The following is a 144,179-nucleotide window of genomic DNA, read 5'->3' as shown; positions in this document are numbered from 1 at the left end:
GATGTCCATATGTTACAGATTGGGCATAGTAGCCATGCATAGGGTGTCTGCACCAGCCACACTGTAAAGATCCTTTCTTTGCTAATGCTATTTTGTCATTAAAGTACCCGCGTTAATGCCTCTCATCACAAGGAGATTTAAGAATGAATGCCAAATGCCTTGTTGTTTCTTTGTTTGACCACAACAAATCAGAGCAGAGGTGAGGGACAGGATGTGAAATTTGACAGCTGCTTCCTGTGCTACCCTTTCAGACATGCGTTCTTAAAACACACTTTGGGAAACAGATAGAAAAGGCATAAGATGTGTTTCTGATCTGTATGCTTTCTACAAAATATACACTTGCATACATATTTGAATTGCATCCCAACATTATTTCCAATTTGCGGAGGGGGGCATTATATATGAAGCAACTCTGAGACAAAGGCCCGACAAAATAAAAGTTTTTCTGATCAGTCTTATCATGAAGTTATGCAGATATGCTTCCCCCTATTGTTAATCTCTTTTGCTAGTATGATGTCAAGGGGATTTTATACAGTGGTGCAAAATGTAATCCCCTGCTGGAGACAGAAGTGCCAGAATCCCAGAGGGACCCTAATGTTCAAAAACAAAACATAACAATGGAGTTAATTAGCACTGCATGGTTCACAAAATCCCCTGGGGAGGATTCTTTGCAGCTCTAAATCATCGGTTCTGTGAGACATGGAAATGGTCCCGCTGTGCAGACCCCTTTCACAAACTTCTAATAGATTTTTTTTTATCTTCCTCCCTTGGCTTTTAGAAAGATACCAGCTGGGCCAGAGTGATCAGAATAACCACCTGCATGTGAGTAATTTCAAAACATTCTCCAGCTCCACTTCAGGATTAATTAACCTCTGGGTAGATCTGCTAGCTTTACCACTTTGCCACTGATAGTAAAGCTAATCTGCCATTCCTTATTGCTATGTCAATAGTGTCCCCTAAAATTGCCACCCCAGTTCAGGAGATTCCCACACTGAGCGTTGCCAGTCTACAAGAAACAGGAAACTGCCTTATAATGGGTCAGATGTCTATTTAGCCCATAACTGTCTACCGGGGTGTAGTCGTCCAGGGTCTTGGGGTGTCTTAGACCTGTTACATTTTGAGAGCAGGGTCTCAGCAGCTCCCTATGTGTCCAGCATCCTATGAACCGATCAACATGAAAAGGGAGTGTGTTAGCCACTGAGGAGATCCTTCTAAGATATTTTCTTGTCCTTTCATGCTGATTGAAGCCAATCACAGTGAAAGGAGGTGAGTGAGCCACTGAGAAGATTCTTTCATGCTGATTGGCTGCTAGGGACATCTGTTGTTGTTAGAGAAGGCACGCCTGGGAAAGACTGAGCAGTGTGGAGACAGCAGCGAGCAAGCTAGCGAGTGAGGGGGCATGGCTGTGATGGGGCATAGCATGACTATCATGAAGGGGCCCTGCACTTTAAGATTTGCCACCACTGTACTGCTGTCTACTCAAACTGATAGCAGCTCTCCATGGTCTCAGTCTGGGGTCATTTTCCTCACCTGCTACTTGATCCTTGAGACTGGAGATGCTAGGGATTGAACCTGTGATCTTCTGCATGCAAACTGTGTGCTCTGCCATGGTAGCATCTATCAATGCTTTCTGCCATAGTCCAGCCATGCAGCTCTCCATATAGCCCACAGTAATAGCAATATGGCATCCCTAAACAATTGATACACCTTTATGATGCTCATGACGACAGCCAGGGCCAGAAATAGTTATATATTTAAAACTCTTTTACATCAACACAAAGGCAAGTGCAGAAAATCTCATGCCACTGGTAAGAACCCTGCTTTCTTAAGAGGGCAGGTAAGGCTACACAGGTGCCTGAGGACAATGTTATTATCGCCCATTTCTATGGCAATCACTTCTCCAGTAATTACTACTATCTGTCTTGGCCACCAGAAAAAAGGGATGCCAGTGACCCTCATACTGTGCAGAGTCTGAGCTTCCCAGTCCCAGCTTCTTGGAAGTGGTAATGAGGAATCTAGAAAATGCTTGCTCGCTCTCCCTCTGGGCCACACCAGACGTGACATAATAAATGTGTCTTTGCATATACAAATGGCTGGTGGTGGAGCTGATAATTATCAGGATCACACACAGCTATGGAGGGGGAATTGAACCCTTTCCTTACCATCATCAGTCCTGAGCACAATCCCTCCTCTGCTGGTGCCAATTGGACGATTTCCTTGCAATGCAAATTCTAACTTTAGAGGAGAGAGTATTCTCAAATCCAAAGAAGGGAAAGAAGGGCTAAATTCCCCTCCACACCAGTTGTGATTCTAATAATCAGCACCCCCCTCCCCAGCAGATGATAGGAGATTATTATCTCTTGTTGTTTTTCCCTCTTCCCATGATCCTGACCTTAGACTAAGAATAATTTTTTTTATCCTCATGTAGATGAAGGATCGCATCACAGGTAAGGACTTTGAAAAACACTAGTCAGAGCCATCTTGTATTGCTGTCCTCAAACCTTCAAAGAAAAAACTTGTATGTTAAATACAAATTCACATTAGCCATGTCTAGCGCTTCCCTCACTCTCTCTCTCTCTCTCTCTCTCTCTCTCTCTCTCATACACACACACTAGATTATGGTAAATTTGCAAGGGAAGATTTCACATCTAACATTCCTCTACTATTTCTGCTTAGTACATTATGATTTGAAAAGGTGAGGGGTCTCTGTATACACACTAACAAATACTTTTGTTGACAAATCAGTTTCTTTTTAACCAGAACAACAATTCCATTTTCTTTAAAAGATGTTTTCAATAGCAGACAACTTCGGTAGTTAGTTACATTCTTGGAGTGTCAGGTGTTTATTGAGTCAGGCATAGACAGATAAAAAGAGCTGGCAATCTCCTGCAAATCACTTTGGTTTCTAGTAGTGACTACTAGAGTAAAGAAGAAATAACATAAATACAAAAGGATCGCGGACTCAACGTGCATGAACAAAATGAAGTGGAAAGTCTTAATGCTTTTTCCTTCAGTTATATGGAAGTTCTTGAAACTGACCGCTGCCGTTTTTTTAATCCCATCAATGTTGCATTAGCTTGATATTGCGGCTGTTAAAACAGCCATACTTACATACCAAATGGATTACTGCCAGCACTTAATCAAGTACAGTTTCCTTTTCTGTAAAACATCTTTGAATGCATAAAATCAACTTGAAAAAAGGAAGGAAAATCATTTTTCTGCTTAATCTGAGTCATGATGAGCCCGAACTGGTTATCACTGGCACTGCTTGCAAACTAGTGTCACAGTGATCTCTAATTACAGAAGAAATGTTGCCTGAATTTTAACCTAAAGGTACATTTACAAGTTCACATTCTTTTGCTCTGGAACAACTAATTTAGATTAAGTAACCTGGAATTATTTATGTCTCCTGGATTTCATCTCTGATCTCACAACTGCTAATATCAATTAGAACCAACACTTTAGCCCAATGCATCTGAGAGTGTTGAAAAAGCTGAGAGCAATGCTATCACAAGTCTAGGCCAAGAGGCTAGACTCCTAGCAGGGGCACCCAAGGCGGAATGGTCAAAGCTGAGACACCAAGCTAAGATGCATCCAAACTCAGAGGAAGGCAATGGTAAACCACCTCTGAATACCTCTTACCACAAAAACCCTATGAGCAGAGTATCCAAAATGCAACACGAGATAATGCTGGAAGATGAGACCCCCAGGTCAGAGGGCACTCAGTGGGCTACTGGGGAAGAACAAAGGACAAGTATGAGTAGCGCTGTGACTAATGATGCAGGTGGGTCAAAGCCAAAAGGAAGCCCAGAGGCTGATGCGCACAGATGCAAAAGGAGAGTCCGGAGTTATACAACGCATACAATAGGAACATGGAATGTGAGAAGCATGAACCAGGGAAAGTTAGAAATTGTCAAGCAAGAAATGGAACGTATCCACATTACAATACTTGGCGTGAGTGAATTAAAATGGACAGGAATGAGACATTTTCAATCAAGCAACTACAAAATATTTTATGCAGGAAATGAGAAATTAAGAAGAAAGGGGGTTGCTTTAATAGTGAGAAGTGATGTAGCAAAAACAATTAAGAGCTATAACACAAGGTCTGAGCGAGTGATATCAATGAGATTAAATGGGAAACCTATTAACATACCCATCATCCAAGTCTACGCTCCAACGGCAAATGCAGAAGAAGAGGAATTGGAGAGATTTTACGCAGAAGTACAGGAAGAAATTGATCACTAACCAAAACAAGATGTGATAATAATCATGGGGGAGTGGAATTCAAAAGTAGGGAACAGAGAAGAACTAGGAATTGTGGGGAAATGGACTTACGAGATAGACATGAAGCAGGAGAAAGACACTGAATTCTGTGAAGCCAATAATTTGTTTCTTGCGAACACATTTTTTGAGCAACTGAAAAGACGACTGTACATGTGAACATCACCAAATGGTCAATATAGAAATCAAATTGATTATATAATTGGTAGCAGAAGATGGAGAAGGTCCATACTGCAAAAACAAGACCAGGAGCAGACTGCGGTACAGATCATGAACTGGTTGTATCAAAAATCAGAGTAAAGCTAAAGAAGAACAACAAAATCATAATGCCAAAATACAATTTAAATAACATCCCAGAAGAATATAAAGATCAAATCAGGAACAAATTTGAGGCTTTAAACTTAGTTGACAGAGAACCAGAAGAACAATGGAGTGAAATCAGAGACATTATCAGGGAAGAATGCAAAAAGATTTAGAACCCTAAATGCAACAATAAAGCAACTAGTATGTAGGGACAAAGAGAACTAATAGATGGCATACCAACAGAGTTGCTACAAGCTACTGAGACTGAATCTGTCCAAATTTTGACAAAAATTTGTCAAGAAATATGGAAAAGTAAACAACGGCCCACAGACTGGAAGCATTCAATATACATCCCAGTTCCAAGGAAAGGGGATCCCAGGGAATGCAGTTATCGAACTACTGCCTTAATATCTCATGCAAGTAAAGTAATGCTCAAGATTCTACAAAAAGTCTCTTATCCTATATGGAGCTAGAAATGCCAGACATCCAAGCTGGATTTAGAAAGGGAAGAGGCACCAGAGATTGTATCGCAAACATGGATAATGGAACGGACCAAGGAATTTCAGAAGGAAATCACATTGTGCTTTATAGATTACAACAAAGCCTTTGCCTGTGTAGATCATGAAAAACTATGGAATGCCTTAAAAGAAATGGGGGGTGCCACAGCATCTGATTGTTCTGATGCACAACCTATACTCTGGACAAGAGGCTACTGTAACGACAGAATATGGAGAAACCAATTGGTTCCCCGTCGGAAAGGGTGTGAGACAGGGGTGTATTTTATCACCTTGTTTAATCTATACACAGAACACATCATACACAAAGTAAGATTGGACCAAGATGAAGGAGGTGTGAAAATTGGAGGGAGAAATATCAATAATTTAAAATATGCAGATGATACCATACTACTAGCAGAAACCAGTAATGATTTGAAACGAATGCTGATGAAAGTTAAAGAAGAAAGCACAAAAGCAGGACTACAGCTGAACTTCAAGAAGAATAAAATAATGACAACAGAAGATTTATGTCACTTTAAAGTTGACAACAAGGACATTGAACTTATCAAGGATTGTTAATACCTTGGCACAGTCATTAACAAAAATGGAGACAATAGACAAGAAATCAGAAGAAGGCTAGGACTGGGGAGGGCAGCTATGAGAGAACTGGAAAAGGTCCTCAAATGCAAAGATGTATCACTGAACACTAAAGTCAGGATCATTCAAACCATGGTATTCCCGATCTCTATGTATGGATGTGAAAGTTGGACAGTGAAAAAGGTGATAAGAGAAAAATCAACTCATTTGAAATGTGGTGTTGGAGGAGAGCTTTGAGAGATGGATTGATTCCATAAAGGAAGCCACAGACCTGAACTTACAAGGTCTGAACAGGGTGGTTCACAACAGATGCTATTGGAGGTCACTGATTCATAGGGTCGCCATAAGTCGTAATCGACTTGAAGGCACATAACAACAACAACAGGCATTTGCTTAGAATCCTTCTGGGAATTGAGAACCTGGCCTTATCAGGGTTCCTGATTATGAGGAAGATTCTCAGCCGGTTCAACTGAATGCACTGAGAATCTGACTTCAAACCTTCCCTCTCAATACCTGCATGAAGGCACTGGGGACAGGGTTTCTGTGCACACCCCTGCCCCCTTTCTACTGTTAGCCTGCAGGCATTGAAGTGAAAGCCTGAACTGGGCCTTGGTAGATAAACATGCACAGATCCACCATGTTACCAAAGTTAACTGCCCTGATAATTTGCAAGGAGGAGGAGAGGAAGAACCAGTAGTGAAATATGAATAATTAACACACATGAATAGTGCTGTCCTATGTATGTCTACTCAGAAGTAAATCCCATTGATTTTAATGAGGCTTACTCCCAGATAAGTCTTAGAGGATTGTAACCTAAGTGATGTCTAGTACAGACACACTTGGAGGAAACGGATTATTTAGATCCATACCAATCGGGTTTTAGGACTGGTCATGGTACGGAAACAGCCTTGGTCGCTCTGGTAGATGATATGCGGAGGGCATTGGATAGGGGTGAATACACCTTCCTTGTCCTCCTGGACCTCTCAGCGGCTTTTGATACCGTTGACCACGGTATCCTTTTAAACCGCCTAGAGGGATTAGGAATAGGAGGCACTGTCCTGCAGTGGTTCCGTTCCTATCTCTCGGATAGGCAGCAACGGGTGGCATTGGGAGATGAGGTTTCAGACCCTTGGCCTCTTCATTGTGGAGTGCCACAGGGTTCTATCCTCTCTCCCATGCTATTCAACATCTATGTGAAACCGCTGGGAGCAATCATCAGGAGTTTTGGGTTGCAGTGCCATCAGTACGCAGATGACACTCAGCTCTATCTCTCCTTTAAGTCCTCACCGGAGTTGGCTGTGAATACCATGTCCAAGTGCCTGGAATCCGTAAGTGGATGGATGGGAGAGAATAGGCTGCAGCTGAACCCCGACAAGACTGAGGTATTACTTGTGGGAGATAAAAGGAATTTAGGAATTACTGACCTGATACTTGATGGGGTAAGTTTACCCCTGAAGGACCAGGTCCGCAGTCTTGGGGTCATACTTGACTCCCAGCTGTCCATGGAGGCTCAGATTACAGCAGTGAGCCGGGCAGCTTGGTATCAATTACATCTGATACGGAGACTGCGTCCCTATCTTCCTGTTCACCTGCTCCCTCAGGTGATACATGCCCTGGTCTCCTCTCGCTTAGACTACTGCAATGCGCTCTACGTGGGGTTACCTTTGAAAACGGTCCGGAAATTACAGCTGGTACAGAACGCGGCGGCACGCTTGATTACGCATAGCCGTTGCTGGGATCATATCACCCCAGTGTTATTAGATCTTCACTGGCTACCAGTTGTCTACTGGGCCCAATTCAAGGTGTTGGTGTTGTCCTTTAAAACCCTATATGGTTTGGGCCAAGTATATCTGAAGGAACGCCTCCAGAATCACCGATTGTGCCGCCTGACGAGATCAGCCTCGCAAGACCTTCTCTCGGTCCCACTGGTGAGAACAGCTAGGCTGGTACGGACCAGAGAGAGGGCATTCTCTGTTGTGGCCCCCACCCTCTGGAACTCTCTCCCTTTCGATCTCAGACATGCTCCCTCCCTAAAGAACATAAGAACATAAGAAGAGCCTGCTGGATCAGGCCAGTGGCCCATCTAGTCCAGCATCCTGTTCTCACAGTGGCCAACCAGGTGCCTGGGGGAAGCCCGCAAGCAGGACCCGAGTGCAAGAACACTCTCCCCTCCTGAGGCTTCCGGCAACTGGTTTTCAGAAGCATGCTGCCTCTGACTAGGGTGGCAGAGCACAGCCATCATGGCTAGTAGCCATTGATAGCCCTGTCCTCCATGAATTTGTCTAATCTTCTTTTAAAGCCATCCAAGCTGGTGGCCATTACTGCATCTTGTGGGAGCAAATTCCATAGTTTAACTATGCGCTGAGTAAAGAAGTACTTCCTTTTGTCTGTCCTGAATCTTCCAACATTCAGCTTCTTTGAATGTCCACGAGTTCTAGTATTATGAGAGAGGGAGAAGAACTTTTCTCTATCCACTTTCTCAATGCCATGCATAATTTTATACACTTCTATCATGTCTCCTCTGACCCGCCTTTTCTCTAAACTAAAAAGCCCCAAATGCTGCAACCTTTCCTCGTAAGGGAGTCGCTCCATCCCCTTGATCATTCTGGTTGCCCTCTTCTGAACCTTTTCCAACTCTATAATATCCTTTTTGAGATGAGGCGACCAGAACTGTACACAGTATTCCAAATGCGGCTGCACCATAGATTTATACAACGGCATTATGATATCGGCTATTTTATTTTCAATACCTTTCCTAATTATCGCTAGCATGGAATTTGCCTTTTTCACAGCTGCCGCACACTGGGTCAACATTTTCATCGTGCTGTCCACTACAACCCCGAGGTCTCTCTCCTGGTTGGTCACCGCCAGTTCAGACCCCATGAGCGTATATGTGAAATTCAGGTTTTTTGCTCCAATATGCATAATTTTACACTTGTTTATATTGAATTGCATTTGCCATTTTTCCGCCCATTCACTCAGTTTGGAGAGGTCTTTTTGGAGCTCTTCGCAATCCCTTTTTGTTTTAACAACCCTGAACAATTTAGTGTCGTCAGCAAACTTGGCCACTTCATTGCTCACTCCTAATTCTAGGTCATCAATGAACAAGTTGAAAAGTACAGGTCCCAATACCGATCCTTGAGGGACTCCACTTTCTACAGCCCTCCATTGGGAGAACTGTCCATTTATTCCTACTCTCTGCTTTCTGCTTCTTAACCAATTCCTTATCCACAAGAGGACCTCTCCTCTTATTCCATGGCTGCTAAGCTTCCTCAGAAGCCTTTGGTGAGGTACCTTGTCAAACACTTTTTGAAAGTCTAAGTACACTATGTCCACTGGATCACCTCTATCTATATGCTTGTTGACACTCTCAAAGAATTCTAATAGGTTACTGAGACAGGACTTTCCCTTGCAGAAGCCATGCTGGCTCTGCTTCAGCAAGGCTTGTTCTTCTATGTGCTTAGTTAATCTAGCTTTAATAATACTTTCTACCAGTTTTCCAGGGACAGAAGTTAAGCTAACTGGCCTGTAATTTCCAGGATCCCCTCTGGATCCCTTTTTGAAGATTGGCGTTACATTTGCCACTTTCCAGTCCTCAGGCACGGAGGAGGACCCAAGGGACAAGTTACACATTTTAGTTAGCAGATCAGCAATTTCACCTTTGAGTTCTTTGAGAACTCTCAGGTGGATGCCATCCGGGCCCGGTGATTTGTCAGTTTTTATATTGTCCATTAAGCTTAGAACTTCCTCTCTCGTTACCACTATTTGTCTCAGTTCCTCAGAATCCCTTCCTGCAAATGTTAGTTCAGGTTCAGGGATCTGCCCTATATCTTCCACTGTGAAGACAGATGCAAAGAATTCATTTAGCTTCTCTGCAATCTCCTTATCGTTCTTTAGTACACCTTTGACTCCCTTATCATCCAAGGGTCCAATTGTCTTTCTAGATGGTCTCCTGCTTTGAATGTATTTATAGAATTTTTTGTTGTTGGTTTTTATGTTCTTAGCAATGTGCTCCTCAAATTCTTTTTTAGCATCCCTTATTGTCTTCTTGCATTTCTTTTGCCAGAGTTTGTGTTCTTTTTTATTTTCTTCATTCGGACAAGACTTCCATTTTCTGAAGGAAGACTTTTTGCCTCTAAGAGCTTCCTTGACTTTGCTCGTTAACCATGCTGGCATCTTCTTGGCCCTGGCAGTACCTTTTCTGATCTGCAGTATGCACTCCAGTTGAGCTTCTAATATAGTGTTTTTGAACAACTTCCAAGCATTTTCGAGTGATGTGACCCTCTGGACTTTGTTTTTCAGCTTTCTTTTTACCAATCCCCTCATTTTTGTGAAGTTTCCTCTTTTGAAGTCAAATGTGACCGTGTTGTATTTTCTTGGCAATTGGCCATTTACATGTATGTTTAATTTAATAGCACTGTGGTCACTGCTCCCAATCGGTTCAACAACACTTACATCTTGCACCAGGTCCTGGTCCCCACTGAGGATTAAGTCCAGGGTTGCCGTCCCTCTGGTCAGTTCCATGACCAACTGGTCTAGGGAATAGTCATTTAGAATATCTAGAAACTTTGCTTCTTTGTCATGACTGGAACACATATGCGGCCAGTCTATGTCCGGGTAGTTGAAGTCACCCATTACTACCACCTTTCCTAGTTTGGATGCTTCCTCAATTTCATATCTCATCTCAAGGTCTCCCTGAGCATTTTGATCAGGGGGACGATAGATCGTTCCCAGTATTAAGTCCCTCCTGGGGCACAGTATCACCACCCACAACGATTCTGTGGAGGAGTCTGCCTCTTTTGGGGTTTCGAACTTGCTGGATTCAATGCCTTCTTTCACGTATAGAGCGACTCCGCCACCAATACGTCCTTCCCTGTCCTTCCGATATAGTTTATATCCAGGGATAACCGTATCCCACTGGTTTTCTCCATTCCACCAGGTCTCCGTTATGCTCACTATATCAATGCTCTCCTCTAAGACCAAGCACTCCAGTTCTCCCATCTTGGTTCAGAGGCTCCTAGCATTAGCGTACAGGCACTTGTAAGCAGTGTCTCTCTTCAAGTGTCTTTGGCACTTGTGGTTAGGCCTGTGGTAATTTTGCTCTTCTGAATTTATATCCTGTGCCCCTGCTCTCACAATGCCTACTTCTAGGCCTACCCCTTTTAAAATTTCATAATTTCTTTGGTTTTTATCTGTCCAGCTATCGCTGAGCCTTGAAGACCTGGCTGTTCAGGCAGGCCTAAAAGATTGGGACAGATTAACTTATGTTACAATTGAATTAATGAATGGTTTTTTAGCTTAAAATTTGATTATGTTGATCTATATGTATTGTTTTTATTCTTGTTGTTCGTCGCCTAGAGTATCCCTAACCCGGACAGATAGGCGGCTGAAAAATAAAATTTATTATTATTAGTAGTAGTAGTAGTATCTATCTCAAGATGCTTCTGATAGTTTTTCTAGACATAATCCGGAACACTCTGGGTTAGGGTTAACAATACTCTGGGGTTGCCTTTCCTCAGACACCAACACAGGGTTGCAGCATCTTTTGCACTATTGCTCCATCAACCCCTTTGCCTGTTCTCCAGATGCTTCAGTGTGAATTCCAAGGTTGCCAATTTTCTTTTCTGAGTCAGGGAATGTTTTCTGAATGCAAGAGACAATCCCCATGCACAGAACACACCCTGACCCATGCAAATCACTTTTAGTGTACATTGATCTTCTTGGAAGCATTGTACTGAGGCCAATGGCTTTAAAAGGAGGAAAGAGAGTAGCCTGCTATTGGATTAAAATATTTTTACATTGCAAGTGAATAAAAGTACTAAGGGATGTGTGCATTTCATTAAAAAATTAAAGGGGGCATACCATACTTTATTATTTTTTAATTTTTCCGCATGGCCACTTCATTGTTGCATATGATCACTATTAAGTTTGCACACATTTAAATGATGTAATATATGCAAATGAGCTGTGCTCCTTCCTTTCCCCAAACCTCCAGAGGAGGTGGTAACATAACCCTTCACCAATCAAATGGGCCCTTAAATTGTCAGTTGCTGGTCTCTGATCATTCAATTAATTCCCAGCCAGGCAACATATTTTCCCGCTTTGCTTTCTAGTAACCTTTGGCTTGCATTACCATCTTTAATATACTGTCAGGCACTGTTAACCTTGGCCTGCTGCAGCTCAGGGGCAGTTGTAATCTAGGAATTTCACAGCTAAATCATTGGGAATCCTGGCATGATTCCAAGGCCTACTGTGTGGGGCAGCATTTGTTTCACTAGCAACTGGAGATAGATGCAGAGGGCTGCTCCTGATGGAGAAAAAGACTTTCCAGAACAGGATAGGAAAAAATAAGCGGGTCGCTAGGTAGGATTTTCATCTCTTTGGCAGGACAGTAATTTACTGTTCTTGCAGCTGCTGCTGATCCATGGCTGGCTTCTTTCCAACCTACTGTGTGCGCTCATTGTTCAGCGAGTGTTTGTCTTAGCAGACGGCTCAACCAGCCCCACCTTGCAATTAATAAATATGTGTCAACACTCTGTGCAAGCCTAATCATTATCATTACCCCAAAATTAGAGGGTTGGTCCATGCGCAGCCACTGAGCTGGCAAAGGGCCCGATCCAGCTCAGGGAATTGCAGGAAGTGCTCCATATCTTGCGGAATGGGGCCACTCAGAAAGTCTTGAATTGCAAAGAAATGACTCTTGCCAAGGGAGAAAACAAGAAAATAAATGACTGAAGTCCTTGTCTTATTTAAAACGGCATAGCGGAACTGCAAGCTGGATTCTGTGAAGCTCCAGTTTGTGGGTTTGTTGGAGAATAGACTGTGTATTAGCCATCTTTTTTTAAAAAAAAGACACCATTTACATGTGTACCAACCTTCTAACAATGCTCCTATCTCCCTTTCTGTAACCAGTCTTTCTGCCTCAGCCCTGGTTTCACCCCAAACAGCATCTGGAAAGCTGAGCCAAATGTTGAAAGATTCTGAGAGCAAGGCCCTGGCACGTTAATCCCCAAATCAGCTGTATCTGATGCACAAGTCTGGGGAAACCAGGCCAAGAAATTTTGCTGCCTGAGGTGGAGCACCAAATGGCATCCCCACCCTGTTAGTCAAGGTGCAAAATGGCCAAGGCCAGCCAAGGTATTTTGATACCTGCAACAGAAAATGCCACAAGAACCTCTCCCCTCCCCCACTCCCTCACTGCATTAAAAATATAGTGATAATCAATTCAGTAGCTAACACTTTGCTGCCCTTTTATGTCACACAAAATTAGCTGCCTAAGGTGACTGCCTCGCTCTGCCTCAGCATTCTTCAACCGTGGGTCTCCGGATGTTATTGAATTAGAACTCCTGTCATTCCAGACCATTGGGGATAAACTGGCTGGGGATAATGCAAACTGTAGTGCAAAAACATCTGGAAACCCAAGGTTGAAGAACACTGTTCTGCATAATGATAGCGTCAGCACTGCTTCAGCCTTATGAAGCTAGCCCCAAACATGTGCATTCTTGCAAACCTCACATCCTTGTTAGGCCACTGTGCAACAAAGTGTCTCAGAATGGCATCCTGTTTATGATCTGGCATCTGTTTCTTATCCCAATTAAAGGCTTTTGCCCCCTAGGCAAGAGAAGGCAAGAATTCTCATTGATGATCCCCTCCCCTCACCAAAAAAGAGAATTGTCATGGAATCAACCATTTTCCCTCTAGAATCCTTTTCTTTTCATATCCATCATCCATTTCTCCTACCCGCATACACCACCAAAGCCTATCACATGATGCTTCTATAGGTCACCGACTGGGCATGAAAGTCAGTTGACTGCCTGCTGGGTCATGTGATCATCTTGTAGGTTAACTGCCCACATGGTTGTATCAAAAAGTAGTCATAGTAATAGTAGTAATGGTGCAAGTAATCATAACGGCATGGGCCCAACTGCACCTAAAAGAGTGTCTCCCCCACTATCAATCACCTCAGACCCTTGAGTGGCAGATGGAACTTTGTTGGTGGTGCTGTCACTGGCAGCTGCCCAGTTGGTGTTGACCTGTGGCAAGGCCTTTTCAGTGGTGGTTCCCCATTTGTGGAATGCCCTCCCTGGTGAGGTGTGTCAATCTCCATTGTTATTGACTTTCAGAAGGAATTTTAAAACATTCATGTTTACCCAGGCATTTGATGGCTGAAAGGCACTGTTACTAGCAACCCTGACATGACTGGTTGAGAGAATGCTTTTAACTATTTTTAGAATTTTTTTTTTAATATCATTGATGTGTTTGCTATGCCAGACTCCTTTGGGAGAAAAGGGGCAGGATATAAATTGAATAAATGATAAAAATAACAAATATTAGTAATTCACACTTAGTAAAGGTCCTAAAAAATTTCAGCCCTGTACAGATATAAAAAGCGACAACAGTTTCTACTCACAGACTCACAATCTAGCAAACACAACATAAAAGGAAAAAGGAATGGGTAGGGAAGAGGAAAGCAAGCACTGAAACAGCTATTTCTTCACTGGCCAGGCTGGTCTCCTCTTTACCATGATGTTCTTCCTGGGAGGCAGGGGGCACAACATCCCAGTGGCCCTTGGTCAGTTGGCCAGTGGCAGAGGCCAGAGCATGGTAACTTTCATTCCTGCAGTTCCAAGGATTATGGGCAGATGGATCTGATTGTTCTTTCACCAGAGTGTAGTAAAGCGAGCTCCTTGCAACTGCTCCATTTCAATATATTGCTAGCTCTTATATTCTCACCAAAGCAGCGAAATCTTGGATGTTTTCTTCTCCTCTGCCGTCCAAAAAAATGTTGGTGCCCTTATTTATTTATTTAAAGCATTTTTGTCTTGCTCTTCATTCACAAAGGCTTTCGGATTGGCTTACATCAAATCAAAACAAGACAGTCTCTGTCTCCAATCTAAAAGACATGACACAAGATGAAAAAGGGATGACCAGGGAAGTGGCAAACAGGCATTAAGTTCAACCTTGTGCATTTAACCCCTTCTGATGTATAGTGGCTGGGTGAATTTGTTTTGCTCAGGTAACTACTTTGGGTACTGGCTCTTCATGACCAATACGTAATCCAATAAGGCTAGCAACATGAGTCCCATACAAAGAAAGACTCCCTACTTTATTGCAGCTTGAGCTTTTAGGAGCCAACTGCATCAAATGCATGAAGCCATCAGAGAACATGAGAGTTATATAAACCACTGGTAGTTAACTACCTAGTCAAGGTAATGTGTCAGAATTACAAATGTTAAACTTTAGGGCATGAACTATACTCGCAAATGACTCTATGGAAGCCAAGAGGTTTCCAGTTCCACATTATTTGCTGGCAGCATCTGTTTCGCTCCCAAGCAATTGGTAACCTTAGGCACTCTGCCAATAAATATAAATAAGCCGCTTAGAAACCACACTAAAGAATACTCCCTGGCTCAGTAGAGGGTAACAGTGGAGAAGATGTGATGAGACACCTGTTGTTATGATCCCACAGCACTATTTGGGGCAGTGTTTACTCCGTGAAGCGGCAACAACAACTAGCATTGCTTTACCTATCTCCTCAATTACTTTTGTTCCAAAGTTAACAAAGCACTCATTACAACCTCTGTGACTCTCCCACTGTACCACTTCCATTGGTACAGACCTACTCCCCTCCCCCTCATTATCCATATCTGCATGGTATGTGCCAATTTGTATACAGTACTGAAGAAAATATTCAGGGTGGTATCCAGTGCTAGTCCCACACTGAGTAGACCCACTGAAGTTAATACACATGACTAATTTAGGCCTATTTCAGTGGGTCTACTCTGAGTATGACTTAGTTAAATACAACCCACATTAAGAAAATAATGTTGTGACAAATATTTGAACTGCATATATTTTGTTGTTGCACATCTAGTGGCTGAAGGAATTGTATAATGCTTCTTGTGCAGCTTGTGTGGAGCAGACCCAACTGAAGCATTTCTTTGCCATGTAAATTTCTTATCTGGCATGTTTGTAAAAGCTATCTCTGGGCTCTTTCTGGGGGGAATGGTGGGAAATTATTATCATCAGGGCCGGTGCCAGAGGGCGGCCAGGTTGGGCCCTGGCCGAGGGCCCCTGTGGCCCAGAGGGGCTCCTGAAGGGCCCTTCCTTAAGGGTAGGAAGGTAGTGCTCCCATTCCATGGCAGTGTCGACCCCTGAACTTGCTGCAGATCACAGAGAGGGAGCTCCCAGCCCCCCCCCATACAGACTGTGGTCCCATGACGCCCGTCCACATGCCCTACCTAGCTTTCTTGTTATCTTGAATGCTGTGTGGGCTGTGCACGCATACCTGCCATCAACCAAGATGGTGGCAGAGGCTTCCCTAAGGGGCTGATGCCCCTGCTGCCATCTTGGTTGATGGCAGGCATGTGCACGTGTAACATAACCACATGTATGCCATCAACCAAGATGGGGGAGGAGCATCAGCCCCTTAGGGAAGCAGCCACCACCATTTTGGTTGATGGCAGCTGTGTACATACAGCACACACAGCATTCAAGACAACAGGAAAGCTAGGTGGGGCATGTAGGTGAGCACCATGGGCCCGGGGCAGGCTGGTGCCCAAGGGCCCAGTCATGCCTAGCACTGACCCCAATCAGCATCAGCATCTCTGACCAGTAATTGCTGATCATGTCCTCATCCGTAATGCTGAGGATCCAACTGCATTCCCTGGCTGATGAGCCCTTGGAGTTTATCACTGACATGTGTTCAGATATCAAGAAAACCCAAACTCATATAATGCTAAATCCCAGAGCAAGCATTTGTTTGATATGTGATTGTCTCCCTTCCAGCTTGTTGGGAATGGAATGGAAATGGAGCTGTTTCAGAGATGGCCTTGCATGGTTCAGTAACCTGTTGCCATCATTGTCTTGCTTACACTTTGGCCTCTGTAGAGGAAAAGACACACTTCACTTTTTCATGTGGAAACTTGTGATTAAATAACAAAAGTAAAAGCTGTCCTGATTTCTCATGCTGTTTTTGCAACCAGAGAATAGTGTAGAATCTGTGCATTTTTATGCATCCTTTATTTTGTACTAGCAGCCTCATACCCAGTGTTGCTTGGGAATAGGGTAGTGACAAATTCAGAAGTGTAGGATCCCCTCATGACAGTCAGAGCCACATCCTCTCACACCATCTCCTAAGATTATACAACCTTGTAAGATTATAGAATAATCTGTTGAGGCTTGAATACTGCTTTCTACTTCATTGTCACTGTCACTCTTTTACTGTCCTTTCTCACCTTCAGAGATGTTGCTTGAATTACTGCATTCAGTGTCTACACATTTATCTCCTGCTGCTACCAAACTGCTTGATGATGGAGATGGGATGCTATCATCAGGGTTCACTCTCTCTTCTGCAATTACAGAATTCTCACTCTCCACAACTTGGCTTTTTGAAGTAGGAACTAATAGGAACTCCTTTTTCTCTGATTGGCTCCAATCAGCAGGAAACAACAAAGAAGGAAGTTAGAAGACTCATCTCAGTGGCTAACACATTTCCCTTTCATGCTGGAAGCATAGAGATCCTGTTGGGACCTGGTTCCCAAAAAAGTAATGGGTCTAAGACCCCCTGGGACACTGGATGACTACACCCCTGCTTGGGAATTCTAAGAAACCAGATCAGTGCAGTTTTGAAATCAGTGGTTAAAATCAGTGGTTTCTAAAGGTTCAGTCCACCATCTTTATTCAAAATGGCATCCAACTGTGTCCAAACATAGACAAAAACCACCATGCAAAATTTGGCTGTGATCTCTTAACAGGTGTCTTAGCGCACAGATAACAACCAGCTTTCCAAAATATATACTGGATGCTAAAGAAGTACTGAAAGCCTATCCCACTTTTAAATTCTCTGTTTAATTTTAAATGTGTTTTGACTTGATAGTAAAGAAACTGAAATTGTTGCCTAATCTGAGTCCAACTTAGTGTTTGGTCAGAGAGCCAGTGTGGTATAATGTCTGAGTGTCGAAATTAAATCTCTAGGGAGACCTGGGTTCAAATCCTAATTTCTCAAGCCAACCTACCTCACAGGTTTATTGTGAGGACAAGCTGGGGGAGGCTGTATGCCACCCTGAGCTGAAATGTAATAAATATAAAGGCAGTTGAGTGGTGGCCTTGTTGGCATGTGGCTGAACAGATGCAGTACATCTATCTCTGTAAGCCCAAGATAGCTATGCATGTCTCTGCTGTGCCACGCTACAGATCAAGATGATTCCAAAACCGGTGGGAGATTTATAGCCTACATAGTATCCTTTGTTTGAACATTGCTTGCCATACCACTCCTTTAAGTCCAAAATGATGGATCCGCATTAGCAATAGCACCTATGTAGTCATCATCATCCCCTTACCCTTCAGGGATCTGCTGATTAAGGCTTTAGTAAAACAAAGAACATCCCCATTGATGTTCTGAAAACTATCCGTGGGTTTTTAAAATAAATGGTTTTGCCTTTCTTTGGCATCTTTTCCCTGCAAAAACATGAATAAGCCAACTCTCCACCCATTGTTGGGAAATCAGTGATGACTCATGACAGATTCAATAGTAAATCTTTATGAATAGGCCGGAAGAGCTGAGCACTTGGATGCTCTAGACGTCTTACAGTTTCCATACACATATTCCTATTAAGATCCCCAATGTGTATTGTTCTTAAGGCTAGCCCCGAATAAGCACATTTTGGGAAAGAAAAGGACTAAGTCTTAGGGAAAGTTTTCAGGACTGGCCCTACTATTAAGCCATATCAGGGAGCTGGTTTGGGGTGTCATGAGAGGGTAGCAAAGTGCTGGTTATCTAATCCATTACTGTATTTTTGCTGCAATAAATGGGAAGAGGCATGTGTTGGATTTTCTGACTTAGATGCTAACATAAAACTTCGCCACCTCAGAGTACACACATCTGGGCTTGGAGGGAGTGGGAATTTAGCATGTTTTTTTAATTGTTTTAAATGTTTAAATTGTGTTTTAAATTGTTTTTAAAAGATGTGTTTTAAATTTATATATGTGTTTTTAATGATTTTAGGTACTGTAAACGCCCAGAGAGCTACGGCTATAGGGCGGTATATAAATACAATAAATAAATAAATGGTCTTGGGCAAGCCCTGGAGAAAAATGCCCAACAGACACCCCTATAAATAATAAGCTTCTCATGTATCTGCATGTTGAGCCAAACAGAGAAAGAAGCAGCTGCACATTGGCCCTCAGTCTAGTAGAGCCTTAAGAACCTAAGAAGAGCCCGGCTTGCTCCAGCCAAAGGCCCATCTAGGCCAACATCCTGTTCTCTCAGTGGACAACCAGATGCCTGTGGGAAGCCCACAAGTAGGACATGGGCAGAACAGTGCTCATCTCACTTGCGCTCATCAGCAACTGGTATTCAGAGACATGATGCCTCTAATAGTGGACATAGTAATTTGTCTAAACCTCTTTTAAAGCCATCTAAGTTGGTGCCAATCATTATCTCCATGGGAGTGAATTCCATAGTTTAACCATGCTCTATGTGAAGAAATACTTCCTTTTCTCTTTCCTGAATCTTCCAACATTCAGTCCCAGGTTCTCATGTTATGAGAGAAAAAGAAAAACTTCTCTCTAGCCACTTTGTTCACACTAGGTATAATTTTGTACACATCTATCATGTCACCTTTTGCTCACCTTTTCTCTAAACTAAAAAGCCCCCAAAGTTGTAACCTTTTTTCTGTTGGGGGTAAAGCACCAATGCATGTTACAAGCAACCTGAACCGGGGGGGGGGCGCGATAGACAGAAAGGCAATCTATTCTTCCCTCTACTGATCCCTTCTCTAACTTGTATGTTGTTTTTGCATGTGTTGCTCCTCCCCTTCCTTTCTTCTCTTCCTGCCTTTGTTCTAAGTTAATTAGTAATGGCTCCCTAAGTGGAAGCTGCATAGCTGTTTCAGCATGTATGATCTTTTCCTCTTTGTAGCAATAAACAAATGTCTTTATTCTTTCAACTACCAGTCTTAAGACACCAGTTATTACTGCACTCCACTGCTATCTATCTATCTATCTATCTATCTATCTATCTATCTATCTATCTATCTATCTATCTATCTATCTATCTATCTATCTGTCTGTCTGTCTGTCTGTCTGTCTGTCTGTATCTAATCTAATCTAATCTAATCTAATCTAATCTAATCTAATCTAATCTAATCTAATCTATGCCACAACACTAAAATTCCCATAGGAGTGCTGTTCATCCCCTTGATCACTTTGGTTGCCCCTTTCTGAACGTTTTCCAGCTCTACTATATCTTTTTGAGACGAGTTGACCAAGACCACATTCACACCATACATTTATTCCACTATTATTCCACTTTAAACAGTCATGGCTTCCCCTCCCCCAAAGAATCCTGGGAAGTGTAGTTTTTGAAGGGTGCTGAGAGTTGTTAGGAGACTATCACCCCACAGAACTATGATTCCCAGAATTCTCTGGGAAGAGGGACTGACTGCTAAACTACTCTGGAAATTGAAGCTCTGTAAGGTGAATAGGGGTCTCCTAACAACTCTCAGCACTCTTCACAAACTACACTTCCCAGGATTATTTGGGGGAAGACATGCCTATTTAAAGTGGAATAATAGTGGAATATATGTATGGTGTGAATGTGCCCGGAACAGTATTCCAAATGTGGTCACAACATTAATTTGTATATTGACATTATGACATTGTCAGTCTCGGTTTTACGCTCTCTTATAATGACCCCTAACATGGAATTTGTCTTACAGTTTAAGGGCTGCCTACTCCCAAATGCGGCTGCCTGACAATTATGTTCAGAGGCCCTGCTCTCCATCCTGTGAATACATGTGAGATCAGATGATCAGGTATAAGAGAGAGAGCCTGCTCAGTGATTGTGTCCAAAGTGTGGAACGCCACCCCCTTGAAGATCTGCAAGGCCCCCTCCCTCTTCGCTTTTAAACAGCTTTTGAAGGTCTTCTTGTTTCAATGTGATTGTAATGTGTGAGCTAAATCTGCTATTTTTAAGATTTTATATATGTTGCCTTGAATGTATAAGGCTTTTATGTTTCTATTTCTGTGTGATATTTATGTGTTTAAATTGTAATGTTATGGTTGTTTTTAATGTGCTTTTTAAAAAAAGCTTTGAAACACTGCTCTGAAAAATAGGATAACAACCACCACCATATCTTGCTTTTTCTAGTAAACAAGAATTAGAAAATCACAATGAAGAAATAAAGACTTTGCAAATAAAGTCAAAAGTGATAGCTATTGTTTGTTTGTTTGTTTATTAGATTTATACCCTGCCGTTCCTCCCAGTAGGAGCCCAGGACGGCAAACAAAAACATTAAAAACACTTTTAAAAATCATAAAAACAGACTTTAAAATATATTAAAACAAAAATCTTTAAAAACATTTTTTTAAAAGCTTTAAAAACAACTTAAAAAAAAGGTTTAAAAACTTATTAAAAAGCAATTCCAACACAGGCGCAGACTGAGATAAGGTCGCTGCTTAAAAGGCTTGTTGAAAGAGGAAGGTCTTCAATAGGCGCCGAAAAGGTAACAAAGATGGCACCTGTCTAATACCTGAGGGGAGGGAATTCTAAAGGGTAGGTGCCACTACACTAAAGGTCAGCTTCCTATGTTATGCAGAACAGACCTCCTGATAAGATGGTATCTGCAAGAAAACCTCACCTGCAGAGCACAGTGATCAACTGGTTATATAAGGGATAAGACGGGTATCCTGGTCCCAAGCTGTATAGGGCTTTGTATACCAAAACTAGAACCTTGAACTTAGCCTGGCAGCTAATAGGTAGCCAGTTCAATTTTTTCAGCAGTGGGGTGACATGTTGGCCATACCCTGCTCCAGTGAGCAGTCTTGCCACCGCATCTTGCACCAGCTGCAGCTTCCGGACCAATCTCAAGGGTAGCCCCACATAGAGTGCATTACAGTAATCCAGCCTGGAGGTTACCAGTGCATGGACAACAGTGGTCGGGCTATTCTGGTTCAGAAACGGCTGCAGTTGTCTTCCCAGCTGAAGCTGGGAAAAGGCACTCCTAGCCACTGAGGTCACCTGGGCCTCTAGTAACAAAGATGGATCCAGGAGCACCCCCAGACTACGGGCCTGCTTTTTCAGAGGGAGTATGACCCAATCCAAAGCAGGCAACTGACCAATTATCCAAACTCGGGAACCACCAACACAGAGCACCTCTGTCTTGCTAGGATTCAGACTCAGTTTACTGACCCCCATCCAGCCCACCACTGAGTCCAGGCAGCGATCCAATCCTTGCATGCCCTCACCCAATTCAGATGTTACAGAGAAATAGAGCTGGGTATCGTCAGTGTACTGCTGACATCTCACCCCAAATCTTCTGATGACCACTCCCAAGGACTTCATATATTTGTTAAACAGCATGAGGGACAAGATGGTGCCCCGAAGCACCCCACAGCACAACTGCCAGGGGGCCAAAAGACAATCACTCAATGCTATTCTCTGAAAACGACCCCAGAGATTGGGTCGGAACCACTATAAAACAGTGCCTCTGATACCCATCTCAGCAGGTCGGCCCAGAAGGATACCATGGTCAACGGTATCAAAAGCTACCAAGAGATCAAGTAAGAATAACAGGTTCACACTCCCCCTGTCCTTCTCCCAATAAAGGTCATCCATCAAGGTGACCAAGGCCGATTCAGTCCCATAACTAGGCCTGACTGGAATGGGTCAAGATATACAAAGTAACGGGGATCAGCCTTTATAGAGATAGTCCATTTGTCCAAAAGATCCAGTTATGCAATCAGTACTAGGAACCTTTTAACAGTAATTGCTGATAACTCACTCTCTGTTGATTTAAACACTTTTCAACTGTCTTCTGCATTCAGTGGTGTGAGTTTCCTTAGTGTGTCTTGGTACTGTTTCATCTGCACATCAAGGATGCTGACATAGTGATACTAATACTTTATAAATGGAACTGAATTAGCTGGTGTGCCATTTAACATTCCATCATTACAGTATTCATGACAGTAAAAGATTATGGGTTTTTAAACAAACAATCCATTTTTTAAATCAACAGCTCATCTGTCTGAGTTTAGCTGGTGATGGAGTATAGCTGGTAGTAATATGTTTGCTTATGTGATCAGTATGTGATTTTCTTTTCATCACCTTTATGATTAGTTTCTTCGCTTTAAAGCATTGGTGGTTTGCAAATGAGGCAATCTATGCTTTATATAAGATGCTTCGGCTTCGTTTTTACGGATTGACTGACTGACATTCACTCACTCACTCACAGAGGTATCAACGTTGTTAGGATGCTTCCTGTCAGTTTGGGAATCCAATCAAGGCTAGTGCACACCATGTCAAGTCCTGGCCAATGTACTATTTATTAATTGGGTCTTTCAATCAGGTTTCAGATTTGCTCAGTGGTAACCCATTGGAACAGGAAGTAAAGCATAACCAGTTAAAACCACAGATTCAGGATTATAACTGAAATGAATCAGTTGGTTTATTAGTGTACAAAGATTAATTGTATTATGACATTTAAAGAAAATAAAGCAACTTACAGAAAATACAGCAACTTAAAGCAACGTGATCTAAAATGGCAAAATACTAACTAATGGTTTAATAATAATGGTATGAACTCTTTATTGCATTGATAGAGCAATCAATTAAAGTGAATAACTTTTTTTAAAATAGTCTCCTCCTAACTTGCTCCTGCCCATCTAGTTGTAATACGCCAACATCTTAAATTAGAATAAAGTTCATTGTAGTCTATCTTCAGCTGGGTGATAGACTTTGTAGATTTTGTAGTCTATCTTCAGCTGGGTGAAGCACATGAAGCAGAGCAAGTAGGGGGCACAAAGAAAGAAGAGAATCCCCACCACCAAAAAAAACCTAACTAACAAAAAAAGTGGTTATCTTCCTTTTTATATTGATCAGGAAGTAGACCAGGGGAGTGGACTTTGCATTGATTTATTTACTCATGTGGGCGGAGCCACCTTAGACTGTAGACAATGAATTCCCATAATCTGTCTGGGATGGGAGGAATAGCATAACTAAGATCCCTGCTTTATCAGTGGTTTTCCATGCAAGGCACTTTGACACATTCCAGCACTGGCTTGCAAAAACATGTTATGCCTTCACTTTTGTTTTGGCAATTTTATGCCTCATCATCATCATCCCTCAGGATAGCAGGCAGTGAAATCTAGCACAAAATTCCAACTAGCCTGCACAGTAATAACACAGAGTCATCCACAGCGGTAGCTGTTGGCTCCATGTCAGTGGGGCAGTGGAATCCGCTCCAGGTTTTAGTCTGAACATCTTGGACAGCTCTTTAAAAATTCATACTAAAACCCAGAGCGGATTCACTGCCCCACTGACATTGGAGCCAGCAACTTCCACTGTCCCCATATACAAAACATAGAAATGGGCCATTCCCACGCTTCTGACTAAAAATGGGCAACAAAATGTTAGCCTCAAATGGTGAAGATACTTCAAAGCCACCAAGAACACTGATTTTGGAAATGATTTAATGGGGAACATTTGTAGGTTTCTCCTTAGAAGTAGAGGTAAGAGGAATACTGTAATGCTGGGGTTCCCAAACTGTGGTCCATGGAGCACCAGTGGCCCACGAGCTTCATTCAGGTGGTCCATGACATGTCCACATTAAATATTCATATTGATTTTTAACTGTACTTTTTCACTTATTTTATTTCATACATTGTATTTTATTGTATTACAGTTGGAATTCTATGGAATGCAAATTGTAATGCAATAAAATACAATATAAGAAATAAAAGAAGTCATAAAAGTTCAATTCAATATCATACAGCTTCTAGCAGAGTTCATTCAAAATGCCACAACAGGCAGAAAAGCCATTAAGTGGTCTGTCAAGACCATCTGCAATTTTCAAGCTGTCTGTAGGAAAACATGTTTGGGAACCACGGCTGAAATAAGCAACACCTCCAGCCACTAGGTGGTGCTGTTCCATGTTCCATTTATTTATGCAGTTTGTAATCTACCTGTTAGCAATGTGTTAAAAACATATATCACTTCTTAATTTCTAAAAAGACAGAAATAAGCCAAGTTGTGTCCTAGGAAAATTAAAGCCCTAATCCCAGATGTACATGTTATGTTTATTTGAGTGGCAAGAAAAGATACTCTGTGCATGTGTAATGGTACTTTCTGCTTTCTACTAACATCATACATTATGTGGCTGAACTCTAGCAATTGAGAATTATTTAATTATTGTAAACCGCCCAGAGAGCTTCGGCTATGGGGCGGTATACAAATGCAATAAATAAATAAATTAAATAAATAAATAATTTGCAGCTAAACTCAGATATTCCACAGCTAAAATGCAATCCTGTTCTTAAGAGGATTTGCTCAAAGACATTCTCTTCTATATTCTTATTGGCATAATACTTCCTGGGCTTTGTGGGGCTGCATTTTTCTCACCTTGGACAAGGAGGGCAAAGGCAAGCCATGCAAACTGAACCACCTGTGCCTTTGCCAAGAATTCTGGAGCCCACACCCAGTATGTTGGGGATCCCGGAAGCCACTTGAAAGTCTGGACGTGTACATTATTTCCACCCCTTGAACTGCACTACCCTCAGCAGCTGAATGGTCTTGTCTGTATGATATAATGGCCCTGGGACTGCCTGCTAGTATTGAAAAACACCTTCTGGGACTATGCCCGTGCAAATTAAATCTAGCTTTCCTGTATTATTATTACTATTACTGCTTTTTGCAATCCAGGCCAGTCAGTGAGTAAAATGGAATGAGCCATACAAATGCAACCTCATGGCTTCAACACTGTTATATCTCTCTCTTAAATTTTATGGAATCTTTTGTGGTCAGAAACTGCATCACGTTGCCAACAAAATGTTTTATTGATATTAAATGGAATTGGCCAACTCACCTACACTGGCCCGTACAGTCCGCTGTACTGATGAAATGTTTGCACAGAGTCACATAGGAGAATACAGCAACCCAGTAAGAAAATGAGCTCTGTCTAATCTGTTCATTGGCATTTCAGCATTAGAATGTCAAGCACTTTAGATCCTGTTGACATGACGCCTCAGGCAGTCCTTCCATCTTCCCCCTCCTGTCACATTACAAACACTCAGAATGATAGCCCAGAAAGTGCGTGGAGTCAGTCATTGCTGGTGGGTTTCTTTATGACCACTTTCAACCATCTCTGGTCAATATTATGTCTGTAGGGATAGTACGTGTAGGGGGCACGAGACTGGCATTTGTAAATTGTTATGAGTCATCTTCCCCTCTCCCACTGAGTATATATTTTTGCCACTCCTGAAAGAGAAGTGACGCTGGGCTTCTCTAGTGCTAGTCGTACTCAGAGTAGCCCCATTGAAATTAATGCACAGGGCTAAGCTAGGTCTATACATTTCAGCGGGTCTGCTTTGAGTCAGACTTGCATGGGATACAGCCTTGTATTTTTTAGCCATCAGACACACGCAAACAGGATGAGCTGTTTGTTACGGTTTCTCTCCTTTGGTGCCACTTTCTTTCTTTGTTTTGTTTTTATAAAGTACAAAGGAAACCCTTGGAATACTAAAAGCAATTGTGGGACACTGGAAAGAACTTTGTCAAAGGTGTTGCTGCTTTGGAGCAGTCTCCAGACTTATTTATTTATTATTTATTAGATTTATAGATTGATTTATAGACTGATTGATTGTTTAGATTAGATTTATATCCCACCATTCCTCCCAGACTGTGGGAAACAGAGATGGGAGACAGTCTCCCAAATCCCCTGGCTCGCTGATTGGTTCCTCAAGGTCTGGGCAGTGTTCGCCAGTTAATTTCTAAAATAAGAGGAGGCATAGCTCCTGTGTGCCTGGGCGTCATTTCCACTTTGATATGAGTTTCCTGTACCTGGACGGCGTGTTGGCTTTGTGTTTAAGCACTCAAGGAATTCAGTGCAGGAGCTTGTGCAGGCTGGTGGAGGAGGGACAGAGCGTGCCATCCCTACTCTGCATCCAGCATACAAAGCTAGTGGGCTGTCAGAGGAGAGAAACCCTCTCTGGCATGCCCAGTACAGAAACGCAGAAGGCAAGAGGGGCAGAGCTCTCCCCTGCCAACCCCAGCAAGCTTCAGGCTAGTTCCTTTTGTGGGCTTATTTGCAAGGCTGTTGTTCTTACCAAAGGTACTGTATTCATTAGAGATGGGTGAGCCTCCCTTCCCATATAAAAAGAAAATAAAAAATGTCTCTGCTCATGTTCTGGCAATACATGCAGTTTTGTTTAGACACTTTTAAAGGAAACTGGAGAGCACTGAAGACAGCCCTGCTACATGGCAAAGTGAGACAAGGTCAAGCTGCAAGGGGGAGTTGGGTGCCGTTAAGGACAGCCAAGCAGGAGACAAATAAACAAATCTGAGCCACAGGGCACCATTCATCAGGCAGCCTTTTTTATACAATCAATTGAAATGAGCACGAGCTGTAGCATTGATTTTAGGTTTTGGGACACTGTTACATAGTGCATATATTTATTATTACCTTTATATCCCACCTTTCTTCCAAGGAGCTCAAGGTGGCATACACGCATGGTTCTCCCCCTCCCAATTGTACAACAACCCTGTGAGGTAGGTTAAGCTGAGAGATAGTGACTGGCCCAGGGTCACCCAGTGAGCTTCACAGCCAAGTGGGGATTTGAACCCTGTGGGCCAATGTGCACCATGAGAGAAGAGAAAGCATTTAGAGGTTTTTTCCTATATATTTTGGAAAGTTGTTTCTTTGCTATGCTTTGGACACCTCTTCAGATGTTCAGATTTTGCATGCTGGTTCCTGAAATCAAGGACCAGGTTTTTGCCTGTGTTTGGACACTGTGGACGCCATTCTGAATCAAGATGGCAGACTGAACCTTTCAAAACAGTTCTGATTTAAGCCACTGATTTCAAAACTGCACTGTTTTTTTTGGTTTCTTAGAATTCTGGGGCAATGGTGATACAAGCCTGCTGCATGTGTGTGTGTATCTGTTTGTTTGTGTACTGGCCCTTTAATGGCTACTCTGGCACCGAAAGAGCTGAAAAGGGGGCAAAGGAGTTGTTTTGAGGAGGGCCCCTTCCCCTCTGCTTTCCTTTCCTACCCAATAGGAACTCTTACGTAAATAGCAGAGGGAAGTTATACCGGGAAAGCTAGACTAATTAAAAGAAAGAACCTGCTCCAGTTCCTTCACCATATGACTTTTAGACTCGGGTCCCTGGTTCTGTAGACCAGGTAGAAGAAGAAGAAAGCTCTGGCATTGCCCAGCTTGCGGCCTAAAAGGGACAGCAGCTGCTGCTTCTCTCCGGGACCTCCCACCACTCCTCTTCCCTAGAAGAGACAGCCATTGACTCCCATCTTTTGTAGGTGCTTTCTCAGCTGTGGAAGTGAGCCCTTTTATCCGGTTGGTTCTGGCCTGCCCTTGTTTGGTCCTTCCGTATCCCAGGATCCAGCTCTCCAGTAAGAAGGCAGATGGGGCTGCCTATTATAAAGGCTACTGCTGTGTTTCCTTTCTCCCGTCTTTTGCTCGTACGCAGGCCACATTCAGACCATACATTTATTCCACTATTATTCCACTTTAAATAGTCATGGCTTCCCCCAGAGAATGTTGGGAAGTGTAGTTTGTGAAGGGTGCTGAGAATTGTTAGAAGACTCCTATTCTACTCACAGAGCTACCATTTCCAGAGTGATTTAACAGTCAGTCCCTCTTCCCAAAGAACTCTGGTTTTTAGACTCTTGTTTTTTGTTCTTGTTGCCTTATAACTGCTTATGATTTTAACCAATAGACTAGTACCTTCTGTTTGGTAAGCTTTAGGCTACAGCTTCCAGCCCAAGCTCTTTAATGATCTGGAGGACTCTTCAGCTAAAGAAAGCATCTAGATTGAGAGAGAGCTGCCCACTGGCTCTGACACAAACATTTGACATTTCACATTCTTCCCGGAGAACATCAGATGCAATACCAGCAGCTTTACACCCTCTCTCTAGGGTCTGAAACTCCTTTGAGGGAATAGAGGATGATGAAAAAGCCAGAAGCAGTACCTTAAAGGTATCATTACACCTGATTATATCAGGTAATAAACTTGTGCATGAAGCTTAACCATTGATCTAGAATTTCAGTTCAGTAACTTTTTCATTTGCAGCCCAGGCTAGTTTTGCTATCCCAAAAAAGAAAATTAAATTTAAACAAGGAAGGATTAGAACCCTCCCCCCTCTCACACACCCCTCCCTGCTTGTGTTGTGTGAGATTTGCCAAACAGTTGTTCCTGAATTAATGAAGAAGCATTGATTTGTGTTTCCCTTCAAACAACAGCTGTAGAAGGGGTTGCTTGCTCCTCTCTCTGTCTCTCTCTCTCTTGCAGTTTCATGCTGGGAGATAGAATTATGACTCTACAGGCCAGGCAATTTGAGGAGGTTAAACTCAATTGAAGAGGCAACCTCTAAACCTCAGGCATTTTCTCTGAATACTCCTTGCTTAGGAGTTGGAATCAAAATTCTGGATATCCTAAATGTATTCATCATAACTTTTGTGATTGTTGCTTCTGCTATTTCTATGCTTTTAAGTGTTAGATTCTGTATATGTTATTTTACTGTTTAAATCAAATATGCCACCTTGAGACTCTTGCACTGAAAGACAGTATAGTAATGGTCAAAATGTATTTATTTATTTAAAACATTAATATACCACTTAATCATTTGCATTACTAAGCAGTGTACATAAAAATAACCATACACAGAATGAAACAATCAAATAATCATATCCAAAAGGAACAAATGTATTCATTTTGAGCTAGATAAAAATAGCTGAAGGGCTGATCAAATTGGATTGGATTATACAGCCACTATGGTGTAGTAGACAGAATGCTGGACTTGAACCAGGTTCAGCCATGCACCCTTACCTACATCACAGGGTTGTTGTGATGCATGCCACCCTGCGATCCTTGGGAGAAGGGCAAAATACAAACATGACAAACAAGGCAATGAGCTGATGCTACTTGATTGGTTTTTGTATGTGTGAATGCCAAATGCCTTTCTAACGAAGAAAGTGCTGTGCCTTTATTAGGCCTAAAACTTGCTGAAGTTCCATACAGCACAAAATCAACTCAGCAGCATTGACTGGAGCTGTTCCTCTTTGCCCTTTAACTCAATGAATAGGACACAGGAGTGATCAAATACAGACTTTACAACTGGATTGTGTCCAGACCAGTTAGACTCAGCTAATAGTGACAAGCTAAAAATCAAGACAATCAGGTAATTAAACATGTGGGAAGCTTTCACTGTTTTTAATCATTTCTTTTTTAAAAAAAAGAAAAGAAAAAGAACACTAGAATGAGTTGGACAGTTCTTTCTTCGTTCATTCTAGAACAATTCTCAAATTACTCCACTGAATATTGCTAGCAGGTTGGCAATCTTTAGTGCATGGCATTAAGCAGAAAAGAATAAAGATAGGGCTGAAATGAAGCAAGGGGTCTCACTTTAAGAGGCACTACATCATTTTTATACACCTTTTCCCCTACTCCCCATTGTTTGCAATATTTCTCAAAAGAGCTGAAAATATTTGATCTTCCTCCTCAATCAACTTTTCTGATTTCTGCAATGTGCAAATGGGTTTTACTTTCAGTAGCAGAAGTGTAATTAGCTCTTTCTTCATAACAACCTTTGCAATGTGTGCAGTGTTGCATTGGTTATCAAGAATCAACATTTGTACTTTGGCAGGCCCTCTTAAATGAGTGATCAGCCTTTTTTATATGTTTATAAAAAGGTATGCCCTCACACCATCATGACATCACAGATGCCATGGTGAGAGGCCAGGCTGGAGGCCAGTGGTGGCAACAGCTGTGGCTGCAGCCTGGGCAAAAGACCAATGGTGGCAGTGGCAGCAGCAGTTCGGAGGCCAGGTGGGAGGCCAGATGGTAGGTTTTGTGATCCATGCAGGTGGGGAGCTTTGGTGACCCATGGGGGGAGGCGGGAAGCTTTGGTGATGGTAGGTAGGGTTGGGGAGTGAAGCAAGCAGGGACAGAGCCCCTAGTATTATTATATCATCGGCAATGGGGTGATAAAAGCAACAAACATGTTTTCTGCTAACTTTTTGCTGCCCCGGGATCCTTTCTGAAATCACCTTAAGTCCTTAAGTACCCAGGAAACCCTGATTCTTTTAGTCACCTTCTTCTCCATTTGTTGACAGGAGTGAGTGGATTCAGGCTCAAACTTGGATGTGGCTTTTTCTCTTTTTATTAAAGTAATAGATACATCCAAAGCAGTTCACCTCATTAACCTAACTACTCTTTGTAGGAACTTAGCACTGCTCTAACTCTGACTAGGCATTACTTCGTGACTCTAAGACATTGACTTAGCAATCAGGTCTCCTCTCCCCAAGTCAACTTAAGTAGACTTGGATCACGTATGTAAATGCAGGCTCTGCCTCAGCTCTGACTGTTGAACTTCCCGCCTCAAGCGCCTCCGAGTGTGGGGCAAAGGAAGTTTGATCTCAACTTCCCCCTCCAACAAAGGGGGGCTGCTAACAGTCAGTTTGGGCATGGAAAGCTGGGCAGCACTTGGCTGGGAAATGTCTGACATGCATGGCTGAGCCTCTGGTGCGGGAGGTGGGGGGGTGTCCAATTGAAGAGTGTCCAAGGGGCCAGATGTTCAGGAGCTGAGGGGGCTGAGCTGTCAAAGATGGGGGCTGGGGCACCCTGTGAGTCCACCCCACTGCCTGCCCTCTCCCCAGGTTCCCAGTCCAAGTCTTCACCATCTGTTTTGCCCTCGTCTATCCGCCCCCTCCCTGCATGGCTCACATGAGTGCTGCCAGGCAATCCAACTGCCTCTGTTGCTTTTCTAATTTTGGAGGCTCACTATACCAAAAGTTTGGCAACTTTTAGAGTAGACTTTTAAATTGAACCTAATGGAATTTGCATGGGAGAGCTGTGCAGGATATATTGCATCTTGCGGCATCATCTTCCACATGGCTCAAAACCTCAGCCGCTGCTTGACCGCCAATGGCTCCCTTGCCTAGCCCAAGTAACTCTGCATTGCAGCATTTTCCAAGTAATTCCTAGCCAGTTAGCATGAAGAATTGGGCTCTCATCTTTTTTTATTTTCTTTGCCCTAAGACACAGATGCCCTCTGTTCATTCTAATTACATAATGGCTAATATTTTTATGGGCACACATTCATTACCCATTGAGTAATGTGAACACATTACATATTGGGAATTTTAATGTGACTTAAATAGTGGAAAGAAATAGATACAAAACACTTGGCTTTCATAGCCATTACTATATTAATCATACTTAGTGCTTTTCTGAGAGTTCACATTAGCCCCTTATTTCCGGTGAGGGAGGCGGAGACCTGAAATCTTGCCCAGAGCCACCAGCAATTCCTGTCAGGGTACATGGTTGTTACTGGCGTAACAGATCTAATCTTCTTTATTACTGTGACATAATACCCTGCTTTGAGGAGCTGTCCTGTTGCTGAAAAATCAGTGATAGATTTTTGTGTATGTGTGCAGTCTGCTATGTATTAGTATTGTCTCAACAAATTCATGCTGAGAGTCCACAGTTGCTATGATATTTTGAGGGAGAGCAGACTTCTAAAGGATGCCTTTGCAATTTGGGACTGTTTCCTAGGCTCTGTCCTCATGTTGAGCACTCCTTAAAGACAGAAGGGCATGTAATTGGGCTACCACTTCAAATAAAAACAATGCTTAGTCAGGTAAGTAGTTTAGCTATTTGATCAATGTTAATTAATCAGTTAACATCAGCTCCAGGATGTCATGTTCAATAGGCAGATACTAGCTTTGTTATCCTATGGGTTTTTCTCTGGATTTACAGTGGTTTAAAATTTATTGACAACTGAATCTAAGTATTCCCTGGTTGAGCTGGCTGCTATTATGCTGCAGACACTTGTAAGCTTACCACAAGGTGCATGCAACCACATAGGAACGAGAGTTGTCTGTAACATCCTCCTATGCACTGAGATTGTCCCTGTGGCCATTCAGAAATGTGGTATTGTGAAATGATTAAAGACTTGGAGGGTGGGGATTAAGCAAGAAATAGGAGAACTAGCAAGGCCAATCTACATATCCTTTAAGAATGTTATTGGGCAATATAGAACACCAGGTTGCCCAAGGTTCTTTTGTCCTGATCTCTTACATGTCGATAACTACTTGGGTTTTCATAGCAAAAGTGTGGGAAAACAATATTGTACCAATAAGAGACCTCTGGAAGAAGAAAATTTTGTATATAATAATTCCAAATAATATAAGCAGATATGGGAGGGAAGGACATATTCACCAGAGACTTTTACAAAAAAAAAAGGTTGCCATTATTGTTGCGCTGCAATATAAAACAAATGAAGCAGTGATTATGGATGTATTAAGTATGATTTAATTAACTGTATATTTACATATGTTTATTTTGTATTTATGGAACTGGAGAAGTCAAAGGAAAAAGAAAGAAGTGTTGGAAGGGAGGAACTCACCTCACCTTGTGAATTAGATTCTACAGGAGACTGTTATACTTCCCATCTCAGGGCTTCCGACATTCTGCAGGGACCAAGTGGATGCCAGTTAATGTTTCTGTGGTGTCTGAGTTGTTGAGATGAAGCTACATAGTAAAAAAAAAATGTTGAGCTTCAGAATATAACAACACCTCTACTTAACAGACTGTTTTGCATTTTAGTGAATTGCACCCCATGTGTCATGAACCCCATGGAGAACTCTTGGCAGAACTGGTCTGAGGAAGAGACCTGGAGGGGAGGGGCCCAGTGGTCTAGGCATGGTGAATGAGGATGTTGGGGAGGAGCCCAGTAGTCTGCCCATTGACAGCCCTACCCTTGAGGTTGATACGCACATAGTTGAAGGGGTTGAGCCGCCAGCCCCTCAGTGCACCACCCATGGCAGCTGATCCACAGCCAGGCTCTCATTCTATGGTGGACCTGAACACAGCCCAGGAGGGGGTGCCAGAGGTGTAGTTGGAGAGGGATCTAGGAAACCCATCCCTGCCCCATCACTTTGGATGTGTGGTCAGCGGTGCAGGCCCCCATGAACAAACTGAGCCTGTTAGCCAGCCTACCCTTAGGAGTGCCCACTTGCTTGCCCAGTCCTGAGCTGAGAAAAAAGCCCCACAAAAATAACTGTGCCCACCCGGTCCTTTATCAAGGGGATTCAGGGGTGTGTCAAGTATTACGATCATGTCTTCACTTCAGTAGCCATGTAGATTCATGCCTTGTAGCAATACTAGATCTTGTAAGCTGTATCCTGACCTGTGTTCAAGTCATGTGCTAACCTGTGGATTAAAGCCCTTGGCAATAATCAAGCTGAGTGTCCTGCATCTGATTCTGTTGGTGGGAGATAAGACACCATGTAATTGAAGTGGAAGCATAGAAAAGATGTGCTGTATTCCCTTTGCCTGGGCGGTAGCCCCACTTGTAATAAGCAGTAATATTCAGTGTGCATCTATCACATTTTCATCTAACACACAAGATTCGGGGAGGTGACCATCGTTTAGAGTAAATGTTTTGCATGCTGCAAGTCTCAGATTCAGTCCCTGATATCTCCAGGGGGAAAGGATCAGATCGCAGGTGATGGGAAAGACCTCTGCTGAAGACCCTGGAAAGCTGCTGCCAGTTGGAGTAGAATCCTGGGCAAATAATTACTGTTATTGTTTTAGCTGGTTGGGTAGATTTTTGCTTTATTACTTCTCTGACTTCAGAGGCACACTGTCTCCGACACAGGAGGTGAAAATACCCATTATGGCTGGCAGCCATTGATATTTATCTTTCATGAATTTGCCTTATAATCACATAAAGCCATCCAAGTTGATGGCCATCACTACATCTTGTGGGAGCAAATTCCATAGTTTACCTATGCACAGTGTGAAGAAGTACTTTGTCTGTCCTGAATTTTCCAATCTTCAGCTTCCTTGGATGGCCCCAGGTTCTAGTGCTATGAGAGAGGGAGGAGATGGTTCTCTCACTTTCTCCACATGATTCATAACCTTGAACACCTCTATCATGTCCCCGCTTACTCACCTTTTTTCTATACTAAAAATCCCCAAATGTTGTATAACCTTTTCTCATAGAAGAATTGCTCTAGCTCCTTGATCATTTTGGTCGCCCTTTTCTGATCTTGTTTCAGAGTGTAAAAATAAATAAATAAATAAATAAATCGGAAAGCATCTGGCATGCAAATCACATAAAGCCCAAAACAACTAATTTCATGTAATCTCTCTCTCTCTCTCTCTCTCTCTCTCTCTCTCTCTCTCTCTCTCTCTCACACACACACACACACACACACACACACCAATAAGGAGCGTTCTCTACATTTAGTCATTCTAGAAAGTACTCTCTATGTTTTCCTTGATATAAGAAGCTGCCTAACACTGAACCACACTGTTGCTTTTTAAGTGCTGCTAAGAGTTCTCCGGGGGTCATGGGTAGGACTCTTTCTTAGTCTTGTTACATGGAGATTCAGGGGTCGTGACCTATGCAGAGCATTCACTCTCCTGCGCTACAGCCTCTTCAGACCCCATTTGCAGACTAGACAGCAGGAAATCATGGACAGATGCAAAAACAAAGTTGACAGACTGCCTATGAAATAGTTTCCAGCAAAATTTCTTGGCATTCCTCCTGCCCTGTTAAACAATAATGGCTGCTTTTGTTTCCTCATTAATCTCTCCCTGTGATCTGGACAGCCATTGTCTACTGTCTTGCCTTGCCACTCAGGTAGCTGAGAATATGCTCCACTTCATTAGAGGGTCCTGCAAATATCCTTCCTTGTCCATAAATTGTCTTTGAGCTAACATAGTCCTTTGGGACTATAGCTTGGGGGGTGACCCAGCCACCACCACCAGTTAATTGTCTCCAGCCAAGCCATTAGACTGAGAAATCAGGGGTGTGGACACTCATCAAGTGGACATTGCAATATAAGATCCCTACCGAGCCATTCCATGCCACAAGGAGTTCTATTAATTTCCTAATATTTGCACCCTTGTTTGTGGGCATAGAGGACACGTTCAGTAATCTGTCATTGAGAATGCCATCCCATAGGAAAACAAAGCAGCTTAGATAGTACACTAGAGCTTTCATGGTCTGAGGTGATAAACCTGACTGGCACCGCTTGACGACAGAATTTGCCAAGCCCTAGTTGTCTCCTAAAGAGCTGTGTCTTGGAGAATGAATAAATGCCAAAATTGTAATGACCACCATTAAGTGTTTTCCTATCTAGGCATCTTTCTTTTGATCTGTTTAGGACAGTTTCTTGCAAGGTAATCTTAACGTAGGTTTACTCAGAAGCAAATCCCACTGAGTTCAATGGAGCTTAGTAAAGTTGCAAACCTAAACATATTTACTAGAGAATAAGCTTCACTAAACAAACTGGAACTTTTTTCTGAGTAAGCATTCCTGGGATTGCACAGTAAGTGTATTTAGGGCTGCAGCATTGGCCTCACAAGAGGGAAACAGAATTTGAGTCATACCCAGTGGTATAGTGGAAGGGGAATGCAGGGCTGCATAGTTCTAGGACTCTTTTCAGAGAGGGAGCAATTATATCATATGCTGGAGTGTCAGAGTAATTGATGGCCCTCCTTGCTCTGGCAAATGACTGCAGAGATAACAAGGCTTTTAAGTTGTTTGTGGTTTGTATAGCTGTTATTAATGTCCTTTTATATTTCATGTGCAGAAAGCAAGTGAAACAATGGAAAACGCACTTCTGACCTAAAGGATAAAGATGGCATGTTAGGTAGCATTTTCACCAGATGCCTTTGCACCTCATATGGGTACAATACATTATGGTAGTTTCTTCAAAGAGTGCATTTTTTCTTTCTTTCAAAGCAAATTCAGAATTTCAGCATCCCAGGGAGTTTTTGAACAGAAAATATTTTGCATTGTCTCTTGGGTTGGTGGCTGCATATTCTAGTCATATCTAATTGAGTCAGCCAAACAAATTCCTAAACCATGGATAGGGAACCTGTGCCATTCCAGATATTCCTGAACTACAACTCCCATGATCTATGTCCATTGGCCAAGCTGTCTGAGCTGATGGGAGCTGCAATCCAACAACCACAGATTTCCACTCCCTGCCAGTCTAATGTTCCCACACATGCACACACACTTTGGATTAAAAAAAAATCTGTTTTGAAGGAAATACAATGTGCCATAGATTATATAAATTCACATTCCCTCACATCTCAAACAAAAGCAAGGCACAAGACTGGCATCTGAAGAGGAAAGGCACATCCACCGTCATATCACTAATCCGGGGTCTTATTATACAAACTGGGAAAACTGTTCGGTTATGGGAATCTGTTCATAGCTGTTGCCATAAACAAAAGCTGCCACCTTAATATATGCAGTCTTTAGATTGTGAGCCTTAGAGGGAAAACTTGTTTGTTTTAATTCTGTTCAGTGCATGTCATACATTTTGATGTCATGTATATGGAAAAATACCACCACCATACATAATGTGTGGTCTTTCATCTCAGCGCATCCAGGTTGTGCTGGCAGCTTCTGTTGATGGTGAACATCTAAGGGCAAATTTACATGACCTCAAGAACAGTCGTGCTAGTCTGCTTGTAGCAAAAAATCAGCAAAGACTCCTATAGCACCTTGAAGGCTAAAACATGTTTCCTTCCGCCATGGCATGCACTGATCAGCTGGGGCTGTATGTGTGAAGCCCATTTAAAAAAACACATTTCAGCTGTTTGGCAGAGGACTAGGCAGGACTGGATCCAATCTTCCATAGCTTCCTCAAATAGCTGGTTGGTGGGATTTCTGCTTTTTAAAAAATGACTTTGCGACTTCTTTCCAGGGAGGTTTGTTTTGCCCCTTTTTCGATGGCATAGGAACACAGGAAGCTGCCTTATATGGAGTCAGACCATTTGCCCATCTAGATCAGTACTGTTTACACTGAGTGGCAGTGGCTCTCCAGCATTTCAGAAAGAGAATTTTCCCAGCCTTAACTGGAGATACTGAGTTAGATGCTCTATCACTGAGGTATATGACCTTTCGCCTACCTATATGACCTTTGCTTTTATGAGTTGATAGTTTTTATTCAGTTTTATTATTTGTTATTTAAGCTGCTGGCTTTGATTCTTCATGATGGCTGTTTTTTATTGATAGCTGTTATTTCATTTAATTTTTGGGTGTTTTTAAATTTGTTGTAAACCACCTTGGGTATATTGTATAGAAAGGCAGGGTATAAATGTTTATAAGAAATAAATGATAAACAAATATGCATGTATTCTTCCAGCAGATGAATTGGGAAGGAGTCTAGAGATGAGAAGGCCCGAGGGGGGGGGCAGAAAAAAAATCAGGAAAATTTTCCCCCATATTTTCCCATGGGGGGGATAAAAAAAGGCTTCAGAAAAAAGCAGAGGGAATAGGATGTGTGTGTTTTGTCCAAATTCTCTGGGGGGGGTTTTCTGGGCCTTCACATCTCTAGGAGAGCCACCTGCATATAATCTGCACATGGTTCCTCTATCAGCTAGACATATTAACATGGAAAGCAGATTCTATAGGCATTTAGGCCCTGGAGTAGAGTATTATTTTGGCATGAACTTGAGCCTACAAAATAATTGTTTTCATCTTTAAGGTGCATTATAGCCAGAAACAGCCTTGCTTCAGTTCTCTATGTTGTACATAGGGCTGCCTTCGAAAATGGTCTGGAATCTTCAGTTAGTCCAAAATTGGTCTGTAAAATTGTTAACTGGGACCAAACATTTCAGTCATATTGCACCAAGGCTTTGTCATCTGCACTGGCTTCTAGTCCATTTCTGAGCCCAGTTTAAAGGGCTGGTTTTGACCTGTAAACTCTTTAATGGCTTAAGACCACGTCACTTGAAGGAATGCCTCTTCACAAACATATTCAGCATATACCTGAAATCATCTTAAGAGATGCTTCTTCAAGAACCCCACCAAGTGAGATACAGCAGAGTGACTGCTGAGAAGATCTTTCTGGTGGTGACCCCTCTGCTGTGGAATGTTCTTCCCAAAGAGGCTCACCTGGCACCTTCTTTATAGTCTTTTTAGTGCCAGGTGAAGACCTTTGTATTTTCCAAGGCATTTTAAAACTTGAAAGACCATCTCTGTGTATTGAGCTTTGGGAACTCTTACCATGTTCTCAACCTTTTTCACTCTACAGCTAAACTTAAAAGCACAGACACAGCAGTTCCCAACATTTTAGCATCTTGGGTAGAACCAAGGAATTTCCTCTCACAGTTGCAAAAAATATGCAATCATTAGTATGACGTTAAGATATCCTGTATGTTAGTCAAAAGCAAAATTCTTGAAACCTCTTTTGGTTAAGATAAATGTGAATCAGTAGAGGGGTTTAAGGGAAGGAGGGTTGTCTGACAATACATTATGCCCGCTTTATGCTTAAAACTGCAATCCCAATACCTGGGAGTAAGTCCTTTCTGAGTAAACATGTAAAGGATTGCACTGTTTTCCATCGGCTTGTTTTTATACTGATATTGTAAGTGGTTGGACTGTTTTAATTATTGTGACAGTGTTTGGATGAAAAGCTACTAGGTTAAACCAAAGAACATGCTGTAAGTTTGTAAGAAAGCCAGATCTGAAGGTTAATCAGCTCTCCTATTCTAACCATGCACTGATTTGTATATTGTCTGGTTTCTTTATCTTCCTTTCCAAAGGCAAACATATGACAAACATAAGAAAGAGGGATAAAGCTGCAGATGTATTTCATCTTACTGTGTTGAAACTGGGGCTTCAATGGGACTTTATTTCAATAGGATGGGTGGTTCTATGGCCACTGTTAGGAGACTTTGAGCATTATATTCTGCAATGCAGTGAGCCTTATTGTTTTAACTAATATGACAAATTATGTAGAAAAAGTTAAATGGTTAATAGTTTGACTTGAAGTTTGAAGAAATGTGTTCCAGTCCATGCTAGTTTTGCTACTGAGAAAAGCCTTGTGTCATTCCCTATACTGCCATTTATTTCAGTAGCATGCAACCTAGACAGGCTTCAGCAGGTGGCACTATCGTAGGTTTTTTCTGAAGGGGGGAGGGGAAGGGGAACACATGCCACAGTGTAGCATGAGTTCAGGACTCATTTATGTCTTTTTGACGATAATATTTACATAGCCCACTGCAAGACTTGGCTGCTGGTCTGGTCTTCACTCCAACCCCTGCATAGTCAGCTGAAAGACTGACAAGAAAGGCGTCACTCGTTGGAATTCACTCTCCTACACAGTCGTTATAGGTACAAGAGTCCTGTCTTTGGTTGAATCTGGTCACCTGTCTTTGAATAGCTTTGAGCAGATATTAAACCACCGTTGTTAAGTGGTACACTCATATTCTGGCTAAAAAAAAGAAACAGGGACTGGTAACAACCTGGAATTTGAAACCACAACTTGGGTATGCAAAAGCATTTGTACTGGACATTTATCACATTGGAGAAAACAGTAAGTTGCAGAAAGTTTGGGATAAAAAGCCAAGCTCAGGGTAATATGGCAGCAAAATTTATTCAAACAATGGAACCTTGTGTTCTTTTCCTAGCATTATGTGTCTGGAGAATTTTCACCTTCATGTTCAGCTTGGTTGTTAGGACAGGGGTAATATATCTGTAATGTGCAACAAAGTATTTCATGTGAATATGACTACAGGGGAAATAAAAGATTCTCTTATATTATTAATTCTACCATCAAAAAGCTCCAGTAAGAACATTGCTATAGGCGCACATGTCTTCCTATCAAACTCCAAAAAGCAGGGGAATTGGGCAGCTATAATGAATACACTGGGGAGCAGGAGATAATGTACTGGCCTAAAAATTGTTGAGATAGTGTACTGGTCTACCAGTTTGTGAAAATACAAACACACTTTGGGTTGGCCTTCCATAGTCCAATGCACTTTCGGTGTAGCTTGGAAGAATTGGTAACGTGCCTCTGAGCATATGGAGAGTACTGGCAACATCTGCAATGAGCCCAAGTAACAGAAACAAGACATGTGCTGTGCCGGTTTCGTTTTAGCAGGGAGAAAGCAACAATATAAAGATAGTTTATTGGTCTTTCACAGTCCAATACCCCTCCTCTGCAGCTTGGGAGAATTTGTACAATCTACTTCCTGCCCCACATGTCTGGTTTCTGTTACTTGGGCTGATTGCAGGTGTTGCCAGCACTCACCATATGCTCTGAGGAACATGTTACCAAATTATTTCAAGCTACACAGGAAGTGCATTGGACAGCAGAAATAAGCCTTGTGCTGTGCTGGTCACATTTTCACAGGGAGGAAGCAATAATATAAAAACAGTAGATTGGCCTCTCACAGTCTAATGCACTTCCTCTGTGGCTTGGGAGAATTTGGTAACATGTGCCTGTAAGCTTATGGTGAGTGCTACAAACAGCTGCACTGAGCCCAAATAAGAGAAACAAGACAAGCGCTCTGCTGGTTGCATTTTAGCAGGGAGGAAGCAACAACATAAAAGTCACCACACCACTCATGCAAATTCAAACAGTTTCAGATGCTCTTTCACAGTACAATCTACTTCCTATCTCACATGTCTGGTTTTGGATATTTGTGCTGATTGCAGGTGTTGCCAGCACTCACCATGTGCTCAGAGGCACATGTTACCAAATTCTTCCAAGCTACACAGGAAGTGCATTGGACTATGAAAGAGCAAAAAAAGTCCTTATATTGTTAGTTCCTCCTTGTTAATTTCATGTGAATATGACTTTGGGGAAAATAAAAGATTATCTATATTACTAATCTCTCCTTTAAACTGACCTGCTTGCCCCAGCAATCTCCTACTTATCTTACACTTTCTTCAGATAAAACAAATAAAAACACGAGATACTTGAATCCCTTAGCCTGTTTTTTATGTCTCTGACAAGGGTTAAATAAAAATGATTAAGCGGACACACGGAAAAGTTGTTTTCACAAATTTCAGTTTTCTTAATTACTATTAAAAGATGTTATCAAAAATCCTTTTTTAAAAAACAAACCAATCTCCATTCTCTGGCCCACTTGGAAAATATTATGTGATACACCATAGTTTTAAAACTCACATTTTGGCAGGCACTTGTTGATTGTTTAAGACTGACTTAGGAAAGGGATCCACTAACAAGCCAATGAACGTTTGCCCCTCCTGTGAATTCAAATAGGGAAGTCTGTAGAATCAGCTGTTTCTGGATCACTCCTAAACCGTGTTCAGAGATAAATGCTGATGGTGCCAAAGAACACAAATATGGTCCAGCCACTCCTTATCAATGGTGCTGCTATTCAAGCCATTAAAACCAGAAAGGGGTTTTACTTCCACATATAATCTTGGAGGGATTCTTTTTCTTTGACACACACCCCCGCCTCCCAGTATCAGGAACTGTCACAGCTAGACACATGATACTGAGTGGCGGGAACTTGCGTTCTTAAGAGCAACATTGGTTCTAGTTCTCAGAGGGCCTTGAGCAAAGTATAATCTGGCAGGTACCCTCCTTGATAGCATCATTCTGGGGCACTGTGAGAAATTTAAATGGCAGTTAGACCCAGCTAGGCAGTGCTGGGTAGAGTGCTAGGCCAGAAAAAAATGAAAGAGGGGCCCGGTTTGGCAACAGTGGGGCCCCAGCATCTGCCCAAAGATGCTTAGTGCAGACATGGGCCCTGCTCAAGAGGCAGGGGCAATTATCATTTTACAGTTGCTAAGGTCAAGGGACCCTAAAGGGCAATTATCAGTGTGAAAGTTGTCAAAGATTGCCCTTTAGGGTCCCTTGACCTTAGCAACTCCAAGGGGTGTGTGTCTTTGCTTCCGAGAACAGTCCCAACTTTCCTGGGCCCCTGCTTCCTGGGCAAACTCTCACCTTCCCAGGGCCAACCCTGGGAGGAGGTAGACTGCCACCACCCCATTTAACTAGCTTCTACTCTGAGTAAGGGGAACTCAGAACAGTAACTTAAATCCTAGAGCAGACCAATTGTTAAACTCTTTGCTCTGGAGCATTAACCTAAATTAACCATCAGTAGTCAGTAGCTTTGTGGTCAAAAACTGGATTTAGAGTCATTAACTCCAGGTAATAGACACCAAATAGAGAAGGTAGTTTATTTAAAAAGAGAATACACATGTAGAAAAGAGAGCAGCATTACTTTCCTTTAAAGCCAATTGCCCTCAACTGGGCTGAGCAAGAGATAGCTGTTCTTAAGTCCCATTGAAGTGAATGGAATTAGTTAATTGTAACTGAGAAGTCCCATCTATTTCAATGGATGAGCAAAATACATGCCATGCCAGTGGTGCATGCATTTTTGAATGGGTAGAGTTGTCTAAGAAAGCCTTCCTCAACTTGGTGCCCTCCAGATGTTTTGGATTACAATTCTTATTGTTGAGAGTTGGAGTCCAAAACATTTGGAGGGTAATAGGTTGGGGAAGGATGGTTTAAAAGCACAGGATGCAGGTGGCAGAGCGTTAGAGACTTGGATTTATTATCAGCATTACCCTTAGTTGACTATTCTTGTGGGTCAATGATCTTCCAGAGATAAAAGGTTCCCCACCTATAGCTTACCACAGTGGTTCCCAACCTTTATGAGTTTGGGGGCCCAAACTCATAAAGCTCAAAAAACGTTGTGACCCTCCTCCCACGCTAATTGTAATTTTAGACTCTGTTAACTGAAAAAATGGTGTGTGGCAAAATCACATCTCCAAATATCCCTTTCCATAAAAAGCTCCCTGCAAACTGGGAGGTGTTGCTTTCTTTTCTTAATGCAAAGGTCCAATCATATTGGTATCCCCCTCAGTCCTTTCTGCCAACAACAGTGGGTTACAGTGTTGGACTAAGATCCAGGTTCAAATCCCATCCAGCCAGGAAGTCTACTGGGTGACCTTGGACGAGACACAGTCTCACAGCCTAGCCTATCTCACAGGGTTGGTGTAAGGATAAAATGGAAAGGGGAGGAACCATGTGCACCACCTTGAGCAACTTGGAGGAAAGGTGGAATATAAATGCAATAATAATTAAATAAATACATTTCAGTTGAAATATGCAGACCTCAGCCTCAGCCAACCTGTTGACCATTTTTAAAATAATCATCAAGAAGCAGCAATTTGATAGTGGTGGGGATACTAGATTGAGAAGACAAAAGGGTGGATAGATTGAAGTAGGTAGGTTAGTGCTTGTAGGCCTTGGGATGATCATAAGAACTGATGACTTGGTTAGAGTGCACTTGGGGAATGAGAGTGGAGCAGAGGACAGATCAGCACACACACAAACACACCTGCCCCTCCTGCAAGCATCTGCAGGCATCCATACATTTGGGCACGTGTGACAGGGAAGCCCTCAACTGCCGCAGCATCCTGGAGAGAGAGATTGGTAGGGGCGGAGTGTAGGTGGAAGAAAGGGGAGATGCTGGCACACACACTTAGCCTCAGAGATGAGGAATGAGCAAGTCCTGAGTTTCCTCACTGCTCCTTAGCTCTCTCTGAGCTGAAGGCGAGATCTAGGCAGCCTCGCAAATAAGAATAATTTTTTGAAGGAGGTGGCAGTGAAGCAGGAGCCAAGAAAGGCAAGCAGGCTGGCTGCCAGGAAGGAAGGGAAAAAGCAGCCTTTCCTTGCAGCCTTGCTTCTTTTCAATTTCACAAAAAGCCCTCTCCTCTCATTCCGAGTATGGGTGTCATCAGCAGCGGCAGTGCAAGGAGATGGGATTAAGCGATAGTAATCCCCTCTTCTTCTTTTAAGCTCCACCCTCAGCCTCCTTTGACAGCTGCCACATGTTTTAAAGGCAGATGCTTAGCCTCGACATGTCTAAAAGACACTCTGGTGCTTCAGTAAAAGTCCTCCGCTCTCATTTGGAGTAAGGGGGAGATGTCATCTGCAGCGGGGACCTGACAGCATCTAGTAGATTTTCCAGGTCTTTAGCAAAAAAATGGTTCAAGGCAATCAATGTATAGTGTATGCCATTGTGGTCACACACTCCTGAGACCTTTTTAATTTCAGCAAAAAGCCAAAGTTCTTACATATCACTCCATAATTCAGATCTGCTGGATATGTTCCAGAGCACAGGACACAATCGTTTCTTCAACTGTATCAGATAGTTGAACCATTACATTGGGCAGTTTGTCCCTTCTACCCTGTCTGCATCTCTGGTTATATCTGAGGTTTGCTGGGCCTAGCTCCCAGATCTAGTATTGTAGGATGGATAGGGTGCAGAACTGCAATACGGGGCAGAGGGGCAAAGTTAGCTGTAATCCTATCAGTAATGTGTACCTAATGTTCCCTGACTTATGAATACTTGATTATGTGTATATTGCAGCCCAGAAGGGAATGTTTGCACTTCAAATTTAAATCAGTTTCAAAACAGCTTAATTCTCATTGCTTCTATTGGAATTATAACTCTGAGAAACTGCTAACTAAGCACTCAATGTCCTCACAAAAAGAATATTTTGCTTTCTTTAAGGGAAACTGTGAAAATGAAATTGATTTCAAATTCAAATTAGTTTAAATGTTCAGTGTACAGGAGCCCTTACTGGATCATTAGCTAATTTGGTACATGAAGTAGACTACTGAAGTGAAACACAAGTTGGGATTGGGCATAATATTAGGCACAGAGTGCGCAAGTGATAGCTACACAAGTTGAAGGCATTGACATCACAAAGCATGTGAACGACACTTTTGCTAATGCAATACCGATCAGGTAGATTTCTGAATCTAATACAGGTATATTTCCAATACATGATTCATTTCTTTCTTAGTTCATACAGCAACAAAGAAACAGAAAACAATCCATAATTAATGTGGGGTGGTCTTTTCTTGATTTGAAATCTTAAATCTACCCCTATCATATAAAAACTCACTCAGGCATAATTTAATGTTTGCTGACAAGCAGAAAAGAAGAGTTTCCAATAATAATAATGATAATAATGATGCAAACTAAGAACTATGGGAAATTGCAATTTCATGTCAACAACAAACAATACAAGAACATTGCACATCAAGGTACTAAAATTAAAAGGTGCTTACAATATGGATATAAAATGTCAGCAAATAATGTGGACACAGTATTAGAGCCATTGATGAAAGCCAGAGCATGAAAAATAAACACCTGACATGCAATGATAATGCTCGGACAACTGGAAGTGGTATAATGTTGATTACTGTTCTGTGCCTACAATTCACTTCTGCTTTAAGATCCTTGGTGTTCAGTATTAACTGTGGCTCAAAGATAACTGTTGGATGACTTATGCCCTCTGATCTGGTAGCACAGGCCTTTAATCTTAACTTCATGGGGAGTGGGCTGGCTGTGCTTGCTTACTGGTGAGGGACAGTCACTTTGCACATGTTCTGAACAACTCTTTTCTTTCTTATTCTATGTTTCAGGACTGAGTCTTGAAACTGGCAACAGGTTCCTTAACTGAATCCACATCAAGTCTTCATGTAAACTTCGTTTCAGCAATGTTGCTTCCTGGTCACTACCTTGAATATATCAAAACAGGAGCTGCTAGTCTCACAGTTCTTCTGAGATATATTTTTTCTGGGAAAATCCTGGCAGAAAAAGTATTTAATAACTAAATGTCAAGATATTATGAAATGCAGAGATATCATTCTTCCCTTTAACAGTGAACTCAAATGATCAAGTGCCACCCAAAAATAAGGGAGTCGTTTCTACATAATTAAGAAACTCCCTAGTAGGTACATAGAAATATTGGTTTCTAAATTAAAACAAAAAAAGCAGCCTGACAAGCACCTGTGAGGTCTCTGGACTTAAAGAATGCTGATGGCAATTGAGCCTAGTATAGAGAAAACAAGCAGAAGTCAGGCAGACTCCATGGTTGGGACCAATTGAGACAAAAATGTTGAGGACTAGGAGAAAATAGACTGCAGGAGGGGAGAGGAAATTGGCTTTCTCAAGTCCTTAACATCTTACAGTGAGTATCCAGGTTTGGAGTGGGAGAGGGAGAATGTGTGCTGAGAATTAAAAAACTGCACCCCCATCCTTTCAGAGACATTTCACCTTTTCCCTCTCCCACTCTCCAGAACTCCCCTGTCCACCTATCCCTCCTGTCCCACAATATATCTATAAAACCCTCAGATTCCAGACTGAAAGTTGTCTAGTTCTATACTGCATAGCAGCAGAAGGACAGGTGAAAAGACAGATGTTTTTCCTTTGACCCTCTTGAACCCCACCATTACCATCCTCTATATGATGTCTGAACAGGACTACAAGCCTGCTGTTCTGGGCTGGCTGGAATTCTAAACTTTTGGTTGCTGGGAATACACAGCTACAAGATCCCGATTATATCCTGTAGTATTCTGACAATACAATATTCCTCAAGAAGAGTTGAATTTTAAAAAAGAAATCTTAGTTATAATATATATCGTACACATTGGTGCAGATTTCCTAAAATAACTTCTGAAATTTATTTATTTATTTATTATTTGATTTATATCCCGCTCTTCCTCCCAGCAAGAAATATATATGTCTCAGACCAATTTGCAGCCTGCAAGATTATATGTCACAAGCCAGGCACCCTGGAATGAAATAAATTCCAGAATCTATGCTGAAACACAAATCTCAATTTATAAAATACCATACAACTCCATGTAAAAAACCTGGTTAACAGCAAGTTTAAAAGGAGCCAATTATGTCTGCCAGAAAATATCCTTGATGGGAAAGAATATTGCCTATATTTAAAAAAAACAAACCCAGGATATCACAGATGACAAAAAACTCTTCAAGGGCAGGTATCATTGACACTTAGAGCTATAGAAACAACCCTATTTACCTAGATCACTGATTAAGTCATTAAGTCATGCCTGGAACCATCACTGACTTTCTGGCTGCAATCCAATACACACATATCTGGGAAGGAGTCCCATTGAATCCAATGGAGCTTGTTTCTGAGTAGACATTTGTTGGATTGCAGCCTAGGCCTGTCTTGAACCATTTCAGGTTATCAAGTTGCAGAATGCAAGTTGAAATAAAGCACTGACAGCACAAATGGGATAGAAATGGGAAATAGTTTAAAGGCTCCCATGCTATTAATAACTATATGAGAAGGGGAAAAACTGCAGGTATGGTAAAGAAATTCTGTCATGTGGCTGCTAACAACACAGAAGTCCTTCCTGTGAAAAAGATGGCACCCATAGTTTACAAATCATTCTTGGCCACCCATCTCCAGCAGATTCAACTACTTTGCTCCACAGCCTCAGCCAGTTATGCCCGCACAATTCCTTAGTAGAGTTGTCAGCTTGTTCCCTAGAGATAGTGCCATAATGGCTCCAAGGGCAGAAAGATGCTGTAATGCAGGGGTGGCAAACCTTTTGTGGCCAGAGGGTCACATTCACCTTTGGACAACCTTCTGGGGACAACATGCCAGTGTTCAGTACGTACCAGTACCTGCTGGCCTCCCTGTCTCCCTCCCCCTCCCCTCCCCTCCCCTTCCTTTTTTTTTTTTTGCTGCCACTGCCAAAATTGGTGGGGCTTTGGGGGTGGGGAGATAAATTGCAAGGGGGGGACTTTGAATAAATTCCCAGGACAGGGAGTTAGCTGCTCTGGCTGTAATATATGAATGGTAGTATGAGTCTCTTTTTCATGAGTACACACACTGGTAAGTGAATAAGTACATGGGATGTTTTTATTCAGGAAAAAAGAGAGTCATGCAGCAATTTATATTCTTCACTGCACCACCTTATTCCTTCCAATAGAAAAAGTAGTATCTATTTTATGTCACCAGTTCACTCAATCCATTTACCAGTGATGTAAGACATGGGAGTAATACTAAGGTTGCAATAAAGATACTTTCTTCTAGTTATACTGTGCATTTAAGGAGATGGGGTAACTAGACAGCATATAAATTAATTACTGTGGACATACAATTAACTCTTATGCTGCCATTATTATATTTTCCATCTTATTATCTATCTCCAATTAGTTTCTGTCTTTACTCACTTTTTGATTATTGTACTGTCGTTGGTTGATGTTTGCCAGCATGTTACTCAAGGATCCTAGCTGGAAAGCTAATCTGGAACCCAATACTGTGATTGTACATTTAATAGTTTTTGTGTGTGACATTTTAATAATTCTAATTACAAAACATTTAAACAGTATAACTTTGAACTCAGCTACTCTGAATTCTGGAAATTAGTGAGAAGTTAACAGACGGAACATGATTCATTTCCCCACAGGTGAAAGGATGGACAAAGGAGTCAGTGGAGCCTGTTTTCCTGTTAAAACCATATACGATACATCTCCACCTGATTTTTCTTCACAGGAGAAAAGATATGGTATTTGGTACCATGGGTGGTATCCAATGCACTTATTCCACTACTGCAAAGGTTTCTGTTTGCACAGTGGAACTCCCTCCCTCTCCTCTCCTAGCACACCCTCCCCAAATCTTCTCTAGAGGGTTGGGGAAAACCAGAGAACAGTTTTAGGGGGTGTGATGGGTGTGAGGGGAAGTTCTATTGTGCAGCCAGAAGTCCTTGTGCTAACAGAATGAGTTCACTGAATACCTGCACATGCTTTCTGCAAAGTCTATGCTTTCTGCAAATTAGATTTTTTTAAGGAAGAAGTGAGGAAGTCAGAAACAAATTGTATGCTAATGTCAGTCAAGTATAGCCTGTCCCTTACTTTCTTCCACATAGTGTAATTCACTTTTCTGGGAAGATATGAAGTGCTGCGCTCTGGACATCCCTGCATTAGAACAGAACCTGCTCCTCTCTGCACACAGTGCACAGATATATTACAATCTTTCAGAGGTCCTTAAATACAATGATGTCTACTTCATCCCGTCATAGATATTAATATTTTGCTATATCTATATCTATGTAGATGCCAATATCCCAATTTTGTCTTTTCAGTTCTCTTCATTACTATGTGAACATTCCTATATCCTGAGGTTATCCAGCCCTCTGAGGTTTGGTGACCGGTGACTGGAGAGAAGTCCCTCCAAATTATTGCAGCCCATCTTCTGAACACTCTCTGTAGGGAAGCTTATTTGGTATCTACTCTTAGGGTTTTTTTACTGAAACATGTGTTGTATTTTTTTTGCCTGGGCCTTTTAAATATTGGTGATTCTGCCAATCTTGACTCTGCTTCTGTTTTCTGATTTTCCCAGTGTGTGCAGCTCAGCATGAGGCCTTTTCAGGGTTTCTGAGCAGAAAAACCAATGCAACAATCAGAAAAACAAATTCCAATTGCTTTCCATAATTAGTTTCCAATCAGTTAGTGCTTTATATAGCAATCAGTTAAATATTTTCCCATTGATTGTTCAACAGGAAGGAAAATCTAAAGGTCAGAAAAAAAGACTAGAATAAGAGACCCTCAAGGAGGAGTTAACACCTTTGGGTATCCCCTTTCCTCTTGTAAAACAAAACATGTCTCTTGTTTCTTATAAAACAAAAAGTGTGCCAGTAATTTAATTCCTAGTATTCATATTAAGTTTCCTGTTAACTTGACCTTCACATAACCTATTAAGTAAGTTAACAAACTCTCTACATGGAGGAGGAGTAAGGGGGAAGGTCACTGCCTTTCCCTTCCCTTGGCCTGGCCCTCACATCCTCTTTACCAGTGAGAGATTGTGTGGGAGATTGGCTGGTTTTATCTGCCTCAGCCCCAGAAATGTCCCACCTAGAAATGTGACTGCCCCACCTAAGAAAGAAGGCTGGCTACAGGTCTGTAGAGGGATGTGTGTGTCTGTAGAAACTAGTGTACTGTACAAAAATAAATTTTACATTCATGGCTCTTCTCACGTTTGCCTCTGGTCCTGCATATAGTCATATGACCCTCATGAGGTTGCCCAGAAGGGAATGTGCCTCTCAGGCTGAAAAAGGTTCCCCACATCAGACTTAGAGGAAAGCTGCTGACAAAGGATCAAGCCAAAGTAGCCTACTAAAAGGAGAGTTCCTTCTTGCTTCCTTCTCATTAGCAGAGCCTAGCTGCCATCTCTCTTCCCTCCCTTGCTTGCCTTCACAGTGGCATTTCTTATCCCAGTTCACATTAAGGGAAGGAGAGTGCTTCCTTTCCTCCCTCATGATGAACCTCAGTATCCTGCTTGTGCTTGGCTTGGCTTTTCCTCCAGAGGATGCAAGCTGACCATACAGAGGGACTTCCAGAGCAACCTGGTCTTTCAAATGCTGGTCTGAATTTGCATTTTGGGTCTTGCATCCTCCCAGATAAGAGGAGATTGCACAGTTAAGAGCTCAAAGCACATCCAGTCCAAATGATGCTAGTTTCTGCAGGTTGTCACTTGGCATTTCTGCTACACAGCAGCACGTCAGTTTAGAAGACAGAAGAAGAAAGCCAATGGGGGAGGGAAAAACTTTCTGACTCACTGATTGGCTCCTGATTTACTATTACATTTAAAAATAAACCCAGATTTTCCTTCAGTCTCCTGCCAAGCTCAGGAGTCTTCATGCTAGATCTCAGAATAGGACTGGTGACATCACAGACTTCCCCATTGTAAGATAATGATGTCACCCAAATGGAACAATGGAATCCTACATTATGGGACAGAACAGCCCAGCAGCTGATGATGATAATAAACCAGAAAGAGAGATATGAGACTGACATTAATGACCATTTTTGTTACAAAGTGACTAACAGCACAATCCAAATCATGTCTGCTCAGAATTAAGTCCTATTGAATCCAGTGGGTCTTACTCCCAGGTAAATGGGGTTAGAATAGCACAGCAGCTTCAGTGTTGCTTTTCAGAGAAGCCTCCTTTCAGACCCCTCCTCCTCCAGATAAATGACATTAATGAACACTTTTAACATTTTAAATACACACTTCCACCCCCTTATGAAGAAATGGTTCCAAAGCACACACCTTGCCAGCAGCCCATCCCCAAGGCACTCTCAGTGTCTTAAAGGTGGCTCTGCAAAGTTAGAGGGGGAGAAGAAGGGAAAGGGTTACCAATTGTTTTAGGATAAACAAAAAGAGACAAGTGTGAAGTTAAGACTGCAGGAGGACACTCAGTGGGTGGGAAAGACAAGTTGATGGGTTTAGAGGTACACGAGTACAGCAGTAGCTGCTGCTTCTGCTGTGGCAGAGTTTGGACAAGTGAAAAGCGATTTGCTCTCAAAGAAGTGGAAGCCGGTCCTTTTAACAGGGAGGCCTGTTACTTTGGGACTCAGCAGGTGAAGTCTGCTGAGGCTCTGTAGCCTTCAGAGCTGGGACAGGTGGCTGCTGGAGAAAGTGAGTGAAAAGGGGGAACACTTTCGCTTTCTAAGGCCGTTATCAGTCTCTTTATCCTTTTGTGCTTTTAAGACTTGGACAGATGGGGAGGGGGAAAAAAGGGGGGGAGCCGGTTTATAGGAGTCTTTTGGTGTGAGGTTGGCCAAGAAAAAAAGTCACCAGACTGGGTCACTTTTCAAATAAGTCTTCCTTCACCACCACCCCGAAAAAATGACACGCCTCTCATTATTGTTATTTTTGGAAAGGTGTTTTTTTTTTTTAAAAGATTGTGCCGAATACTGCATTTGCAAGGTGTGGAATATTTACACACTGAGTCAGGAACCCCAAAGGTTCCCCCTCAGTCAGAGGTATCTCCCCTGCCTTTTATCACTTTCTCCCTTCCTCGCCGGCCCACCTAAAAATCCTCAGGGCGCAGGTTGCGAAGAGAGGAAGAGAATCTCGAGCCGTGCCTCAGGAAAGCTCCATTTCGATGTGGCTGTGTGTGTTTCCTTAGGTACAGGACCACTTGGGCGAGAGGACAGAGAAAGTGTGTCTATCTATATGTAATGTGTGTGACACCGGCTGGCTAGCTCCCCTCCCCTGCTTGGGGGGGGGCGGCAGAGGCAGGCAGGGAAGCCATTGCCTGTTTAATAGTTGCTGTTGCAGCACTTCCGCTTCTCTCCCAGCGAGAGAGACACGAGTGGCCAGGCCCAGCCGCACCGAGGAGGAGCAGCCAGACACAAAGGGAGAGGTATGGGGAAAGGGCACCCCATCTCCACGGCAAGACGCAGCTTCCCCCCCAACCCTGTCACGGCTTGGCCCGGGAGAGCGCTGAGGGGAAACGGGAAAGGGCGTCAGGAAGGGGCTTTGAGGCTGCCCAGGGAAAGCTAGAGATGGGAGACCGAGAGCGACCTGGGTTGGTAAAGGAGACGTGGGGGAGGGAAAAAGAGAGAGCAAGGATTGGGGAGAGCCTATTTAGTGCTGTCAGATATCGCTCCCCCCGCACCCCCTTCTCCTTGCTGAGCTGGCGGAGGCCAGCAATGGCAGGAGGGTGCTTGGACGTGCAGGTCTCTACCCCCCGCCCCGGTCCTGCCTGAGAAAGAAGGCACGAGATGGGATGCAGAGGGGAGGTGTTTTTTTGGAGGGGGGAGTGTACCGGGGAGGCCCAGGGGTTGAGAAGTAGAGAAGGAAGTGGCATGTGGTGGGGGCAGGGCGCCCCTTTGGGGTGTAAGTGCTTTCAAATTGGAGGGGGTGCACCTTTCCGAGCCCTTTAATCTGAGCGGCAAATTCTCACCGCCCCCTGCCCACAAATGTTCCGACGGATACCGATTCCTCTCTTTCACCCGCTACAGACTTCTCCTGTCCCCCTCCCCCAATATGTTGTCTTTCCCGGGCCACCTTTCCCCTCCCCCCCATTAGTAGTCCTCGATTATGCACCTTCTGAAAAGTACCCCCCCTTCCTGTGGTATTTAGTTTTCTATCTAATCTCTTTAAGCGTTCTCCCACCACCCCTGTTTCTGCCCGGTCTTTACTAGTATACCCGGCCCCCTCTGAATTCCTTCTTTCACCCTAACCTTGCAGGCACCCATTTTTCCACCAGTATTTCCTCCTGTGTTGGTAATGATCTCTCTTCTGTCTCCCAGCCCTTTTCCTCAATGTGTCATGGATGCTCATGGGACTAGGTATTTTGTGGGGAGGGGTAATGGGTCCCTTGTAAAAAAAAAATTAAAAATTGGATGAGACATTTAAGGAAATTACTTAGTCTCCCTAATCCTGTTTCCCCTTTTATTCATTCTTTTGGTTTGTGTGTCTCTGTCCTGTTCCTCGTCCTCTCACCCCCCCCCCATTTCCAGACAGGGAGCTGGCACTAAATGTTACTAAAACTGTGTGTAGGGGGGGGGCTTCCTTTTCTGTCCTCTTTGAATCCATTAATTCCCCCCCCTACAAAGCCCTTGAAGGGAGAAGATGATTTTTAAGAACTATTCTCAAGATCCCTGTAGTGCCTTGTCCAAGTGTTAACACTTTATTTCCCTCCCTGTTCCTTGTGGTGTTTTCTCTCCAGGTTTGGGGTACATAGTGGGGGGTAGCTATGTCGGATGACGATTCGAGGGCTAGCACCAGCTCTTCCTCATCTTCATCCTCCAACCAACAGACCGAGAAAGAGACAAACACATCTAAGAAGAAGGAAAGTAAAGTCAGCATGAGTAAAAATTCCAAGCTCCTTTCCACCAGTGCCAAAAGGTGAGATTGCCCTTAGCATTAACTGCATTCTCTGCCTGTAGTTTTTGTGATGGCTTTTTTTAACAATACTGTTGTAACATTTGCTCTTTCTGCAAAAATTACAGCTTTTCCCTCATCAGCATTGTTGGTTCAGATGCATTATTTTTATTTTAAAGAATTTCTCTTTTTCCTAACTATAGGTCTAACCTACTTGAAACTTGTCTGTATTACCTATATCATTGAGCAGAAAAGTTCAGAGCGTGTGACTTAAAACCAAGAGTATTGCTACTTGGTTCCTGTCTTGCTACTGACTTATTGCACGGCCTTGGGCAAAACTCTTAATTTCTTCACTTGATTTCCTGTCTGTAGATGCGGATGGTGATATTGGTGGGTGTGCAGGAGTGCTGTGAGGATTAATTAAGAGTTGGTAGCACTTTGAGCTTATCCAATTAGATGTTAGACAGTAGTCTTCCAAGGGAGAAACGCTACTTTCTATTGTTGCTTGCATTTAGAAGTAATCTTTTGTTTTTCAAAGTCACCTGAATTCAGCGCTTGCTGTCATGTAAAGATCACTGTTATTTCAGTAAGAAGAATCTTCTTATTGAAGGCGGCCTAACCTCACACTTAACGTTCATAATTCTTCTTGTATATCTTTTGCATGACTGGAACCAGTATTTTCAGCAGATTGTCTGATGGGTCCAGTGTCTTCATCTGGTTTGTTAGCATGTCACAGAGACAGTGAAAAAAGGAGAAAGTTTTCATGAGGAATTTTACAGAGGGAAGGGCAATCCTTGGTATTGGCTGTTAATAACACAGCCTTCTGTTGGGTAGGAAGAAGCAAAGAGAAGAAATTTTCTGTAAATCTCTGACCACAGCCCTTCCTTGTACCTCTTAGTGACAAAAATCAATGGGAATTTTGTTTCTGATTTCATTGATGTTTGGGTTTCCTTCATTGTGGTTAGTGAGGGGGAAGTCTGTACTATTTTTTCCCCTTCATTCCTGTGATGGCATTATGGTGATCAATAAGAGCGTCCTTTGTTTAGGCTGCTTCTGTGGAAAGATAGTATGTTTCATCGGATAGTATGGTAGACTTGACAGAAAGGAGGCACAAACCTTGGGGTCGTTTATTAATTTGAGCCAAGCAGTGTTTCTCTGCCTGTGTTTCTGATTGTGAAGCAGGTATAACAGTAGTCTCCATTAAAGGGCTGTTATGAAGATTACTGAAGTTAGGAAATATTGATTTATCTTCTCTCTGGATTTCTTTCTGTAGGATTCAGAAAGAGTTGGCTGACATCACCTTAGATCCACCTCCCAACTGCAGGTATGTGTTGATGCATCTTCTCTAACGATTAAACTACATGTTGCAATAAAAGTATGGCCATTCTTCCCCCTGCCCCCCCCCCATGTGCTGCTGGTAACATTTAGTTAAAGAAGGCATATGACATGATCTTATTGCACTCTGTGTCTTCCTGCTGCATGGATTTGGCTGCTGCTTGCAGAAGGGTACAGAAATGCACTTTTCCAGTTAAATATGGGAGATGTGTGGTGGCAGCAGCAGCTCATATATTGATAATGTACAGAAGAAGATTGGAGACTGCTTGACTAGTTATTATTTCTAAATATAATTTTGGTTCTGAATGATGACGCAGAGTATATTTTCTGAATGGCATAAAATAATTTCTCATCTCAGGAGACATTCTGGATGTGAATATTCTGTTTCTTATGCTTATTTTATTGTAATTCAGAAGTAATTGCAATACCAGTTGTCACTCTGAGTGTGTGTGTGTGTGTGTGTGTGTGTGTGTGTGTGTGTATTTCTGTGGTTAGTTTCAGTTGATGAAAATGCATGTCCCTGTCACTCCTTGGTTTTCTCTTGCTTTTATAAGCCTTATTCCCGATTTCATTCTGCTTGCGGTTGCATTCACATTTGGGAGAAAAAATGGAAGACCTGTTGGTGTCTTTCCAGTTGTAATACTTCTGCACAGAGCAGTAACACATGTTGTAGGAGGGGGATTTGAGCTCCTAGCTCAGCATATGCACCTTAAGAGCATGCATGTAATCTGGTGAAAGCACACCCCAGGGGATGTCATTGCCTTTTATAAAATGAGTGTTTGAGCTGTGTGTTTAAAGATTTAAACACTTTCTGAAAGTACCCGCTAAGCTGCTTCTTAGGTTATCACTTAGCTTTTGCAGCCTCTGAGCATTTAGATATGGGATAATAGAGCACCGTGGTCCTTGGCTGCCCCTGTTAATTAAACAGGAAGGCTACTTTCAGCACAGACTGTCACCGTTGAGGCTGCCGTTTCCAGACAGCATCTTTATCTGTCTCTGCTGCTTATACTAGTTATGCTGCTAATAACCAATTTTGAGACAGTTGCTATTGATGGTGGCAGCAGTTTAAAGGCAAATATCAGAAAATATCAGTCTTTTTAAAACATTTAGGGTGGACTATGTTTCCTATACATGCAGTATGTGTCCTTTATAGCTATATAAATTTTCTTTATAACTGCTCCAACAAGCAGATGCTGCCACTTCTAGAGTTTCATTTTAAAATGTAGACATTATGCGAAGAAGCTCGGAGAAGAATATGCAAGGACAACAGAGGTCTAGGCTTAATGAAGGGCCACCCTGTTTGTTTAATAGGATCAGCTAAATGCCTTTTCCCTTCCATTGGCTGAAGTTCCCATTGCAAGGGATCAGGAACATTATCAGTTCCTAATACCTGGATAAAAGAGGGGAGACGATTGATATGAGTGTATTATGGCTTTAAAGATTTTTAGTTGTTAGTGTTTGATAAGAGAGACTTAACATGTAGGACAATCTTGCTTTTTCTTGTTACTGAAGATTCATTTAGTTCTGAATGTGCTATATGGATTTGAATCCTCTGTACTCAGCATTGCATTGTTGTTAATGGTCTCCCCCTCCCCCCCATCAAGTGTATGTCCAAATCATCCTAGTAATCTCCGAACAGTTATCTCTCTCTAAACAGCTTGTATATGAACTTAGTGTCTTTCAGGACTATGCTAGCAAATTACCTTGTCAGAATATAATGACTGTAGATGTGGTTTCTTATTTCATTAGTACAGTCCATTGGGAATCATAAACTTCATCACACATATAAAGATGTTTGCTCTGCTTAAGCCTTTTGAGGAATAAAAATTGGTTTATGCTACAAGCACTTTAAACTATCCAGTGATCAGAGGAATCTTGCACTTCAGATCGAATATGTGAACAGAAGTTTTGATGTTTTTAGTTTGTTTTTACTATGAATTCTGTTCAACTTGAGAGAAGTATGCTAGCCTTGATTTGTGCTCATAATTGGTGGTGAGGGGAGGAGGAAGAGGATGTATCTAGAAGTCTTGGATCTAGAATTTTAGAGTAATTGCAGTGTCAGCATTCTTCTGTTTATGGGTACAAAAATGTGTTTTAAAACATTGTTCACATCTTAAGTCTGTTATGCTAATGATGGCATCTTTTGGGAATGTATTTTCTTTGTCAAACTAAGAATACTGTGCTTGTGTGAATGTTCATGTAGAAGAGAGCCATTTGTAAGTGAAGTTGATATTCTAGCCATTGTATAGACGCTACATTAAAATTAGGGCACAGCACATGCTAAAACTGATTGAAGCATCACTTGTGAATGTATTTCCGACTCCTAGTGCAAGGGTAGCCAACATGGTGTACCCCCTAACAGTTGGCCATGCTAGCTGGAGCTGATGGGTGTTGGAGTTCACAACATCGGCGAGGGGCACCACATTGGCTACCCCTGTCCTTGCGTATTCAGTGTGGATCAAGCTGTTTAGCTGATCCTATGGGAAAGATTCACACTTTTAAAACAGTAGTATGAGTAGTAAATGAGCCTCACGCTGCTCTCATTTAGATTTGGAGAAGGCTGTAGCAGCCAGAAACAGACATGAGACAAACGCATTATTAGAATTTTGTAGTATGGCCTGTAGTGCCACTATGATTTCAGGGTGTAGGGCCAGAAGCTCCTTCCTACTTTTTAAAAGAATTGTCTTTCTAAAGAAAGAATGAAATGGCATTTCACCCCAAGTTGCTATAGCGGAGGGGCCTATTATTGGGGCCTATAGGTTTATTTCTCATGTGCCTTTTGCTTCTTCTAAGGAGCTTCCCAACAAGACACCTTAAAGCATTCAGTGGGCCCATGTGGTCCTGCTTCTTCCCTTTCTGTTTGATCTGTTTGCCTCCAGGACAAGGTCGAGCACTGCCATTGAACTGTCTGTCTGTGTTTTGTCTTGGTTATGCTTGGGAAAGCTTGGATTGTTGCTTTTGTTACTCAAGGAGGCTCACCATGAAACCTCTTGCCATAGACTGCTTTCACAAGTGACACTAAGAATATCTTTTTGTCTGTCACACTTGTGAATATGGGAAACAGTTGTTTTTAATTTGAATGATAAACTTTAGTGCTATTATTCAAAGGATCTGGTTGACATGCATTATACTATTCCTATGGACAAACATGGTCTTAAAAATGCGCCACATCAGTTTTTATTTACAAGAGAAACTGGAGATTTCAGGCTGTCCTTCTGAGGTATAAGTGCAGTCTTTTACTGTATTGGATAACTACAGGCTTAGTATTTGGAAGAGAGCAAAGATGATATTATCTGAATGTGTGTAATGCAGGTTGATGTGGTAATGTAACTGTGAAGACATAGGAAATGTATAGAAGTTACTTAAGCAGTTATTGTGAAAGTGACCATTGGTTGTAACCTGTTTTAGAGAGCAGCTCAATCCTTGTTTTGTAAGATTTTATTTATATGTTTGATGTTACAGAAGTAGTTGGTAAATAAGTTTCTGGCTGCTCTTTCATACCAGATTGCTCTTGCATTGCCTCCTCTGTAACATGTGATCACCGTCCTTGCCCCCAAACCTTCCCTTTGCTCCATACCTGATAAGGATCTTGATGGCTGTTGAAGCATCTCCCTGTATTCAGATGGCAGTACTTTTCATAGGATCAGGTTTCAGCACTCTCATTTTATGGTCTGGGAGTGAATCCTGACTTGAAATGCTCCAGATGTTGACAGAAAGTGCTTTCCTTTATTGAGTGCACTTTGGGAATATGCACTGAAGACTAGAAATTGCCCTGTGTACACCGATTTGTGTACACAATGATTACAGTGCAGAAGACTGAAGAGGAACGACAAAGTGTATGAAAAGGAGGAGACTTCTAAGCAGTAAGCCCTCTGAAATGGCTACGCATCAAGCTTTCATGAAGAACCCACAGGGTGAGAGCAAATTGATTCTCAGAAAGGGGCTTTGTATAAAATCCTTGTGCTGCCAGTGTCAGCAGAAACACTGCAGTTATTTTGAGATATCTGCGTGGTTTCAAATATCATATTTCTCAGTAATATTGCAAAGTTTGATTATCTTGTGTATTTTGATTTGCTAATTCAGAATTTGTAAGAGTTTCCATGGAAGGGTGAGCAGCTTAGCTTTCCCATGTCCATTTTTGAAATAGCTTGGGTTCTGGCAGTTGTTATGAGATGACTGAATGCACATTTTGACTGTGACTTAAGTAGATAGGGTTTTAATGTTCAAAGGCTCACATCTGGCTAGCAGGTAATACTGCTGTCTATTGGAATTCTAATAAATGTCTCTTTTAAATTGTTTAGCTGTTGCATAGAATTTACCTAAGAGTTATGTGAACATATTTGTCTTGGTGAATGAAAACAAAGCAGGTGATGTGATTTTTAAAAATGCTTGTTTGTATGTGCAAAATTCTGAATTTCATAGGCCGCAGCAGAAAGTCAGTGCAAAAAAACTGCACAATCTGACCAAGAAAAGATGGCACTCCAGAATTAGTCTGAAATTTTGACCCTTTAATACAGACACAAAGATTTTAAAGCTTGTTTTTCCATGTTTCTGTGAGCAGTATCAAAAACTGTGATTTAGAATTCTTCAGGAAAAATTAATAGTAAAACTCTAGCTTCAAAGACTCAGAATATGCATGTTTGGCTGAATACTATTAGTTTGTCCAGATGCTGGTTCTTGTACTGTTTTCCTGCAAAAATGCCTACAAACCTTTCAACTTGAAATAATGATAAAGAAAGAAATTAGGGGAAATTTAGCATCATGCAAAAAGTAATAAAGAATAAAACTCTATAGAAATTAATGGGATCTTATTTGTAAATTGTAGAGATGGAAATGAGGAATTTGAATTAGTTTTCACAAATTATGTAACAAGAAATTCTGGGTGTTTTTTTTCCTTCTAGCCCTAAATCTCTCCCCCTTCCCCAATGAAGACTAAAGGATATCTAACAATAGCACTGAACTCTACTTTCATATATTAATTAATCCGTGTCCCAAGACCCTAATTCTTTAAACAGTTATGCATATTTAGTCCCCTATCAGTTAAAGTATGGACAAATGCATGGTTTAAGAACTGAAGTTTAAAAATATAGTACCCGTTCTTTATTTTGCAAGAAGTAATGTATGATTGTGTTTCTTTAAACAGCTATTGCTTGAGCAAATACTATAAATGGGCTGCTTTCTTACTCTTCATAATGCAGGAATACTCTGCAGCTTTTTAAACCAAGATGAGAGTTTTGTGTTTTTTCCCCTTTGTTTCCTGGCTTGAAAGATACATTTGTGAATGTCAAGTTCATTTTGCATATGTATACTTTCTTGTTTTTTTGTCAGTGGTGATGTGATATTGAGAGTACTTTATTAATGTGTATTAATTGAAAATTCTTACATAACGAAGAACAAATACCCAAGGAACAGTGTATGGTAATATTCATATGGAGAAACTGGTAGTTAAACCAAAAGAAAGACCTAAATTAGCTCCTCTTACTACATTTTTAAAAAAAATCAAAACCAATAATGATTAGAGACTGTTTAGTTAACACATGTCTCTCCAGCAGAATCATCACTGTTTTGGAAAAGCGTTTGAAATTTATTATCTCTATGAAGACCTGTATATAAAATTCTTTTCTGTGTTACAATGCCATCAGGACTGGGCAGAGGCAGAGAGCTCTGATTAAAATTCTCACTTTTAATCTATTGTTAATGTACTGATCCTGTGCTTTCAGATTTAATTATAGTATCCAGTTTGCATAAGAGTTTATTTCAGTTCTTAGAAGTTTAGTATTGTTCCTTGTGTCTTTACCTTCCTAGGCTTCAAAGAACTGTTCTAGGCTTATTGGTGCTTGTCAGAGTATGTTACCTCATGTACATATTTCAATGGTTTCCCTCCTTTTGCCTAGCATGTGCCATAAGGTCGGGGGGGGGAATCTGTCTCTGGTTGAAAGCAGTGTGCTCCTTATTCTGTGCACCTTAATATTTGTGAATTTTCTGGTTTGGAAACCATACAGTGCCGTTTGTGCACTTGCTAATTTTCAAGCATTCATAGCAAAACTTTCCAGCTAATTTCTTGGGCTGATAAAATAAGGCAAGAGTAGGTAACATCTTCAGCCCCATGCTTCAAAACACACTGGAAGGCTGCTAAGTAATTAACATGTTTGTGGTACATTAGATTAACAGGATCACGAACTTGAATTGTTGGCTATGTTATACTTGTTCAACTGCAGTTTAATTCCAAAATTAAAACAAATGCAAAGCAGGCAGCATGGACTGTGGGCTGCATTTTTCAACTTAATTTTTTTCTCTAGTTGTCCAACAGTTCATCTTGAGCCAGAAAGAAGTGTGGAAAAACTCTAGTCGATTATGCTGCCTGATGGTTGCGGGGTAGAGAGTAGAATAGCTGTGGCAGACTAAATGCTATTAGCCACACGGTGTCTATAATTTCACTAACAACTTTGGGACACAGCTGTTGCCCTCATACCCTATTTGTGGCCTTCCATAGGCCTCTGGCAAGCCGGTATAGGAGACAGGATGCTCGATTAGGTAGGCCTTTGGTCTGATTTAGCAAGGCTCTGAATTCTGAGTAAATACTTCAATAGACTTGGATATTATATTATTTGAAAATAAAAAGCATTTACCTTGTTTTCTTTTAAACATACCTCTTTCTTTCTAATCTTTTAGCACTATTGCCCGCACATTATCCAACTTATCTCTGCCACCATGAGAACTAGAAATCTGATACTCTGTTCAGTATAGCAGATTTCCATTGTCTGTACCAAAATAACTTGGAGGTTGCATTTGTCCTTCTGGGCAGAGGCTGTAACTCACTGGTTGATCCCACACTTTGCATGTAGGACATTCTAGCTTCTGTGCCTAACTTCTTGGGTACCATGGATCCTGGAGAGTTGCTTTGGGAGATGGTATTGGAATTAGAAGGGACCAAGGGTCTGATTCAGTGTAACTTGCTTCATGTGTTAAAATAGCTGCACAGCAGGGCCTATATTTAAAAAGTGGCTGATATTTCACAACAAACAGTTCAATTGATGCTCTTCTAAAAACCAGAGAGATACTAATAGCAGGGTTCATTTAGATCATGTGGCAATAGCTAACTTGATTTTGTAATGATTTTCTGTTTGGTGTACCCTTGTTCAGTAATTCCCTAATAAGCTGAGTGCTGTGTAATCTTTCCTGCCAAATATAAAAATGACAGATCTTGGGAGCTATTTTGGCAAAGAATTGAGGTTTGAAATTTCCACATACCACTTAACTTTATTATTTAACTGTCTTTGTGGCCCATTGACAACACATTTTAATAACACTTGCTGTGCTGTGTATGCATCTTACCTAGTGAGTTGGGTGCAGAGTACTGGATACAATAGAACCCATTATCTGTATAACCTTATGTCGCTGTAGTCATATGCAAACAGTGCTTTTGTTTATCTAGCTCGGCTTATCTAAAAGTTTGGGATATTTCCTGGGCTATTTTGATAAATGAGATTGTATTATTGTAGAATAAATCTAAGGTATTGCATTGAAGTAGCAGAAACTTTGAAAATGATGCAAAATATATTTTGTGAGTACAGTCTTTAGTGTCACAGTCTTATGTAGGTTGTAAAAGCAAGCACATAGAAGAGCACACAGAAATTTTGTATCAAATCAGATAATGCATGGGGTTCATACCATTGGAACTCACTCATATTGTTTAAAGTGCACAATTTTTGGACCTTGCAGAGAAGAGCAGGCAACTTTTGCAACCATTCTGTAAAAACATTGTGCTGCCTAGAACTACACATCTTCCTTACAAGGGCCAAACTATACTTTGCACAGGAGATCTGTGATGGATCTCCCAGCACCTTCTCTCTGTAACTGAAATGTAGCTCTAGGGGACTGTTAAGGTGTTCTGAGCAGCAACTGGTGCGGATGTGGGTGTTTAAACCTTTCTCCCCTTCTGTTTTCCTAGCCAAAATCCTGTCCTTCTCCCTCCATAGCTGCTATTTGCCCTTTTTTTGTTGTTATGTGCCTTCAAGTCAATTATGACTTATGGCGACCCTATGAATCAGTGACCTCCAAGAGCATCTGTTGTGAACCGCCCTGTTCAGATCTTGTAAGTTCAGGTCTGTGGCTTCCTTTATGGAATCAATCCATATCTTGTTTGGCCTTCTTCTTTTTCTACTCCCTTCTGTTTTTCCCAGCATTATTGTCTTTTCTAGTGAATCATGTCTTCTCATGGTGTGTCCAAAGTATAACCTCAGTACCCTTGCTCAGTAATTCCCTAATGAGCTGAGTGCTGTGTAATTTTTTCTGCCAAATATGAAAAAGATCTTGGGAGCTGTTTTGGCAATTTAGGGTTGAAAGAGAGTGTTGCTCTGTCATGACTGTTCCAGTTGTTAGACATAATGTTAGTAGCTGTGAATAAAAACTACACCGTTTCACTATTGATCCTGTACACATTGTTATATGCACAAGATTTAGACTTTTCTCCCATGCTAATGTAGCACATAGTAATACAGACAGCCTGCAGGCCTTTCCTTTTATCACCTTCCTTACAGCTTGCTCTACAGACTACTGCCAACTGTCTGCTCTTTTCTACTGCTGGAATGAGCAATAGTGGACTGTTCCAAATCCCTTTTGTGTAATAGGGGAAGGTAACTAAGATTCTTTGTCATTGTTAAAAAAAAGTTATGCCAGTCTTATACGCAGTTGCAGCTGGTCCCCAGAAGCTAGGAGGGAAAATTGGGATGGCCCCATATTGGTGTTTGCACAGACAGAAAAGAATGTTGCACTACTGTAACTTTTGGTCTTAAAGGCCAGAGATGCAGCTGCTCGTAATCTGTACTGTCCTTTCTTACTCTGAGAGAACACTCTTGTTATGATGGTGGGAGTATATTGTGCCACTTGCCTAACTGCTGAGGATGGGGGACACTTGCTACTAACCCTGGTAAGCAGACAAGTGGCAAATTGGATCTCTGTCTAGGGCTCAGCAAAGATTTCATAGGTTAGGAGTGTTGTTCGATTTCACAATTCTGTGTAGATTGGGTTGGGTGGCATACAGATGGAAGTTCAGAACAAAGCACTTGGAAGTTCCAACTTCCATTGTAGAAATGGAAGAGAGGACGGAGATGAGGCAGGGACAAATTGTGATGGCAAAATGTGATGTTGCTGGCTCCAAAAACTGTGAACTATAGGAATAGGTACTCTCTAATTGTGACATCTTTGAGGGGCTAATTCTATTTTTTTACTTTTACTATTTATTTATTTGTGTTGTTTTATTATTACATTTATCATGGTGGCATAAATGCCCCTCTTCCCTCTCAATTTTATCACAACAACCCTGTGAGGTAGATTAGGCTGAAAGACTGTGATTGGTTCAAGGTCATCCAGCAACCTTTGTGGCTGAGTTGGGATTTGAACCCTGGTCTGCCAGGTCCTAGTCCAACATTGTAACCACTACATCACACTGGCTCTCTAAAAGCTAACTTCTCCCCATCGGGGAAATGAGCCCCAGTCTCCCATATGACAGGCAAGGATATTTACTACTATATTAATGAGGAAGGTAGACCATTGAAGTGCTGTGTAATTTCTTCTTCCATCTCTCTGAATGAAACAATTTGCAACTAGCTTGGGTTTTAAAAAACCAAAAGGCAAGTGAAAAATAATGCTGCTTGTGATCCCATGTAAAACTGCATCAATGCTTGATAACAAGGAAATAAACATTTGTTTGAAAGTCAAAAATGAGGTCTAAAGTTACTTTTCTTTCTTAACTCTTCACCACGTTAAAAAAAGAGAGACATTGCTATGATAATATTACAAAAGCATCTTGCCTAGTAAAAAAAAATCTTGACATACAGATTCCACATTACCCCAGCCCCAGTCTGAGTCCCAGATTATTTCTGGAATTGAGGGGCGGAGTATTTTCAATCCATTTTGCAGACAGAACTATTTGACATCTGGTTGTTCTGGGGACATTTTTTTTATCTCCTCTAGATAGATATTCCGTTTAGGAAAAGTGTGCCAACTACTTATAGTGTTACAAGTGATGAATCTACATGCATCTTTTTACTACACAGTGTTTACATTTGTTTCCTAAATGAGAGAGCTATCGTATAGAGAATTCATCATATTTCAAGTGGCTCTGAAAAATGCTTTATAAGACAGGGAAGGTGGCGATATGTTTTAATTATAGTAATGCTTAGCTGAAGATTATTTTGAAAGGATGCTAAAATGATGTGGTCATAAAAGTAATTATATAGGTCTTATGGTGTACTAGAAAGGGTCATTTAATCAAAGGTTTCTGATCCATTACATACATATATAGCATATGTGTACATGTACATCAGTTGCTTATCTGTAATCTGTGTGTAAATCAGCCACTGAAATTTATTCCACTTACATATTAAATGTTTAGAAAATTAACATTTTAGCCATTCTTTCTTTCCATCAGTAATGCTATTCATTGTCACCAGCTTCTAATCTAAAGGATAGAATATTCAGACTACAGAAATAGAAAAAAAATTAGCTGTTCTTACCAAGTTGTATGCTCCACAGAGAGAGAATAATGTCAGTGAAACCATTCTTGGTCAATTTTTCATTTTAATCTCCTAGATTAATCCTGATTTCATCACAGGTGACCCAAACTAGCTGTGTGCTTGGTTAAAGAATCTAAGGGGTGGATTGTATCTGTATCCACACACTTGTGTCTTTCCTTGCCAGCTGGCATGTCACATGAGAGTGGCTGGTTACTGCTTGTAATTGGCTCCATTTCTTACTGGACTTTATGTTTACTTCACGTTTTCACTGACCTGAGAACTCTTGCAACTTTTTTCTGAGTTTCAGATGTGTACCGATATTTCCTCTACTTCAGTTCCAGTCAGTTTAAGAATCAGGTAAACACTGATACACACAAGCCTAAGTTCTGTTACTTCAGACTCTCATGAAACACTGTGTACATGCTCGCTTATTTTTAGATATTTTTGTGTCTCCTCTCCATTGCACTTTCGGTTTGTGGTTGATGACTCTGCAATGTGAGAGAGTTTCAGGTTTTTCCCCATTTTACTATTGTTATATTGCCAGTGAAATTACTCTATTCAAAGTTGGATTTGTACAGATTCCTCATCTCTTCTTACTAGGAAATTTGTATTTTTTAAATGCAAATTTGCAAAGTTAAGCATTTCATATTCTTGTTGCTTTGAATGACTCAGTTTAAAAATATTTGTTGCATCTTATACCCACATCTACTCAGAAGGTGCAACTGAATTCAGGACGGTTTTGGGCAGAGCGGAAGGGACAGTTGTTAATAGAAATGAGAAGAGTCCAATGGCTGGAGCAAGCAGAATTTTGAGATGTCTGCTGTTACTGCTGAATTCAATCTGAAACTCTATTTTGTCCCCAGCCTCCATAGTCCTACTGCTATTAAACCAAGAAGCAGACCTCAGTGATGAAGCCCTGGGAGCTGTGTTTCTCCGTGACAGTTTCTAGTACATTTCCTCCCTCACTCTCACTTGTCTATAGTATCTGATAAAGTGACATGTGTTGCTTTGTGGACTGCCTTGGATGGCTCAATTCCAGTACCTCTTTTTAAACCACAAGAGCTAAATAAGAGAGAGGGTTTTTTACAACTCGTGTCACCAGGTTCACAAATGGAAGTTGATGATAGCCTATGAGCATAGTATTTCACAAGGGCACCTCTTCTCAGACTCCTTGATTTAGGAAGGTATATTAAAAAAGGTTTATAGAGTTCTTGCCATAGTGCTGTGATTCAGACCACATCAAACATCATGCTAATGAGAAATTATACTGCTGTTAAAAAGGCTCCTGCTAATTGTAATGTTTAAATTGGTCCCACAAAAGAAAGATTTACACCATTCTCAAAGTGCTTATTTTGGGACATGGTTCTGCCCACATGATCCCTGTGCTTCATGTATTCTGGGCATCCAACTTGTGCTGCCTCTCCATTGGTAGGCATGGCTGACCTGGACAATTGTAGGACTACTGGAGGCTGTGAAGCCTGTTCAATTTATGTTCCCAGGGCAGCAATATTGAAGGTGCAGGTTATAAATGATTTAAGTAAGTAAAGAAATAAAATAACCTGCATATCACCTTGCTTTTAGTACAGGTTGTCCTAAGAACAGGTTGAACACAGACTTAGCCATGACCAATTTCAGTGGGTCTACTCTAAGTACGACTAAGTCTTAGTCCAAATCAACATGCCTACCTCTTCTAGGAACACCTCTCCCCCATTTTCCTAGCCTCTGTGGTGAGCAGCTGCTCTGGAAATATTGGGCACTCACAGCTTGCTATTCCTAATTTGTCATTGGATCAGGACAGAAGGACTTTTTTGTTAAATATCTGTGGAATGTTTGGGAAAACCTTCAATCTTATTAAAATGTTCCTGTAAAAGCAAAATAGGTTTGTTTCTTTAACTTAGAAGCGTTTTTCATCTGTTTAAAGGTTTACTTACTCTTGTGACACCTTCAGTATTTATCTGATAAAAGCAAATAATTGTATGGCTTTCAATATCTAGTTTAGTCATTTTCTGGCTGTTTATACAAATCAGTGTGATCAAATCTTACTGTTGTAAGAAGATAATGTGTTTTGACATCTACATCACTCTTACTCTGGATGGTTACTAGAATAATAAAATGTCCATTAGTTTGATCTTTACCCCTTCATCTTCTATCATTGTTTCATCTTTTACTAATTAAGTGAGGCCTTTGTTGGATTAAAAGGACTCCAGTTTAAAAATATAACTATTGTGTGTATTATGCTATTTAATATTTAAAGCTTAGAACTGAATATTCAGTTCACATGCATGATTTCTAATGACTCTTGAACTGAATTGTGTATGAAGTGTGCTCAGATTAAAATTAGTAGCTCTTAGCAGACATGGCTATTTATTAAGAATTAAAGCAAGGAATGCAGAATCTTAAACACTTTGCTTCTTTCCATTTGGTACTTTTTCCTTTTGAATTTTAAAGAAACAGAGACTTATTGCCTGTACTGTGCACTTTTATTAGTAGCCTTGACACATATTTGGAAGATGGGCAATACATTTTAATAAATACTTCATTGCCTATTGTGCATGCTGGAGAGCTCACACAGTTAAATATTAGTTGGTTTGCAACTGGACCATGTGAGTAAAACTAATTCAGTTGTCATTTTACAAAATCCAGCATTTTGACCAGCAGCTCTAACGACCATGGCACCTACATGGCAGGGGTTCTCAAACTTTCTACCCCCACAGCACACTTGAGACTGCTGAAAATTACTGAGTTCCACCAATGACAAAATGGTGGTGCATGGGATAGTCAGTCATAAAATGGTGGCAGATAGAGGGAGAATTTAGCACAATCAAGTTACAAATATTTTTTACTGATAACTAATCCATTTCTGGAAATTGCTGAATTCTTTGGGGGAAACCAGGACTGTTTAAAGTGGAATAAATGTCTGGTGTGGATGTGGCCAGGGACAGCTTTGGTTTAAACTAGGGTGGGAGACTACACGTGTCTGCTGTGGAATAAAAAGGTAGGAGAAACCCTGAAAAATAATGATACTGTTAACAATGTTTTCCCTCTTCCCTGTGACCACCCACCCAGTGCTCAGAGGCATATGTTACCAAATTCTTCCAAGCAACACAGGAAGTGGTTTGGGCTGTGAAAGACCAATCTCTGAATGAATATATCACACACATTCCTGAACCTAGTAATTATCAAATACTATATTATGTATTTCAATAACCATATATGCTCTGAACTATAATGGACTAATATAAATATTGCATAACTAGATCAGCTGTTAATGCCAGATCTGTGTACTTGTTTGTAGGCATAAGCATCCAGTTTAAAATGGCAGTTAATAAACATAATGAGGATGTTCTCAATAAGAAATTGTATCCTGGCGTAAAGGTTTGAATCCTTGTGAAAAAGCTGATAGACATTTCCCTAAAATTATATACTTTTTAAAGATACCAGTGTGAAACACAAACTGTAGTTTCATCCTTGGAAAGCTTCCTAGTTTAATATCTAAGCATGTTTAAAGGATATTCTGCTTTCTTTAAAACTGTTTTCAAAGTACCTTAGTCTTTGTGATTTTTTTGCGCACTTCTAACTCTTTATAACCGAAGGCTATTTTTCTTTCTTTGCTAATTTACAAACCAACAACAAAATCCATGAGGTTCTAATTATGACTTAAAGAATGCTGGGTTTGGGTGGTGGTGTTTCCTTAATGAAACAGACAGAAACAGTTATGCTACAGATTGCCAGGACATACAACAGTGGGCGTTGACAACCTCTGCAATACTAGCCAAAAACATATTTAACTGTCATGCTTTCTTTGTAGGCAAATGTAGAAATTTTCACATTTGTCTTCGGACCTTCTTCCAGGGAATCAGTATGGCATATATGGGGCTAGTTATTGTTCTTCCTAGACTAAGAGCTTCATGTCTCAGCAGGGATTTGAACTTCAGTCTTTCCAATCCCAAAGTCCAACCCTTTTTTTGCTATACTGCATCAATGTCAAATTATGTTGTGGACAAATGTATTGAGAAGACACAAAACCTTTAGCAGGGATGAGGAAGCTGTAGCTCTCCAAATGCTGTTGAGCTCAAACTCCCATCAGCCCCAGCCAATATGGCCAAGGGATTATGGTGACTGTAGTCCAACAACAGGGCCACAGGTTCCCAGTTTGGCATGAGCCCTTCCTTGAAATATGCAATTGCCATTTGCTAGAAGTGAAATCTACAGAGGGCTAGTCTGTATATTAGTTAGCCATACAGAGGACAATATGAAATAGCTTTCACCTGTTGACTGTTTCACCTAGCAGACATTACATTATAGCACGGCTTGCTGCATTGATCACTTGCATTCTGTGGTACTGCTTCAACCAGCCTCTGCTTGATTGCTTACATATTGACTCTAAACAACCAAACGTCATGTCGGTGTATTAGTGTTTAAGTCACATAAAGCTGAAATGTGCTATAAAAGAGTTTTGAATTCTGATGCGAGAAGCATTGCACAAAATTATATAAGAGCTGCCGTATACTAGAATCATAGAATCATAGATCATACTGAGTCAAACCAATGGCCCATCTCACTCACTGCTCTCTATGCTAGTGGTGAGGAACCTTTTTCAGCCTAAGGACCACATTCATACACCACTCTCCATCCTCATCCAGGCAAGCATTATCACAGTCTAAGGAAACATTCCAGCAAGGTAAGATCTCTAGAGGATGGTGCAGAGCAGGGCCAGTGAGGGGTGTGGCCTGGGCAGTGTCTTGAAGGCCAGATAGAGAGTCCCTGGAGGGCCACATTCAGCCACTTGGCTTGAGGTTCCTTACTCCTGCTTTCTGCTGACAGTTATTTTCTTGTAATGGTCCCTCAGGCAGAAGTCTTTCTTAGCCCTGTTAGCTGAGGTACTTGGCCTGGAATATTACCCATCTAAAGCACCTTGATTTTTTTATCAGCATATTACTATTAGCCCTCCTGTTCTTCTAGTGTGGTGATGATGATGATGATGATGATTTCCATTGATAGACCACTTACTATCTAAAAGATCTCAAAGTGGTTTACAATAGAATACACAAGGTACAATAAAAATGTATCAAATTAATTTACAAAGCAAAATACATAAACAATATCCATATACATAAACATATACATAAACACAGTATAAAAGTCAGAATTCACCAAGGGAAGCCCTTTAGCCACCTTCCCTGCTCTATAAAAATGTCAGAAAACTGAAATTATGTTGATTATGGAAGAGGGCGACAAGCAGGTAAAAGGTTATCGCTCCCCTGATACAGCTTGCTGCCATTTCTCTTGCCTCTCCTTCCTCGGGGGCGGTAGGAGCTGCTGCTGGCTGCAAGGCTCCAGGACTCAAGCCTCGGTGGGCCTGTGTGTCCATTGTTCTGAAGGCAGAGCATCTGTCCAGGAGGCAGGATGTGGTCAGAGAGCAGGACGGGATTTAGCTGGGGGCTAAAGATTAAACAAGAGACTAAAAATTTACATGCTAAAACCATCAGAAATGGCAAGGGGACAAGTTAGGTAATAGTTTTGTAACCTGAAAGAAGATTCCTCAGTCTTAAAATTTCTGAAGGCACAATAAATATGAGATTCAAATGGGACTGCAATATGCAGGTTGGTAGTATTGTGCTTCCCCCCCCCCCACCAGCTGAAGAAGACTGCTGACTTTGCTCAAAAGATAAGGTCAACTAATTTTGATGTTTCCTGAGACCATGGTTATCACATCAAGGGGGTTAAAATCTTCATTGTCTTGGTTGCTTTAGAGTTCCTTTTATGGACACTGTAGCATTTTTATGACTCTTGCCTTCACAGGAGCTTAATGAAACTCAGTCCTGTTGACTGTGTATAGTAAATGGTGATATGCCCAGATTCACTTCATTTCCTTACTGATGAGATTTATTCTCCTTATTTCAAATTGCAAGAAATACCGAGTGCACTGTGCTGGCTTATGGTTTTGCTTTTGGTGGGTTTTTTGGGGTGGGTGTGGGTGTTAGTCATGTCAGTAAAAAGCTGTTTGGCTTCTGAGGTTTTTAAAGTTAACCCTAGGCTTTAACATGAATCAATAAGTGATCTCAAAACTTCTGGGAGGTTTGGAATGCTTGTTATTCACAGCAGGTGAGATGGGCCTCTGTTGCATTAAATGAAAAATTAATTTCTTTTCATCTTTGCCCAAGCTGGTCCACAAGGCAGATCACCTGTCGCCAACTTTGTCTGTGTAACACTCATCCTGTTCTCACCTTCCTAGCCAGGCAGGAAAGCTGCCCCTCAGCTCTTTCAGTACGTCTGTGGAGCTGGAGCTGTAAGGCCAAGAGAGGAGCAACCTCACTTGCATCAGCACTGAGTAGTGGGGGGGAGTGTTGGCTCTGAGAGAGTGTGACAGCCCCTCTACTCAAGCTCCTTTGTGCGGGGTGTAATTTAGGGAAGTGGCAATTGGTAGGGAGTCTCCAGGATCTGTGACAGAGCCTGCTATAAGGTCCTGCTTCCTCTTCTCTTTGGAGCAGGTCTGGTTAGGTCTGTGGTCCAATTACTGACAGGTGTTGTCTCACTGACCACAGAGTGTTGCCTTCTCATGACAGGTCTTCCTCCTCAATTTCCATAGGATTCTTTTCTTACTAACTTTCAGAACCTGATCCAAAGGATCATTGCATGTGCAGTTGCTCTTGATATGCATGCAACACTTGCTCCTTTGCTTCTGTGTTGGGACCAGTTCTGCATGCAGTTTCCTGTGTGAGTAAATCAATGGAGGGCGGGGGAGCCTACTTGTGTAGAAGCTTTGTGTGCAACAGAGCACATATGGAGCTTTGGATTTGACTCTTCTAGGGCTCTCCTTTCGTCTGATCTACTTGCCTTACGCTTGAGTTAAGAGTGTCGCTAGCTGAGTCATTTCATAACTATATTTGGCAGGTTAGAAAACTTTCCCTGTTTGGGAGGTTCACTATGACAGAAGTTAATGCATCCTTTAATCAGTTTTGTTTAAATATTTTTGTTTTTGTAGGACACAGACATGTTGCCAACTGCCAGGGTTTGGCTAGCTTTGGGGGCTCCTGGACAACTGCCAAAACTAGCCTGCCTGTGCCTCTATTTTGGTTTTTACTCTTGGTCAGTTTTTTTCTCAGTATGTTTTTTTAAATAAAAAAACCCATGCCGTACAGCTGAGGGGAAAAGGGTCAGATTATTGTGTAGATACAAGACTGCACAATTTCAAATAGTCACTGGTCCACTCCTTCTTTAATTGGATTCCTGCTGGTTCCGAACTGTCTCTTCCTGGCCCAGCTGTTCTACCCATAGTTTGACTGCTGGTGAGGCTGACATCTTACCTTCTTTCCAGCTTGGCTTAATCCAACCATCCTGCGTACGATCAGAACCTTACCAGCATACTCAGCAGTGGCACATTTGAAGTGGTGGTCACAGTGGATAGAAGAAAGCAGCCCTGTTCTCTTCCTGAGTTGGCTCTGCTAGCCTGCCCACTACTGGGATGGCATGGAGGCAGTTATGGGCCTACTAACCTCAAGCGCGCAGAGCAGCAGTGGTGATAAGTTCCTTCCCTGTGCCTGAGAGATGCAGAGAGAGAGAGAGTATCTGTTCTGGGACTGTGAGTCAAGTGTATTTTGATCTGTGTCACTTTGTGCCCTTTTAGCTCCATGTTTCCAGTCTCTCCTGCCTGAATCTTGTATCCTCTGTTTCTTTGCTCCAGCTTGTTTTTTGGTTGGTTAACAGTGCTTTACCATGGCTTCCTTGCACAATTTTTTCTCAGTCTGTATAAACCCCATCAGTAAAATAGGTATTTACTAGTGCTTAATTCCTGAACTACATATACAGGTCTGGATGTGTGGCCTGCTGTTGGGGTCCCAGTGATCTCTGCATGCACTTCTGAATTTTTGTTTCTGTTTGTGCCAGCCCACCCCCTTCTGCTGTTAGCTGCAGCCTGCATCTGTTTGTTTGTACATATGAGAAGGACTGAAAGAGCGATACTGGCTTCACCATTAGAACTATATTACAGCATGCCAAATAGGGTAAAAATTCATTCAAAACAAGTGAGGTTAAAGTTGTAGTTTATATTGCCAAAACATTATGTGATTTTATTAATCTATGCAATATCTCTGTGTCCTTTTTTAAAATTGTTGTTGTCATTGAAACTTGTACTTCCTGAGTTATCATTACCTGTTAGTAACTGCAGAGGCTAATAGTTTTCTAATTCTGCTATCCTAATAGTAAAAGAAACATTAGAATTTGAAAACGGCTAAACTTGCAGTCAAGAGTCAAGGAAACAAACTCAAGACTAGAGTCTCTTTGCTCAAAAAAAGTTCATGATTAAGAGGTATTTGTACTATTTCAAGGAATAACATATTTGTCCACATTATCCATTTAATCAGTGGCCCACAATTAGGAATTTGTAAAGCACAATTTTAGTTTCTTGTGATAAGCACAAGATAATGATAATTCTCCAAATTATTTTCTCCAGAATTTACCTGTAATATCAACAGATTACTTAAAGTGGAGCAAAATAGCTTCAGTTTATTGAAAGTTAAAAGTGTAATGGGTAAGGAACTTTCCAGATTCCCATAACTCGCACTCAAAACATCAGTCTGTCTTAATACACTCTTGCAGTCAGGGCCGGCCCCAGACATGCTGGGGCCCTTGGGCACAAGCCTGCCCTGGGGCCCGGCGCTCTCCTTCTGCGATTTGTGCATAGCACACATGCGTACCATCAGCCAAGCCGGCACCAGAGGCTTTAGCCCCTTAGGGAAACTCGGTCGTCATCTTGGTTAAGGGCAGCGCTGCGCACGCAACCACACAACAGCTGAGAAAGGTAGGTTGAAGCAAGGGAATGGCAGGGGTTCCGGAGCTCTCGTCGTGTGATCCACGGCATATTTACTCAGAAGTAAGTCCCCCTATGTTCAGTGGGATTTACTTCCTTGTTAGTCACTTCCTAACCACACACTAGGATATAAAACTGATTGAACACAATGGGACTGGTTTTTGAGTAAGTATGCAAGGGATTATGTTGTTAGTTCTCTTTAATTTTTGTAAAAAACATCTGCAGCACTAGGCGACTGAAGAAGACCTGCCCTGGGAGTGAGTATCTGGCATCTGGGTGCTTGCTACTAGCTCCTTTCGGCTGATGTCTGTCCAGACAGCTGAAGTCCCTGGTAAGTGCTGCAAGGACTGGGACCCCCTGCCTGGCCCTTGCTCCAGAGAGAGGCTGCAGTTAATCTCACAGCCTCTTGCAACAGCTGCTGGCTGGGCCAGGAGGCATAAAAGCCCAGCTGCCCTTGGGGAGTTCCGAGGGCGCGGGCGCTACCCCTCCTTGTATTACTTTTTCTTGTTTTTTAATGTATTCTCTGTTAAACCAGTTTAGAGGAGACTGGTGGTGGAGAGGGCGTGTGGTGCATGTGTAGTTCCTGCACAGGGTGGGAGCCTGTGCAGTGAACTGAATGATAGGAGGAAGTCGCCAGATGCCTTCAGAGTGAGAGTCTGTAACTAGCAGAAGGCTGGCCCTCCCTGGGTGTGAGACAGGAGGGAGAGTAGATGGGCCTAGTGTGAAAAGGTTTGAATGGATGTAAATGTCCCCAATCTTTGCAGAGGCCTACTGGGATAATTTGCTCCAGCAGGCTTTGTTGGTGGGCTCATGTTGGGCCCATATTAGGTGTTTAGGAGGAGTCTTAGTACGGAGGAACATGGGTGATGCCACCCCAATTTCAGTGATTATGGGCAGAGGGAAGTATAGCCATGGGGATGTGGTGAATTACCATAGAAGACGAAGGCAAGGCTATCTGCACCTTGTTCCTTGCTGCCACTCCTCTCATGGATGGGTTCCTCGTTGCTCATCTGCTCTGTCCACTGGCCTGTGTGTGTTGTTGTTGTTTAATGTCAGATCAGTACATAATAAGACAACTCTCATCCATGACTTGATTGTGGATGAAGGTGCTGATTTGGTGTGCATTACTGAGACCTGGGTGGGTGAGCTGGGAGGAGTTGATCTGACCCAACTTTGCCCACCTGGATACTTGGTGCAGCACCAGCACAGGCTGCAGGGACAGGGGGGAGGAGTTGCTGTGGTCTACAGAACTTCCATCACTGTCACCAGGAAACCACTCTGTCTTGGAGCTGGCTGTGAGGGCCTGCACCTGGTGTCGGGCCGAGGAGACAGTAAACTAGGGTTGCTGCTGGTGTACCGTCCACCCTACTGCCTGGCAGCTTCTCTGACCAAGCTGGTGGAGGTCATCTCGGCTGTGGCATTGGAGGAGCCCAGAACAATAGTGCTGGGTGATTTCAATGTCCATGCTGAGGCTGCTGAGGCTGCCTCTAGTGTTCCGGCTTGGGACTTCATGGCCTCCATGATGACCGTGGGGCTATCTCTAGTTGTTATTGGCCCAACACATAGGGAAGCGCACACCCTCGACTTGGTTTTTGCACCAGATGAAGGAAGGGGTAGTCTGGAGATAGGGGGTGGTGGATGTCACCCCTTTGTCATGGTCAGATCACTTCCTGGTGAAGTTTAGACTTATGGCTCTGATCCTTCCCTGCAGGGGTAGTGGACTGATTAAGATGGTCCGCCACCAGAACCTAATGGAATCCACTGGATTCCTGAATGCCCTGGGGGAGTTCCCAGTAGATAGAGCAGGTGACCCTGTTGAAGTCCTTGTCACGCTCTTGACACGGTTGCCCCCGAGTGCCCTTTCCGGCACTGTGGAACCTGGCTTGCACCTTGGTACACCAGTGAGCTAAGGGCAATGAAACAGGCTGGACAACGGCTAGAGCGCAAGTGGCGAAAGACGTGCTGTGAGGCTGATCGAGCACAAGTAAAACATCATAACCGTCCCTACTGTGTGGCGGTGAGGGCGGTGAAGAAGGCCCACTTCTCTGCCTCCATTGCACCCTCAAGTAGCCATCCAGTGGGGCTTTTCCATATTGTCAGGGGTCTGTTGACATCAACTCCAGGAAATGAAGTCTTAGACCCTTCGGAGGCCCACTGTGAATTGTTTGCAAGGCACTTTGAGGGTAAAGTTGCTTGCCTCTGTAGCAGTCTTGATGCCCCATCCACATCTACTGTAGTCCCCAATGAGGTGTCCAGTGCAATGTCTGCTGCAACTTCTTGGGAACAGTTTCAATTGATGCTGCCTGATGACATGGACAAGGTGCTTGTGATGATGCAGCCAGCAACGTGTCCTCTTGACCCTTGCCCTTCTTGGCTTATTAAAGCTTGCTGAGGGGGTCTGACCGAGTGGATCCAGGGTGTGGTCAACACACCATTGTGGGATGGAGTGGTTCCAGCCACCTTTAAAGAGGCGGTGATCCGACCACTCCTGAAAAAGCCCACCCTGGACACATTGGTTTGTGACAACTACCAACCGGTTGCGAATACTCCCTTCTTAGGGAAGGTGATTGAGAGGATTGTGGCACAGCAACTGCAAGTACTCTTGGATGAAACAGATTATCTTGACCCATTCCAGCCTGGGTTCAGGCCTGGTTATGGGACTGAATCGGCCTTGGTTGCCCTGATGGATGACCTTTATTGGGAGAAGGATAGGGGGAGTGCGAACCTGTTATTCTTACTTGACCTCTCAGCTGCTTTTGATACCATTGATCATGGTATCCTTCTGGGATGACTTGGTGAGATGGGTATTGGAGGCACTGTTTTACAGTGGTTCCGATCCTATATCCAAGGTCGCTCTCAGAGAATAGCATTGGGTGACTGTTTTTCAGCCCCCTGGCAGCTGTACTGTGGGCTGCCGCAGGGTACCATCTTGTCTCCCATGCTGTTTAACATCTATATGAAGCCGTTGGGAGCAGTCATCAGGAGCTTTGGGGTGAGGTGTCAGCAGTATGCTGATTATACCCAGCTCTGTTTCTTTGTAACATCTGAATCGGGAGAGGCCGTGCAAGCCCTGGACCTCTGCCTGGACTCAGTGGTGGGCTGGATGAGGGCCAATAAATTGAGTCTGAATCCTAGCAAGATGGAGGCGCTGTAGGTTGGTGGTTCCCGAGTTCGGATAATTGGTCAGTTGCCTGCTTTGGATGGGGTCGTACTCCCTCTGAAAGAGCACGTCCATAGCCTGAGGGTGCTCCTGGATCTATCTTTGTCACTAGAGGCCCAGTTGACCTCAGTGGCTAGGAGTGCCTTTTACCAGCTTCGGCTGGTGAGACAGCTTTGGCCGTTTCTGTACCGGGATAGCCTGACCACTGTTGTCCATGCACTGGCAACCTCAGGCTGGATTACTGTAATGCGCTCTATGTGGGGCTGCCCTTGAGGTTGGTCCGGAAGCTGCAGCTGGTGCAAAATGCAGCGGCAAGACTGCTCACTGTGGCAGGGTATCGCCAACATGTCACCCCACTGCTGAAAGGATTGCACTGGCTGCCCATTTGCTACCAGGCCAAGTTCAAGGTTCTAGTTTTGGTGTACAGCTTGGGACCAGGATACCTGAAAGACTGTCTTACCCCTTATATACCCAGTCGATCACTGCACTCTGCAGGTGAGGGCCTCCTGCAGATACCATCAGGAGGTCCATTCTGCACAACATAGGAAATGGACCTTTAGTGTGGCAGCACCTACTCTGTGGAATTCCCTCCCTTTGAATATTAGGCAGGCGCCATCTCTGCTATCTTTTCGGCGCCTTTTGAAAATTTTCCTCTTTCAACAAGCCTTTTAGGTTGAGACCTATCCCAGTCTGCGTCTGTGTTAGAATTGCTTAATATGTTTTTTAATAACGTTTTTAACCCTTTTAAAAAGTTGTTCTTTTTAAAAAAAATGTTTTTAACGCTGTTTTGTTTTAATGTATTTTAAGATCTATTTTTATGATGTTTTAAAGTGTTTTAGCACTTTGTTTGCTGCCCTGGGCTCCTGCTAGGAGGAAGGGTGAGATACAAATTAAATAATAATAACGAATTTATGTGGAATGTTGTCCTCTGTATTGATACAAGGATTATCATACTTTTACACATCAAGAAATTGACTCTTATCAAAACACTAAAATATTTTTCTCCTAATTTGGTGATACACTAAAGCATTTGACAATGATGATAAAGATCAGTCTGCCACCTACTCACTGCCTCACCGTTTTTCACAGACCTTGCCATAAGATTAAGCCAGAGTACCGTCATATTGGGCTGATTTTTGGGGTGTGTGTGTGTTGTAATATGTTAACTATTAACTTTCCTATTCTTAAGCAAGCTATATATGATTACCCTGAAGCATAATCCTTGTTCCTTTTGATTGTAATAACAAAATGGTTATGAATTTCCAAGGACAGGAGGGTTTTGACAGTGATAAAAGAATTTTTCATTTTAGTTTTGTATTAGTTAGCTGCATTGAGAGTGTACACAATTTTTTTTAGCAGACTTGTTGATGCATAGATTTGTGATATACTCAACAATTTCCATTTACGGTATTGGCTGGATCTCATTGGTGTCACGTTTCAGAAGATTTATCTTATTGATCTAATAGTGTGAGGATACTGGTATGGTTATTGGTTTTGCAGCAGACTAGTTGTGTGGTCATATAGGCAAAAGTGGTGCCCCATGTTTAAGGGCAAAGGTTGCTTCCTTTTTCACAGCTAGATATTTCCCTATGTAAGAGAGAGCCTCTACTTGACTCTCAAGACAAGCTTACTTTAAAAAGCAGCATTTGGAAGTAACTTTTTTCTGCATTCTCTAGTCAGTTAGCTCTGTCTTGTAAATGAAGAAATTTGTGCAGCTTAGCAGCTAGCTGACTTTTCAAATTGTTAAATGATACCAGCTTGTTTATTTTATATCTCACCTTGTAGGATATTGCAAGGTGAGACATAAAAGAAACAAAGTGATATTGTCCAGAGTCTGTTAACTCAGTTCCCTGGAGTAGATGTTTTAGACACTTTGGAAGCCCACTGTGACTTATTTGTAAGGCCCTTTGAGGGTAAAGTCAAAGCCTCGATAGAAATATTAATGCCACATCCACATTGACTGCAGTCTTCTGTGAGGTGTCCAGTGCAACGTCTGCTGCAACGTCATGAGATCAGTTTACATTGTGGCCTGATGATGTGGACACAGATGCTTGTGAGGTTGCATTCATCCATATGTCCCTTCAACCCTTGCCCCTCTTGACATGTTAAAGCTGTGGGTATGACCGGATGGATCCAGGGTGTGGTCAATGTATCCTTCCAAGAGGAAAGTGGTGATCCAACCACTCTGAAAAAGCCCACCCTGGACCCAGTCATTTATGACCACTACTGCCCAGTTGAAAATAACACCCTTTTGGACAAGGTGATTGAGAGGTTTGTTTATTTATATACCGCTATTTCATTAAAAACATCAAAGCGGTTTACAACTTAAAAACAAACAAAACGCCAACCATGTAATAAAAACATTAAAAATACGATAAAAACAAAGGTCAGTTGTTGTGAAAAGACACCTTAATTGCCTGCATAAGCCTCGCAGAACAGAAAGGTTCTAAGCAGGTGTTTAAAAATTAAAACAGAAGGCACCTGCTGAATCTCTGCTGGCAGAGCATTCAAGAGAACTGGGCTGATGACACTGAAGACTGAATTTCATGTCGATGTTAAATGAGCCTCACCAACTTGGGGGACGACCAAGGCCACTCCTGCAGATGATCTCAATGATCAAGCTAAGATATAAAGGTTCAGGTGGTCCTTAAGATACCCTGGACCTAAGTTGTTCAGGGCTTTGTAAATTAATACCAGGACCTTGAACCTGGCTCAGTAGTGGATGGGCAGCCAGGGCAGATGTTTTAAGAGTGGTGTCACATGTTGTTGGCCATGTGCTCCCATCAGCAGTCTGACTGCTGCATTTAGCACCAACTGGAGCTTCCGAACCAGGGTCAAGGGCAGTCCTACATAGAGTGCATCTCAGTAATCCAGCCTCGAGGTTACCTATGCATGGACTACAGAGATCATGCTATCCCTGTCGAGGAACAGCTGTAGCTGATGAACCAAACAAAGCTGGTAAAAGGCACACCTAGCCATAGAGGATACCTGGGCCTCTAGCGACAAAGATGAATCTAGGAGAATCTCTAAGCTACGGACCCGGTACTCCAGAGGGAGTGCAACCCTATCCAGAACAGGTAACTTTCTGTATCTCCTGGACATGGAGGCTCTTTGGGTCGGTGGTTCCCGTCTTCCCAGGATTCAATCACAGTTTATTGGCCCTCATCCAGTCCACTACAGCATTCAGACACTGATCCAGAGTGTTCATAGCTTCTCCTGATTCAAATGTTATGGAGAAATAAAGTTGTATACAGTATACTGCTGACACCTTGCTCCAAAACTCCTAATGACTGCTCCAAATTGCTTCATATAGATGTTAAATAGCACTGGGGAAAGAATAGTACTCTGCAAAACCCCATAGCACAAGTGCCAGGGGCTGAGGAACACTCAACCCAGTGTTACTCTCTGGTTGCGACCCTGAAGGTAAGAGCAAAACTACTGTAATACAGTGCCTACAATACCCATCCAGTGAATTGATCCAGGAAAATACCATGGTCAGTGGTATCAAATGTCGCTGCGAGATGGTGCAGAAGTAACAGGGTCACACTCCCCATCTCTTTCACAATAAAGGTCATCCATCAGGGTGACTAAGGCTGATTTTATTCTGAAACCAGTTCTGAATCCAGCTTGTGATGGGACTAGATAATCAGTCTCATTCAGGAATACCTGTAGTTGCTATATAACCACCTTGTCCACCATCTTTGTCAAGAAAGGGGTGTTGGCAACTGGTCTATAGTTGTTACACTCCATTGGATCCAGTGTGGGTTTTTAAAGAAGTGGATGCATCACCGCCTCTTTAAGAGCAGTGGACATCACACAAATATGTGTTTACTACACTTGTGACTCATTCAGTCACCCCACTGTGGTTAGCTTTAACAAGCCAGGATGAACAATGAGATGGTGGTCGGGCGCATCACTGCAAGTAACTTGCCCACATCAGGGCACATTAACTGGAATTGATCTCACAACACCGGGTTCAACGTTGCATTGGACACCTCTGCTGGTACTGCTATAGTAGCAACATCTAAATCACTGTGGAGCCAAGCAACTTTCTCCCCAAAGTGTTTAGCCAGCCAGCTACAGCTGGACACCATGTGCTCCAGAGGTCCGTTCTTCCTGATCAGGAGTGACCAACCTCCAGACCACACAGAATAACTCAGCTGGGTGGTAAGATCTCCTTGCTGCCCCCACTGCCATGTGGTAGGCCTAATTGTGAGCCTGAACACATGCTTGGTCGGCTCCAGAGCAAGACCTTCCTCTCTCAACAAGCCTTTAAGTTGAGACCTATCCCAGTCTGCATCTCTGTTGGAATTGCTTTTTAATATGTTCTTAAACCTTTTTAAAAATGTTTTTAATCTTAGAAGATGTTTTGAAAGCTGTTTTTTTAAGAAACATTTTAGAAGATGTTTTGTTTTAATGTGTTTTAAAGTTTGTTTTTATGATGTTTTAACGTTTTTAGTGCTTTAGTTTGCCTCCCTGGGCTCTTGCTGGGAGGAAGGGTGGGATATAAATCAAATAATAAATAAATAAGATCTAGTCCACTTATGTTTTAGCCCTTGTCCAGTCTGCTTCATTGCCCGCAGCTCCTCACTGTACCAAGGAGCAAAACGGGCTCCATGGCACTGGAGAGGGTCTTCATGAGTGATCATTTCACTGGCCCTATGAGTCTCACCATTCCATAGTGAGACTGTCCACTGGAAAATTCCCTAGAGTAGTCAGGAATCTATCAAATTCCATCAGTCTTCAAGAGTGGACAATCCTGACTGGCCCCCCACCCCTGTAGGGGAGACTTGTCACTGCCAGACCAAACCTCACTAGGAAGCAGTCTGACCATGGCGATGGGGTGAGATCTGTTCCACCAACTTCCAGACCACCATCCTCCCCACATGGAGCAAAGACTAGATCAAAGGTATGCCTTGCTCTGTGTGTTGGACTGATGACCGTTTGAAATAGGCCCATAGTTGCCATAGAGGCCATGAACTCCCGAGCCAGACCTGAGGCAGCCTCAGCGTGGATGTTGAAGTCACCCCAAACCACCATTCTGGATACCTCCAATTCCACGCCCAAGACAACCTCAGCCACCTCAGTCAGGAAGACTGTTCAGCAGCAGGGTGGGCGATACACCAATAGCATCCCTAAACTGTCCCTTTGGCCCAACACCAGATGCAGGCCTTCCAGTCCTTCTCCAAGAGAGAGGGGTTTCCCAGTGATAGGGAGTGAACTACTGTGTATACAGCAACACCTCCCCACACACACCCAGTCTGGGCTGATGTTGTACTGAGTACCCAGGTGGGCAGACCTGAGTCAGATCTGGGCTGCCCAGCTTCTCCACCCAGGTTTTGGTGATACACACCAGATTGGCTCGTTCATCCAAGATCAAGTCATGGATCAGCACAGTTTTATTTCAGACCAACCCAGCATTCAATAGTAGAACCACCAGACTGTTGGGGACAGTGGTAGAGCATCCATTAGTATCAAGGATAGGGGAGACCCCAGAAGGGAATCAGGTGAAAGCACCTATCATCACCCCTCTGACATCTCCTTCTACCTTGCCTACCCCTCCCCTTGATCACTAAGATAGATTGCTCAGCAACTCCTCCAGTATTCTGCCTCCAAGACACATCCTATATATAGAAGCACTCTGCTAGAAACAAAAATCAATATACCAGGCTACGCAGACATCAGTCCTCAACAGTTAGACCACAATATAGTCCACCCTAGACATACCTACCCTCCAGCAAAGAGAACAAAACAAATAAGCAGGCATCCCACCCTATCTCTCACCTGGGGCATATACAATCACTTCTCTACCCTTGTCTCCTACCCAGGGGTTTTGAACTCTCTGGGACTTACCAGTCTCTCACACTGGGCACCCCAAAAAGCATAAGACCAATGTGTATCATGCAGTTTACCTCTCACCCCCCCCATGCATGTTATATACAATAAAAAGAACAATACCCACAGGTGGGGAAAGAAAGCAAAACAAAACAAGAAACCAAAATGGGATGGTGCTCTTGCCCTTGTTTCATCCCCAAAGAAATGACCCCCTTTGGTGGCACCCCTTGGGGGCTGACCCATTGCATAGTGGCTTGCCGTGTGGGATGTGGCTCTGCTATATGGGTCTGCTGCTGATAGCAATTGATTAGCAGCAGCAGCTGCAGAGTCCTCAAATCCTGGTGTTCTTCGGTGGTCTGGTAAGAGGCTTGCCAGATGATGATGAATGGTAACTGCAGGCAGGTGCGAGGCTGGCAAGAGGATGAGGGGGCAGATGTAGCTGCCTGGAGGTGTTTAAGACCTCTCTTCCCTCCCTCTTCTCCTCCCATTCACCTTTACCACACACACAGCAAACTCTTGGTGTCCTGTGTTGTGGCAAACAGTTGCAAGTACTGTTGGGTGAAACCAATGATCTTGACCTGTTCAAGTCTGGGTTCAGGCCTGGTAATGGGACTGTATAGGCCTTGGTTGCTCTGACTTTCATTGGGTAGACAGCAGGGAGCGTGGCCTTGTTATTCTTACTTGATCTCCCAGAGCTTTTAATACCACTGACCATGGTATCCTCCTGAATCGGCACCAAAAGATGGGGCATTGGGGTACTGTTATTCAGTGCTTCTAGTACTATCTCCAGGATTGGTTTTGGAAAACAGCATTGAGTGATTATCTCTCAGCCCCCTGGAAGCTGTGCTGTGGGGTGCAACCTGACCCCAGTGCTATTGAACATCTACATCAAGCCTTTGGAAGGTCATTAGGGTATTTAGGGTGAGATGTCAGTAGTACATTGATTATACCAAGCTACCAGTGCCTGACTCTCCGGTGTTCCTGATGAGGCCCAGAAAACTGATGCAGAATCTTGGCAAGATGGAGGTGCAGTGAGTGAGTGGTTCTTGAGTCTGGATAATTGGTCAATTGCCAACTTTGGATGGTGTCATGCTCTCCCGAAGGAGCATAGTTGTGGTCTGGGGTGCTCTTGGATCTACCTCTGTCACTAGTGGTTCAGGTGAGTAGGAGTGCCTTCTTTCAGCTTTTGCTGGTAAGACAGCTACAGCTGTTTCTGGATCGGAATACCCTGAACATTGTTATCCACATGCTAGTGCAGGATGTGGCAGCTTGACTGCTTACTGGTACAGGATACTGCCATCATATTCCACCAATGTAGAAATACTTGTAGTGGCTGCCAATTAGCTGCCAGATTACGTTCAAGATGCTGTTTTTGGTGTATAAAACTCTATATAGCTTGAGACTAGGATATCTGAAAGATCATCTCACCCCTTATATACCCAATCAATCATTGCACTCTGTAGGAGAGGGACATCCTGTGGATACCATGTTATCAGGAGATCAGTTCCTCACAATGTTGGAATCGGGCCTTTGATGTGGCAGCAGCTACCTTTTGGAACCTCCTCCTGTTCCATATCGGAACAGACACCATCTCTATTGTGTTTTTGGTGCCTTTGAAGTCTTTCCTTTTTCTACAAGCCTAAATGGAAGTGTTTGTCCCAGTCAGTATCTGGATTGGATTTGAAATTTATATATGTTATTGTATTGTGAAATTGCTCTGAGATGCTTCCTAGGAAGGGATTCATAAATGAAATAAATAATAAATTATACTGTTGATGTTAACAGTTCTATGCTTTGAATGGGTGATTTACATGGGGTGAGTGGAAGGATTACATTCAGAGATATGGAAAGTGCTATGAGGCTCTTATCTCTGCCCAGTGACACTCCCTGTGGACAATATCCTAACAACAAAATTCAAGACAGTCTTAGGTTATTGACTTGTAGATTAATTAGCCTTTATTGGCCATTTAGTTAAAGATGAGACCATATAAAAGTGTACTATGAAATGGGTAATGAATGCTTTTCCCCCTTGTTTTTTTCTGCACCTGGTGCTTAATTTTATTAAAAATGTGTTCCATTGGTCCTTTCCTCCTTAGTGTTTCTTTCAAAACAAAATCATTTATTGCAAGCAATGTCCGTGCAAGATCCTTGTAAAAACCCTACAGAGGTGGCTTGTAAAGTGATGAATGGAATCCTAAAACCTGTTAAGGATTAATAAGTTGATTTGGGGGGGGGGACAGGGGACATGACAGTTAAACTTAAACACATTCTTTTGGGAGAAGTGGCTGCTCTTCAGAAAGAAAGCGATGAGGAAAGCAGGCACTTTATAGTGAGGGTAACTGCTGCATCTTGCCATTTCATTAGATGGTACTTAAAATTATAATAATTGCCCAGAGCAGACAAATATAAGGGGTGAAGCAATAAATGTGTTTATAAAGGTTTGATTATTACAGTTGACATTTATGTCAAAGGATCTCAAAGGAGTGTTAAAACGTACACATCCACCTCCTAGAGAGGCTCTCTCTGTTGCTTTGCTTCATTTATGGAAAGTTTTAAGAGTAGCTGAGATAAAATTAATATGAGCAATGATTAGTTATCTTTTGGCACTTGGACAAGACATTCACTGTGTAACTTCTGTTATTGTGAACTTATGAAACCTACCCTGAATATATTATCTAGCTTGAAAGAAAGGACTAAGCAGCTTTCTTTCTTTCTTTCTTTCTTTCTTTCTTTCTTTCTTTCTTTCTTTCTTTCTTTCTTTCTTTCTTTCTTTTTCTTTCTTTCTTTCTTTTTCTTTCTTTCTTTCTTTCTTTCTTTCTTTCTTTCTTTCTTTCTTTCTTTCTTTCTTTCTTTCTTTCTTTCTTTCTAGTATCAGGGTCACACTTGTATTCCTTGAACTCCAGATGTAAAAGGGGGAGGATTGAAGACAAAAGCATCATATTTCTATAAGAGGACAAGATTTGGCAATAATCTGATAGTGAATGTCCACATTTGTCCCCCGCCTGTCCTTTTTTAAAGAGAGACTTAAAATAGCTTAATTGTTAGCAGTAGGCTTGACTGGTTTGGGAATGAGGTAGGAAGAGTTTATCAGTGATTAGCTGTGGGAAGGGTATAGAATCTAATCCATACTAAAATCCAGTCTAATTTGTCGTATCAGCTGAACATTCATAGGGTACCAGATTAGCTATAGGCATAAATACCTGCTCTTCCAGCCTGCCTTTGTTTGCAAAGGTTATATACTGGAACAGGACTAGGAAATGTATCTGTTAATTGTGATGTTCAACAAAGACAGGACTGCTAGTGGTCTGTCTTGATTGTACTCCTCTGCAGGGCAGGCCTTTATTTTAAAATAGTTACTCTAATTATACTTCCATAGCTCTTCTTTCCCCTCCCCAGATTCTGTGTCGTGCAGTCCAATCCTATGCATATTTACTCAGAAACTCCTATGTAATTCAGTGGGACACTTGTCTGTTGCCACAGCCACCACGCTAGTATCTTAGTATTAAAATACTAAAAAAAACCCTAGTCTGTGTGAATTCCATTCACATGCATAATTTTGTAGTGATCTTAGTGCAGAATATGCCTTATATGTTCTGTAAGAATGCAAGAAGAGCTTTGCTGGATCAGACCAAAGACTCATCTAGACCAGCATCCTGTTTCCCACAGTGGCCACACAGGTGCCTATTAGAAGCCCAAAAGCAGGAGTAAATGCAACAACACTTTTCTGTTACGGTTCTCCAGCAGTTAGTATTCAGACACCATGGTGCCATTAATTCTGGAGGTAATATAGCCATCATGGCAAACCAACCCAGAACAACCTGTACAGTATTGTTCCTTGTAATGATTCCCCTCCATTCTCCATTGCCTAGAAGTGAAATAAAATAAGTTAATTGCCAACAAAATATTTCAGTTATATTCCAGTTTCTTAAGCAACAACATTGTTTTGAGGCTTCTGGAATGCCTAAGCACATTTTTCATATTTTTAGGTATTTTTAAAAAAGGCAATGGGTTTGATCCATATGCAAGTTAATTGAACTAATAGTTCAATCCTATACATATCTACTCAGAAGTTAGTCCCACTGAGCTCAATGGGATTTGCCTGAAAGTAAGTTTGTATCGGATTGCAGCATTGAAATTAGTGGTACATGCAGCACCAGCCCAAGCATGCCGGGGCCCTTGGGCACCAGCCTTCCCCAGGCCCCTCCGCTCCCCTTCCGCAATCTGTGGCAGCAGCTGTGGATCGCCGGACAGGAGCCTCTGAGCTGCCTGCCATCCCCCCGCTTCACCTATCTTTCTCTCTGCTGTATTTTGTGGCTGCGTGCACTGTGCACACAGGGTTGCCATCAATCAAGTTGGCGGCCGAGGTTTCCCTAAAGGGCTGAAGCCTCTGCCGCCATCTTGGTTGATGGCATGCATGTGCGTGCATTGCTGCCATCAACCAAGATGGTGGCAGAGGCTTCAGCCCCTTAGGGAAACCTCAGCCACCATCTTGATTGATGGCAACCCTGCACCAGCAGAGAGAAAGGTACACGAAGCGGGGGAATGGCGGGTGGCTCGGAAGCTCCTCATGCCCTGCGATCCACAGCTGCTGCCGCAGATCACGGAAGGGGAGCAGAGGGATCCCTCAGGCCTCTGTAGCTCCAGGGGCCCTCGTGCCAGTGCCCCACCTGGCCACCCTTTAGAACCGTCCCTGGGTACATGACATAAGTCCCATAGATTTCAGTGATTTCAGACTTCCGGGAAGGGCGACTTTGCTTGTGCCTGGTTTTTGAGACGAGCTCTCGTCTCAGAAGAAGCTTTTTCAGTTTTAAAATCAGTCAGAACGTTCTTTTTGACTAGTAAAGATTTTCTCCCGGGCAGGGAGAAACGTAGAGATTAACCACAAAAGCCTGTTTTTGTTGGGAGGACTGGATTTCATTAATTTATGAGAGAAGGTTCAGCCAGCAAATGCCGGACGGACTTCCAACAAGCTCTAACTGATTAAGCGACACGTTTATCTTTTCTTCAAAGAAAAACGGACTTTAACAGGCAAGCATCCTTCTTTCTATTTTTTTTTTCACTTGGTTTAAATCGTTGCTGCAAAAAGAGATTTGTCAATGAATCAGCTATAAAGAATTTCTGGGTGAGTTATAACTCTTCTCTTTTATTCACGAAATTAAGGAGGAAAGAAATTGAAAAAGCTTATCTTTGTTTTTATTGCAAAAAGCTGGCCTGGAAGTGCATTCTAAAGATACAAACGGAAGAGGGATTTCTATTTCGAGGAGGGGAAAAATTTTTTTGATTTATGAACTTTGGAGTATTATATGTCCGGGACTATTTTCTTTTTGGTCTATTTCATTTTGACGAATCTGCTTGTTCACGATGCCACTAATTGTTTTGAAGCTGGGAACTAAATTTGTTTTGTATTCCTGAACAAATAAGAGATAAGGCAGGCTGTACTGTCTACACTGTGATGTCATCAAGCCTGGAATATTAACCCAATTGTGGCTGAAATAATTTTTGTTTTCGTGGTTTTAAGAATGGCAATCAGGAAAGTGGCTGAGACCATGGAAGAAATTATGTTTCAGAAAATAATGGATGAGATTGAGATAACCAAACAAACCCTGAGACAGGGTAGACAGGAGATGAAAATTGAATTAGGCAAAATGACGCAGGAGCTTAAAGAAATAGGGGATCTTGTGAGAGAGGAGATTGATGAGATTAGAGATGAGAAAAGAAAAATTAAAGGGAAGATACAAGCCCTGGAGATTGGAACAAATGTGGAATTGGAAAAAGATCTGGAGTTTATGGATATTAGAAACAAAGTTTACTGTTTGGAATTCAACGTTGTCTCTGAAGAAATTAATGAAGATATTAGAGATAAAGTTATCAATGTCTTGGATAATTTTCGGGACTGGAATGATGTGATGGAGCTTGACATAGAAAAAATCTATGGAATTAACTACAGATATGTGACAATGGAAAAATTCTCAAGAGATGAGCCAGTGCATTTTGTAAAAAAGAACAGAGATATGACTTTACAACAATATTTCAGCAACATATTCAGAATTGATGGCAAGGAAATATTTGTGATAAAGGAAATTCCCATCAACTCTTATTATATGACTATGGCTATGACAGCAAGATTAATATGGGATACTGATAATGGAAGAATGGATACTGAAATTACTGGACTGAATAGGACTATTGAAGATGGAAGATGGAATTAATATTGATAATGGAAGAATGGCTATTGAAATTATTGGATCTAACAGGTTTGATGAGATGGATTAATCTATATGTTTATTTGGACTATGGCTATGACAACAAGATTATTATGGGATACTGATAATGGAAGAATGGCTACTGAAATTACTGGACTTAACAGGATTATTGATAATGGAAAATGGATACTGAAATTATTGGACTTAACAGGATTATTGAAGATGGAAGATGGAATTAACATTGATAATGGAAGAATGGCTATTGAAATTATTGGACCTAACAGATTTGAACGAGATGGATTAATCGACATGTTTATTTGGAGAAAAATTGAAAGATATATCTCTCAAGGAATTGAAACCTCTCTTTGACTTTTTGTGGAAAGAATAAAGTAATGTTTATGAGATTTGATGATTAATTAAGATAACTACTGGAGGAAAGTGATTTTATAATATAATTTAAGAGACAGGATTGTTATATATTGTAGACCTATAACTGATCTGCGACAAATCGGAAGTCAACATTTTATTTTATTGTTTAATTATTTTTGTTTTGTTTTGTTTTTGTCTTTGAAAATTTGAATAAAAATTAATGATAAAAAAAAAAATTCAGTGATTTCAGCTAATTTAAGCCCTGCTCAGGCGCTATGCCTGAACAGAAAATCTCATGAATGGGAAGCACTGAGCTGTGTGTGTCAACCCCCCTAGCTCAGACCCTGACAATCCTGTGTTGAGCGTGAAGGGTCTGAAATAGCTTTTACCCACATTTGCTTGAAAGCAAGTAGAAGCTTCTACATGTTCAGGGACCTTGATAAAGTGTGTCCCTGATCATGTGGAGTTTTTAGTACTTGTGTTTAGGTGAACATGGATAAAAAAGAAGCCCTTCACTTTCCCCCACAAGATGGAAAGATTAGGGACTGAGCAGGCAGGGACACTGAGGGTATGGCTGGCATATGTGGCCCTGTACCTCCTACATGCAAAGAGATATCCTGTTCAGACATAAGGGCTGAACAGGGCTTCTGTCTAGATCCAATTCAGTGACATGCTTTCAGCCCCACGTCAGTGCATTTGGAACCATCCTTTGGGTAAACCCTTCTGACACTAGTTCACACTCACGGTTCCTAATACTTTATCTAAATTATGATATTCTAATATTCTTCCAAAATTAACATTATACGTTTTTAAAACTGCTAGAAATCTGCTCATACACACCTCCCAAATAAATAATTCTTACTTGTGATTGTGTCAGCATCCAAGTTGTGTCCCCCCCCCAAGGATTTGTATAAAATAAGTAAATTATACTTTACATTCTGCAGGGAAGGAGATGACTATTCTGGTTTTATTTCGGGTGACTATAATATTTTTTGTTGTCAACATTTGGCTGATTAATACACAGTTACACAACTTGTTAGGCAACTTTGTCACAGCATTTCTCATTCTTGTGACTAATAGAAACTTGGCAAAGCAGCAAGCTTTTTCAAAAGGAATCTTACTGCTGTTAGAATGTGGCTTTAATATGCATAGCTTATTAAGTAAATGAAAAGAGATTGCCATTTTTAAAGAGGTAAGTGAAGACCAGAGAGGTGACTTCTGCTGTTTGTTTCTTGTTTCTGGAGATTACCAAAGGTCCCTATCAAATGTTGTTATTCTGCATCACACATGTATCCTGCATACACATGTTCCACAGTCAAATTTTATGGTATCTGCCTTGTGTAAACCAGGTGTGGTTGTGCCAGGAGATTGCTTGGGTGTGTGGTAGGGTTGCCAACCCTCCAGGTTTGACCTAGAATGACTAGGAATTGAGCTCTATGTCCAGGAGAATTGTCAACCCTCCAGGTCTGGCCTCCAGGAATTGACCTCGGTTTCCAAAAACCTCTTTAATGATACAACTGTGGACCAAGGACAGAAAACAGGCTGCGTGATAGCATGCTGAAGGTTGAGCTGCAGGTGAAACTGAACATTAACATGACCTGTGCAGCGTTTCTAGACTTCTTAAAAAGGAACCTGGATCTGCTAAAAACAGCAAAAGGCCAGCTCAAACATAAATTTAAAAAGCAGTAAGCTGAGGACAAGCCAACCTAGCTTTAAGGTAAAAACATCACATTATATTTCAAGTACAGTATTTTAGTATGAAGGTGTCATGCAGGCCACCTAGCTGCAGAGAGGGAGGATAGAACAAGCTTAAGAGGGTGACAGAAATGGCCTCCACTAGTGGCTGTCTTTGGAGACTCTCCCTAGGTTTTACTGTGTTTTTTTTAAAAAAAACTTTATTTTAAAGATTTTTTGTATTTTTTACAGCATGACAACAAAATGATATGCAGAAAGAAAACAGGCTACACTGAGAGAAGAAAACACAAAAAAGAACAAAAATAATATAAAATAAATAGAACGGGGTATGCATTCTGGCCTCTAAAGGTCACTTTCCCCAAGTTTGGGTTTAAATACTAAAGGCGAATTAAAGAGGTAAAATTGGGTCCATGAATTTAGACAGGTAAAGCAACATGTAGAAATTTGATCTCAGTCTGAAAAAAAATCTCCAAGAATTTCCTCAGCTGGAGTTGGCAACCCAAGGTGCAACAATTAAGAGCATATGCTCTTTGGCAATATTTGTTGAATTAACATTTGATTAAATTGTAACTTCCTGGTTGGGACAATATTATTCAGGGTATTGATTTTAGGTTTAAATGGCTGGGCTATGACATACTCCAAACTGCCTTTTCCTTGATCTTTAAGATCAACAAAGAATCTCCTCTTGATTATGCTGTTAATGTGCCATTTTAATACTGAAAATATCATACCTATATTCCCCCTACTTCTGGGTTAAGAGCTTGTGGGGAAGAGACAGAATTAGTGGCTAGAAACTAGTAAGGCGGAAGTGGCTTTAAAAAAAAAATCTCCCAGTGCCATGACCACAACTCCCAAAGAAAAAGATGTTGGGAGATCCATTCACAGATTTTTCATGTTGGTTTTAATTTGGCCCTTAGCTGGAATGGGGATTAGATGGGATTCTAATTCACTATATATACTGAAAATAAAGATAAAAATAAAGTTTGCAAAAACAAAAAACAGATGGAGGTGCATTCACACATATTTGTTGTAACATGCAGTTTTGGCCACAGAATATTTGAAAGAATTCTATGGAGCTTTAGAATTTACAGTCCTGCCAGTATGGTCGCTACAGTGAAAGACATTTTCTAAAAAGAAGAGAAAAAGGCAACCTATATCACTGTCATAGCAAAAACACATACCTGAAGCATTACCTCTGGTCTAGGTACGTTGGCTAATCTAATTAGATAAAGTCCAAAATTATGTATTATAGTTACAAGGTCACACTGTGGGTGTGATTTTTTCGGTTGTGCAAGGGACAGGAAAAGGTAGTAGCTGACAAGAAGAACTCCCTATTGATCTTTGTTCCTTGACAAATTCCACCCTCATCAGTCTTAATGCTGTTCTTTGAGGTTTGCTGCTGTTGTTGTGTGTTTGTGACTCACTGCCAGTATCTTTACCTGAGAATAGGCATTTTCTGTTTATACGTGTATGGGTTATTTCTCCCCATGTCACTGGGAAATTAAGACACATTGACTTGTACTAAGAATGTTTGTTGTTGAAAGACCGTTGTGTAAATCTGGTGGTTGGGGTTTACAGGCATTTGAAGTGTCACTGGTAGGTGTCTGAATTAACACCTCACCTACATGAACAGGGCAGTTTTCCTGGGTTTCTGCACAAGTTTACATTTACACATTTACAAAGTTTTCATTGTAAGCATATCAGCATGATTTTGCCAGATATCACTAGGATCTGTTCCTAGCAAAGATACTTTCATGCTGGAAAAATAATAGGGCAAAACCACATTATGTTGTTCTAAACTACAAAGAAAGTAAAGATGACACTTTTTTAAAGTAGTTGGAATACAGAATAACAAAGGACTAACAAAATCAAGTGCCTAATGACCTATGATGTTGGACTGTCGTCCTAAACTGCCATCCAAAGCTCTATGTCTGAAATATTCTCCTGTTCTCTTCTGTGATGGGAAATGCTCTGCTTGAACAGGGGGATTCCCCATTGCAAATGGGGGAAAGGGGTGTTCTGCTCATAGGCAACAATGGGAAAGTTGTGGACCTACACATGAGTTGAAGTCAGTCAGTTGGATTGAAAGGCTCCTTCCTTCTGAGTCTGACAGAAGGAGTCCTTCCTTCAATGGAACCTTTGGATGCAATCCTCTAGATCAGTGGTTCCCAGCCTGGGGTTGGGGGGCCGGGAAGTCATCGGGGGGGGAGAGCCAAGAGAGGAATTATTTATTAATTTTTGTAAAACGTCTTCAGGACGGCTGAAACAAACTGAGCAAGTGCGCGCGACTTCCATTCCCAGCTTGGGGGGGGGGGCTCTGGCGTTTTTGCAACCCCTTCCCATAACCCACCAGACTCCAGCAATGTGAATGACACAGAAAGAGGCACGCAGCATCAGCAGCACACTCTCCTTTCCCCGTGCATTTTCCTGTGGCCCCACACAAGCCATTACCAGGCTAAGGGGGAGGGGGAGGGGTGCTGAAGGGGGGGAGGGAGAGAAAAGAAGAGGATGTCACTCTTCACCCCTTTGCCTCAGAAAGAGAGGGAGAGAAAGAGGTGGTGGCTGAGGAGGATTCCACCCTCGCGCTCACTGTCTGTTTCCCTCTTATCCCTCCTGCGGGACATTCTCCCTTTGGTGTAAGGGAACAGGAGCAGGGACTGAGGGAAAGAAGATGAGCGGGATCATATGCGTTAGCTTTGAGGTCTCACTGCCACCACAAATTACTCCAAGAAAGGAGTACTCTTCCTCCCACGTGGCTGCTCCTCTTCAATCTTCTAGCCCCTGTCGTCTCTTACTTGCTGCCTTCTTTTGACCCACCGAACCTCTCCACCACCCACAACTTGACACACCTTTCCTTCCTCTAACACTGCCCCCTCCCTTTGCATTACTTCTATCACTCTTTTATTTATTTCTCTGCCCACTCGCACATGCCCACCCGTACTCCTGGCGCCCAAGTTTGCTCCTATTTTGATTTTGCCTATAGGCTTGCATGAAACGTGTGTTTAAATTTAATACATATTTATTGGGCTTTAATTTTCTGCCAGGCGGATTTCTCTCTCTCTTCTGCCTCTGTTTCTCTGCTTGCATGCAAATCATGGTGATGGCCAGAATAGCAGCAGCAGGAAGAGTAACAATTAACATGTGGGGGTTGTAAATTTTTTTGAGGTTACAGAGGGGATCTCATCCTCATAAAGGTTGGGAACCACTGCTTTAGATTATGATTAATATTTTTCTTTGAAGAAAGTCTTACCATTTTATTACCACGACAGTACAGTCGTGAATATTCAACAGTGCAGTGCAGACAGTGCATATTCAAAAAGGAATACCCTGCATAGTAATGTGGCACATGAATCTCTTGTATTGCCAGGCTGTATATATTTTGCCTTTTGACAAAAACACTCAATGCATTTGGTGAAGTGGACTCTGGGCCATAAAAGCTTTTGCCACAATAAGTGTTTTTTTCTTTTCAGGTGCCACCAGGCTCTTGGCTTTTATTGAAATATACAGTGTGAGAAGAGGGGAAAAAAACTATCTGACACACTAAATTTTCACTGCTAGCTTTATCTTTGCTTCCTTTGAAAGATTGTTTATTTGCTTCTTATAGTAATTTTATGAAGTATATTTTCAACTTTTGTACAGAACAGGTAGCGATGGCAATATTTCTAAGATAATTGGAGAGAAAAGAACTATGCCAATATATCTTGTTTTGTTAAGATGAAAACATAGTCAAGATGATTCTTGAAAACTTGATGTGCATGATTAATAGAGGCAGCACCATTAAAGTCTACCACACCCACAGGAATATTTCAGTCTATTATGCTATGATTATAATACATTAACTTGACATGAGCTCTATTATTAAAGTGTAACTTGTCTTTTAGCATTGTGATGGTGGTGCCATTCTTGCTATCTGAAAGCTATCTGAGAAAGTACAGGTAGCCAGTTCTGAAAAGAGGGGCTAAATTAACGAGTGGCCTCTGCTGTTAACCGTAGCAGAATTTCTTCAAAATGAATTTTAAATAGATCTGTGGACAAAGTACGAGTCCAGTGTGAGGGCCACTGCAGAGCTAAAGGTTTTATATAGGTCTCCCACTACTACCTCAGTGTTTCACAATGTACATTTTTGTTTCAAATAGCATATCATTCAGATGTCTAAAGCAAATGCCTTGAATTCTCTGAAATGTTTCGTATAGTGTTATGGAAGAAGTGTGTGACTCCACAGACAGTATGAGTGATGATTTGTTATCTCTATAAAATAAGTTCCTTGTGGAACAGAGTGCCAGATGTTGAACAGAATGAGCTTGATTTCTATCAAATTCCTGGAGTTCAGCTTTTTTTTTTTTTTACTATGTAATGCACAGTTATCTTTTTGGTGTTTTACTGAAGTTAATCACTAACAGTGAAATCTGATAAGAGTGAGATCTGATAACCAGTTTGCATTGCCTATTGAGCTTTTTATGGTGATATTCAATACTCCACAAATTAATGCATGCTCTTTTTTCCTTGCTGCGAAAAGATGCTTATTTGTGATCTTAACAGGTATATAGGAATAAAGGAGTAAAGTATAGGACCTAATTGTTTTGATAGCTTAGCTTTTATTTTCCTCCCTCTTTCCCACCTCCTCCCCAACACAAATAAGAGTTTTGTTCATACAATGGAAATGAACACTGAGTGGTTTTCTTCTTAATTGTTAAGTGACAAAACTGAGAAGAAAATGGTCTTTTAAAACTGCGCTTTGGAAAAGTTTGTTAATAAATATATTGAAGTTCTACTCTTGAATGCAGAAAAGCTCACTTGTTACAGGTTTTTATTACAAACCACAATTCTGATTATATCAGCTTTTATACAAGATGAGGAGCAATAGTTAATGAAATCTTCTGGTCCCCTCCCCTCATATTGGCTAATAAAAGCACTTTGAAACTGAAATAGTTCTAACTTATCTGCTCCACTTAAACTGTTGAGGATTTACACTCACATTAGTTACGTGCTTCCAAGTAATGTTCAGTTGCACAAGTTACTAGGCAAGCCATATTCCTTGTTGTTTTATGTTTTGCTGTCTACTGCATGAGGTTTCTCTTAATGGGTTTTATTTGACATGAGTCACAACAGCACAATTAACTTCTACAAAATGCATTTTCTCACTCTGGTAGATGTACTTGGTGGTACCTGAACTGTCTGATTTTGGTGGTTTACATGTCTTCTTTATACATCTTTGTACATCACTGTTGTATAGCTATTTTTAGGCATGCAAAAGCCACTGCTACCACTGGCATCTAAAAATTGGGCCTGGTAACTAACATGTGAGTCATGACTATCAGGCAAGCTTTAAGCCCCAGCACCTCTCAGTTAAGTGTTGCATGGAAGGGGGGACAAACCAGAAACTCTCTCCCAGCTGGGATTAGACAGGCCCCCTCCTTGTGAAACTTCAGGCACATGACTAAGACTTTCTTGTTCCAGCAGGCATTTTAAGGTAGTGTTTGGTTTTATGATGATTTTACTGTTTTGTTTTTTCATTTTGTATTTATGTACACCACTTAGACATTCAAATGATTAAGCGGTATATAAATGTCTTCATTAAATAAACAACCCCCATTATCTCACTGATGTGCTGATGTCCCTGTTTCTCTTCCTCTGATGTGGCTTCCAGGAAATTTAATTGGCTCACGCTCTGCAAACCAGTCAACAAATTGCACCCCAGCTGTATTTACTGCCATTATTGTTTACAGCCAAACCCCCTGCATTTTTACTCAGAAGTACGTTCCAAGTCCAATGGAGTTGGCTTCCAAATAAGTGTGCATAGAATGGCATTTATGTTTACTTAGACGTCTGCAGTGTGATGCACAGTTGCAATTAAATCCGTTTGAACTCAGCGAGAGCTACCTGTGAGTAAACTTGCATGGGGATCCAGATGCAGATTATCTTGGTGTCATCTGCACAACTAACAAAATATAAAGCCTTGTGTTCAACAAACTCTCTGGAGTTCAGCCATGTTTTTGGAACAGCTTTTATCTTGTGATACTCTATATAGATATTAGTATACCCTTGATTATATTTTTCATGCTATATCGCTGTTGTATTATCTTTTGCAATAAAAGTAACCATATACGACCGATTCTTATGCTAATTGGATGAACCTCTCTATTTTAATTGGATAAACTTCTGTCCAGTACTTCAATGACTTCATTTCAGCACTCATTTTGTGTACTGTATTGGCCTGTTATTGCATGAATTATCAATTGTTAAAGGATGTAAGGTGAAATGTAGAATAAAAAAAATTGACAAACTTGTAGGGAAATTTGTCATTGTAAATTGTGGAAAATTATTTCATTGGTGTTTCAAAGCTGGACTTTGCATGTTTTTGCAAACTTGATAAATTGAAGGGTGTGTATGATGTAGCTGTGGCGTTTTAAAATAAAAAAAATATTTGTAAGGCAAATAGGAGAAGTGCTGCTTCAATATACGAAAAGGCAAGCTTCCAGAATTGAATAGGACAAGCTATTGCTGGGGAATTAGGGGCCCCTTGGGGAATAGAACTGCTTGATTTTATTTTCTATTTCAAAGCCAATACTAAATGGATTAATTCTTCTGAACCATTTTACTAGGACTTGCTTCTAAATTGAAGTGATTATTGCTGGACTAAGTGGAGCTTCAGTGCACTCTTGAGAATAATTTAGCCATCCTTCTGACCTCCCCAGAAAAAGGGCTTATATTTTGTAAGCCTTTAAGTATGATGTAGAAATTGAACTTTTGCAACAGCTGTACCATTGAACTGGCCTTTTCACAAAAGTCTTTGCTTTTTAATCTGTTTGAACCTCAGAAATGTTGCTTACAGCTAGAGCAAAAAGATTGTGAAGTACCGTATATGTTTTGTGAATACTACTGCATATAATAATGTAATACTAATATTTATGTAGCACTCTGACCACACTGTCAAAGTGATTCACATAGACTGTAATCCCTACCACAGCCTAAAAAGGTAGGGCAGCATCAGTGTTGCCATATCACCAAGTTTAAATTGTGGTTTCAGATGCTGGGTTAGGAGCATGGTTTGTGTTAATAATGGTTAATGTCAATGGAGTCGCAACACCTGATCATGGTTGATAGTGGAGAGAAATTGTATGTGAAGAAAGGAGCTAAACAACCTGTCCTTAGTTTTATCTCTGCTGTGGCTTATAATGACTTGTCTTAGACCATCCATTAAATTCATTGCTGAGATGACATTTGAATTGGCTGCTTTGGCTCCTAGTCCATGCTCTTAACAGCCAAACTAATTTGCTCTCTATTCTACAGCTGCTGCCTGGTGAATATCAAGCTGCTTTCAAGTAATTGCTCAATTGTGTGTGTGTGTGTTTAATGTTTTAAAGTATATTTTTACCCTGCCACATGAACCAAGTGGTTCTCTGGGGGCAGCAACAATTCAATAACTTGTATAGCTAACCACAAAAACACAAGCTTATAGCTGATTCACATGTGCTCCCAAGTGCTTTATCTGTTAAGGAGAAACCCGCTGCTATTAGGACTAATAATTCCTCATAATATATGAACATTGTATAGTATCCATTTTCATGCTCTCTTCTCCTTCACTTGAATCCCTATACCTTGTCACACTATATAAACAACAGGTATTGTTATAGCAGTCATTCCTTAAGATACAGAATAAAAATTGATTATTCAACTATAGTAACAAGAGAGGGTTTGCTGTATTATAAACATGTATATTAAATTATGAAACTATGTGAAATAGTGTGTCAAGCATGTAAGAGTAGCAGTCCAGTTGTGCACAGTATCAACTTAAAATAGCTTTCTTTAGTGTTTATGGAGTAAGCCCCTATTTTTATTGACTTTGAATTTACTTTTAATCAGTTGGCTCCTTCCACGAATGGAATGCTCTCTGATTCAGCAGGTACTCCTGCTCTTTGGGTGGAAGGGGGAGGGAGGAGAGTTTTAGTGATTTCCCCCCCTGAAGCCCCCGTTCTACCTTCTAGAGGGTCCCCAGAACAGATTTTCAGGGAGCTGCAGTGGGACGCAGGAATTGCCAAAAATCTCCTCCCTCTTCCACCTGTGGGAACATCCAGTGGATTTCCATAATATTTATTTATTTAATTTATATCCCACCCTTTCTCCCAAAAGGAGCCCAAGGTGGTAAGCAAGTGATAAAACACTAAAAATATATTAAAAACATCACACTAAAAACAATTCCAGTATAGATGCTGATTGGGATAAAGGTGCCTCCTTAAATGTTTCTTGAAAGAGGAAGATCTTCAGTAGACATTGAAACGATGGTGCCTGCAGTGGCATAGAGTGAATTCCAAAGGATGGATGCCACAACACTCAAGGCCCAATTCCTGTGTTGTGGAGAATGGATCACCTGATGAGACGGTGTATGCAGGAGGCCCTCACCTGCAGAATGCAATGATTGACTGGGGTGACATGATCTTTCAGGTATTCTAGTCCCAGGCCGTATAGGGTTTTTTACACCAGCACCTTGAACTTAGCCTAGTAGTTAGCACTATCTGCAGCTTCTGACCAACCTCAAGGGCAGCCCCACATAGAGCACATTGCAATAGTCCAGCCTGGAGGTTACCAGTGCATGAATGACAGTGGCTGGCTACCTCAGTCTAGAAATGGCTGCCACTGTCTTATCAGTCAAAGTTGGTAAAAGGCAGTCCTACCTAGTGAAGCCACCTTGCCTCAAGTGACATAGATGGATCCAGGAACACCCCTAGACTATAAACCTGCTCTTTCAGAAGAAGTATGACTCCATCCAGAGCAGACAATTGTCCAATTATCTAGACTTGGGAACCACCTACCCACAGTGCCTGTGTCTTGCTAGGATTCAGAATTAGTTTGTTGGCCCTCATCCAGCCCGCCACTGAATCCAGACACCAGTCCAGGGCTTGCATGGCCTCTCCCAGTTCAGATGCTACTGAGAAATAGAGCTGGGTATCATCAATGTACTGCTAACACCTCTCCCTAAATTTCCTAATGACCACTCCCAGCAGCTTCATATAAATGCTGAACAGCATTGGGGACAGTGGCACCCCACAGCATTGGCACCTTATAGCACAACTGTCAGGGGGACAAAAGACAACCTCCCAATGCTTTTCTTTGAATTCAACTCTTGAGATAAAATTGGAACCTCTGTAATATAGTGCCTCTGATACCCATCTCACCAAGTATGCTCAGAAGGATACGTGATCAATGGTATAAAAAACTGCTGAGAGATCAAGTAAGAATAAAAGAGTCACACTCCCCCTGTCCTGTTAAAGGTCATTTCTCAGGGAGACAAAGGCCGATTCAGTCCTGTAACCAGGGCTGAATCCACATTGAAGGGGATCAAGATCGTCTGCTTCATTCAAGAGTACTTGCAGTTCTTGCACCACAGCCCTCTTGATCACCTTCCCTAAAAAGAAGGTGTTTGTGACCAGGTGGTAGTTGTCACAAAGCAATGGGTCCAAATTGGGCTTTTTTAGGAGTGGTTGAATCACCACCTCTTTCAGGGCGGCCATGACCACTCCCTCTCACAAGAGATGTAGACCACACCCTGGATCCACTCGATCATACCCCTTTGGCAAGCTTGAACAAGCCAAGAGGAACAATGGTCAAGAAGACACATTGTTGGCCGTATCATTGTAAGCACCTTGTTCACATCATCAGGCCGCAGCAGCCGAATCTCACTGGAGATTGCAGAGAATGTGGATGTGGCATCAAGATTGCTATGGAGGCAAACTACTTTACCCTTGAAGTGCCTTGCAAACAATTCACAGTGGGCTTCTGAAACGCCATTCTCTAGAGTAGATGTTAACAGACCATGGACAATACAAAAAAGCTCCTCTGGATGGCTGCTTGAGGGTTGTGATGGAGACAGAGAAGTGGGCCTTCTTCGCTGCCGTCACTGCCACACAATAGGCATGGTTGTTTCACTTATGCCCAGTTGGCTTCACAGTATGTTTTTTGCCACTTTTGCTGTAGCCATTATCTGGCCTGTTTCATTGCCCTTGTACACTAATGTCCCAGGTGCCAAACGGGCTTCACAATGCCAGAGAGGGAACTCATGAGCAAATGTGTCATGAGCCCAATATATCTCATTGTTCAACAGCACGACAAGGGCTTCAACAGGGTCATCTGCTCTATCTGAAGGAACCCTGCCCCTCTGGGCATTCAGGAATCCATTGGATTTCATTAGTCTCCAGGGGCATTTTAATGACCGTGACAATGGGGTGGCATTCCCCCCATTTCCAGATCACCCCTTCCTACATCTGGAGCAAAAACCAAATCGAGGCTGTGACCTGTCCTATATATCAGACCAGTGACAACTTGAGAAAGCCTCATGGTTGTCATGGAGGCAATGAAGTCTCAAGCTGGAAAACTAGAGGCAGACTCAGCATGGATATCACAATCATCCAGAACTATTTTTCTGGGCTCCCTCAACACCACAGCCTTTGCCAGCTCAGTCGGAGAAGCTGCTAGACAGCAGGGTGAACAGTACAGCTGCAGGAACCCTAGTTTACCATCTCCTTGGCCTGACATCAGGTGCAGTCCATCATAGCCATCTGCAAGATGGAGTGGCTTCCTGATGACAGAGAAGTTCTGTGGTCCAGAGCAACTCCCCCAGCCCCCCGTCCCTGCTACCTTTGCTGATGTTGCACTGAGTATCCAGGTAGGCAAAGCTGGGTCAGATCAACTCCTCCCAGCTCACCCCCCAGGGCTTGGTAATATATGCCAGATTGGTACTTTCATCCATATTCAAACCTTGGATGAGTGTGGTCTTACTGTGTATTGATCTGTCATTAAACATCAGCACATAGGCCAATGAGCAGAGCAGATGAGCAACCAGGAACCTGTCCATGGGAGGAACGGGAGCAGAACAAGGCGTAGAAATAGCTTTGTCCTCATCTTACATGGTATCATCACCTCCCCATGTCTATACTTCCCTGTACCCATGATTGCTTAAAGAGAGGTGGTACAACTCATGTCCCTCCTTTCCTCCTAAACACATTATGTAAACAACATATAGGCCATCAACAAAATCGACCACAACCAGTTATCCCAGTAGGCATCTGACAGAATTGGGAACAGTGTTACTGGAAGTACACAAGACCTACCCAATACTTGTAACACTAGGGCACATCTGCCCCCCTGTCTCACACCCCCAGGGATGGCCAGCCTTCTGCCAGTTGCAGACGCTCACTCTGAAGGCATCTGACAACTTTCTCCTATGATACAGGTCACTGCACAAGCTCTCACCATGAGCAGGAACCACACATGTGCCTTAGGTGCTCCCCATCACCCATCCTTCTCTAGATTGGAAAAGAAAGAACAAATAGAAAGGGGAGTGCCCTCGGGTCTCCCAAGGGGGCTCTCCAGGGGATAACAATTCTGGATCCAGTCCATTTTTTCTCTTACATTTATTGATCATTCAAGGAGACTTCTTACAATGCAAACATAATCCTTTCTCTGTGTTGCCAAGAAGGTTTGAAAGTAATTACTTTTTTGTTACTTTGATACAGTATATCAATATTTTTGAAAGCCATTGTAGTCTAAATAGTGCTTTAAAATAGTGCAAATAGTAATTCAAAAAGTATTTATGGGGAACCTTCTCCCATTTTATAGATGAACTAATTGTAATGGCAGATTTAGTTTGTCCTGTCTCCCCTTGCATTTACAACATGACCAGTGCATGACACAATATGGTCTCCCTGTCCCTGTATATATATTTACCTGTCTCCTTTGCTTCCTTTTCAAGCATTTTTAGATGCTTCCACCTAAAGTAGCTATTAATTCACATCAGAAGTCTAGTGTGTGTCTTTATGCGTACGCACACACAATGTTTGTTCCTTGATTAACACAGAGCGGCTCCTTCATTGGCCTTGTGCTTTTAGTCTTGAAAAATAGGTTCAGGAGCAGTTCCTCCTTGTGCATCAAGGCCCAATTTCTTTCTGATGTCATAAAATCAGCCTAGACCAAATCTCTGTTGAGCAGGTGGACAACTATCTTAGACTGTTTTTAATGATATCTTCAGATCTACTCCCACTGCGTTTTAAAGCCAAAAATCGGACAACCTTCTTCCCCCACTCTTTGTCAACTCCCCCATGCTGCTTCAAGGCATTTCTCCCCTGACCAATTCATCAATTTAGTTTAATGTTGACACTGAAGAACAGCATGGAGCTGTATGTAATGAAAGTGGACAAAACATTGCTGTGCTCCATGTTCTGTTTATCAGTTGATTGATTGGTATGCTTCTCTTGGGCTCCTAGAGCATAGCAGTCTAAAGATGTTTGGGTGTTGGTAGTGTTTTCCCTGGATGGCTTTTTGGGGGGGAGGTGGGGAAGTGTTTTGCCCCTTTGATTTTCTTTGCCAAGCCTAAAAATAAGACTGATGATACAGAACAAAATCCTATTGGTATTTAATTGCTATTTTCCAGCAAGATGTTTTGCAGTCAATGGCCCTGAGGCATCATTTTGACTACTCTGAGCTGCCCAGGGTACCTTATTGTAACTCCATGAGATTTTGATTGTAAAACAGTGTGGAATCAAAACAGACATAAAACATGCAACACTGAGCTGTTTTAGGAATTTAGGCAATTGTGACTTGAACCTTGCCAGCATGAAACCTGTTGTAGAAGAAGAGGTAGAAGGAGGTGAACTGGAAAGTGGGCTCTTCTCTCACATTCACAGGAATAGCATGAGATATTTTAAGATTTATGCCACCTAATATTTCTTAATTTGTAAAATCAAAGATAGGCTTGCAGGCATCTCTCCATTGGTCCTAGATCCAGATCCAGGTCTGGCCCCCACCTCTCATACAAATACTAGTTCTCATTTTTTAGAACTTCTGAGGGAGGCAGTAGTCCAAGTACCTTTCTATCATGTTTAGATCCAGCCCTCCTGATAACTGTTCCTTGTGTGTTTGATTGTAAATGCTGCTAGCCACTTATGGAGGCAACTTTTGGCTGTAAAACAGAATAAAATTACAATAAATAAAATAATAAACACATTCGTAGTTGTGACCAATACATATATCAAGGTTTCCTAGCCTCCAATGATAGTCAGGGAAGATTCATGTCAGGTTCCTAGAGATTACATTGACAATGAATGCAGTTTGGTTAAAAATAATATGAAAAATAATACATAACTATGTAGTTAAGGGTTTGTTAAGACCACCAAGCCATCTCCGTCTTCTAAAATCCCCCCCTTTCAGGTATGGTAATGATCCAGAATAAAGGTCATGGTATCATTTCTGCTCCAGTGTTCTTCATACCTACACTGACTCCGTGTTTGTTGTCATTATTAAACACAGGATTATCAAACAAAGGCAGAGGATAAATAAATCTGAAGAATTTCTCCTAAAAGGCACAAGCTGTATAGAGAGTATTTGACAGCTACCATAAAGTACATTGAATGCTAGCCTCTTCTAAGCACTGTTTTCGGTTTTAATACTTTCATTTTCTCTAAGTTGGTCATCTGTTTGACAGCTTGATAGAAACGTAACAGTATAGTACATTCAACTTAACTTGTGTAATGACTGAAACACCCAAAGGTATTGTTTTATATTGATGTGTCTACATAACCTTACATGAAATGGATTATCTGCATGGATTTACCAGAATATCTAATATCTTACCAGAATATCTAATATCTGTCTAATAACATCCTTTTTATGTGTGTGCTAAAACCCTGTTGCTTTTTCAATAAGCAATTATTTAATTCAAAGGTGCGCAACCTATGGCCCAAGGGCCACAGGCAACCCTCAGCCTAATTTCATGCAGGTACAAGGAAGGGAAAAAATAATATAAAGAGGGTGACAGAGAGAGAAAAAGAAGGTAGCAGGAACAGAGAAAGGGGGTGCTTCACCTACTTTTGTCTTTGGCCCTACCTGTCACTGGTGTGCAGCCCCTGATTCTGCGGCCCTTAACAGAAAAATTTTCCTCATCTTTGTTAAAAGAGTTAGGGGAAATTTGTTTCCCAATATTTTAACAAACAGCAACACACAAGGGTCTGTCTTCTTTGCCTTTCCTAATTGTCCACATGATTTTTTTTAAGTTAGGACAATTTATAGGGAAGGTGAAAAAGATACACCCTTGTGTGTTGTCTTGTGATAAAATATTGAAGAAGAAATAGATTTTCCCTCTTTTAAAATGCAGAGTATGCTTAATACTCTGTTATGTACATAGCCAGTACTCCCATTTATAGCTGAAGATCTTTCACTAAATACATCTGCTAACTGTATATATGGATTTAAACTGAGATTTCTTGACCTCTTTTTGTTGTCTGACTTGTTTTTAATGTGCTATATAGTACGTTAGTTTTTATAGCCACAGTGGCTTATCTGGTTTCGGAAACGTAACACGCATGCACTGTCAACTCTAACTTTGATATGAGAGATTATTGACCATAGTTCTTTCAATGACACTATTCAATTGGCAACTTTTTGTTTTTGGTAAAAACTATTAAGCTATCTAAAACAGGTCCAGAGAAAAGTGAATGTATTTAGGGGATAGCCAAGTTCCTTTTTGCATGTTAAGAGTCTCAGCTGACAATTCTAGTTTCATGTAGCAGCACTAGATTGATATTAACAAATTGCAAATACTTGTTCCACAGTGAAGTTCCATGGTGAGAAAGTTACTTAATTCAACTTAAGGCATAGTATTTAGCAACATAGTAATCCCGTTTACACAATTCCTTGGACTGGTGGCTTAAGGGTACCCAAGAGAGGTCTTTCTGAATAAGTTTTCACAGTTAGCCCTGATGTCTGTCAAGATTGATCATGCAAGTAAAGTAATGTTACAGCCCATTACATCTCCAGTAACTTCAGAGAACTAGGTATGCAAGTATGTGGATCTGGTATGAGATGCAGAGAAATAATTAGTAGAGAGATGTGGTGTATCATGAGTCTTTGGGGTGCATGGGAAGGAATACTCCTTAGAGCATTGATGATCTAAGCTTAATTTCACTGTGTGAATATTTGATAGAGGGAAGGCTACTGAAAGGAAAGTATTGTGCTAGTTGTGCTAGTTTCTAAAACTGTAACATTCAGCGTGTAACACATCTTCTACCTTTAAGATCTCCTCTATTAAGTAATCTTACAGTGTGAAGGCACATGAAGCAGCAATCTTGTTGAAGCTCAGCAGGTCTGGGGCTGGTTAGTGCTTAGGCAGGGAACCCCATGTATGTCTCTTTCCTTTGTACCATGATGGAATTCAGACATGGAAATGTAATCAATAAATAATCTGCTGCTGCTACTTGGCCTCTGTCTTCTTCCTGTGCCAATTATATGGATGGCATAACTCCTGTGTCTTTATGTGATGGGAGAGAATCCACAATGTGACACTTCTCTCATCATTACATCTCACTGCTGGGAAAAGCTTCACCTGCATGTTTTCTGCTTCAAATGCCTAAAACCGTTCACTTTGCATCTTCATTCAGTAAGCTAGTTAGCATGGATTCTGAGTTCTGATTTCAAACCTAATTGTTTTTTGGGGGTTTTGTGTGTATTAGTTGTTTTTATTGTATGCTTGTAGATCACCTTGAGACTTATGTGAAAGACAATTCGTAAATCCATTAATAATTTCTAGTATGGAATGTACTCAGCTGAAGCAAAATTGCGAAGGTCCCTATTTGCTATTGAGTTAAGTGACCACTTTGGGAATATCATAGTGTGTTCATTTCTGAAGAGGGTTAGAATCTGACCATTAGAGGATTTTTGCACTGTTCTCATATTTCTTGGCTTGAAAAGATTCTTAATGGGTACGTGTATATATATGTTTACTTTATTCTCTTGGGGTAAAAATAGAGAAGTGTTTTTTATATTGTCACTTCACAGATAAATGTAATTGTTCTCTATCCCAGAACTCTCAACTTTTGAAAATTGTATGTTTTACTGTTGATGGTGTACTCTGCTGAACACTTGAGTAACTGTCCCTGTGCCTTCCTTTAAAGTAAGGTGGGAAGAACAATATTTCCCAGTTCTTCTATCCTTAACATCACCAGAGTTGGCAGCCTTCTACTCAGATGGGAACTTTCTGCAAATTGTATCCTACTGTGGGGTGCTTGTTGCCAATGTCAGTACAACCTTAATTTATATCATGCATCCTTTGCAGGAATGGGCTTTTCTTTTAATGTTGGAGTCTTGTTGAGGCAAATCACTGTAAATGTCTTCTTTCCCCCTTCGAATTCACAGTGCTGGCCCCAAGGGTGATAACATCTATGAATGGCGATCAACTATTTTAGGACCTCCAGGTTCAGTATATGAGGGTGGAGTTTTCTTCCTTGACATCACGTTTACACCAGAATACCCCTTCAAGCCTCCAAAGGTAAGAAACGCATCACACAATTCATGTTTGCTGCCAGTGCGTGACTCCATATAATTAGTTAAAACCTTTTTTAAAAAAAGGTTAATGTGCATGTATTCTCCTGGTGCATAATGCTTTCACTTTCTATAGACATAGCCGCCATTCAGGAGGTGAGTACCACAACCACAGCTGCAGTTTTTCACATTATTGACTGTAATATGGCTCGGGCTTGCAGATCCTTGCCTTGCAAAGTCAACAGTAGTGCCATGTAGCACAGATTTCCCAACCTGGTATCCTTCTGATACTATTGGACTACAACCAGAGCTTGGAAAAGTTACTTTTTTGAACTACAACTCCCATCAGCCCCAGCCAGCATGGCCACTAGATTGGGCTGATGGGAGTTGTAGTTCAAAAAAGTAACTTTTCCAGGCTCTGACTACAACTGTCATCATCCCTCACCACTGGGCATGCTGGCTGAGGCTATTGGGCACCAAATCAAGGAAGGCTGCAGTAGCATATATGGATCTGAATCAGGATCTCTGTGTGTATATTTTGTCACCTCTTTGTACATGAACACAGCTGAGGTGATGAAAACAGTACTTCCCTTGGATGAATAGTTGGGGAGCACCAATTCTAATGTATATTCACTAATAGGCAAAAAACCTTGCGGTTTAAGATTGTACCTATAGCCAACAGATATTTCTATCAAACTTTAAAAAGCAGGGAAATTGGGCAGCTATAGTGAATGCACCAGGGGAGCAGGAGACCTGAACTCCTCTCTGAGATATTGTACTGCCCTACAAATTTGTCAAAATGCAAACACAATTTGGGTTGGTCTTTCACAGTCCAATCCACTTGCTGTGTAGCTTGGAAGAATTTGGTAACATGTGCCTCTGAGCATATGGTGAGTGGTGGCAACACCTGCCATCTCCAAAGATGGAGAATTACACTTTTGTATGTTTGTTGGTGTTCTTCTTACTTTGCTTCTTTCCTGTGTTACTATTGTTTCTACAGAGAATCTAATCTAGAAAAGTTTATTTCCCTCATTATTCATCCTAGAAACCTGTGTCAAATTTATTTTTATTAATATCAAAGCCTTTTTATTGGTCAGTCTGATATGATGGTGGAGACAGACTTTTGTGTTTCAAACTGGAGGTTATTTTCTGTTTCTATTTTGGGTGCATTAACAGTTGAATCTGAAACTGCACTTTGATGTAAAATCAGACTGAGTACAATATGTTGCACTTAGGCAATCACTGTAGCTGTTGGAAAAAATCCACACCAGACTGTGTCTTCACTTTAGACAGTCATGGCTTCTCCCAAAGATTCCTGGAAAGTGTAGTTAGTGAAGGGTGCTGAGAGTTGCTACAAAACGCCCTGTTTCCCTCACAGAGGTTTAATCAGAGTGGCTGACTGTTAAACCACTCTGGCCACTGGAGCTCTGTCAGGGCAATAGGAGTCTCCTCTCAGCACCCTTCACAAACTACACTTCCCAGGATTCTTTGGGAGAAGCCATGACTATCTAAAATGAAATAAATGTCTGGCATGGGTATGGCCCCCTGCTTAGGCAAGCCAAGCAGCTGTGAATCTGGCTTTCAGAACACTCACAGCTGGTTCTTACTCAGCATGCCCAACATTATCATTGAGTTCAACGTAAAAACTCTTAAATTAATTAAAAATCAGCCAGACATTTTTTAAACTTTTAAACTGTAGAAGATGAAGCTCAGAGTGTGGGGCCTGGTTTGTCACAGGATTACATGTATTCAGTGAACACTGCTGATTTTTAATTAATTTCAACAAATTAGGAGAACTCTGACAGGAAAAAGTCCAAAAAGGGTCTGGGCTTTTTCTCCTCTCTTTTTAGACCGTGAACTGTTGATTCTCTCTGTTTTGTGTATCGCCATGAAAATTGAGAGGGTTGTTAAGCAAGTGTTTATGAGTTCAGGACTATAAGTTTTGTAAGGTTTTGTTTCAAAATGAGCTTATGGGAAGCATCAGAATGGCATGGGGGTATTTTCAATCAACATTGCAAAATGCGAAAAATCCACACTGGCTATAGTATACAGTCACTCTCGTGGCTGTATAATAAAGCTAGCTAGTAGATGGATAGTTTGTTTGTATTTTTTATGTTTCTGATATTTTCAGCATTACTATCATTTCAATGGCAGGTTTATAAATAAGTGTTTACCATTGGTTTTTCTAATATAAAGGTTATTTTTGTGTTTTCACATAAATGGAATTATTTAAATTTTGTCAGATATGTGTATTTGTCTGGTAGTCTGCTGTTCTTTAGTGTGTTTGTTTAAAAGGCTTATTATATCCTGGCTTTACATCCATTAGGATCCACAAGGCAATCTAAAATCGTACAACTAAAATAGCTCTGTCATAAATGGAGGTATGGTTAGTCAGAATAGCTGCAATTGGGGGGGTCAATCACATCATTTACTACTACAACTAAACACTCTTTTCACAGAGAGCACTTTGATTAGACTGAAAGGCAAATACATGGCTTTCCCAAATAACAGAACAAGGCAGAAGTTGAGTCTGAACCCCAAATACTATATATCTGACCCCACATGGTACAACAAAATACCCATTTCATACAAGGGAAATTGTTGAGGCTCAGAGATTACTCATTTGCCGAAGAACCTGAGTACAAGGCAGAGGTGGAGCCTTAGCCCAGAATACAAAAAAACACTCCTTTGGAACAAGTTTTTAGCTCCTAACAGAATATCCATTTCACAGAAGGAAAACCAATTAATTTCCCTAGATTACTTCTATATAAACTCCTCTAAATTAATTTATTTCCCCAAATTTGTAGGAATATCATCCCCAAATCAGTTTCACCCAACATTCATTACCCAAATTAATTCCTTTTCAGTTAACTGTCAATCCAGCTCACCCCTCCTCAGGTCCCTCTCTCTTTCTGAAAAACAGTAACTCAGGACCATCCCAAGATATTTTGCTGCCAGATATTTTGTCTCCACAACCAATTTCTCTCCTAGTATCACCACCAGATACACACCCTTTCTATTTCAGGATCAGCTCCCACACACACACACCAATTCCCCTTCCGGCTAAGAACACAAGAATATAGGAAGAGCCCTGCTGGATTAGACCAAAAGCCTATTTAGTCCAGTAACCTATTTCTTACACAGGGACTTATGGGAAACCCACAGGACATGAGAATAATAGTTCTCTTTTGCTTCTGATCCCCAGCAATGGTTATTCAGAAGCAGTTAGAAAAAAGTCCTCGAGATGAGTAACTAATGATAGCCTTATCCCCCCACTCTTTCTCACACATATACATACCACAACCTTCATTCCTCTCGCTCTCTCCCCACCCCCCTTATCCTCCCCCCCAGCAACCCCCCAAGGTCCCTCCACTACCATCTCTGGTATGGCAGGCAACAGTGGTGTCCTCCCCCCCCTTTTAATAATATTTTTGCTGGGCATACTGCAAAACAAAGCACCAGCCTCCAGGCACCCGCCATTTTCATTTACCCATTACAACTCTGGGCCCCACGTGGCCATTCTGGCAAAGATTGTGAGCAACTAAAAGCTGGTGGTTTCCTTGTAGTGCACCTAATACATTTTTAATTGAAGGGGACGAGGGGTTTGTGTGGCTGATGGAGGTGTCTGAGGGTGCTGTGTTGCCCATGGGGTTGTAGTGGCAGCAGGTGCTGCCTCGGGGAAGGCAACCTGATAACGTTAACCTGCTCTATCAGGCAAAGTGAGTTGTCTCCCATGTGCTCTGCTTGAACACTGCGGAAAGACAGATGTGGCCTGTGTAACTCCAAAACTTTGACCCTGAAATATATGCTACCTACATAGAATTCTGTTATTTTTGTGGCAGTTGGGAAATAGTATACCATGACTAAGCAAATAGAAAAGTAGACACTAGCATATGTTGGGTTTGATCCAGCCTATGTTAGTTCCCATTGAAATATATGGTATTTAAATCATGACTCACTTGTCCCATTTCAATGGAACCTACATTCCATTAACTTAAGCTGGGTCCAACCCATATTACTTAATGGTGCCCTTTCCTGCCTAGAACAGGAAAACAGAGAAAGATGCCTTTATCTTCTCTGGCCTCCCTGAATAACAGCTTTACTGTCTCACCTGTGTAGACTGGCAACTATCTTCTTGACAGAGAAGTTGGGTAGGACTTGGGTGCCAGAAATCTTTACCAAGTTGAGCTTTTATTCTCGGACATAATACATCCAGAATGAAAGTTAGCATACAGACTGGACAAGACAGAAACTTCCTGGACATTTGGTAACCCAAGTGTAGTGCATAAAAATGTGTTTGTGCTGTTAATGCAGTTTTTGGGATACATTTCCAGACAAAGTAACCCAAGTTACTTCCATGTTACACTTGGATAATTTGCATTATGTGTCTCTTGGTATAGCAGTTTCAGGCAAAATAAGTGGTAAGGTGACTTCATTTTCGTAGTGCACGGGTGAGCATGTGTTTGGCCTTGAATGAAAGGAATGGGGAGATTGCTTCTGACATTCCATTTCACTGTTTTTCACAAAGGCTAGATTACTTCTGGCATCTGCGTAAGCAAGCACTTAAGGATTTAAGGGCCTGACTGCGTTACGTGGCAGACACATGTAACCACCATATTCTCCCCTGCCCACTCGCCCTTTCCTTACAGCAGTTCCTTTTTTTGAGCTGCAGAATTAGGGGAGACACAAGTACTTTAATCCCACTCCAAATCCTTGGGCCTTGTCCACTGTGGGGTTTGAAATGTGGGTTTGCACAATGTGGGATTTACGTCACTTCTCCACTTATTGCAAATGGGCATGCATGCAGTTAGTGGAGAGGAGAGGGAAAGAACACCTCCCCTTTCTCATCTGTGTATACAGGCCCACAGACAAGATCCTTCCCACCCACCCACTTCTGCTCCTCTTACTACTTTTCTTCTTCTTTCCACCTTTGCAGCAGCTGGTGTTGACTGGCAGGGATCCCAGGTTGAGCAGAGTAGCTAGTGATCAGCTCAAGACAGGAATCTGCTGACTGCACTACATTCAGTGCAACCTCTCCTGTATTAACCCTCAGACATGATGCCAAAGCATCCAAGATAAGATTTGGGGAAATCAGATTGACCACCCCACCCACTATTTCTGCAAGGGCCAAGTATTCCTATCATGGATAGATGCTTTCCTGCCCAACTTTCCAAGTTCTGCATTTTGTCATCCACATGTGGACTAATTTGTTCAGAGATAGAACATAGATTAAGTAATTTATCCTAGCTTGACTCCCTAGAGGAAGAAGGGGAAAATGTGACAAATGTAATGAAAAGTGCATCTGAAATGTAATGCAAAATTCTCTTTTGGATGTTGACATCTGTGGCAAAAGGTTACTAATTTCTGCTCCTTAATAAGGCAAATGTCTGTAGAAGGCATGTGGTAAGTGCCTCATAAATTACATTGTTCTTTTGTAGCCTAAAAAACTGAGCACCGTAATGATAGAAATTATTGCTGCAGTAATCCCTATGCACCTTTTAAACCTGTGTAGTTCTGATGTGATAAAGACAAGTGACACAAGAGGGCAGCAGTTCGCCATGGATGTAGATACTCAGTCTTCTTATTGTGACTATTCTAATTAGTTTTAAAGGAAGAATAATAGTTCTCACACTGGTGATAAAATCATTAGACTAGTAATAGCTTCATATATTATACCAAATACAAAATTAAAGCATGAAATTTAACTTCACTACTTGGTGTAGAGTTCAGTAATCATTTTAGCAGAGAGAGATCCATGTTTGATGTCTTGGTCTGTGTACAGATGATAGGTTTTCAAAGACTACATTTTTTCTATTTATAGCTTAAGATTTTGCATTGACTATAGCAACAAATAATTGAAATGAAGAATTATAACTTAAAAAAGAAACAAAAAGTGTTGAATACCAGCTATATTGTTCTTTCGACAGTACAAAACTATCCAGAATGAACAAATTTGGGAGACTTCTAAAAAATTAATTTCCCCATTGTTACATTCTTGGGCCTCTGGGAAATTACTGCAAACACAGTTTTCTGTTAAATAAGGAATAATATAAATAAAGAGGGAAACAAGAAATAGGAAGAAGGGGTGATATGGGGGTGGGGGTACAGGCCAACGAGCTGGAGTGCAGGTCGCATCAGTTGCTGTTTTCCTGGGGCAATATTGTAGTAAAAATCCTCCGGATATATGAGTAAATATGGGTAAAGTTTTCTTTCATATGTGTTGCTCATTGTTAAGTTGTAGGAAATTCAACTACCCAGTCATTTATATAGGCTGGAGAGTGGAAATTCAAAGGAATCCATGGAAAGCCAGTCACTTCACTAATCAGTAAGACAGCAGTTGGTCAGAATGAAAGCAAGCACCGTCTATCAAGAATCCGCAGGCTGCCTCGGGTTGATTTTTTCATTTGATATCTTTACATCATCTCCAAATTTACCTTTCAGCTCCCAATGCATGTATGTAAGAGTAGACTTGAACTTTCAACATTTCTAGCAAGCAGAACTACCAGAATAGCACCAATGAATTTACAATAGCACTTTTTGCTAGAACTGAGCATGGAGGAAACTAGGAGTCTGTTTCACTGTACTGAGTGTGGTGTGTCTTGATTCTTATTTTGAGACTAAATCAGGTGCTCTAGTTCCCGTTAAGTGACAATACAATTGGACAGGGAGGGGTGGGAGTTAACAGAGAAAATGAATAAAACCTGGGAGAAATTAATCATTTTAGAAATTTCAGAAATAGTGCACAAGTCAAATAAATATGTTACAGATATGTTTAAGCTCACTGTAGGACTATCATTGGTTTAGAGCTTCATTCAGGTGGTCCACAGCGTATCTGTGAGTTTGTGGTTGAAGATGGGCACATCCACTGGGTGAAATATTTGTACTGATTTTCAAATTCTAATACAATAAAATACAATATATAAGAAAAAAATCAATCAAGGAATCGTGGCATCTAGCATTGTGCACTACACTTGCTACAACAGGCAGAAAAATCATTAAGTGTTCTATTAAGACTCTCAGCAATTTTCAGGTGATCCATGGGGAGGAATGCTTGGGAACCACTGGTTTAGAGCAACTCGTTGTTGCATCTTTTTTGTAATGTACTAAAAGATAAATCTTGTTAACTCAATCACTGAAGGAGTGTGAAAGTGCCTGTCAATCCAAGTTTGAAGATGGCTCTCCATTTTTAACACTATATTAAGCAGATCCTCCGTGGCGCACAGTGGTAAGCGGCAGTAACGCAGCCGAAGCTCTGCTCACGGCCGGAGTTCGATTCCAACGAAAGGAGGAAGTTGAATCTCCGGTAAAAGGGGTCGAGGTCCACTCAGCCTTCCATCCATCCATGGTCGGTAAAATGAGTTTCCGGCATATGCTGGAGGGTAAAGGCCGGGGATGGAACTGGCAATCCCACCCCATATATACGGTCTGCCTAGTAAACGTCGCAAGACGTCACCCTAAGAGTCGGAAACGACTCGCACTACAAGTGCGGGGACACCTTTACCTTTTTAAGCAGATTAATGATTTAATGTGCACAAGGGTCAAATCTTAGCTGATCAGCCAGTGTCCTCCATTTAGTCCTCGCTGCTGCAGCAGTGGTCAAAGGGAACATCATTTCCCCTGCAAAAATACTCTTAAAACTTAAAATAGTTTTGCTCATAAATGGAGGGAGCTCAAGTGAGAGGCTGTTGAGAGTGCCTCCATCTAAATGCTTGGGAGGTTAGAAAAACAGACTGATGGGTAGCCAGGAAATGAAATTCACCCTGCTGTGTAGGCAGCTTCATTTTAGAAGATGAAATTATCAGGCCTCAATAGGAGCCCAGTGTTGAGTCAATTTAGCAGAAATAATTGAGACGGCAGATGGTAGTCCCTGTACAATGTAAATGAAATGTGGTAGAAGATAAATCTTAACCATAGTCACTCATCCATTAACATAAATTCTAAGGACAATGCTCCAAGTCTGTTTTTTTTTAATTTTAGTTAAGATAAAGTTTGAATTAATCATAAACCACACCTGAATATTTAATTTTATCCTTAGACTTTGAGATACTAAGCAAAGACTTCTTTAAAATTCTGCCAGGCTTTTGAATGGTTTTTGAGGTTTTGCAATTTTTTAAGTTTTAAAAGTTGTGATTAATTTTAATGATTAATCTGCACTATAATGTGTGTTACTTTGCAATTATGTTTTCATTGGGTGACATCCAGCTAAGCCTTACTAAAAATAGACCCATTTAAGTCAATGTGAAATCCATGGATTTCAGTGGATCTACTATGAAGATGGCTAACGCTGTATATTTATTTTAACCATTTTTATGTATGCTGCTCAGAGAACAGAGAAATACTATAAATAAATACTTTCTTGAGCATTTAGATCCAGATCTAATAGTATTCCAGTCAACAGTATATCCAGAAAGAGCTCCAAATTCTATAATTGGCTTGAGCCAATGAGGTGTGGGTAAGGTTTTTCCCCCCATTTCTTGTTGCATGAGTAAGGCATCATCAGCATAACATAGACTGTTTTATTTTAATTTAATATATTTAGATGTGATTCCTGGTGTCCTAATATGTTAGCTACTTACATATACCAGTGGCTGAAATATCAAATAAGAAAAAAAATATTCAAAACCTGACGGTACTATGATAGAGCCACTGTTGCCAAGAGCATGGATTTGTTTTTAATCCTTGGTCGCTGGATAGGTCATCTTTTAGCAGATTTTTTTTTTAAGTACTAAGTTGGGGGTTGGGGGGGAGGTTTGACCAAAGGCTATAGCAGGACATAAACACTGAATGCCACTCCACAAGCAACAACTTATCAAAGACTTGAAGGCAATATGATAGTCGTCATCTGTACGTGGTTTGGACAGAGTTAGTGCTTAAATTCTAATGTGGGAAGCGCCAGAGGGTCTGTCTGGAAAATCTCGGACAGGACCTACTTAAGACTGGATCATTTTTTAGTTGAAGAGACTATAACCCTTTCCTTATGTGTTTTTTTTTCTTTTTCTCTCGTAGGTTACCTTTCGAACAAGAATTTATCACTGTAACATTAACAGCCAAGGGGTGATCTGCCTGGACATACTAAAAGACAACTGGAGTCCAGCCTTAACCATTTCTAAAGTCCTTCTCTCCATCTGCTCACTTCTCACAGACTGCAATCCTGGTAAGACTTCTGAATTTTGGAGGGAAGGGGGAGAGCATCTGTCCCACAATGGGAATGGCTGCAAAGCTTCAATGAACACTAATCTTTTTCTAATTCACATAGCCTGCAGGTTTAATCGCATGAAACAGCACTGAGTTTTATCCAGCAGTGTGGGCTTGCTTCTTGTAGCAAACACAGGAATGTCTCATGAAAGATAATCAGCCATGAAACTCACTGGGTGACCTTGGGCTAGTCACTTTCTCTCAGCCTAACCTACTTCACAGGGTTGTTGTGAGGATAAAATGGGGAGGGGAGAAACATGTACACCACCTTGAGCTCCTTGGAGGAAAGGTGGAATATAAATGTAATAAATAAGGAAAGTAACTGTCTCTTCCCAGTATTATCCCACAATGTTGGGGAATATATGGTCTTCCAGAAATTGTTGGACTCCAACTCCCATCACCCCCAACCAGCATAGCCAATAATCAGATATGATGGGAATTGTAGTGCAGCAACATGTGGATGCTCACTGGTTCCCCATCACTGCTCTGTCAGAACCAACTGGGCATTTGGTTGCTGGCTGGATGTGTCCTAACAGCAAGAGGTATAGATGTCTGTGACTTCAGGCAAGCTAGTATCTTTTTTTCTTAGCAGACTACCTACACTTAGAACCAAATGTAAAATGTTATATATAGCCAAGAGCCTTACTGCTGTGATTCTCTTATCAGCCGACTCCCTTTTCCATGGGTTCTTTCAGTCTTATTCCCCACAGCACTTTGGATTTTTCTCACCTGCTACCCCCCAAGCCTACTTCTCCAGCCTAGTTTATGGGGCTGATAACATCATTTGCACTTCTATTGCTGTTGCTGTGTTTTGGGACAAGGCCCTTTGGAAGAGACTGCAAGGGGGAAACACAGGCAATGTTCCTGTGTTACAAGGAAAGCAGCAAAGCAAATAGAAAACTGAAATTCTCATAAGGCAGAATTTATACTTGTTAGAATACCATAAAGAATGTTGGTGAATAGGTAAAGTGTTGTGTGTGTTTTTAATTTAGATTTTTTAAAAATACATAGGTAAGTGATAGAGCACAAATGTTTCATTATTTATAAAACTCTCCTAAGAAACGCAAATGCTCCCTGTCAATGATGTTTGGAGCTTGCAGGCTTGGATTTCTTCTCTGAAAGCCATCGTTGTCTCTTCCAATGTAACATTTGGCTTTCGTAGAAGCACTTTTTGAAACTCCCTGTGTACACATATGGAAACTTTGTCTGAATTGCCTGTCCACATAACTTTACTCACTTTACTTTCCACGTAGCTTTGGGAAACGCTTTTCAGAATATATACCTGGTTAAAGCTTCGAAACAGTTACACAGACACTGCTTTGAGTTTATTCAAATAAAAGTGGCGTGTAGAAAAGTGGCGTGTAGATGTAATTCATATATTCCATGTGGAGCTATTCCATCAGAATTTATTCCTAGTTCACGTAGAAGGATTTGATGGATGTCAAACTACAACATCAACATTTGCCCAGTGACTCCCCCACTCATCCCTTTCTATATTAGTAACAGTTTTCTTGTTTTAGAAAATCTTGACAAGTAGTGTTCTGTGGATAGAAATCTGAGTGTACAATCTGAAATATACAAATTTAGAATAATCCAATACAGTCACAAGAGTTGTACATGTTTGTTGCAATACATAAATGATCTACAGCTTGAGAAGCAGCAAAGGAATTGGGGGCAGGGGCCTCTTCTGAATTAAATGTGTAATATAATTAGAAGAGTAGGTTACTCTATTGAGGGGAAACCTTTTTTGTTTTGAATGATTAATAGGTGTGCTTTATCTGTAGAAACAGCAGTAGTCTACTTTTATACATATTTACTCAGAAGTAAGTTCCCAATGTTCAGTAGGGCTTACACCAAAGTAAATGTACACAAGATTATGGCTTAAGGCAACAATTTCTGGAAAGGTGCCCAAAATTGGAACTAAAATTTCATTCAGCACAATCATTGAATTAATGCTTTAGTAATCCTGATCAAATCTGACCTCTGCTTTTGTCTGTTTCCTTTTTCATGCCCCCAAAGATCTATGATGAACTGGATTTTTTTTAATTTTTTGCAGCTGATCCCCTGGTTGGAAGTATTGCTACTCAATATATGACTAACAGAGCAGAGCATGACAGAATGGCCAGACAGTGGACCAAGAGATACGCTACATAAACTGGAGTTTTGTCTAACCCTTGTGTTAAATAATCTGTGATGGAAAGAGCTGCTTATGATTTTGAAGGGGTGGGACAGGGGAGGGGAGAAACTGATAAAGAGTAGGGTATTTCTATAACAGATTTTATTCAGTCTTTTATTTCCTAAGATTTTGTTGTTGTAACTTAAGGTATCTTGCTACAGTAGTCAGCTAGAATGGGGAATAGCATATTTTAAGACTGTCATTAGTTCAGCAATAGTAGCTCTGATTATAGCACCAAGAAGAATGTAAACTACTTTGACAATTGGAGGGGGGATGGGAAAGGGTGTTTGGTTACTTGTGATAGGTAAAAGATTAAAACAGCTTAATTTTGTACAGGTACATATATTTGGCATTTATGTAAAAGTTCTTTCAAGAAGACTCGCTATGTGCTTTTTTTAAAAATTTGGTTTTATTTTATAAAAAAATGTTGGGAATATTTTTTCCCATGGGAGGTGGGAGAGTTTGGTATTTAACAGATCTTTTAAAAGATTGCCATCTCGTTGACATGAAATATGGGGGTGTGGCTATGTGTTGCCTCACCTAAGAAAAAGGAAAGTAGTTCATGTATTCATTTTTCTATACCAAGTTAGCTTTGTGAAAATAAAGGTTTTAATTGGGACTTAGGGCAATCTGTAGTGAAATACCTTAAGCTGTTTAACTGTAAGGCGTGGAATAGGAGTCACTCAGTGGATTGGTTATATGTTGTGGGCTACCTAAGTCTGCATTTGTTACTGTGCTAATAAAGATATGTACAAAAAATCCACCTCTCCTGCTGTCTAATTAACTTTTGGTATATTCCAACCCAAGAACATTGCACAGCAAAGTTGATAAGTCTGTGAATGGTGCATAATCTAGAAATAATGGCAGAGACTTCTCTAAATCAGCACATGGAGAGTCATTCTGTTTTATTTATTTAAACTAATATGTAGTGAACTGGACAATAATATTTCAGTTGCATGCTATAAATCTGCAACGCTTGATAGCACATTTGTGCTCCAGGCCCTGAAAATATTCCATGTTCAGCTTCCTTTGAAGGCTTTCAAATTTGGTAGTTTGCTCTAACTGGAACATTTCTATGTGAAAGAAGATGCTGTAACACGGGTGGGGTGGGGTGGGGGTCAAAGAACCTTTTAGTCCCTTCCTTCCATGACTACCAGACTGGGTAGGCCAGTCATGTCAGAGGCTATCAAGTAGGCTGCCAAGACACCCCTTACTCCCCCTCTAACCTTGGACAGGAGTGCTTTCCAGGGATCCAAGGCAAATACTTATAAGGAGAAACGGAGAGAGCATCCAGCTCACTTGTTCTTCCCTAGAGATCAAAATGGCCTACATTTCTCTGTCAAACCCCTACATACACACATAGTACATGAAGCAAGTGACTGGGCACCATCCAAAGAATAAAAAAAGGAGAGGACACATGGAAGAGGCAGAATGTTGCTTCAAAAAAATAAAAAGAGCCTTTCAGTTTAAGTCTGTCTATCCTAATATACCTACTTACAAATAAGCTTCTGGTCTCATGTGTAGCAGGACAGGTGATCAGTTGAGGTAATTTGAGAGACTAAGGATTATAAGGCAACAATCCACTTTTAAGAGGTTTGACCCAGGTGAGTCCTGATTGACAGTTGGCAATGTTCAGCTCATCACAAGTCAGTCATGTCCATTAGGGAGCTGATTTGACACCTTTTAGAAGTTGGGAGATGGCTATTGAGGTGTTAAGTACCACCAGATTCCTCCATCTCTCTGCCAGACAGAAACTGTCCTGTTCTGTGTTTATTCAAGGGGTCTTCCCCAAGGCAGAATGGTGAACGAGAGATTTTGGACTTTTGCTACATGCCCCCCTTAAGATGCAGTTTGTGGTTCTTAATACTCCAAAATACATCCACACTAAAACCATACAGTTGGTTAAGGCAGTTACAAGGTTTCACTATACGTGTACCAATAACTAGCTATATGGCTTAACATTAAAATAATAGAATCCCATGGTAGGAAGCTTCTATCAGAATTCATAAACAGTTTCAGGTACAAGTAAGTACAGTACTAAACATAAAAATGTCAGAACAAACAATTACAATAGTGCCCAAATATTGGGTGGAAACATCATTTCATACAGGATCATAGGGGAACTTATCAGAACTGTCTATGCCTCTGAGAGACAATCAGGAATTGAGATTTCAGCACTGAAGTTATTCACTGATTCGGAAAGTATATATTGGTTCATCGTATGAGTTGAACAGTCTATGTATAAGACACTGTTGCTGCCTTACTGCAAATTCAACATATGTCCAAAACCTTCTGTGTTATGTCCCACTTTTCTAAAGGAGAAAAGCAATTCTACAAAAAGAAAAACTGGGGTGCCCCACTGGTTCTCAGCACAAGGCTGGGGGAGATATATAGCCATCCATGGGATATTGGTGAAATAGGCAAGTGCACTAATCACAAATGTGCTAAGTGCCAACATAGGCTGGAATCTGACCTTTTCTGCTAACAGCTTGTGTCTCCTTTGAGAATGCCATCAGGTAGTACAAATGTAACCTGAGGCCATCTTTCATTTGTAGCGACTGTGATGTGGGATCATAGAAGAAGTAGAGTACAACATTGCTATAACTATACATATATTAAAGCTCCAGTCCCTGTTTTCCATTCTAAGCATATCAGGTACAACCTTAACTTGAATGTGGAAAAGGGAAGAGAATGAATTTGGTACCATGTTTTGAATGAAATCATTGAGCAGCAGGTGGTGACCAACATGTAAACAAATAGTGACCACTCCAAGTGAAGGAATTCCCTTAAACCTTAATATCAGAATAAGAATTAATTAAAAGTTTGATATTTTTAGAAAAACTACTAGCGGGACCAGGAGGAGGTGGCACTAGAGTTATCCCTGCAACAGACAGCTTTTAAGTTTCTAACAATATACCAACAATTTGATCACCCCCAGAAATTTGCCACTGGCTCTATAAATGATATATTTCTAGTCACACTCACTGGGTGCATTGTAAACTATATTTTTGATAACCACCTGAGCAAGGAAAGGCACTTCTTAAAAAAGCAAGTTGCATAATTTTAGTCACTACAGAGCGACTACTAAATCTTCAAACTCTTTGGTTACTAGAGGTAATTCACAGGAACAAGGACAAATGCAGGCTCAAGATGTTACAGCCTTTGAAAGGGTAACACAAAAAAATGAATAGCCCAGTCGGCAACCCTGGAATGTCAGCAAATGATGTTTTGCTAAACTCTCAAAATACAAAAAGCAGGTTCTTTGGTGGGACATTTCTAAACTCTTTTATTTGTCATCTAAGGCTAGTGTACCATCCGTGATGCCTCCTGGTCAGAGAGAGGCTGACCACAAGTTACCTCTTGAATGGACTATTGCAATATGAGGATTGTCACTGAAGACTTCTTGGAAACTTGGTTAGGACAAAATGCTAGGTTAAACACCCTGCTGGTGCTTTAATAGCTGCACTTGCTGCTAGCTTGTTTCTGGGCACAAATGAACATGCTGGGCATTACCTAGAAATCTCTAAATGGCTTTGGATCTCACTATTTGAAAACCATCTTCTGTGCAAACTTTCATTCTTCATCTGAGGCGGTTTCTGAAGTTAGTTGATGACTGAGGAAAGGATTTTTGCGATCATAATGCTTCAGATATGGAATGCCCCCTCCAGAAAAGCTCATATTTCATGTCTTTTCAGCACCAGGTGACAACTTTATTTGCCCAGGTCTGCTAGCATGTTTTATAACTGGTTTTAGCATTTTTTTTCCCTGAATCTGATAGATTTTATGGCTGATGCTTTTTTGCTTTCAATATTTAAATGGAATTTTATTGTACTTGCTATTTTTTTTAAGTTGCACACTGCCCTGGGAGTCTTGTACTGAAGAGTGGCTAGTAAATGGACCCTTTATAAATGCCTTATCAAAGAGTTGCTCTTTTTCTCTCTTGTGCTTCCCAAAAGGAGAGAAGCTGCATGCTAAAGCACCTAATCCAAACTCAGATGTGTGTGGGGGGGGGGGATGTCAGACTCACATTGCTTTTATGAAGGCTTTGGACCATCCCTTGTGAAAATGTGTTCCCTCTATTCTAGGATGTACGTTATTAAGCAAGTGGGACCTGTAACAAAATGTTGCAGTGTAGAGTAGTCCTGTTCAGGATTTCAGCCAACCATGCCCTTTTCTACCTACTCCATTCCATTTCTTCTTCCCATTTTCTGTGCCCTCCCCCAACATATCGGTCAACATTTTCATGCCCACTAAGTATGCTCATTCCTCATTGCTTCGTGCCCCCTTGATGTTTGCAAAAGTTTTCCTACTACAGCAAACTTCAGGGTTCGCCCAAGGCTTCTGATACCTCCATCATATGCAAGGATAATGCAGACTGGTTACAAAAATATCCAGGCCAAGAATGAGTTCACTATTAGCTCATGAGATGTGAGAGTTCTGTCCTGTAATAATGGATGCTTCCAGCAATGGGTGCATTATCTCACAAACATCTCACTGAGGTACGATTTTCCTTTGTGTGTGATTGACATGTGAGCACCCACACACGCTCCATTTTTTCAGCCACAATATTAATTGGCTTCTTGCCATCCCCACCAGTGGGTGGAGCTTAAAGGAATGCATCTGGGCTGTGTTTTTTGGACCCTCCCCATAACGACTTATGCAAAAACAAACTTTAATCAGCCTTATTTACCGTGTTTCACAATGGGCAAAATGGAGGGCTTGTGGGCAAGAGTGATATTATTAGGCGAGACCTCTCAATATATGTATTTTAAAAGCCTTATTACGTACTGTGATTAGTCTGTTGAGGAGCAATTCCCACAGTGTAGCGTGTGAAGATGTTGAGAGAACAGCTCCTCCTAACTGTCATCTGAACAGCCATAAACTAAATGGCTAGGTCATGTTCAAATGAGAAGCAAACAGAAATAGGGATGTGCCATTAAGGCTACCCACCGAAATATCACCACATACATGACAAACCACCCATCAAAATAATAATAATAATAATAATGATGATGATGATGATGTCATTAATGACTTTCCACACCAGCTGCAATTATACAAAATTGTATGATGGGTTAATTTTTGGTTGGGATTTTCTGCAAAACAGGTAAATCCAAATTAAATGAAGAAAACCTTCTCCTTGGCATTTTGGTGATAATATCATGTGGACAGTGCAAAAAAAAAAGTATGTACTAGCAACATCAATTCAACACTAAAGTCCCATCCGGAAGCACCCATAAAGACAAAAGATATTCTATGCTACTGATTTAGATACTATGGAGCCTTGCAGAAACTTTCTGAGGAGTTCCATTTAGGTCTGAAAGAAGATGACAACGTACCAAAATACAGCAAGCGCTGCTATTATACATTTTGCTAAATGCCCGCTCTGTCTTCTCCTCTTCCACACCCTGCACTGCTTGCTGTCTCACGCCGATGGAACTCACACAGAGCACAGACCAGTGTAATCATGACAGTGCTTTTATACAGTGATACACTTTAGAAGGCATTCTCACAGCTGATCTCCCAGGCTATTCTGTGGCTTTAGAAAACAACAGAGAAACTGCATACACAAGTTTACTACCTGCAGCATCAAACTCTGTGAGTGTTTCACAAAGCACACAAGAAACACCAGAAGGCATTGAGCTAGCAAGAGGATGCAAATCAAAGCACTCCTCTCCAGAAAAACTGTTTTTAACTATCATCGTTATTGCCCTTGGGCTTCCGTCCAGACAAAGGAAAGGCTGATTTGTTCTGGGCCTGAGAGAGTTTGCTTGCTAACACTGTGAAGGGCTCCACCAGAGTCTTTCCGTCCGTCACCGTCACCTCCCAGAGCTTCACCTTCTTAAGCTTGGCCCAGTGCTGCGCTACTGCAGTCTCTACTTGCCTTTCCTCCACAAGGTCAGTTTTATTGCCTAGAACAACAATTGACCCCTAAACAAGGAAGGAAACAATCAATCAGAAGTGGGAAGCTGCTCAGTGGCAAAGCACATGTTTTGCATCTTGGGGTATCCGGATTTCAGGTAGCAGGGATTGAAATAAACTCTCCCTCCCCTGGAACCTTGGAAAACTGCTGCCATTCTGAGAAGACAAGAGTTTAGCTCAATGGACTAATGGTCTGATTGTGTAAAAAGCAGCACCTTAGAAATACAATGTAATCTGTACACCAAGGGTAGCCCAGGTGCCCTTCAGAAGTTGTTGGACTACAATGCCCATCATCCCTGATCATTGCCATATGGGATGGGGCTGGTGTTGTTGGAGTACATATTCCCACCAGCCATAGCCAGCATGGCAATGGTCCAGGGTGATGGGACACCTGGTGGATACCAGATTGGCTGCCCCTGCCTTATACAGTCAGTAACATCTGTTGAAAAAGACACGTTTTCTAAGACACATGTATTACTAAGAAAGTAATACGGACAGGTCCACGTCATACATTTAAAGCACATCTAATGTACATTTAAAGCACATAACTTCCCTCAAAGAATCGTGAGAACTATAGTTTGTTAAGGGTGCTGGGAATTTGCAGCTCTGTGAGGGGAAAATCAGTTCCCAGGATTCTTTGGGAGAAGTCATATCTAAATGTAGGCTGGGATGTGCTTTAAATGTATGATGTGTATCTGCCCTAAGCTTGAAGGGACGCCCAAGTTCAAGATGTTTGAGAAACACTGAAGTCGTCCTAATTTCTAAATCCCAGACTAAGGTTGTCTGTGCAAAGGCATCCTTTGCATCATGTAGACTATCATTTGAAAAATACCACAAGAGGCTGCGAGCTCATACATAAATAGCAATCCGTAACCTGCCGATAAGTACTTTAAATTACTTAAATACTGTTCTTCTCTCCTACAAAACATGATGTAGGGATGTTGCCACAAGCTACAGGATTACTCAGACAGGCAACACCAAATCCAGAACAGAACAGGCGTGCCAAAGGGCTTACATGTTTTCAACTCTGTATTTGATTCAGAGCTGCAGTTATGCAAGACTCTAGGACGGAATGTTCTTATACCCCCCTCCCTCTTTAGATGACAAGTTAAGTATTACTTCACTTAGTTCAACACGTGGTAAGCCAGCCCTGGGGCTCCTCCCGCTCATTCTCCTGCGTGGGGCTCTGAACTTCAGCCCCAAAGTCCTGATAGCCCTACTAACCGGATTGTGGCTCTTAAGTGCTGGTTTTGAAACAAGTTGCTGTTAGGATTGCTCCTTGCCTGGTTTTAAAGCCACATCATTCTCTCAAACATCCCCAGGCCCCAGTCTACTGCAAAGATAATTGGTTTATTATTATTTCTGTTCCTGCCATCCTACTGCAATTCTGTGGTCTCTGCTTGTGCTTCTTCCTCTGCTTCATCTTCGCTTCTGAAGTCTGCTGCCTGTTTTATTTTCTTCTGGATCTTGTTTCCCCAAAATCTCTCCTTCACTGCTATGCTCTAGTCTAGCTCCTTCTTACCAACCTTCCCTTCTCTGTTTGTCTAATTGGGACTGCTGGGCAGAAGGCAGGGACTCCAGACAGTAGGAAGCGCCAGAGCCAGGTGACAGGCAGTAAGAAGGGCAGGCAGGTGGGGCAGACTGAGGATGGTGGGGCAGTACCCCATTTGCCCTAATAAACCAGCCTTCACTGCCTTGCCTCTGCTCTACCAGTGTGGTGTAGCGGTTAGAATATCAGACTAGCACCTGTAAAAGCAGGGTTCAAATACCAACTCAGCCACGAAGTTCACTGGGTGACCTTGGACCAGTCACTGTCTCTCAGCTTAATCTACCTCACAGGGTTATTGTGAGGATAAAATGGGGATGGGGAGAATCATGTATGCCACCTTGAGATCCTTGGAGGAATACAAATATAATAAATAAAATAAAGATAAGAATTTATTCCTTTTAACTTAATTGTACACCATGTAGAATCCGAGGTGCTTCATCAATATTATAATACATTCCCTCAATTTGTTCCCACCTACAAAACACACACTCACAATGCCAATATGCTGTATCTGCAGGAAGCCAGAATCATCGGCCCCAATAAGAAAACGATCAATATTTGGTGCAATTATCGAGGACAGTTTTGCAAGGGAGATGACAGAACTCCCCACAAACCAAGCAATTAGTGGTAAACATCAGGAGAAAATGAAGACTAAACACTTCTGATTACAAACCTCACAGTAGAGAAGTGCTCTTCACAAGATTTTCTTCAAGCAAAGTTTTCAATGTCTGCTTACAGATTTTCACACAGCGCATAGTTAAATATGGAATTCACTCCCACAAGACGTACTGATGGCCACCACCTTCAGAGGATTGGACAAATTTATGGAGGGTTTGGCTACTAGCCAATGAGAGCTGATGTCCTACCTCTACTGTCTGAGGCAGTTTGCCTCTGAATACTAGTTGCTGGGAATTGCAGGAGGGGAGAGTGCTCTTGCACTCAGGTGCTCCTTGTGGGCTCTCCACAGGCGTCTGGTTGGCCACTGTGAGAACAAGATGCCGGACTAGATGGGCCACTGGCCTGGCAAGGCTCTTCAGCAGGGACATACATTTAATAAATAATATCATAATGTTCTGTAATGCCTAAAGCAAGACTGGTCAACATTGGGACCCACAACTTGTTGATACATTTGATTGTCATTCTTTCCATTTCTTCAATAACTGCTAGTTGTGGCTTCTCCCATACGCACCCATCCCACCTCTGAGTAAGCTAAACATGGAATTATATAAATCAATTTTGGTGGAGGTTTTTCTGCAGGGAGCAATGTTGCATTAGGACTGAAGCTATCTGTCAAATTTAGTCACCCTCTAACATAAATCTTGAAGGAATGAACAATGTCTGCACTACTAGACAGACGACCTCACTGAGACTGAGACAACTTCCTTTGATAAGCTACTCCTTACCCTTTTTCATGAAAACAACCGAGTTCATTTCCTTAGGAAGATATAGATTGTCACGTGCATCCAAGCTAGCATCAGTATATTGACTACTAACGTAGTGAACAAGAGGCACATCTATGCCAGTTTACAAGCTGCAATTAGTATAACATAACTTGGAGCCTGTTTACATATTTATTATAGCACAATCCTATAAATGTTTACTCAGCAGTGCTAGAAGATGGTTACAGCATTCTTAGAAGAGTGACAAATTATGTTCTTTAATGAACTGTGCAAGAGAGATGATACAACTAGGCACCAAGATTTAAATGCCCTTTAAAAAAAAACAGGCCCAGCCCATGGTTTTTTGAAGTCAGTCATAAGGTGTGACTCTTTTGTCATTGTCACTATTAGAAAAGCTGCTAGATACTCTGCAAGTCCATTTTTTCTTCCTCTTTAGAATCTTAATTTTTCAGCATGGAAAAGTGAGGCTCATTTGATCAACCTCTCAAGGTCTCTGGTCCTCTCCCACAGATGAAGTCTTCAGAGTGGACTAGTACCGTGACCCTTCCTACTGTTAAAAGTAAATTTGCTTCAAGTATCATTTATCCATGCTTGTGTCAACATATGATTCTACAGTGCCAGTTAGCTTGACAGACATTGTAGTTTTGGCAGCCTCCTTCATCAGTCAGTCACTGGCTCTGGTGGTGGCTGATGCACATTTCATCTGGTAAGGCAGGAGGCAGAAAGGCCACAGTAGGTAGAGCCAGAGCCAAGGACAGGCAGTGCCAACTAACACTAATTTTGCCCCCATTTTTCTCCTTCCTGAGTTCCTCAAAGGCAACACAGACAAAGGAGGAGGAAGCTAACAGACAGTTCTACCCCCTGGTGGAGGATGGCTGAGGGCAGAGCAAAGCTGATATGGCAACACTCAATGTGCCCAATGGACCAGCCTCCACCAAATTTGGCTTAGAACAGAAGTTGACGACAGGGTTCTTCCTGAAGCAGAGGGTCAGTGCCTGTAGATCAATGCTTGCTGATAAACCCAGGTATTTGAGGCCCTTCCTCGGGTCCCTTGGAGGAGGATGACAAGACAGAAGTTCTTCTCAGTTGTAGCTACTTGTTTATGGAATGCTCTCCCCAGTAGGGATGAGGATCCATTGGCTGGGGCCAGTTCAAAAAAATTCTAACAGGCCAGTAAGGACTTGAGTTTGTTCTTCATGGGTTAGCCACTGTTTTTACTGAACCTTTTTTTTGTTACAAAAAATACTGGAATTACCAATATTTTGAGAATATCATATTTTAAAGGACATATTGATGAATGAAAGGAATATTGATAAAATTATCATTCTTAATATCAATATTTTAGAGGCAGATTTTTTTAAAAAAAAGTTTTCAAAAATAGCTGTGGAAAATCACATAAAAATCTGATCTGCAACTACAGAGAATAACCAAATAAATAGAAAATTTGGCACCAAATCCGAAGTGGGTGGAATTCTAGCACATCCCTACTCCCCAGTAAGGTTTGCTTGGTGCTTTCTCTGACATCTTTTTGGCACCAGGGAAAAGCTTGCCTCTTTTCTCATGCTTCCAGTGGACTGCAATGATGTAGTTGGCTGTAAATTTCGCTGCCAAAACTTTTTCCTGCCATCGTTGGGCATTGTTGTGTATGATTTGAATTTTTTTCTATCCCTCTCCCCCTTTTAATCTATGCTTTCACTTTTAAAAATGCAGTCTTTTTTTATGTAACAAGCAACTAAGAAGTTCAAATCATCATCATCTATGGTCAGCTTTCATCCTGGATGCTAAAATGGAATGGCTGAAATGACTGTCCACATTACATGGCAGCCTCAGTAACAGAGAATTTAAGTGACCCAGAAAGGTGCATGTACCATCCATGGTCTGGAGGGCCACAATAGAGAGAGAGCATGATCAACAGTCACTAATATTTTCCTAATGATAAGAAAAAATAATCTCATTAGTCAGCAAATATTTAAGGGCTGTGAAGAAAGTGTTTCCATTTGTAATTTTTTGAGGGAGGGGGAAATCCTATTTATTAGTAATGTGTGTGAAGTTAGTTAATTACTGCAATATTGATAATCAAAAGTGGCCATGATCATACTACAGTGTCCAAGATATCCATCAAATACATAGAACAACTGATTAAAGAAGAAGTAAGTTTCTAGCCTCCATGGTAGCTTTTACGTTTAAAAAGGCAATGTTCTCAAAAGGCTCTGAGTCAATATAGGATTTGGGAAGGGCTTCAAAATGACCAGGGTAATAGAGCAGTTGTTCACTTTTCACAAATCACACCTCTCAGGGATTGTTATGATTCCCTTGATCCTTCCTCCTGCTTATCTTAACATATCCTTTCTATGCTTGAATTTGCAATGGAGGCATCAATATTTAGAATATATGGTACTATTTACAATACCCTGTTATCTCTTGTACAGATGAGCAATGGTGGATTGTGCTTAACATCGGCTGGTTTAACAATGTTTAAATAGTTCCGCTCTGCATGTATTTACACAATGTGTGAGGTCTGCAGTCTTGACTTCAAACTGCAGTGAATTAAGGCCATTCATGATTATTTTTGTTCTTTATTACACCGGCTTATAAACCCCACATGAATTCAAATACCTTCAAACTGCTAGTATTAAAAGGGGGGGGGAACTATTTCCCCTCGGCCTCAATGTTAAAATAGAGGTGAGGAATCACAAGGGATTTTTCTGTACAGCCAGACAAATCAATTAATTACTTGCTCACAGGAGAGGTGCTATGTGGTTCCAGGTTCCTTGATGCTATGAACACAAGCAAAGTAGGAAGCTGAATCATAAATAGCACTGCTATGACAACTGATTATATAATTGGATTAGGAAAGGAACTTAGTAGTAAACAAAGCAGTTACCATGTTAATAACTACCTGTTTCACTTTTCTGTCCTTTTAACATTCTATTATAGTTGCTGGTTTTAACGTCAGGCTCTCACCCTGATCTGGCTACCATCTGTGCAGCAGTGAGGGCTGCCAATGGATAGCCCTGGTGAGACAATCGGCAATAGCACCCATCAACTGTTTAGGTGGAAAGAGGGAAGGGGTAGGCTAAATTGAGCCCCCTTCAAACAGCTGATCACTACTATCATTGATTTTCTGACTGGGCCTACATGTAAGGCTGGGGTCTCCATCATAGCATCTGTGGGCACCATGACAGAGCCTTTGTCATCTGCCAAGTCCCCTTACAACTCCCAATTTTTTTTCAACAAACTGAGTTTTTTATTGCTTTTTCAGGAAGGGGGGCTTATTTTGGGGGGAGTAGCCTGCTTTTCATTTGTCTGTGTTTTGAGGGAGGGTCTAGGAGTTTTCCCTGTTGGGGGGGTTTGAGCATCACCAGTTTTTCCTCTGTGAAATGGGTCTTTTGTGGTGTTGTGGCAGTTTCTTAGATTTCAAGAAGGGCTCCCAGACCAAAAACGTTGGGGACCCTGAGGTATGCAGTCCTGGCTGCCAGACAGTGATAGGAACTACACGCAGAGCACCTATTTACATGTATGTTTCTCCATCCTGTTTCTGCATGCATACGCCCCCATTATAATTGGGGCAACCAATTCTGGAGGAATTATTCTGAATCGTGCCCTCACAGTACACTTCTCTTTCCTTTTTTAAATAATGTCAACCTTGTTGCCATACAACATGTAGCTTTGGATGGCAACATGTTTTTTACCTGTTGTAAACCGCCCAGAGAGCTTCGGCTATGGGGCGGTATATAAATTGAATAAATAAATAAATAAACATGAACCATCTCATGCAACTCACCTGCCCTCTCCTAGAACTCTGAAGGACTGGCCCTACACATGCAGCAGAATGGGGTAGAAATGTAGGTGTTAGAATGGACTGCCACTTTTGAATGCTCCCACCCCCTCCCCAATTTTTGTTTTTGTTTTAAAACTGCCTGGGAAAAGAAATTAGCACATCAGAGAGAAAATGTTCCATCACTGTACTTTGTGGAGAATTAAACACAAGGGAGGAGCATTCAAAAATGTGCCACACCCACCCACATACACTTTACAGTTCCACAGGTGTAGGATAGTAGAAGCTGGATGGACTACCTCACAAAAGGGGATGAGACTGGAAGGCCTTCAACTTCCTTTAATATTACAAGTCCTCTGAGTCTTGCGGTCTGTTTGCCAAGTCAGGCATGCCATAAAGTATGTGGTTAAGCAGAAGGAGAATTTTTTGGCCCTACCATGGGCTGAACCCATTTTTTTAGAATGCCAGGAATCCACATGCTCACGAGACACAATCAGAGGTAAACATGAATGGATCCTTACATAACGTCTGACCATTATGTGAGAGTCAATGAAAGACAGCAAAGGCCTTCTTCCACTATACATTAATCAATGCAATCTGCAAGCCCTGTGCATTATGTAAGATTTTTGCTCTGACGACAGCCGAACATTATGTAACTGCAGCCACATGCATGCTTAGTGTAAATGGCCCCAGATGAGTGCTTTCTTGTTTGTTACAGGCACTTGGTTAAGAGATCCATTAGGGATTCTGATTTAGCAGCCCCAGTGAAACACATACAAATTATTGTTCACTGATTAAATCAATCACTACATTTAGTGTGACTATTATAGTAATTTTCACCCCAGCTCTTTCCTCCTGAAGCAAAACTCCAGGAAGCTAAACAAAATCCACAAATATAATAAACAGGTAAGTGATCATGTATGCATGAATAAGATATGCTCCTGATTCAGTGGACTTTAACAGCAGTCTTGCAGTATCTTAATGTGTAAAGAGCCTCACCATGCGTTATCAGCAACTATTTTATAAATGATTACTGTTATGTAATTAGAACCAGCTGTACTTTCTGCATTTCATTTCCTTCTGACGTCATTGTTTACAATTTCCACCTCAACCCCAAAATGAATATTAAGTTATGCTTATGCCATAATAAATGTGTTAAACTCTTTAAGGTGCCACAAGACTTTGTGTTGTTTTTGCTGTGACAGGCTAGAATGGCTACTCCTCTGGAAATGGTTACAGTGGATTTGAAGGACCTTTTACAACAATTCTTTTCAAACGCTGTAGCTCACATTAAGCCCTGATTCATTCTGCAGTTACCCTTTACAAAGGTAACACACATCTAATGTGAAAGGAGCTCAAGGCACTAAAAGACTCAAAAACTGATGGTCAAGAGAGCAAGTGACCTCTTTGCTACTTCTTACAAGGACATTATCCATAGCAGAGGTATTTCCCTTCCTCTCGTCTTCACACCCCACCACCCTGATCTCTGACACAAGCAAAACTGCATGATCTGCAAGTTAATAAGCAGTTTGGAAAGTGTACTTTTAGGTAATGAGCTCATCTTCCTTTGTATGTCATGTTATCATTACGGTATCTCAGACACAACTGAAGAATTCAAGGGATCGGTCTTTTACCTCTTTTTTGTCTCTAAACTTGTCAATCTCCTTTTTGAGCCAGTTAGTTCTTTTGAAGGATTCCAGGCTATTCACAGCATACACTAGAACAAAGCCGTCTGCGACAGAGAAGTAATGCTTGGGGACCTCCTCTCCTGCTTGCACCCCCATGGTGTCGTAAAGACGCAACTGTTCCTTTACTCCTCGATCCGTTTCAGCCAATGCCACATACACATCTTCTATGGTTGCACTGCATTCTGCACCTATTATTTTCAAAAGGAAAAAAAACTCCCTAAAAATAATAAACATGCAAAACCACATGTTGTACATCAAAGTGTCTCCCCTACCCCCGCATATGTTTTAATGATTAGTGACTATATGAGTTCTGACGCCCTATTTTCTGTGATTAAATAATGGTGGGTTTTTTTGTAATGACCTATGGTCTGGAAAAAAACTACAAATGAATTATCTATGCAAGCAATATTTTATGTTGGATTTGTACTTTATATTAATATCTTAATATAGTTACAGCTTTGGTCCCAAAAATACACACTTACATATTAATGACATTAAGTACAAATATCTGTTTTCCCCCCACACAAGTGGAATCACATATACATAGAGCTCTTCTAGATGCGTCCCTTAGGATTTGAACTCTGACCCTCTTGCAACATGATGCAAAGATAATGCTCAGTCACATTGCACTACCCCAACTTGTAGTCCCAATGAGAGGACTCTCTACCCCACTTCCAGCTAGTGTCTTTGAAAGTATAGGATAGACACTTACAGAAAAGGGAGAGAAAATCTTCCTAGAGGTGAGTACTCCAGTCTTCCCCGTTCCAGAACTCAAGTTTCCAGTAAGTTGAGCTTCCCCTGACGTCTAGAAATCCAAATATAGGCTGGCAGGGCCAAACTGTATTTATAGCCCTGAGAACTCCCTTCCCATCTACTCTAAAGAGGAATCTTGATAGATGTTGAGGAATGAGATTTCTGATTTATCGTATAGATTTCTGTTTATTGCTAATTATCAATTTCTCTGTGTGTTTGATTTTGAGCAAAGTAAAATCCAAAGCAGTGTTTTAGCATGGAAAATGTTTTTAAGGAAGTATGCTTGATTAGAATCGAAACTAGCAGCTGCTGATATTTCAGTGTTGAAATTGCTTAGGAGATACAAATAATGTGATGCAGCAGAAAGAAACGAGAAGTAGTAAAGAATGCAGAACAGTCTATGTACTTTTGATATTTTTGGTGTAAACATAATGAAATAAAGAGGCAAGGCCCGAACGTAGCCAAGGAGCTAGGCCTAAAATACAGTTTCATCAGTTATAGGGGATAAGGGGTTGGATTTGACCATGTTTGGTTTATGATGTCAAATTGATTATAAAAAGCTGTGCATAAAACGTGATTTTTTAGAGTTAGTTCTACGGAACTTCTCTCCCAATGCATTGGTCTTTGCTATCTTTTTTTAATCAAACAAACTCTGTCCTTTGGAGCACAATAAATGGACTGGAAAGTTTTCCTTCCACAATTTGGTGCGTTGGCCAGGAAAGGACAAGCATGGGATATTGGGCTCCCTGTAGCTGCTAAGCCTCTCTCCAGAACCCTGAGCACCCACCTATGAATTGGAGAGGTCTCAGTTGAAAACTCTCAACAGGTTATTCTGGAGAGGGCTTGGGGCTCTAGGTGCCTTGCCCGTCAAGCTCCTTCCGAGCAGCCTGATTGCTGTGGCTTGCTTTGAAGGACAGAGCACCTTTTATCTTTGCTTCTTGGCTTTTTATGTTTCCTGGCTGGCTTTTTCTTTTTTGAGAACCATCAATAAAGTCTTTGCGACCAAGAATTTGTGAAAGGGTAGACGCACCCAGGATGAGTATAAATTTTATTTGGGCTATTAGTTTAGGGCAGATTGCTTTAAGATTTGGAGCTGCCATATGATTTTGCATGCATGTGATGTGTTTGTGTTTACCCCCTTTTTGGGGTTTTACCCTATCCTACCCCTTTGCTGTCTGGTGAGTAAGGAGGATTTTTCCTCTAGCAGGGGGCCTGGGCCCAGTCTCGTAAGCACCTTTGGGCTTTCAGCCAGCAGAGACTGCGAGACATGGAGGGCAAGTAGTCCTGAAAATCCATCAGAGCCCTGCTGGGAAATTGAAATCTATATAGACATTCAGGTTCTTAGGGAAACCTGAGGTGCTTTTCAGATGTAGTTGTGAAGTAGTGCCCGAGTGGGGACGCCCACTCAAAATTAAAGAATAATTGGGATGGTAGCATTTGGTTGTACAAGTGGCTGCTCCCAGGGTTAGTGGTAGAGGGCACAGAAAGAGAAAAAGGGAGTCATGACTATAGTAGTTACATGCAAGAAGAAAAAATGAGAGAGATATATTCCCCAAGCAGGGAAAAGGTTGGTGAGGTTTTATGAGAAAAAATAAATTGTTTAAAGTAAATATAAGGTTAACCTATTAATAAAATTGTGCATGCGTACAATTTGACCATTTTATAAGATCCTATTAATATCAGTTTATAATAGGCAGGGAACAGTACTTGAAGGGAAAAAAATCCCGAAAGGTACTCCTGCTACTCCAAGCTAGCTGGTTTAAATTATTGCTGCCACTTTCCTCTAATGGAGGCTTATCTTATTTCAGTGCTATAAAATCAGAAGGGCACTGAGATGAGAGGAGTGTCACTTCTTAGAGAAAGTTGTTGAATTTAAATATTGGATATTGGCATGTGAATTTTAAAATTTTATAAAAGAATATTATAAGTTTTGTTAAGGGAAATAAGTTGATATACAATAAGGCCTACAGAGGAGACCACAGTTTCCTCGGAATCAAATTTTGATATTGAAGGAACAACGTTTATTTATAAACAGTACTGTGATCAATTTTTGTACGTACAGAAAGCATCTGATAACAGCTGTTATTTCCATTCATTCCTGTGATTGTTTCGGGTGTCTAGAGCTACCATCACTTTCTGTTTTTGGTGGGAAGTTGGGTCTGGATATTTGAACGGATCATGAGATTGTAGAATTTGTGTTAATTGTCTGTTTTTATGCTTTCATGTCTTTAATTATGTGATGCAGATCTGTTTTCTTGTGTGTGTGTAATTGTTTTTTTGTTTAAGTATTTGGTAGTATAATTTATTGGGTCCTGGGATTTTTGATCATGTCTTTGTTTAGCCATTTTCATCAGTGTTTTATGGTCAAAAGGGGGGCTCATAGTTTGATAAATTGTTCCATCGTAAGCTGTTCTAAAGTAAGAGCAGTTTTTCATTAAAAGCTGCCCACAACGAAGCAGTTTCTGTGTTAGCACAGATAGATTCCTGTTTATAGAACAGATGCAAAAACGCAGGGATGGAACAGTCCTTCTGTTAGTGTTTGTACACTTCCTGATACATGCTTCTGTAATGGACACTTCTAAGCACATCTTGACAAGCAAAGCCAACACAGTTTGTTTGCAACTCCACATAAATGAACAATGTAAGAACTATTTCATAGGCACTATCACAGTCATGTTACCATTACTGTAATGTATTAGACTATTTATTAAGTAAAATGGGCAGACACCTATAACCATTTTTGGAAGATAAAAAGGAAGAACACACATCTCTTACCAGCAGTGTGATTACCATAGAGAACTTGCTCCAAAATGGCCGTCTTCCCCACGGAAGCCATTCCACAAACCACCACTTTGTAGCCTTTCCCCATCTTCTTTCAGGTTATTACAATGGGCCAACGAAATCCTGTCCAAACACCACAGATGTCAATGGCATATGCAAATATTGTTAGCAAGAGGTCAAAATTGATAAAACATGTCAAAAGTAAAGCCCTGAACATATTTTATTTATGCTTTAAATGAACTTTAGTACAAGGTTTTTTGGGCAGGGAAGCTGCTTTCTACAAAGTGAGAGACCGCTGAGCCATATAGCTCAGTACTGTCTACAGCGGCTGCATTTGCACATCATGTTATGGCAAACCATGGCTTGGTGCAAACATGCTGGATCCTGAAGGGATCACAGCCGCTTTACTCCTTCCCATGCTTTTTAGGTCAGCATGGAGCAGTAGCTAAGCCAAGGTCTCTCCTCCTTAAGCATGATCTGTAGCCAAGGTTTGTCCTATGGTTATAGGCCGTGATTAAGCAGGAGAGAGCTTAACTACAATCCCAGGTTCAGATGACACATTAAGCCAGACCTTGGTTTAGCCGCCCTCCTGCACTGACCTAAAAAGCCCAGGGAGGAGCCAAGTGGCTGCAAGCTCCTTTCTGGGAGCCAGCACATTCATGCAGTTATGGTAAGCAATACTGTGACTTACTATAATGTGGGAACCAGGCCAGGCTTACTGACATGAATCATTCCCAGCCCTGCCTGGGGATACCAGGGATTGGACCTGGGGCCTTCTGCATGCAAAGCATGTGCTCTAATACTAAAAGATAGCACTTCCCCAAAGGAATAGGGGTCATTTCTGTTTCTAAGGTGCTATGTGTATACAGACCCCAGATTGTGGCTGTGGTATTATTAGCAAAAGGACTGTTTCAGGTGCAAGGACTTTCAGGCACAGGACAATAAGAGATAGCCTATTAGAACCATTAAGGGTTATTTTGAGAAGATTGATATAAGTAAATATTAAAGGCCTGGATAGTGTGGATCAACTTCGTGTATAAGGCAAGAACACTTATTAGGAGGATAAAATGAGCAATAAAAGATCCATCTTCCCTACTGAAGAGGAATCCCACTAAACTCAATAGCATTTACTTCTGACAAGTATGATTGCACCGTAAAATAGAAACAAGTGAACAATGCAAACCTACCAGGAAATTCCAGGGCCTGTGTGCATCCAAAAACTGTACTTACAGCTTTTCTCAAATCAATGTATTGTTTTGAAGACAAAGAAATGTAAAGCATATTGCTTATGGGAAGGCTTGAGTCCTAAATACACTTACTTCAGAGTGAATCCCATTGAAGTTGGTGGGACTGACTTCTAAGGAAACTTGCTTAGGTGTGCCCTATAAAAGTGCTATAGAAATGTCAATGGGGTGTGTGTGTACATATGTAATAAAATAACCATTATTACCCAAAGCTTTTATATCTGAAGCTGTGTTTCACTTGTAAACTCTTTGCTTCAGAAAGTAAATGTGGGGGGGGGCACACATGCAAGTAGCCTTATATAGATATCCAAATGGAGAAAAAAGGGGGGGAACTCCAAAACACTTGAAAAAATGTTTATTTTAACAAAAGCCCAATGCATTTTGGCCACGCAGTAGTTGGCCTTCGTCAGAGGATGAACTGATCTAAAATATTCTTTTCTATTTCCATTTGGTGGGCATTTATCATTTTGAGCAATTTGCTAGAAAAGAATATTTTAGACCAGTTCATCCTGACAAAGGCCAAACTACTGAGTGGCCAAAACGCGTTGGGCTTTTGTTAAAATAAACACTTTTTCAAGCATTTTGGGGTTCCCCTCTTTTTTTTCTCCTTTTGCTTTTGGATGCTTGCCACCTTCTGCTGCAGGATTTATATAGATATCCACCACAAAGGAGATTATATTTCAAGAACCTGAATCTAGGACTGAGCTGCAGATCTTTGGTGTCCGTTTCATAAGTACAAGAAACACTGCAGTTACATGATTTCTTGGACTTAACTCTTGGTTTGACAATTATAAACTTTTTTAGGACACTTCTAACGCCACTTAAAAAGGATCACATTACTATTCTTTTACACCAGATTAAGTTGAAATGACTCCACCAAAGCTAAACAGAATTTCCCCTTCATGCATAAGCAATGCATAAAAGTACTTGAAATCCAAACGTTTATCTACTCCATAGAGAGCTGGTGTGTGCACTGGTTAGACTGTGGGACTTGGACATGAAAATTGGGTTTTAATCCTGCACCCACCATCAAACTCACCATATTAGGGTAGCTCAGTTACACTCTCATCCTAACCTACCTCACAGGATTGTTGTGACAGTAAAATGAGAGTGCCTCATCCTTGGAGGAAAGAGAGAATATAAGCATAGAGAATAGATAATTCCAAATTATTATTTTAAATATGAAAGAAGAGGATGTTGGTATCGATCTCATTTCCCATTGCCTTCTAACCCCCCCAAAAAATCCAATTCCGCGATAAATTTCGAGTTCACCTTGATCTTAGACACGGCCCCTGTTTTCACTCTCATGCAAAAAAAGTAAAGTTGAGAGTGCCTCTGAGACCGTTCAGAGCGCACTGCTCTCATCGAACAAAAGTAATATCTCTGCAATTAAGGGGAAATATTTTTACGAAAAATAACATAACTGTCTGGGAAATCTAAGACAAGAATTGCTGCTTTTAGAGGAAGAAGGCGGGGCTGCGAGTCCTTCAGCAGTCTCTCCGGAGACCCTTGAGGCACATGGTCTATTAAACTACATTTCCCGGCAGGCACCCGAGCACAGCCTCTTTCCTCTCTTGACGTCAGGACGTTGTCGCAAAGCATTGTGGGAAACAGGCCTCTTCCTTTCCGACTCCGGGCACCGGTAGGTAAGGTTCTTGGGTTGGTTGTTGTTAATGGTTTAATCTGTTGGCATCCTAAATTTGGGAGGTTTCCTGCGGCCTACTTGGGGTGCAGCCTAACGACTGGAAGTTGGGGAGAGATGAAGGCTAGATTTTTTCGGCGGTAAGAGGTTGAGAAGCTTTAATTCTGTAGCGTCCTGTGGGGAAGGTGGCGTGTCTTGGGCCTTCAGTTATAAAGCGAGATGGCTTAATGAAAAGCAAGGGGAAAAGGTGGAGGAGGAAGACGGAGAGAGGTTCATTAACGTGGTGCCTTAATGGTACGCTTTAATCGGAGCATCTTTCTCTGCGAAGGGGTACTGAAGAAAGCGTAAAGGGCTGGAACTCTCACGTTGTCTGCTTCCGAGTAAACCACCGAACAGGGACCATAACTGCGTGGTTAGAGTAATGCTTTGCATGCAGAAGGTTCCAGTTTAGATTCCTGATATCTCCAGTTAAAGGGGTTAGGTAGCAGGTGATGGGAGAGACATCTGCCTCAGACTCCGGAGAGCCACTGCGGATTCATCATTTGCTTTTCTTGTGGCCTGGCTTTCGTCTCATAAGATAAATAGGATTGGCAAGTACTGTAGCTTGACATGGTCCAAGGCAGGTCTGGGTGATTGTGAAAATTCTTGAAAAAAAAGAATTGTGTGTTCTTCGTGGACTTAGGTTCCTGAGGAAATGAGAAACAGCGTTTGAATGCTGTAAGAGCTACTTACTGAAAAGTTATTGTAAGGGGCCCCACCAGATTAGAAAATCTAGTATTGTTCAGCAGAATTAAGAAAAACATACTGTGTATTATGAATCTTCGTTTGAACTGCAGTACTGCTCAATGGCTTTCAAGGCTAATGGAGCAATGCAAGTCCTTTGTTTTTGTTTGCTGCCTTGCAATAGATCAACTATAGGTCAGTGGTAGGCATAGGTGGTGCATGCAAAAAGTTCTAAAGTTCCCCAGCAATTTCAATAAGGATGGGAAAGACTCCTGTCTGAAACCCCGGAGAGCTGCTGACAGGCTTTGTAATCCAGGAATGGAAAACCTGTAGTCTCCAGATATTGTTGGGCTAGCAGTTTTCATGGCCGGTGGTCAGGAGTAATGAGAGTTGTAGTCCAACAATATCTGGAGGGCCAAAGGCTCCCCATCCCTGGTATAAACAATACTGAGTTAGATGGACTATTGGTCTAACTTGGTAAAAAGCAGCTTCCGGAGTTGATCTATGTCTCCTGTATATTTTGCCACATTTTAATGACATAAAGCACAGTATTGCCCAATAGCTCAGAAGGGACAAACATGCTTTTATCAAAGACTGGAGAACACTGTTGCTTGTTCCGTGTCTGAGAGCTGAGAAGCACAATGTGATTTAAACAATCTCTTTTTGCAGGTAAGTCAGAATGGGTGCCTACAAATATATTCAAGAACTATGGAGGAAGAAACAGTCAGATGTGATGCGTTTCCTCTTGCGTGTCCGCTGCTGGCAGTATCGCCAGTTGTCTGCTCTCCATCGAGCTCCTCGTCCAACCAGACCAGACAAAGCTCGCAGGCTGGGATATAAAGCTAAGCAAGGTAACTACAACTTAAAGCATATAATAAAAATGAACTTGCTCTACTCATTTGGTTATGTACTTAATGCTTGTGTGCCTGGTACTACTGAGCAAATATAGTTGTGCGTGCAATAATCCCTACTACTTAGCATGCTTGTAAAATATGATAGCATAAAAGTAATGTAGCGTACCTTTCATGCAAATGTATAGGCAAGGATGCTAAACTGCAAGAGTATCACTGAGACGCCAAAGTGTTGGAATGGAGGCTTCATCTGTGTTTGTTCCGGAACAGCAAGTCTTGCCAGTTTACTTCGCATTCACACAACTTAAAAATAATTCCCATCATTTTCCATGCTTCATACAATCTCAAATGGGCAAAAGAGACAATAAAAAACACGGGGAGCCCAGTAATTGAATTTGATCATTTGTGGCATCATAAGTAATGTAATATTCAAGAAAGTCTTATAGAATATAAATAGCAAATGCTAAATAAGCTGTAAATAAGCTTTCTTTATAAAATTGCAAATTCCCTCTTTTAACTGTATCTTAGGTTATGTCATCTACCGTATTCGTGTTCGCCGTGGTGGCCGTAAACGTCCAGTCCCTAAGGGTGCTACTTATGGTAAACCTGTGCATCATGGTGTCAACCAACTGAAATTTGCCCGGAGTCTGCAGTCTGTAGCAGAGGTGCGTATCACTTGTGATCTGTGTCAGTCTTTTATATTGCCCACTAGTCCCTAAGTTTGAACATTGTGTTCTTGTAAGAATTCACTGTAAGAATCTTGAGGCTTACCTACACTGAAACTTGGTCAAATCTGTGTTGCATTGGTTTATGGTGCATCTTTTTATCTTCTTTAAGATAAAATTAAAAGCCAAGTTAGAAGAGTTCTTGATGTGCACGAGTCAGCTTCTAATGTTGTGGAGTTGGTAAACAGTGATGGGTAGCATTTTCAGCTATGTCCATTGTGAAAATAGGGCATATGGTTAATGAATGATGTTTTTCCCACTTAGCAATACTGCTTATGTCATGTTGGCATTTCATTGTTCTAGTTTTTAGGTGGAATATGCAGGTATTTTGGTTTGCAGGATGTTATAATCATCCACTCTAAAGGCAAAGGACTGCTGTTAATTTAAATTGGACATGTACACAAATCAATGAAAACAGCAGTGGCTAAAGTACATAGTGCAAAGATTATAGCAATAACCCTTTTTGTATCTGCAGTCAAATAGGATGGATTGCTAACATGGGAACTGTACTTGGTAGACAGGTGTTCAGTTAGTACATTTATATACTGCTTGTATTCCTTGTTTTTCAGGTAGCCACACTTTCAGTATTTCAGGGAATAGCACAGGGAAGTAATCTTTCAAGAACTAGAATAATGTGCAGGGACAGCTAGGTGAGGAGTTTAGTCATGCTGTGCTCCTTGCTTTCCCCATTTTTGGCCACATAACAACACTCTATAATAATCTAATGAAGCATCTTGCAATGGTCTGTTCCACCACAGTAGTGATAACTAGTTGTTGTCCAGAGGCAGTTTGAAAGATGAAATACTTGTGCAGTCCTATCCTTTTAAAGATAGAGCTCCTCTCTACAGAGAATTCCTTGCAGTCTTTGTTGTTATAATTCTTAAATATGGCTGAATATTCTATCCCTTTGTATAAAGCTTTTGAGTTTGTTTACCTGTTACCTGTATTATTCCCAATCCCCAATTCTTCCCTGTTTATGTGCTTATGTGAGCTCTCTCTTTTAGGAGCGTGCTGGCCGCCACTGTGGAGCCCTGAGAGTAATGAACTCTTACTGGGTGGGTGAAGATTCAACATACAAATTCTTTGAGGTCATTCTGATTGATCCTTTCCATAAGGCTATCAGGCGTAATCCAGACACCCAATGGATCACCAAGGCAGTTCACAAACACAGAGAGATGCGTGGCCTGACCTCTGCTGGCAGGAAAAGCCGTGGCCTTGGCAAGGGCCACAAATTCCATCACACAATTGGTGGTTCACGTCGGGCTGCCTGGAGACGACGCAACACCTTACAGCTTCACCGTTATCGCTGATGATTTTGCTTATAATTTTCTCATAATAAAGTCAGCTAAAGGTTTCACGTTTCCACTGTCTTGTGTTTTTATTGGGCATTGGTATTCCCATGACAGCTCCTTTTAAAAGAATAAGAACCTAGTAATATATTCAGTATCTCTTTAAATACAGTTGTTACTTGAGCACTATATTGTATATCCACAACAATATGTTGCAACTACTATATACAATAGAAATGCACCTTTTTGCTTATATTAAGCACAGCTAACATGAACAGTTCATGGAGTCAGGCA

The 144,179-nt window shown here is 41.5% G+C and overlaps 3 protein-coding genes and 1 long non-coding RNA gene across 9 annotated transcripts in view; 3 read left to right on the top strand and 1 right to left on the bottom strand.

Annotated features, from left to right (window-relative positions):
* Positions 1–20,700, top strand: part of LOC133365587 (uncharacterized) — a 22,281-nt gene extending 1,581 nt beyond the window's left edge. For both annotated transcript variants that reach the window (XR_009758252.1, XR_009758251.1), the window contains 2 exons: positions 779–822; positions 20,399–20,700. This is a non-coding gene — a long non-coding RNA (uncharacterized LOC133365587). The remainder of the gene's footprint in view (positions 1–778; positions 823–20,398) is intronic.
* A 31,592-nt stretch (positions 20,701–52,292) lies between these two features.
* Positions 52,293–120,299, top strand: UBE2E1 (ubiquitin conjugating enzyme E2 E1). Its single transcript, XM_061587771.1, has 6 exons — positions 52,293–52,475; positions 53,787–53,965; positions 55,215–55,265; positions 108,044–108,176; positions 117,176–117,323; positions 119,421–120,299. Exons 2-6 carry the CDS (start codon positions 53,814–53,816, stop codon positions 119,516–119,518), a joined length of 582 nt encoding a protein of 193 aa, XP_061443755.1. The 5' UTR covers positions 52,293–52,475; positions 53,787–53,813; the 3' UTR covers positions 119,519–120,299.
* NKIRAS1 (NFKB inhibitor interacting Ras like 1) lies at positions 68,289–140,200 on the bottom strand. 5 transcript variants are annotated; one of them, XM_061587775.1, is made up of 4 exons: positions 139,928–140,199; positions 137,406–137,534; positions 133,824–134,065; positions 68,289–71,235 (listed from the first exon to the last, which is right to left on the bottom strand). In XM_061587775.1, the coding sequence occupies exons 2-4, from the start codon at positions 137,497–137,499 to the stop codon at positions 71,206–71,208; spliced, it is 366 nt and encodes a 121-aa protein (XP_061443759.1). In that variant the 5' UTR covers positions 137,500–137,534; positions 139,928–140,199; the 3' UTR covers positions 68,289–71,205. The 5 variants fall into 5 exon arrangements, with proteins under 5 accessions (XP_061443759.1, XP_061443756.1, XP_061443757.1 ...); XM_061587772.1 differs by lacking the exon at positions 68,289–71,235 and adding an exon at positions 125,006–125,471 and having other exon boundaries at positions 139,928–140,192; XM_061587773.1 differs by lacking the exons at positions 68,289–71,235; positions 139,928–140,199 and adding exons at positions 125,006–125,471; positions 139,735–139,750.
* Positions 140,201–140,202: 2 nt separating this feature from the next.
* Positions 140,203–143,957, top strand: RPL15 (ribosomal protein L15). Its single transcript, XM_061587769.1, has 4 exons — positions 140,203–140,297; positions 141,690–141,871; positions 142,400–142,536; positions 143,601–143,957. The coding sequence occupies exons 2-4, from the start codon at positions 141,700–141,702 to the stop codon at positions 143,904–143,906; spliced, it is 615 nt and encodes a 204-aa protein (XP_061443753.1). The 5' UTR covers positions 140,203–140,297; positions 141,690–141,699; the 3' UTR covers positions 143,907–143,957.
* Positions 143,958–144,179: the final 222 nt, after the last annotated feature.

The sequence above is a fragment of the Rhineura floridana genome, chromosome 10 (genome assembly GCF_030035675.1).
Source record: "Rhineura floridana isolate rRhiFlo1 chromosome 10, rRhiFlo1.hap2, whole genome shotgun sequence".
In the NCBI taxonomy this organism is placed as follows: domain Eukaryota; kingdom Metazoa; phylum Chordata; class Lepidosauria; order Squamata; family Rhineuridae; genus Rhineura; species Rhineura floridana.
Note: the sequence above shows the minus strand (reverse complement) of the source record. Positions and strands in the feature narration are given on the sequence as shown.

Coding starts and splice junctions, on each gene's coding strand:
- UBE2E1 (XM_061587771.1), top strand. CDS start 53,814: ATGTCGGATGACGATTCGAGGGCTAGCACCAGCTCTTCCTCATCTTCA. Junction 55,266..108,043: donor GATCCACCTCCCAACTGCAG/GTATGTGTTGAT, acceptor TCGAATTCACAG/TGCTGGCCCCAAGGGTGATA. Junction 108,177..117,175: donor ACCCCTTCAAGCCTCCAAAG/GTAAGAAACGCA, acceptor TTTCTCTCGTAG/GTTACCTTTCGAACAAGAAT.
- NKIRAS1 (XM_061587772.1), bottom strand. CDS start 137,499: ATGGGGAAAGGCTACAAAGTGGTGGTTTGTGGAATGGCTTCCGTGGGG. Junction 134,066..137,405: donor CTATGGTAATCACACTGCTG/GTAAGAGATGTG, acceptor TGAAAATAATAG/GTGCAGAATGCAGTGCAACC. Junction 125,472..133,823: donor AGTTTAGAGACAAAAAAGAG/GTAAAAGACCGA, acceptor TTCCTTGTTTAG/GGGTCAATTGTTGTTCTAGG.
- RPL15 (XM_061587769.1), top strand. CDS start 141,700: ATGGGTGCCTACAAATATATTCAAGAACTATGGAGGAAGAAACAGTCA. Junction 141,872..142,399: donor GGGATATAAAGCTAAGCAAG/GTAACTACAACT, acceptor ACTGTATCTTAG/GTTATGTCATCTACCGTATT. Junction 142,537..143,600: donor GTCTGCAGTCTGTAGCAGAG/GTGCGTATCACT, acceptor TCTCTCTTTTAG/GAGCGTGCTGGCCGCCACTG.